At 46.9% G+C, this 118,957-nt stretch overlaps 3 protein-coding genes across 4 annotated transcripts; all 3 read left to right on the top strand.

The window, feature by feature from the left end:
* The first annotated feature begins 1,606 nt into the window (after nucleotides 1-1,606).
* On the top strand, nucleotides 1,607-27,459 carry LOC136632272 (voltage-dependent calcium channel gamma-1 subunit-like). Its single transcript, XM_066607046.1, has 5 exons — nucleotides 1,607-1,709; nucleotides 11,017-11,222; nucleotides 14,574-14,720; nucleotides 20,579-20,707; nucleotides 23,844-27,459. The coding sequence occupies exons 2-5, from the start codon at nucleotides 11,054-11,056 to the stop codon at nucleotides 23,900-23,902; spliced, it is 504 nt and encodes a 167-aa protein (XP_066463143.1). The 5' UTR covers nucleotides 1,607-1,709; nucleotides 11,017-11,053; the 3' UTR covers nucleotides 23,903-27,459.
* Nucleotides 27,460-37,697: 10,238 nt separating this feature from the next.
* ETFB (electron transfer flavoprotein subunit beta) lies at nucleotides 37,698-87,953 on the top strand. Of its 2 annotated transcripts, none has more exons than XM_066607048.1 (7): nucleotides 37,698-37,819; nucleotides 55,870-56,028; nucleotides 73,547-73,705; nucleotides 76,163-76,225; nucleotides 77,722-77,880; nucleotides 79,048-79,246; nucleotides 87,693-87,953. In XM_066607048.1, exons 1-6 carry the CDS (start codon nucleotides 37,766-37,768, stop codon nucleotides 79,216-79,218), a joined length of 765 nt encoding a protein of 254 aa, XP_066463145.1. In that variant the 5' UTR covers nucleotides 37,698-37,765; the 3' UTR covers nucleotides 79,219-79,246; nucleotides 87,693-87,953. The 2 variants fall into 2 exon arrangements, with proteins under 2 accessions (XP_066463145.1, XP_066463144.1); XM_066607047.1 differs by having other exon boundaries at nucleotides 79,048-79,230.
* Nucleotides 87,954-95,423: 7,470 nt separating this feature from the next.
* Nucleotides 95,424-113,270, top strand: LOC136632274 (carcinoembryonic antigen-related cell adhesion molecule 7-like). The gene is made up of 7 exons (XM_066607049.1): nucleotides 95,424-95,556; nucleotides 100,471-100,788; nucleotides 103,387-103,662; nucleotides 107,221-107,349; nucleotides 108,714-108,763; nucleotides 111,014-111,112; nucleotides 111,688-113,270. Exons 1-7 carry the CDS (start codon nucleotides 95,505-95,507, stop codon nucleotides 111,778-111,780), a joined length of 1,017 nt encoding a protein of 338 aa, XP_066463146.1. The 5' UTR covers nucleotides 95,424-95,504; the 3' UTR covers nucleotides 111,781-113,270.
* The last annotated feature ends 5,687 nt before the right edge of the window (nucleotides 113,271-118,957 follow it).

The raw sequence follows: 118,957 nt of genomic DNA on the forward strand, positions 1-118,957 counted from the left end.
GGTTCCGTGCCGCCGCACTCCGCCGCTGGCTCCTCTTCCGGCCTCGCCTCCGGTAACGCCGCCGCCGCTGTTGCCGCCGACTGGTACTCTTCGGCCATCTTCACGAGCCACAGGGGACCCTGGCTGGCCACCGCTTCCCGAATTTGCTGCGTTAGGTGCTCCATCTTCAGACTTGCTGCAGACCTCTCCTGGTGCGACTCCACTCTTCTTTCTCCTTCTGAGCACTGACTCCTCCTCTTCCTCTCTTCTCTTTCCTATCCCTCTAACACCTTCCCTTGGTCGCTTCCTTCCTCTCCATCTAGCTAGCCCCGCCTCCCAGTCCCCCACAGCTACGTTATACACTTTGCTGTTTTTCAGGACACACAGTGATGAGAGCAGGAGTTGGGGAAGGGAGTGAAGCTGTGCAGTGGGCAGTGCGCTGTTTAGTCCTGTAAGTGTGATCACATCCCAGTGCCTTTACTATAGGTAAAAGGATTTCTGGAGGTGAGACCCCGAGGTGATAGCAATGGGACAGGCCGGTGGAGTACCCTTCCCCCCGAAACAGTGTGACAGCTGCCTGTATTCAGGATGGTTGGGACCACTGGAGCATGTGCTATGACTGAAGTGAAAGTTGAAGTGTGTACTGCTTTTACTCTGCAGGAGGTGGTAACCCCGATGCGGACTCTGCGAACGGGAAATGCGCAGAAATGGACTGCACTCTGTTAAATGCAAGTCTTATTGGCTTGCATGCTATTCACACACTGCTGAGGCTGGTCTGGGTGATTCTCAAAATGTGTAGTGACCCCTGGAGATAGCATGGCATTATATACAAGAGGTTTGTGCAACCCCACAAACAATAACTAAGTGGTGTGCTGTGGTATAATGCACACCGAAGGTTCAGGAAAGAGCTCTCAGCCAACCCTTAGGCCTCATAAGGAGATTGTACAAGTCTGCTTCGATTGTTCTCCTATAGAAAAGTGTAAAAGAAACCATCAAGTTGTGTACCTCTCTTAGGACTGTAACCATTACACCTGTGTACCACTTAAAGTGACAGTAACCAACTTGAAGTGTTAAGCATGTATGTGAGAAAATAATTATTTTCTATTTGCACCAAAAAGTTTGCAAAAATGAAAGCACCCTGTGTATCTCTGCTAACTAGAAGCAGTGCAAAGGTAGCAGTCACAACCAAGCCCTGTGCCGGAGGAGGTCTAAAGCCCACGTTAGACACTAGTACTATAAATGGTAAGGGGGGGACCCCGATACAAATTGTACATTGGGGCGCAGGAGCTTTAAAGCGACTCTCAGGGCCTGAAGAAAGAAATACGGCTGCTGGGAGTTCCATTCTCAGGACTCCTTAGGGGTCTGTAATTGGGGGACTACAATATAAAGGGAGACCGAGGGAGTTTGACTATACTCTATACAGGCAATCTTTCTTCGTTTGAGGAAATATCTCGGTTTTATAAAAAGTCAAGACCAGATAGAACTTATTTGATGCTGGCCTGCAGTGACTGCCGTTGGGCTTTTCATCAGTTAGTAGGTTCTGTGGCTGCAAACTGTAGGGTTTCCTGCAATACAGCAGGTATATAAAGACCACCCTCATATCTCACACCATTTCTGTTAGTGATGGTATAAGGTGACACTTTTCTCAGTCGCTCCCCTATAGATAGTCACATTAACCAGCCAGACCACTCAGGAAGCCAGCTAGCAGAGACAACGCTCCCCCGAATAAGGTAACTGATCTTCATGCTGCTCTGAGTGCCTCTGGAGATGTAGCAGAGCTGAGTTTATCAGTTGGCATACTTCATATCGGATTGAATTATTTGCTGCTTTACATAGGACTGCAGCAAACCGAGGACTTGATCTGAACTCGCCAGTTATCACTGTGTGGGTCCAAAGATTTTACAAATAAACTCAGCTCTGCTACCTGGGTATGTATTAACCCCTTAAGGAAGCAACCTAGTTTGGTATTGGTACATCAGGGCATGACAGCTTTTCAAAAGCCATAATTTTGTTATTTTCCCATCTACACAGCCATAGGGGGCTTGATACTTGTGTCGCAACCTGCAGTTTTCATTGGCACCATTTTGGGGTAAATATACTGTATTGTATAACTTTTATTCTTTTTTGGGGGGAGGGGCGGACCAGGGTGAAACAGCACATCACTTCTACCAGTGTTTTTTTTTTGTTCATGGCATTCACCATGTAGTATAATGACATGATATCTTTTTTCTGCAGGTTGGTACAATTGTAACAATACCAAAATGATATATTTTTTTTAGGTTTTCCCACGTTTACAAAATTAAAACTCTTTTTAGGAAAATAATTTATTTTTGGCATCCCATACCTATTTTATTTATTTTATTTATTTTATTGACCTGAGTGAGGGCTTGTTTTTTGTGTGACACGCTGTAGTTTTTGTTGGTACTATTTTGGACTACATACAATTTTTTTGTCACTTTTATTGCATATTTTTGGAAGGTAAAATGAACAAAAACAGCATATTGGCTCTGTTTTCATTGTGCTTCTATTTCACAGTGTTTCCCACGTGGGCTAAAAAAAGAATGTGTGTTATTTATTGTAGGGGCCGTTACGGATCCACTGATACCAAACGTGTATTTTTTTTCTTCATATCTTGTTCAACAAGAAAATGAAAAACTGCACAAAAATGTTTTTTTTTAGGGCGCCCACCCACTGGCGTTGCCGATTTTCGTGCGTGAAAAACGCTGCGTTTTTCGCGCATTTTCCGTGCCTTTTTCGCGGCGTTTTCTGCGCCTTTTTCGTTAATTTCCATTGACAATCATGGGTGCATTAAGAGAAAAATAAGGAGACATATGCAACTGACAGTTCCTATGTGAAAAATTGCAACGAAACTAAAAAAAAAACCCCAAATGGACAAGAACACATTCTATGCTAATTGCTCTTCAGAAAAAACGCAAAACGCAATTTAGCATCGCAGGAAAAAAAATCACCAGTGGGTAGGCACCCTGAAAGTGTATATTTTGTCACCATTTCTTTTTACATTTTTTTGTGTCCCTCTGTGATGCTATGAGTGCTTACATAATACACTGCAGTGTTTCTGTACTGCAGTGTATTATTTCTTTACTATGATGGCAACCCATTGGCTCTGCACAATTGGATGGCATAGGGCCAATGACATCACAGAGGAACCTGACTCTCTCTGTTATCCGCGTACATTTCATGATCAACATTAATCACGCTATATAAAGGCCCATTTACCCGTAATGATTATCACTCAAAATTCCTTCAAATGACCGAAAATGAGCGATAATCGTTACATGTAAACGCGGGCATCGGACACTTTTCGTTTGAATGATGATTTCAACGAACTTAAAATCCATCATACAGCTACTGAGAGGTAAAGTAGTCACATTTATCTGTCAGTAGACTGCATGCTGTTATCTCCACAGGAGCCGGCAAATAACATTGCAATCTGCTGTCAACCGCGAACAGAACAATGCAGCTGTGATTAATTACAAGCTGGGCTCTGCAAACAGCTCCTGGAGGCCCTTTACATACAAATGAAGATGATAAAGTGTTAATGGACATTAATACTTTATGCAAATAGATTGCAAAATCTTTCAATCTTTCAGTCCTTTAAAAGGTTATCTTTGCATGTAAATGTGCCTTATGGGGTTATTGGTGATCTCCGCTGTTGCAGCAGGACCTAGGCTGTCACTTACAGCTGGATGTCATTGAGGATGGTGTGGGCTTAGCTCCTGAACCCATGCTACCTACATGCCAAACATATAGGGCACTTCTTGTTAACTGCTTCCCTCCCATGACATACGTGTATGTCATGGGCCGGTAAGTGATTAAGAATCATTTTAGGTCTATATCTGTTCAAAATGTAAGAGTTTTCTTTCACTGGCAAAAACAAAAAGCAAAGTTATATTAGGATAAGGTGAAGGGAGTATAATTGGGTGCCCATACGGGAAAAAGTCTCTGGCAATGGGTGCTAATCCAAACTTTCCCTAACACCTATTTCTGGCCCCTCCATAATTTTTATACATGTCATGTCTTCAATGTGGATGCACTGTACAAAGTGTCTCGTCTGCTGTTATGTGTATTAGGCCGCCTGCAGACGAGCGGAAATCCCGCCGCGGGATTTCCGCCGCTGAAAGTCTGCATAGGAGTGCATTACAATACGCACTCCTATGCAGACGGCCGCGGTTTGGCCGCGCGAAATCTCGCGCGGCAAACAAACCGCGGCATGTTCTAATTTTCTGCGGGGCACGCACTCACCTGGCCGCCGGCTCCGGTCTGCGCATGCGCCGGCTGCGCGGCAGCCGGCACATCAAAGAGCCGGGGCCGCCAGGCGCGGGTGAGTACGCGCTCGTCCCTGCAGGCTCTGGGGTCGGATCGCGCGGCGAGATTTCTCGCTGCCGGATCCGACCCGCTCGTCTGCAGGCGGCCTAACACAGCTGCAGATTGTGAGAGGTTAATGTCTGAAAGAGGCTGGGATATGTCTGGAAAAGTATCAATTTATGTCCTGTCATGTGGTATGTTAGACCCTATAAATTTGAGTGTCTCAGAGCAAGAAACGGCTTCTGTCACCTTCTACGACTGAGTGCGGAGTGGAGTGTCAGCCACATGGGGGTACCTTCAACCCTCATGTGGTGAAGTGATGGAGGAAGAGGAGAGGTATCCTGAGGCCTGCTATTCCAGGTAGCACCTCTAAGGAGCAACTGAAGAGGAGAGTCTGCCGTGCAGAGTGTCTTCAGGTGCTGAGTGAATGTCTGTGGAGTGTTTCTATCCCCATCCTTCTCCGGAGTGTTCCCTATCCAAGAGCAGTACCTTACAGATAATGTGGCCTGTAGGACCGGTGTCATCATGTGTCTCCTCCCTGACCTCACATTCTTTGTCTTTCCTGCACTGGCGTGTGTAATGTTATACTCTGACAAGCTTCAAGTAAAGTTGTTCCAGCCCCTGTCCGTTTCCAGGGACTGAGGTACTAAAGTTAATTGTGTGTGGGCTTCCTTCATTTCCCCGACCAGGATCCAACCGGTGTGTAAGGAACGGTGGCGTCACGCGTGACAAGTCTACAGTCCACCACACGTATACAGGTAACTGCTGTTCCAGTCTTGCCTCGAAGAGGCCTAGCAGTATTTGGGCCGAGGTTGCGTGCATCCCTCCGGGGAGGAGTCTGGTAGAGTCACCGTGACAAGTGCCAACTCTACCCCGCCAGCTGCCCAGCGCGGGCCTCGTGTCTAGGTCGCCGCTGGGATACTGCACTGGCTCTAGATTAAAGGGTTTGTCCTAAACTAAGATATTGCTAACCTAACCTCAGGATAGGTCATCAATATTAGAATATTGGAGGTCCGCTGCTTGCGACCCCCGCCAAGCAACTGTTTGAAGGCGCCATGGTCTCTTCTCGGGCATGTGATGTCACATTCCTAGGTCGCATGACCTGAGAGCAGCTCAGTCCGATTCAAGTCGATACCAGACAGAGCCGCTATACAATGTATTGGCGTGTGCACAGAGCTTGACTCTTTCTGGGTGCATTTCGCATTCATCTGTACCGGAGGTGCGTGTACAGAAAGAGTCAAGCTGTTGATGCACGCCAACTCCACCATACTAAAAAAAAGTCATGCAGCCTGTGATTGGCTGCATGGCACAACTACTAATTGTAGTGGAGCCCCTAGTCTCACTGAACGAGGGGCTAGTAATTAAGTAGAAGAAGCCTACGTCCAGGTGGTGGGGGGCTCTCAGTGCCTGGAAGAAGCGTTATACACAGGAAATGATAATGCATTTACAATAACCCCGGGTAACCATACTTTTACCATGCTTCCAGGAAATCAGCTGATCTTTCTTCACACTGACGGGTAAATCTTACATTGTACATCCTGTTATTTATATCAGTGACATCATCAGCCGCAACCATCAGCACGTCGTCAATATATCCCAGTTACAGTTGCATCCTGTATACTGTTGCAACCACATTATTAATGTAGTTCTGAAATGATGCCAAAAACCAAAAAAAAATGCACTTGCTCACTTGACTGTTTAGAGCACGGGTGTCAAACTAATTTTCACCGAGGGCTCGTCCACAGGAAAGTATTTGCGCAGCGTATTATCTGCGCAATTTTTGCGTGTGTAATATGCAGTGAATAGAACCCATTGATTTCAATGGGCTCGTTCACATGAGAGCATTTTTTCATGAGATGTGCAATTGTGTAAAAATATCCAAGGCCTGATCTATTTTAGTGCGTATTACACACCACAATAGGCCACTGAAGTAAATGGACGGGCGTATTTGCGCACCATTTCAGTGAGCCTGTGGTTTTTGCGTGCACAAATACGCAGTGTATTTGTGCATATAAAAGCATGCCGAAGCAGCCGAAAAACGCAGGCAGAAGCGATTTCTGGTTGTGCAAATGCACAGTGCACTTTTAGGCCTTAGTCACACGGGCGTTTTTTCGTGCGATTTGCGGATCGCATGACGGATGCGCATCCGCAAATCGCGTGACCGGGGCCAAACAAATCGCCCGAAAAATCTGCTCCTAGCCGCGTTTCATTAGAAACGGGCTGGAGCTGTCCAGCGCATTGAATTCAATGGAGCCGGCAATACAGCCGGCTCTATTGAAAGCAATGCGCTGCGGGCGAGCGCGGGATGAATTGTCGGGAAGGGCTTAAATATATAAGCCCTTCCCTGCAATTCATCCAGAAAAGTGTAAAAATAAAAAAATCTATATACTCACTTTGTCCCGGCAGATGGAGTTTAGAGCGGCCGGCCTGCAGTGGGTGTGAAGGGGGTGTGAGTCAGCCTTGCCCCTGATTGGCTCAGCGCTGAGCCAATCAGAGGCAAGGCTGAGCCAATCAGAGGCAAGGCTGACTCACACCCCCTTCACACCCACTGCAGGCCGGCCGCTCTGAACTCCGTCTGCCGGGACATGGTGAGTATATATATTTTTTTTATTTTAACACATTTCTGGATGAATTGCAGGGAAGGTCTTCTATATTTAAGCCCTTCCCGACAATTCATCCCGCGCACGCCGGCAGCCCATTGCTTTCAGTGGAACCTGCTGTATTGCCGGCTCCATTGAATTCAATGGGCAAACATCGTTCTTCTCTGCCACAGCTGTTACAGCTGCGGCAGAGAAGAATGATTTGTCTTCTATATGTTCTCAATGGGGTCGGCGCTGCTGCCGCCGGCGCCATTGAGCGCATATAGAGAAGAGAACAGGAATCGCAGATCGCAGATAGGTGCGATCTGCGATTTCTGTTCTATAATTTATCGGACGAGCGCATAAAAAGCGCTCATGCGTCCGATACCATTGCAAAGCAATGGTTTTAAAAAATCGCCGGACGCATGCGCATGCGCAAGTCGCGCGAAAAAACGCCCGTCTGACTAAGGCCTAACAACCGAAATGGGCTTACGCCCATGTGAATGAGCCCTAATAGTGACCACCATAGTGGCCACAGTAGTAATAATGACCCCCAAAGTGACTGCAGTAATAACAGTGACCCCCGTAGTATTAATGACCCCTATAGTGGCCCCAGTCGTAATGATTTCAATGACAGCTGCACCTGCAATTACGACCGCCAGCCACTACATAAGGGTCGGAGCAGCGCTTCTACACAGACTCCGGTGTATCTCGGCACTGCCTGGGAAACGCCTGGTTAAGGTTTAATGCACGGCCAACGGGCCACATAAAATGAGGTGGCAGGCCTTGTGGTTGGCAGGTGTGCTTTAGATACAGGACTCATAAGGAGAAGTCATATACTCATTTCTGTTGAATACTAAGAGCTGTCATAAGGAGGGAGCATATATATAGTAAGTTATTCTGACGGCGTAATCTTTATAATGACTATTATAATGCTTTATCTAAAGAGCTATAATATCTGATTGTAGATCGGGCTCAGGGAGGTTCTCACACTCACAACGCTGCACATCCTGTGTCATCTGTGGGTTTTTAAATGACACATAAGTGCAGTTTCTTATATATTTCAGACTCATATATGGTCTAAGGCAAGACCTCATACACATACAGCTTGTAGCTTAACCTCTTAGTGACCAAGCCTGTTTGCGCCTTAGTGACGGAGCCAAATTTTGGAAATCTGACATGTGTCTCTTTAACATAGAATAACTCCGTAAAGCTTTTGCAGATACAAGTGATTCTGACATTGTTTTTTCACCACATGTTGGACTTCATTTTGTTTTCCTACACCAAGCCAAGGACGCAAAGGCTCATGGGTGTCAGAATGATAGATACCCCCACAAATTAGCCAATTTAAAAAAATACACCCCTTAATGTATTCACTGAGGGGGGTCAGAAGTATTTTGACCCCTCAGTTTTATTTTTTCTCCTCTAAATTGCATTAACTCCTGAAATGAGACTTCAAATTTTTGGAAATATGTCATTTTAAAGACAGGTTTTTTTTCTATAGTGCACATGAAATAAGGATTTCCACCCCAAAATGGATACCCCTGTTTGTCCTGTGTTCGGAAACATACCCAATGTGGCTCAAATATAATGTCTGTATGCACAGTGGGGCCCAAACCGAAAGGAGCAGACGGTGGCTTTCAAAACAGAGATTTTGCTTGAAGGTGTTTTAGGCCCCATTGCCCACTTGTAAAGCACTTGAGCAGCCAAAACGAGAACCCCCACAAATGACTCCTTTTTGAAAAATAGACACGTAGCAAATTCATCTAAGGGTGTACTGCGTATTTTGACCTCACAGTTTTTGAGCGAATCCAAGCAAAGCAGAAGGAAAAAAAATATGATTTCCATTTTTTTGGCAATTGTGTCAGTTAAAAAACATTTTTTTTTTGTTGAGCACACATATGAATGAAGACTTTCATCCCAAAATGGATACCCCCGTTTGTCCTGTGTTCAGAAACATACCCATTACAACACCAATCTACTTACTGGATACATGGCTAGACCTGTAATAGAGGGAGCAACCTTAAGATTTCAAGGCAGAACTGAATAAATTCCAGACCCCGTTGCCCACTTGTGCAGAAAACAATTTGACTCCCTAAAAATAATCCCCCCCCCCCCCCCCGCACGCTTTTGGCGTTCCCTAAATCTTAGATAAAAGTAATAATGTAGAACTGTGTGGTATGTCGGAAAACAGGGGTAATTACAGAGGCTGGTTAGGATGGGCAAATGGGGCAATAAAAGCGGGTACCCCTCTTCCTCGCATGCTTGCTGCAAACCTAACACTTTTTGGGGGGGTATTTCTAGACCTCTGCAGCAGGGATGGGGTGTAAAGAGTGGCGCTCTGTGAGGCTTCCTAATCTTGCTGAGGTGCGGCGGTCTCACACAGAAGGCACTCAACAAGCTGGAACTGCAGGAAGGCGAGCGTTCCTGAGGCTTCTTATAAATTATGTATTACAGGTAGCGATCGGTATAATGCCAGGCTCACACGGCTGTATGTGGAATTTGCTTGCGAAGGCCCGCAGCAGATCTAAGCTGTGAGCCTGGCCGTGGCACTGCGTACGTCCGTGTAATGTACTGCGCGTAACTGGGTAGGTTGACACAGTGGTTCCACAATCCTTACAGTACATGGGGGATTCTGGTACCGCTATGGCAGGGGGAATATTAGAAAGACGGGAACTCACATTGTGAAGATACGCCAAGATTTGCTCTTGCCTTTCACATTGATGCATCATCTCCTGGAATAATTCAAGAAAACCTCCATAGTTGGAGACAGCGGGATCCATGGCTGCAGGGTAAGTCAGTGCCTAGAGGAAGACTGTTGGGGTTGTCCTTATCGGGATGAGTGCTCCGCTTGTAGGCACGGGTCTCCCTCTTCTGGTTATCAGTTCAGGGCAAGATATTTTCCTAGTTTCCATCCATATACGGAGCTGTTAATCTGGTATCTTACCTCCCACGCTGGGGTTGGCTGTCGGCCGAGCTGGATCGGATTTTCACATACCCAGTAGGTTGACACAGTGGTTCCACATCCACAGTCCTTGCACAAGCTAGAGGAGGTACAACAGGGTACTAGAGCCTCCATGTTGCCTGTATCACATCTTGTATCCAAGCTAGAGACGGTACAACAGGGTATTAGAGCCTCCATGCTCGCTTGTATCACATCTTATATCCAAGCTAGAGGTGGTACAACAGGGTACTAGTGCCTCCATGCCCACCTGTATCACATCTTGTATCCAAGCTAGAGACGGTACAACAGGGTACTAGAGCCTCCATGCCAACCCGTATCACATCTTGTATACAAGCTAGAGGTGGTACAACAGGGTACTAGTGCCTCCATGCCCACCTGTATCACATCTTGTATCCAAGCTAGAGACGGTACAACAGGGTACTAGTGCCTCCATGCCCACCCGTATCAGATCCTGTATCCAAGCTAGAGGTGGTACAACAGGGTACTAGAACCTCCATGCCCGCCCATATCACATCTTGTATCCAAGCTAGAGGCGGTACAACAGGGTACTAGAGCCTCCATGCCCACCTGTATCACATCTTGTATCCAAGCTAGAGACGGTACAACAGGGTACTAGTGCCTCCATGCCCACCCGTATCAGATCCTGTATCCAAGCTAGAGGTGGTACAACAGGGTACTAGAACCTCCATGCCCGCCCATATCACATCTTGTATCCAAGCTAGAGGCGGTACAACAGGGTACTACAGCCTCCATGCCCACCTGTATCAGATCCTGTATCCAAGCTAGAGACGGTACAACAGGGTACTAGAGCCTCCATGCCCGCCCGTATCACATCCTATATCCAAGCTAGATGTGGCACAACAGGGTACTAGAGGCTCTGATATTGTAATCACCTATTTATATCAACGTTACAATCACACAAAGAAAGTTTTATTCGATTTCCTTCTAGCGATTTTCTTTCTTACAATGAGTGTACATTCCACAAATATTATCGGAGTCTTACTATCATCTCGTTGAGAATAGACCTGTCTCACATAGGTGGTTTTGCGTTAGTCCCACAACCAAGTACTATAATACTGCCTATGTACAAGAATTTGGCTCTGCACATAAAACCCCGCTATCTGGATACAGTAACACATTACGACTCTCCTTTGTGTTTCTCCTCAGGATTTTTTGGTTTTTGGTGTTTACTACACAGTGAACAATGCTGTTGATGAATATCGTTGGACTCACCTGCTCCATTCTCGCCTTTGTTCTCGTGCTCACCGGGACACTCAGTGACTTCTGGCTGGTGAATTTTGGCTCAAACTTGTTCCATGCCGGACTGTGGCAAAACTGTACCAAAAATATATGTACTAAAGTAACAGAAAGCGGTAAGGAGTTCATTATGATGTTTTCTATCAGTGTTTATTGGGTATTATAAATCCATTCTAACTAAGGGAATTGTTGGTAACCCGGAATCCATGATGCTTTGCTGGAGGGATATGTGTGCGGTAAACCGCGTTTAAAGCATTAATATATTGTGTGACGTATGCAAGTGCACAACGAGACACCTGACATTGGAAGTGTAGCGGGGAGGTGTTAGTAGCCTGAGGGAGAGACCTGAGACAATGTACTTTGCATAATGTGCTTACTGTGTAGTGGCGTCAACGATGTCTTGCATCTCCTTAGGAGAGACGTGGCCCCTACAGGATAGAAACAGGTGAAGGCACCGTGTACTAGAGATTGTAACGGTCTATGGCCATATGGAGATAGTTGGGTGATTTGTTGCATACTGGATTGGGACAAGAGCCAAGACTGTGACTGTAACAAGGTCTAGAGGAAAGAAGGTTTCTACACCAACATAGAAGGGGGTTCTTTACTGTAAGAGCAGTGAGACTATGGAACTCTTTGCCTGAGGACATGGTGAAAGCAAACTCACTAAAAGACTTCCAGAGGGCCCAGACACCTTTCTTGAGTGATACAATATTATATATTATAATCATTGACAACTTCAGAAGGGTCGGTGATCTGGGGATTATTCCAATAGCCAGATTGGAGTCAGGAAGGTATTTTTTTCCCCCTTAAATGGGGAAAATTGGCTTCTACCTCATTGTTTTTTTGCCCTCCTCTGGATCAATATTGGAGGGTAATAGGCTGAATTGGATGTATATATCTCTTTTTTCGGCCTTACATACTATGTTACTATAAGATGCGAAGGTATTGTGTCCATATGGGGTCATGCCATTTGTCTGTTTTCAAGTAACATTCAAGTAATTTGTACCCCCCAATGTAGTGCTAAAATACAAACCGTTATTAAGTAAAGTTTGTAGTTTGAAAATATGTGCCACCACCACGCCATAGTACCATGCAACCTGCTCCAACTCCATATTGATATACATTGTACATGTCACTCAGAGGTTGTTGCAGGCAAATACAGTATCTAATAGTTCTAAGACAGCAGCACCATTTCTCTGACTACCTGATGCAAACTGTGTAATAGTATATATTAGTATATATTGATAGTCTAAAAGCCCATTTACACGCAAAGACAATCTTTCAAGCCATTGAAAGCTTTAGCGATCTTTTTGCATAAAGTGTTACTGGCCACTAATTTAATTAAATACGCTCTATCACATCGCGTTTTTGTGCTTTCGATAGACCCTATTTTCATGAATTTTACCAGTAATATTAACTTTCCGTTACTCAGGATTGCAGGTTGTTACTATGGTATATAGCTCAGTGTATAGGATTTTTTTTATTACCAACTATTCTCAAGGATATTTTTCTGGTGACATCCGGCATCTCCGTACTTTCTTTACAGCAGCCAAACAAAATATCAGGCAGTTAAAGATTGGTATGGTTCAATCCTAGTAGAGCAGCCGGTAAAGATGAAAGAAGGATATGCCAGCATCAAGATTGTTCTGGAGATGATGGAATATCATGTAGATGGATGGGTAATTTATGTGGATTTGAAAATAGTGAACTTACTCCTGGGCCAGCAGGTAGGTTACCTCTGGATATAAAAGGAATGGCCACCAAGAATCAGTTTGACGCCTGGTGACAAAACCGTCATTAACGATCCTCTGGTTGATAGAAAAAAATTGTCTTTTCCCCACTGCCTATAGAACTTGGTAAGATGAAGCAATTATGTCAAAGCCCTTTATCACAGTGAAGACTGCTTCCACCACGTGTGCTTAACCTTTCCAAGTCTCAGTGACGAGAAGAAAAAGGCAGGAATATTTGATGGACCTCAGCAGAGGCGTAACTTGAAGCTGCTGGGCCCCAGTGCAAAATCTGGAACTGGGCCCTCAACTATAAAGCTTCATTGATAGTATTGGTTTGCAATATGGGGAAGAGAGACTTTATGGGCCCCCTAGGACTCCTGGGCCGTGGTGCGACCTCTGCACCTTCTATAGTTACGCCACTGGACCTCAAATAAGAACACTTCTCAGGGATGCCCACTTCGTTACAAGAATGAATGCGGCAGAAGCTGGAGCTTGGGATACTTTCTTTAAGGTGCTGCAGAAGTTCCTTGGGAACAAGAAAGCTGACATCTACCAAGAGATTGTGGAGGAGCGGCTCTTGAGTTTTCAATCACATGGGTGTAAAATGAGTATCAAGGCGCACTACTTACATTGTCAGTTGGGGTGAATCTCCAGAGAACCTGGGTGATGTTAGTGAAGAGCAAGGTGACCGCTTTCACCATGATATTAAAGTAATGGAAGAATGCTACCAAAGCTGATGGGACTCCAATAGGATGGCAGATTACTGCTGGAGCTTGATGAGAGATGTTCCAAACGCTATGCATCACAGAATGTGAAAGAAGAGAGGTTTGTGCAGCCATAGCACAACCAAAATGAATAAACTTTTTGTATTTCCCTATTTTTACTTCTTCCACTATGAGCATAAAATTACAGTTTCCAGCAAAAATGCAATATCTCATATCTTGAAAACCTGATGTGATGGACACAATCTGATGACATATCTGGATTCAGCACCCCAAAATTAGCTAAAATCTATTGAAAAACCTTGTGCCAGTAAAATTGTGTTGAGTGGTGTTCTAGTTGACATAAAGTCATCTAGCTGAGTGATAAAATGATATCGGCCTGAAGTCACCAATAGGGGGAGCTCACTGCACACGCATCTGTACAACTCCCACTGAACCTAAAGGGGGTGCCCAGTTCCATTAAATGTTTTACCAATTGTTTAGAATGCTATAAAATAACAAACGCAATGCAATGAGTGCCAGTCGACAAATCATGTCAGTTATGGCAGTTGGCACATTTGTTTTACATGGGCCAAGAATCACTAGTATGGGGATGAAGTATTGTTACTGCAATTGTTCATCCCCATAATGCCGGCTGTACAACAGGGACGTCTACAGCTGACTACTAAATATTTTTATGCTTGCTAGAAAGCAGGGATAAGTAGACGCATGGGCATTCACTGGCTGATTATTGTCCCATTTCCACAGCCCAACCTACGATCGGGGGAACAAACTTTTGGATGAACATTCATGCCTGATAACCAGACTGTATAAAATGGCCTTGATACTCACCTTACCGATCCTGCATCGCAACCCCTTAAATACCAAATTTGTATGTAGTGAGCGATTCCTAATGATGGCTGCTCTCCGTCTGACATATCCCAGAGTAACAATCATAACACCGTGGTTATGAGCGGTCAGCGGGTCTACTATAGAAGCGTCATCTAGAACCTTGTCTATTTGTGTCTTCTTCCAGGAAACATCAATGCCACCCGAGGGCTCATCATCTTCTCCACTTCGCTTCTTGTCTTTGGGATGATATTTTCCTGTCTTACATTTGTCAAATTTCATGTAGGACGAATCACTGCCTGCCTTGTGTCTGCTACCTTGGAAAGCTTATCTGGTAAGTACCATAGTCATGTGTAAGTAGCCCTGTAATAGGGGCACTGCTGATAGGTGGTGCGGTGGTATGATATGACTCCTCCACTTGATGCCAAAAGGGATCACAACTAGAGATGAGCGAGTATACTTGCTAAGGCTCATTACTCGATCGAGTAGTGCCTTAGCCGAGTATCTCCCCGCTCGTCTCTAAAGATTCAGGGGCCGGCGCGGGTGACAGGTGAGTTGCGGGGGAGAGCGGGCGGGAGAGAGGGAGATCTCCCCTCCGTTCCTCCCCGCTCTCCCCCGCACCCCCCCCCCCCCGAATCTTTAGAGACGAGTGGGGAAATACTCGATCGAGTAATGTGCCTGAGGCCTTAGTCAGATGGGCGTTTTTTGCCGCGATTTGAGCATGCGCATGCGTCCGGCGATTTTATAAAACCATTACTTTGCAATGGTATCGGACACATGAGCGCTTTTTATGCGCTCGTCCGATAAATTATAGAACAGAAATCGCAGATCGCACCTATCTGCGATCTGCGATTCCTGTTCTCTTCTCTATATGCGCTCAATGGGGCCGGCGGCAGCAGCGCCGACCCCATTGAGAACATATAGAAGACAAATCATTCTTCTCTGCCACAGCTGTAACAGCTGTGACAGAGAAGAACGATGTTTGCCCATTGAATTCAATGGAGCCGGCAATACAGCCACTCCATTGAAAGCAATGGGCTGCCGGCGTGCGCGGGGTGAATTGTCGGGAAGGGCTTAAATATATAAGCCCTTCCCTGCAATTCATCCTAAAATGTGTTAAAATAAAAAAAAATTGTATACTCACCTTTCCGCTGCAGCCAGAGTCCAGCCGCGGCCGCTGTCAGTTCTCCTGAACTGCTTCTCGGCACTATTCAGCCGGCGGGGCTTTAAAATCCCCGCCTGCTGAATGATCTGCCTCTGATTGGTCACAGCCCTGACCAATCAGAGGCCGGTTTCACTCACACACCCATTCATGAATTCATGAATGGGTGAGTGACTGCTGCCTCTCAGCGCTGAGCCAATCAGGGGCAGGTCTGACTCACATCCATTCATGAATTCATGAATGGGTGTGAGTGAGACATGCCTCTGATTGGCTCAGCGCTGAGCCAATCAGGGGGCAGGTCTGACTCACACCCCCTTCACACCCACTGCAGGACGGCCGCGCGGAGCTCCGGCTGCCGGGAGAAGGTGAGTATATATATATTTTTTATTTTTACACATTTTAGGATGAATTGCAGGGAAGGGCTTATATATTTAAGCCCTTCCCGACAATTCATCCCGGGCTCGCCCGCAGCGCATTGCTTTAAATGGAGCCGGCTCTATTGCCGTCTCCATTGAATGCAATGCGCTGGACAGCTCCGGCCCGTTTCTAATGAAACGCGGCTAGGAGCAGATTTTCGGGCGATTTGCGGGCGACTTGCGCGCATCGGTCACGCGATTTGTGGATGCGCATCCGTCATGCGATCCGCAAATCGCGTGAAAAAACGCCCGTGTGACTAAGGCCTTAGCGAGTATACTCGCTCATCTCTAATCACAACCCAAATACGAGACCTTACCTATGGCCAAAGATGCTGTACAAGTTGGGGACCCATGGATATGAGGGCAAGCAGAGACATTGATTTATGAAAGGTGTACTGAACTGTGCAAAAGTTTTAGGCAGGTGTGGAAAAATGCTGCAAAGTAAGAGGACTTTTAAAGTTAGAAGAGTTAGTTTTTTTGGTAATGAACACAATTCTAAATGAACATAAATGAAGAAAAGAGAAAAATCAAATCAATATTTGGTGTAACTACTAGAGATGAGCGAACTTACTCGTTTAGGCCGTTTTTGCACTCGAACACCGCTTTTTCCGAGTAACCGACTATTCGGGCGAAAAGATTCTGGGGGGGGGCCAGGGGTGAGCGGGGGGCTTGCAGAGGGGAATGGGGGGGGGGGGGGGGGAGAGAGCTCCCCCCTGTTCCCCACTGCTACCCCCCGCTCCACCACGTCACCCCCCGCCCCCCCCCCCCCCCGAATCTTTTCGTCCGAGTAGTCAGTTACTCGGAAAATGCGGTGTTCGAGTGCAAAAACGCCCTAAACGAGTAAGTTCGCTCATCTCTAGTGACTACCTTTTGCCTTCAAAACAGCATCAACTCTTCTAGGTACACTTGCACGCAGTTTTTGAAGGAACTCAGCAGGAAGGTTGTTCCAAATATCTTCGAGAACTAGGCAGAGATCTTCTGTGGATGAAACTTGCTCAAATCCTTCTGTGTCTTCATATCATCCCAGACTGACTGGATGATGCTGAGATCAGAGCTCTGTGGGGCCATATCATCACTTCCAGGACTCCTTGTTCTTCTTTACACTGAAGATGGTTTTTAATGACGTTGGCTGGATGTTTAAGGTGGTTGTCCTGCTGCAGAACAAATTTGGAGTCAATTAGACAGCTTCTATTTTTGAAAAACTCTTACTTTGCAGCATGTTTTCCACACTTGCTAAAACTTTTACACAGTTCTATACATTAAAGTGACCCTTCGTTTTCAGGACAAAATTCTGTATTGGGCCCAGAGGCAGAAGGAGTTATATTACTAGATTTTTTTTTTCTGCAATCCTTTTGATCCGCTGACGCAATCTTCAGACTATCTAATCTCCACATTACATTGATAGTGTTAAACAACCAATGCACAATACCTGCTCTCTGATTAGCCAAAGCTGCTCATGTGATCAGCAATGACCACTCAGAGTAGTTCACAGTGTACATTAGGTAATTAGAAAATTGCAGCCATCTTGAACAGTCAAAAAGCAGGGCCCTGAACTGGTAGACTGGTGGGGTGGCAGGGAATAACTGCAGGCAGGGGCGTAACTATAGGGGATGCAGTTAGACCCGGGCCAAGGAGCCTTAGGGGGCCCATAAGGCCTATCCTTTCCATATAGGAAACCCAGTACTAGGAATAAAGCATTATAATTGGGCGACCTGTTACAGGTTTTGCATTGGGGCCCAGGAGCTTCATGTTACGCCTCTTCCTGCAGGTATTATAGCTCAGCCTCCTGGCCCCTCCAATTGTCTGTATATTAAAACTGAATAAGTGAATAATATTTTGGAGGATAGATGAATAAATGAGCCTATTAGTTTGGTGAATGATGAATGATTGAATGAATAGGTTGGAGGTTTGCTGAGTGAATGAATGGACGAATGAAGACAGGCAATAAGTGGCTAGTGGTATAAATTAATTAATATAGGGGTGGATAGCTATATGCAGTGGGTCTGGAAAGTTTTCAGATCCTTTCATTTTTTTTATATGTTATGTTGTGGTCTTGTACAAGTTTACAAAATAAAAATGTAGTTTTCCCCATCGTTCTGCACTCAACACGCCATAATGACAAAGTGAAAAACAGAATGTTAGAAATCTTTGTACATTTTTAAAAACTGAAAAACTAACATTTTGTATTGACATGAGTATTCAGACCCAGTACTTAGTTGAAGCACCATTGGAAGCGATTACAGCCTCCAGTTGTCTTGGGTATGATGCAAGAAGGTTTGCACACCTGGAATTGGGGATTTTCTGCCATTCTTCTCTGTCAGGTTGGATGGGGGCCGTCTGTGGACAGCCATCTTCAGGTCTCTCCAGAGATGTTCTATTGGATACAAGTCAAGGCTTTGGCTGGACCATTCAAGGACATTCACAGAGTTGTCTCTAAGCCACTCGTGTTTTATCCTGGCTGTGTGCTTGTGGTCATTGTCTTGTTGGAAGGTGAACCTTCTGCCCAATCTGACGTCACTGCAGTTTGGATCAGGTTTTCATTAAGAATATCTCTGTGCTTTGCTCCATTCAGCTTTTCTGACCGGTCTCCCTGTCCCAGATGTTATAAAACATCCCCACAGCATGATGCTGCCACCACCATGCTTCACTGAAGGGATGGTATTGTCTTGAACTCAGGAGCTCCTCTACTGCAAGCTACAGCTCTCCCTGCTGAGCTGTAAATTCCCCTGCTGAATCTCAGCCTTGTTCCTGTACTTCTGATCCAGTTCCTGTTTTGGCTCCACCCTGTTTGCTAATTGGATATGCTATAAAAAGCCTGGCCCTTCCTCCAGTTCCTTGTGAGATTATTGTGCTCCCAGCCAGTAGTCAAGCACTTCCACCTGCTGCTCCACTACCTAATATACCTACTTGTGTACCGACCTCTGGCTTCCCTGTCTATGCTACCCGTTGTCTCCTCTGTACTGCAAACTGATACCTACCTGTGTACTGACCTCTGGCTTCCCTGACTATGCTACCAGCCTGCTCCTCTGTACCGTGAACTTGTACCTACTAGGGTACCAACCTCTGGCTTCCCTGACTATGTTACTTGCCTGCTCCTCTGTACTGCAAATTGATACCTACCTGTGCACCAACCTCTGGTTTCTCTATGTTACTCACCTGCTCCTCTGTACCGCAAAGTAATACCTACCTGTGTACCAACCTCTGGCTTTCTCTGAGCACGCTACCAATCTGCACTGGTTACAGCAAGAGACTCTGAACCAGATCATTACAGGTATTGAGCAGATGCTGAGTAGAGCCTGGTTAGCTTCAGACATAATATTTAAAACTAAGGTCAAAAAGTTTAATCTTGGTTTCATCAGATCAGATAATCTTGTTTCTCACAGTCTTAGTCCTTTATGTGCTTTTTGGCAAAATCCAGGCCGACTTTCATGTGTCTTTTACTGAGGAGAGGCTTCTTTCTGGCCACTCTACCATAAAGCCCAGATTGATGGAGGCTGCACTGATGGTTGACCTTCTGGAAGTTTCTCCCATCTGCACACAGGATCTTTGGAGCTCAGCCAGAGTGACCATTGGGTTCTTGGTCACCTCTCACACCAAGGTCCTTGTCCCCTGATTACTGTCGAGGTTGTTCCAAACTTCTTCCATGTAAAAATTATGAGGCAACTGTACTCTTGGGAACTATCAGTGCAGCAGAAATGCTTTTGTAAGCTTCTTTAGATCTGTACCTCCACACAATGCTGTCTCTGAGCTCTACATTCAGTTCTTTCCTTCTCCTGGCTTGGTTTTGACTCTGATATGCATTGTGAGCTGTGAGACCTTCTCTGGACAGGGGTGTCTTTTAACCCTTTCCAATCCACTGTCTGACGTCTAAAGACATAATGATTTAAGGCTGTACAGCTTCGATGTTGGAAGACGTCGGTCGGGGTTCTCTTACTATATATTGCCAGCCTTTCTGCAATCAGGGCCTATCTAACGTGTCACCTCATGTAGTACTGGCTTTAGCCAGCAGATAGCGCCATTGAATAACAGCAGAAAAAGAGTAAGCCCCCTAGGAAAACCAGGATGCAAATTGGATTGGAAAGGGTTAAAATGATGTAAACTGAATTTACCGCAGGTGACTCCAATAAAGGTGTAGAAACATCTCAGAGATGTTAGGAGGCCCCTAGACGGAATTTCAAGTCTTATACCGAAGGGTATGAATACTTATGTCAATGCAAAATGTTAGTTTTTCATTTGTAAAAAATGTACAAAGTTTTCTAACATTCTGTTTTCACTTTGTCATTATGTGGTATTGAGTGCAGAATGATGGGGAAAACATTTTTTTTTAAATTTGCACAAGACCGAAAAATAAAGTGTAAAAAAAAATAAAAAATGAAAGGGTCCGAAGACTTTCAGGACTCAATGTAGATGAAACAGGACTCAAACAGATTTGTGGAAGCAGATCTGAATACATTAATAAAAATAGCTGATGAATGGATGGAAGAATATTCAAATGACTATGTAAGGATAACCAAACAAATGAATGAGTGGACATGGTACAGATATATTAGCCATGGGAGTTGGGTGTAACCATTTTGGGGGGCTCCTTCAAATAGTTTGTCTTATGTTTTACAGCCATTTTTCTTCTTATCGGGATGTCTCTGTACGTGTCTGAGACGTCCTATAAAGTCCTCAATAGCTCTTACAATTACCAATGGTCCTTCTACCTGTGCTGGACTGCTGATGTGCTTCTCATCATTTCAGGTTAGTCTGATGTGCCCTATCTGGAAAAACATGAAGCTTCCCTGTAAGATGTAATATATTATTTTGATGATGGGATGAATTATCAGGATTCTTGGGTTCAGTCTCTAAATTCTGTGTGTCTTGCGTCCAGTTTTGGTTGTGTCTGAAAACCTGTCCACGTCCAAAGACTATAAAAGGGTTTTCCCACCACAGACATTTATGGCTTATCTGCAGGTTCTCCTGCTTTTTCGGGCAGTAGGTTTCCCCTGACCACTGTTAAGCTGCCAGTACACATTCAGCAACTGTCGGATGAATGATCATTCAACAGCTGTTTCCCCGGCTCCTGCATACACATGAGTGTTTGCCTCATCTAAACATTTGTGTGTTTAGGGAGTCACAAGGTCATTAAAGGGGTTGTCCGGCCATAAACATCATATCTCATTACTTCTGTTTGTACATTTCCATGCACTTTGTAATGTACATTGTGCATTGAAAATGTTGCAAACAGAAGTTATTCACTTACCTTTAGGGTGGCCCCCCCTGTGTTGACCCTCGGTCGTCCGTGGTTACGACAAGAAATCGTCTGTATTTCTTGTCGGGCCGGCAGCAGCTCTCGTCGGCGCTGGAACGCACCTCTTCCCTTCCGCGCATGCGCAGTCCTTCGTTCTTCCGCCGGGACCGCTCTCTTTACCTAATCATCGCAGGGGACGCGCGCCGCCGGTCGGCGCATGCGCAGTACACTCACTTCCTGGTTTCATATACCAGAGCGGAGTGAGTGACTGCCTGCCGCTGCTGCTTGGAGAAGAGCCAAGGAGACACCATCGGGGCTTGAAAATTATGTGAAAGGGGAGAAAGGGAGTAGGGGGAGTAGGGGAGAAGGGGAGAAATGTTGGAGAGGAGGAGTTGGAGAGGGAGAGATGGATGGATGGATGTGTGCAGGGGGGGGTGGGGTGCAGTGATGTGTGTGTGTGTTCGTGGTGTCTGGAGACCGGCTGTCAGAAGTCCCGGGGGAAGGGGGGGTGTGCGGAGAGGGAGAGATGGAGGAATGGATGGATGGATGTGTGCAGGGGGGGGGGGTGCAGTGATGTGTGTGTGTGTGTGTGCACGGACCCGGCTGACAGAAGTCCCGGGGGAAGGGGGGGTGTGGAGAGGGAGAGATGGAGGAATGGATGGATGGATGGATGGATGTGTGCAGGGGGGGGGGTGCAGTGATGTGTGTGTGTGTGTGCACGGACCCGGCTGACAGAAGTCCCGGGGGAAGGGGGGGGGGTGGAGAGGGAGAGATGGAGGAATGGATGGATGGATGGATGGATGTGTGCAGGGGGGGGTGCAGTGATGTGTATGTGCATGGACCCGGCTGACAGAAGTGGGGGGGGGGTCATTGTGAGAGGGGCACTATGAGGGCATGTGTGTGTGGGGAAATGTTTTACTTTACTTTAGCAGGGGGTGGGGCCTGGGCGGGGAGAGACTGTAGAGCAGTTCAATAGAGGTGGGCGTGTCGTGGGCGGGGCTAGGATGTGAGCTGAGGGAAATCCTGCCTTTTCATGTCTCTTACTACCATCGGGAGCGCGCACACAGAAGAGGGAGAGCGCAGAGCATGTGAGAAGGCAGCACAGAGGCGCCATCTTTGAAAGCTGCAGTGAAGATCAGAATCTAAGGTAAGAAACTGACATTGCAGCTGATCTGCCGGCCGGTTTGAGCCCCTGTATGCTGTGTGTTACTATCCTTACTGAAAGGAAAGCAGCAGCATTATAAAAATTTTTACCCTGTGTGGCCGGACAACCCCTTTAAGGTTCTCCTTGTGGAAAGCACCTATAGAAAGTGGGAGGAGACTTATAAGGCCATGCCTGCTCCTCTGGGAAATATATGCAAATAGAAATATGGAACAATGCCTCTATAGTGACACCTATTGGAAGGCAGCATTCCTGCAAGTAACAGTCCTTGAAACAATGACTGGGAATATAAGCCAAAGCCAGAGTCTTCTCCAGAAGGAAAAGATAAACCATGTACAGATAGACTGTTTTAGGAGTGTTGCCCCTCATCAGTGTGCAGTAGGTGGTTGACTGGCTGAGAAGTCTATGACATGGGTCAGAAGGACTAAAGTTTCTCCTTAGGGAGAGCACCTAGTAGGTGTGAGGATACTTATAAGGGGTCAGAAACGCTCTTTTCTCCTTAGGGAGAGCAACTATATACTATAAACTAAGTGAGGAGACTCAAATGGCCACGCACGCTCCTCTGGGTAATATGCAAATAAGGGAGATGGAATAAATCCTCCACAGTGCCACCTATTGAAAGGCAGCATTCCTTCGAGTCAAAGTGGGACTTTTTATACAAGCCTTGTTACAATGACTGGGAATCAAAAGCAAAGCCAGACTCCATGTACATACAGCTGTTTCCGGGTTATTGCCCATCATCAGTATACAGTAGGAGTCTGGCTTTTGCTAGTGAGAGGCCAGGGACAGGGGTCAGAAACGCTCTTTTCTCCTTAGGGAGAGCAACTATATACTATAAACTAAGTGAGGAGACTCAAATGGCCACGCACGCTCCTCTGGGTAATATGCAAATAAGGGAGATGGAATAAATCCTCCACAGTGCCACCTATTGAAAGGCAGCATTCCTTCGAGTCAAAGTGGGACTTTTTATACAAGACTTGTATAAAAAGTCCCACTTTGACTCGAAGGAATGCTGCCTTTCAATAGGTGGCACTGTGGAGGATTTATTCCATCTCCCTTATTTGATACTTATAAGGTAATGCAAGCCTGATGTGTTTAGTGAGGTAAGTTGTAACCAGACAGTTCTGGCTGCGGCTTATCGGCTAGTAGGATTAGGCAATAGGCATTAAAACTCAACATCCCCTATCCTTCTTTCCCCCAACATTAGACAGTTATCCGGTGTTTTCCACAATGCGTAGGACTAGGCTGAGGAGCATTATGGAATCTGAAGCTAAATTATTAGGGCTAGGTATGTCTGAGCAGTGGCAGCCAGCAGAATTTTGAATGCAGCTCCGCATGTGAATGGAAACTAAACCTGAAAATAGCATAGACTGACTTTGTCCATAACTGGCTGGTAAAGTAGCCCCCACATCACTCACGGAGCACCAGTACTTGTTGTATAGATACACCATAAGCCCATGTTATATCTTGTGTTGTCTCTTCAGGAATTTCGCACTTCCTGGCTCATCAATCATCGCCATTACCTGGATATGACTCGGTGTAAACTCTGTTACCGGCCTCCGCTTCATCATTGTCCTCCTCCTATGAAACAGTCTCAAATTTCTGTGTGTGAACATTTATTTAGATCAAGAGGGGTGTCCTCTCTGCATCTGTATGTTATATTTGTGTCCCATCCAAACCAGTTTCATTTTAGCCTGATGAATAGTCGATAGAAGAACCTGAAAGCTTGCTGTAACATCATGTATTTTTGTTAACCATTAACCCTTTCCAATCCAATTTGTATCCTGGTTTTCCTAGGGAGCTTACTCTTTTTCTGACTTTGTACAATGGCGCTATCTGCTGGCTAAAGCCAGTACTGCATGATGTGACAAGTTGGATAGGCTCTGTAAGCAGAGAGGCTGGCAATATACAGTAAGAGAACCCGACGGATGCCTTCCAACATCGGAGCTGTACAGCCTTAAATCATAAAGTCCTCAGAGGTCAGACAGTAGATTGGAAAGGGTTAAAAAATATCATATCTACAAGATTACTTGGTTTCTCTTACTGAGAACAATCATATTATAATTCGAATCGTACATGGACAGGTATCTGTGTGCTCTCCAATGTGAGTTGCCTCTTGGACGCAACTTGCACACATGGGAAGTGTTCACCCAAGCTAATAGTACTTGACTGTCCTTCATGTATCTTATAATCAATGTCCCTTCTTCATTGCTTACTAAAATATCCCCTGTAATTGAGCTTCTCTGTGCATTACTGCCATGAATGATGCTATCAGCTAGCTGAGTGATTCCCTGACTCATAAGTCTGTAATGCTGGCCATAGATATGTAGTAGCTGTATGGCCAACCACCATCCGCCATGACTCCATCTATAAACAATTAGGAGATAAGTGGCTGCCAGGCATGATGAGCACTGCTTATCTAAAGGGAAAAAACAGCATTACAGGACAGGTTGACATCCGACAAGTTGGATCTTACTCATCAGCCAGTTCCTCGATTGTCAGCAGCTCTTCTTTATAATTGTTTAGGCCAGTTTAAAGAGAGAGCTATCACTGTGCAGAAGCCTTACTTATTGTCCTCATCATCCATATCCTCATCATGACCATCAGTTGTATATATTTATTACCAGACTCAACCCTTTACATGATGGAACAAGCTGATAATGGAGGAGGGCTAAAGGAACTGTCTCCCTAAGACAACCCCTTCCTAAACAAGGCGGAAGGATTCAGCTTCTGTAATCCCAAGTGATCAGCAGGCATATATCTGGCCTCAGACATCCGTAATACAGATCTGTAATACTGATGATTGAAGAGACGGATGCCGCTGTATTCTATTATATTTGCATTCATTAGTATTATTTTCAATTGTGCAGAAATTGTTTTGATTGTGCAAAAGCTTTAGCCAATAGGGAATAATATCAATAAGTGCATTTATAGATACATCCGTATTTTACGCCCTCTTCATAGATGTCAATGGGCTTTTTCCATCTGCAAGATCGATAAAAATAGTGCATGTTGCATTTTTTAAATACGTGTGTAGAACAGCGCCACCTGCTGTTTCTACTGAAGAGCCTTTCTGTGTCCAGTCCAGCCAAGGTGGTCCCATGTACTCAGTCTTGTTTCCGGCAGGGACACTGTCCCTCTCGTACCGCTTGCTCCTCATCTCTTCTGACATCAGAGAAGACGCAGCAACTTTAGAGGCAGCCGCTCATCACACCAGGGATCCCTCCACATACCCACCCAAGCAGAGAGGGGAGCAAGAGTGAGCAGGTAGAACAATTACTGAGGTGGACCTAGCATAGAGACAGTAGGTGGCGCTATTCGAACATTAGTTCTGGAATATCTGGGGTTATGTTTTGTTTTTGTTTTTTTCAAATAAATGTAAAAATAAAAATGTTTATTATTATGGGCTGGATTTAAAGGGGCCGTCCGGGACTTTCACTATTTACAATAGTTGATCGGCAAGAGTCTACCGATTGAGATCCCCCATAAAAAGATGATTACTGGGCTGCCATCAGTGCACACAGCGCTGGAAGCAGATATCACTGTCAACATTGTAGAGGCCAGGGTTGGTAGTGCAGGCACAGCTTCCAGTGAATTCAATGAGAGCTGTGCCTGCAGTATCAACCAGGGCTGCTGCAATACGGACAGCGCTATCTGCCTGCACTGACAGTGGGCCTGGCAAACAGCTGATTGGCGGAGATCTCGCATGGTGAACCTATCAATCAACTATTGATGACCTATTCTGAGGACAGATCATCAATAGTAAAAGTCCTGGAGATTCCCTTTAAACTATAAACATTATTTTTTGTGGTACAAGCCCTTTAACATAGGCCCATATTATGAACAGGAAAATACGGATTAAATACTGAAGTAAGAGGACCTTACAGCGACCCTCCGGGCCTGGAGAAGGACAGATGGCCGAACCGCTTCTCTGATGACCTGTGCATTGCAGGTATCGGTAGTCTGAGGCCACTCTCACACATGCATTAAGTTAAACATCGCTCTAAATTGCGGCATTTTACCGTGATTTCAAACAACGTTTTTGACCGCATGTCACAGCGTTTGACAGCACTTTTTAATGCACCCCATCATTGTGATGGGTAATGAGGTGCGTTAAAAAATGGGAAAATGTGGAAAAATAGAACAGACTGCGTTCAGAAATCACCGCGTTACAAATGCTGCGTTCAAGCGCAGGTCTGAGAAGCCCCATTAAAATCAATGGGAGCGTTGTCGGGGTTAGTGCGGCGCTCGGGATGCCATGCTAATCGTGGTAAAAAGCAGTGTGTGTGAGAGCGGCCTAAGGGGCTACATGCGGCTTTGACCGGCCGGCACGGCTCATGTGGGCAGCTCTGGTCAATCATGGCAGGTGTAGTGCCTTCTACTAATATACAGTGTGCTTCAGGTAGTCGGAGAAGCTGCTGCGACCATCTTTGTTTGTCCATGCCTGGAGGGTCGCTTTAATGCCACTTTCAAAAAGCCATATTTTGGTCAATATTTGGCATCAGTGTTTGTAAGCCAATACAGCATAGACATTGCAGAAAGGTTGTGAATTCCGCATCATCGCTTACAATGGTATGGGAAAAAGAAACATTTTTTAAAAATCTGTACTGCGCATGTCTGACGGCGGCTCGTCGCAGCCATCCGCAATTCAGATGACGCGGACGCCAGCCGGGCACAGAGTCAGATTCCGCTGCGGGCTCCTGCATACGTGTGCAGGCGGCCTTCTAGTGCTCTGTTACCTGTGAGATGTGCACCCATATACGTTCACCAACTTCAGGGCTGCCGTGTACATTTCCTTTCGATGTTTGCTGTTCGCCTGCAGGTTGGACTTGTTGGACTTGTTGTATTTTTGAATGCTGCCCTTCAATTCATTCATACAGATTTTTTTCCAATAAATTCTTTATTATGCAAATACTATACACAGAATGGATACATGAAGGTGAATAACACCATTGGCCCTATTGCCCACTACTTCTATAGATGTGTACTTTTCCATCCTTCGTTGCTTCTTATTTTCTTGTATTTGCTCTGACAATGTTATTCAATGTTTGTGTTTTTGGAAATTTAAAGAAAAAGATTAATTCTTCAATAAAGTTGTTTCTTTGCATTAATTGTAGTGATGAAAGGTGAGCAGAGTTTTTCTTTGAATATTTTCAACAATGTAGTAAGAGCACATTCGCCTCTCTATTGATATCAGTGGGATGTGTGGAAACCTAGAAGTGCCTCCTACTATTTTCACCCTCTCTGGTCAGGTACTACTTAGGGAATTGCCTATTAAGCAATAATATTTAAACATACATAGTAACATAGTATGTAAGGCTGAAAAAAGACATATGTCCATCCAGTTCAGACTATTACCCACCCAATGTTGATCCAGAAGAAGGCAAAAAATAAACAAACAACCCAATGAGGTAGAAGCCAATTTTTCTCATTTAAGGAAAAAATTCCTTCCTGACTCCAATCTGACAACCAGTATAATCCCTGGATCATCCACCATTCTGAAGTAATCAGTGACTATAACATATACTATTGTATCACTCTAGAGAGGCGTCCAGGCCCCTCTTATTATCGAGTTAGCCATCACCACATCCTCAGGCAGAGAGTTCCATAATCTCACTGCCCTTACAGTAAAGAACCCCCTTCTATGTCAGTGTAGAAACCTTCTTTCCTCTAGATGTAGAGGACACCCCCTTGTTACAGTCACAGTCCTAGGTATACATAGATGATGGGAGAGATCTCTGTATTGTCCCCTGATATAATTATACATAGTTATTAGGTCGCTCCTCAACTGGCTTTTTTTTATAATCTAAATAATCCCAATTTCGATAACCTCTCTGATTATTGCAGTCCACCCATTCCATTTATTACTTTAGTTGCCAGCCTTTGTACCCATGCTCTGATATGTCCTCCTTGAGTACCAATGCTCAAAACTGTGTGCCTATTGAGTGGACAATGTCTGAAAGCAATCTCTGCAGCAATAAAGATCCTTAAAAAAAAATCTTTTGCCATAACAATCATATGATATACTGCCAGGATGGAAGCTGGCCACCCCTGTTCTCAGGACCGCTGGGGTTCAAAAAGTGCTGCTACCATAATCTATCACTACAATTACAGTGCAGAAAGTCCTAACCTAACCACAGGGAGCTGCTATGCAGTTCTGGACAGTTATGACAACACAGAACGAATCATGACATCACAGTCACTTCTCTGCGACCAGTTCTTATAGAACATCTGGCAAACCATCCAGTACTTCACACTGCAAGACCGACCCAGCAGAAGATTGACCACTGAGCCAGCTGAGGACTGATTACTGCTCAAGCAGTTGATATTCTCAACAGCACAAACATGTTTCGGTAAGGTTACATGCATGATTTTCATATTATTTGACCTGTAGGTGGTGACATTTTAGAATAACATCAGCCCTGATGTTGAGCAGATAATCTGGAGTTACCATTGTGTAGCCTGTGCCAATTTATAATAAAAAATATAAGGATTTTGATTGTAACTGGGTAACTTTAGAGGGATTCTAATGTAATAACAGTCTGGCTGGGAAATAACATGCAACATATTCCACCTCTCATCTATTGGTTGATCACCAGAGCTGTCACGTGACTTGCTTCGCTGACTCCTAAGAAACTGGAACCCTGTTTCTAAAGAGTCAAGGGGGAAGGAGCACACTTCTGCTCCTTACTGCCACACCGGGGAAGCCATTTGGTGGGTTGACTTGCCCCTTCAAGTTTAACATTATAGAAATGCCCTAGTTTAAAGACAGAGTGTATCTGTGTGAAAGGTCCCTTTAAATTCAGTCCCCAAGCTGTAATACACGGTTTTCATATTTCTATCTCTATATGAACGTGCCACATCCATACAGAGCTCTGATGTTGTATGAGCTTTTTGGTAGTGATGGGAAGATCGGTGCTATACATTGTACACCTTCCATATTTTCCATCACGGTACATGAGCTTCATTCATTAATAACTATTCCTCTGTGGCTTAATTTTCAGATTTACTTTTACAAAAAAGGATGATCCTCAAAATGCTGCATCTCAAGCACAAGTAGCTTCTCCAAACTCAGTGGCCGCCACCACCAATACCCCAATGGCAGCGGTGAATGTTCCTGAGAGAGCTGAACCCACCTCAGTGGTCACCACCAATGCCCCAGTGCCGCCTATGAATGTTCTACATACAGGTCGACCAACTTCAGTGGCCATCACTAATGCTGCAAGACCACTTGAAAGGGTTCCACAAAGAGCCTATCCATCATCACTGGCCCCCACCAATGCCTCGATTCCACCTACTAATGTTCCATACATTGTTCGTCCAACCTCAGTGGCCGTTACCAACATACCAAGAGCTTTTGAAAGAGTTCCACAAATAGTTCGTCCAACTTCAGTGGTCACCAACTATATCCAAGTTTCACAAGACGAGGTCAAGCAAGCCAAGCCAAGTAAAACCCTCCCATCAACATCTAGAATGCCTGTACCTCAACCACGATTAACCCCAAATGCTGCTAGTACTTCCTCAGTGGTCACCATAAATGACCGGGTGTCTTCAGTGATGGTTCCTTTGTGTGATGAAACAAATGACAGGAAAGCCGAACCTGCTAAAATACCAAGAATGCAAGCCAACTCCGAAGAGCGACGTTACCCTGCAAGGGTGAGAAGGGAACCTCAGCGTCTCTGCTACTAAGGAAATCACCATGAAATCCTGTGATCAATAAAACATGATAAAGTCTAGAACTTCAGAATCTTTATAAATTATTACACATTATTAAGGAGCCAGTGACATAATTAGGTATTCACACGGTAACTGGGGCCACAATTAGTAAACTAATAGTAAGACCGTCTTTGCTGCCCATAGCATCCCATCAGAGCTCAGCTTTCAATTCGTAACCCCTTAGTGACGGCCAATTCACCTTTTTACTGGCCTCACTAATGGACTTCAAACTGCTACATACATCTTTTTAAGGTGGTGGCTTAGCTGACTAGTGACAGCCAGGCTCCTGCTCTAACCGCCAGATCCAGAGAAACCTCACATCCTGACAGTTTAACCACTTACATGCCACAATCCACGCAAGGTACCAGTAGGTTCTCATGGCAGCTGGAAGCCAGACAAAGGCCTCCATGTCTGCCATGTAACTCGGCCTATTAGGTGCCGCCTCCTAATTGCAGAGTCTAATAGGCTGCTGTCATAGGCTTAGTAGAACGCACAACATAAGTATTGCAGTGTACTATTCTAGCCACTGAATGATCTCGTCCTTTTAAGGGCCTAAAATATAGCATAAAAAATGTTCAATAAAGTTGAATTGAAAGAAAAAAATCCTCTCTAAAAAAAATATATAATAATAATCTTTATTTGTATAGCGCCAACTTATTCCGCAGCGCTTTCAGGCATGGATAAATGCAAAACAATACAACAATTACAATATAAGGTACATTGGGTTAGACACAAATGGGTTGAGGGTGGTGCAGGAGGTGCAGGGGGTGGGGAACACAGGCAATAGGAAATTTCATGTACAGATCATTTATCAGAAGGCAAACAGGGTGGGGCACCATAGGGAGGGGCGAGGGACTAGGTCAGGAGATTTGGTATGCTTCCCTGAAGAGGTGCGTTTTTAAGGCACGTCTGAAATTTCGTGCATCGGGAATTGTCCGGATGCCTTGGGGTAGAGCATTCCAGAGGATGGGTGCTGCTCTGGTGAAGTCCTGTAGGCGAGCATGTGAGGTTCGTATTAGAGGGGTGTTTAGTCTGAGTGTGTTAGCAGATCGGAGTGAGTGGGCTGGGTGTTGTACTGACAAAAGGGAGGCGATGTATGCTGGCTCAGCGCCATGCAGAGCTTTGTGAGTGAGGTAGAGGAGTTTAAATTTAGTTCTGCAGTGGATGGGCAGCCAATGCAGCGACTGGCATAATGCAGAGGAGTCTGAGTAACGACTGGATAGAAAAATGAGTCTAGCTGCTGCATTTAGTATGGATTGGAGCGGAGCGAGTCTAGTGCGGGGGAGGCCAATGAGTAGCGAGTTGCAGTAGTCAAGCCGGGAGTGGATGAGCGCAACCACGAGCGTCTTTAGCGTGTCCGTGGTTAGGAACGGACGTATTTTAGCAATATGTCTGAGGTGCATGTGGCATGTTTGGGCCAGAGATTGGATATGGGGGGCAAAGGAGAGGTCAGAGTCCAGTGTGACCCCAAGGCATCGGGCATGCCGTCTGGGGGTTATGATGGTGCCAGACACTGGAATGGAGATGTTGAGGGGAGGTCGGTTAGAAGGTGGAAAGACAAGGAGGTCAGTTTTAGAGAGGTTTAGTTTGAGAAAAAGGGAGGACATAGAGTTAGAGACAGCGGACAGACAGTCGGTGATATTTTGGAGGAATGGTCCAGAGGTCTCACGAGAGGAGGTGTATAGTTGGGTGTCGTCAGCATAGAGATGGTATTGGAGGCCAAATCTGTGGATGGTTTGTCCAATTGGGGCAGTATAGATAGAGAAAAGAAGGGGACCAAGGACCGAGCCCTGGGGTACCCCGACAGCGAGAGGAAGTGGAGCAGAGATAGAACCAGCAATGGAAACACTGAAAGAGCGGTCAGAGAGGTAGGAGGAGATCCAGGAGAGAGCAGTATCCTTTAGACCAATAGAGTGGAGCATAGTGAGAAGGAGATTATGGTCGACAGTGTCAAATGCAGCAGACAGGTCAAGGAGGATTAGTAGAGAGTAATCACCTCTCGACTTATACATTTTTTACCCCCAAAAAACTTTTGAAATGAATAAAATAACCCCCCAAATGTCAAAAAAGCAACACATGATAGGTATTGCTGCATTCATAATGACCCAGACAATGAAAATATTTTGTGATTTATTGCGCATGGTAAAACAAAAATGAAAAAGTAACAAAAGAATCGCTATTTTTCTTTTGCTCTTTTTGCGGGAGTGAGCAGGAAGGAGCGGGTGGGGGGGTGGGGGTTAAGAGAGAGATCTCCCTCCCGTTCCTCCCCACTCTCCCCCGCCGCCACCCAAATCTTTAGAGATGAGCGGGCAGGTACTCGCATAAGGCACTACTCGCTCGAGTAGTTTGCCTTAGCGAGCACGCTCGCTCATCTCTAAATAGTAGCTAGAAACTAAAGTAGAGTAAATGTCTATATTATAGTGACATCTGGTGGACATACCGTGTAATAGCAACCACCTACAACTGAAAAGTCTCCTTTGATCAATGTTTCCCAAACTTTTCAGCCTTAGCGCACACCTGGGAAACAATTTTTACTGTGGGGCACCCCTGCTAAAAATGGAGTGTGTGATCAGGGGCGTGGCTTATCACAACGCATTATTTTACCTCCAATATTCCAGGCACACGGTGGCCTCTAATGAGCATAGCGCCATTAGCAACTTCCGGTGAAGGAGGTGCAGAGAGCATTAAGACTTCAGAGGTGAAATGGAATACATCATCCACTGAAATCAGCTCAATCCACACTGATGGTTCCTATTTTGGCTCTGATGCCTAATTTTGCAGAAATGCTGCAGATGTTTCCGCTAAATTTTCCACTGTGGAAAATCTGCAGCATTTCCGCTACATGTAGACATACCCGCCGGGCTCATATGAACGCATCAGATTCTACATGCAGATTTCCGCAGCCGAAGATCAGCGATCATTCGCAGAATTAATTATGAATGATCATAGAAGATCGCGGATGTAAGTGATTTCTGCGCAGATGTACGGTACGCACAGTGTATCGTCGGCACAGAAGAATGATCTCTCTCTCCCCTTCAGCGTTCCAGCTTTACCTTTGAAGTTGTGAGTGTTTCCGACGCTCATACGCAATGTTAATTGCCTTTGGGCAATGGAACACTGGCATCCATTGACACCAATGGAGACCATCAGCGCAGAATCCACGCTAAAATAGAGCATGCTGTGATTTTTCTTCCACACGCAAAATACGTAATTCGTACCCGCGAGTGTGAACCAAAAATCAAAAATACATGCCTTTCAATGCCCGCGTTTTACCGTGGATCTTCTGTGCGGGCGGCGATCGTAGATTCTGCAATTAAAAATTGGTGGAGTGTGAGCGCCCAAAGGCTAAGTTCTGGCATTTACAAAAATGCTAATTTTTAGGGGGGCACGGCCACTCCGGACCAACAGATTATGTATAACTTGCGCCAGAGACTAACGTAAATTATACCAGAATTATACACCAGGTCAGAGCTGGCATACATTTCTGTTGAGACGCGCCTCATATATGATGGGGCGTGCGCCTCTCCGTGTCCCCGCAAATGACATGATGGGCTGCACACACTGTGGAAGTTGTCTCTCTTTTCATTGTTCTACAGTTGGGAAGTTTGTTGATACTGCGGGAAAGTACATCTTATTGAATGTGACGTCACTGAGGCCTACTGCATATATAGCCGCACAGCTTCTACTAGTATATATATAGAGGTATACAATTTGTATATGGTAAAGTGACCAGATTCCCCCAGGATCAAAGCGGGACAAAGGGGTGTGGTCAGGGGCGGGGCTTATTACAACATATGGTTTTACCTCATTATAAAATGTACAGGGTCGTTTAAAAAAAGACAGGGAGCAAATTCTGCAGCATTCCCGCATCCAAAAAACAGTCAAAATCTGTACCGCTAGTGCGGATTTTCAATGGAAATCAGCTGCATATCTGCAGCTGATTTTATGCTAAGCGGCGCTTCCCCTCACCTCCTCCGTAGGCTTCCTGCCATCAGCACTCCGCGGCTTTCGGTTCCCAGCAGCCTGTAGTAGCATCGCCTGACTAGCGGCGCCGCACCTGATCAGGCTGCTGGGAACTGGAAGTCGGGGACCGCTGACAGAGGGAAGCCAACGGATGAGGTGAAGGGGAGCACCGCATAGCATGAAATCAGCTTTGGGTACACAACTGATTTCCAGACAAAATGGTTTTTGGATGCGGAAATGTTGCAAAATTTGCCGCAGAAATTTCAGCTGCAGACGTTCTGTAGTATTTCCACCATGTGTAAACATACCTAAAGTCAGCTTGAGGTACGCTGCCACGTGCAGAGTGGCCTCAGTAGTAATAGTGACCCCCACAATAGTCTCAGTAGTAATAGTGTCCCCCCACAGTGGCCTCAGTAGAAATACTGTCCCCAATATCGGCTTCTATAGTAATAGTGTCCCCCACAGTAGCTCCAGTAGTAACAGTATCCCTCACAGCGGCCTCAGGAGTAATACTGACCTCCACAGTGGCCTCAGTAGTAATAGTGTCTCCCACAGTGGCCTTAGTAGTAATAGTGTCCCTCACAGTGGCCTCAGTACTAATAGTTTCACGCACGGTGGCCTCAGTAGTAATAGTGTACCTCACAGTGGCCTCAGTAATATTAGTGACCCCTACAGCAGCCCTCAGTAGTAACAGTGTCCCTCACAGTGGCCTCAGTAGTAATAGTGTCCCCCACAGTGGCCTCAGTACTAATAGTGACCCCCACAGTAGCCCTCAGTAGTAACAGTGTCCCTCACAGTAGCCTCAGTGGTAATAGTGTCCCTCACAGTGGCCTCAGTGGTAATAGTGTCCCTCACAGTGGCCTCAGTGGTAATAGTGTCCCTCACAGTGGCCTCAGTGGTAATAGTGTCCCTCACAGTGGCCTCAGTGGTAATAGTGTCCCTCACAGTGGCCTCAGTGGTAATAGTGTCCCTCACAGTAGCCTCAGTGGTAATAGTGTCCCTCACAGTGGCCTCAGTAGTAATAGTGTACCTCACAGTGGCCTCAGTACTAATAGTGTCACGCACGGTGGCCTCAGTAGTAATAGTGTAACTCACAGTGGCCTAAGTAGTATTAGTGACCCCTACAGCAGCCCTCAGTAGTAACAGTGTCCTTCACAGTGGCCTCAGTAGTAATAGTGTCCCCCACAGTGGCCTCAGTACTAATAGTGTCCCTCACAGTGGCCTCAGTACTAATAGTTTCATGCACAGTGGCCTCAGTAGTAATAGTGTACCCCACAGTAGCCCTCAGTAGTATTAGTGACCCCTACAGCAGCACTCAGTAGTAACAGTGTACCCACAGTGGCCTCAGTACTTATAATGACCCCCACAGTGGCCTCAGTAGTAATAGTGACCCCTACAGCAGCCCTCAGTAGTAATAGTGTCCCTCACAGTGGCCTCAGTAGTAATAGTGTCCCCCACAGTAGCTGCAGGAGTAATAGTGACGCCCCATATTAGCCCCCCTGAGAACTTGTACCTGTCCACCCTTGGCAGTTGGAAGTAGTTTACTTGAAGATGTTCGCTTGGCTGCTCTAAAGAAATAAAAAAGGGGAACTGTTGTAGTAATAATAATATGAATGTGTTTCTTAAAGCAGCCTATGCAAATGTATGTATGTATATATTCATATATCCACCTTCATAGAAAATAGCTAGCAGTCAAATGGTTAACTGGTTCATTTTTATGCTGGTATCCTGAAATACACTCCTACGCAAGTTCTACAAGGTCCTGAGATGTGTTTCTCATAAGAAACACCTGTGATGCCCTCTGCTCATAAAAGGGAGGCTACTTCTTATCTCATGTCTTGGATTCCATAGTCCAGGCAGAGATATTGATAGTCTTTTCTAGTTGCGTTTCCTAGAAATGACATGTTCACATAGCAACATACACCTGGGGCGTAAACATATGTTAATCATCAGCGTCATTACATACTAGGCCAATCATGAGTTGTTATGATGTTGCGAGGGGTATGCATGTAATTGGTGCATCATATTCAGTATAACTGTATTGTACGTCCTGTCAATAAAGCAGAAGGGTATGGGGGCTCACGGAGAGCATCTGTGAGTTGAAATACATATATTCATGCATGAAGCTTCTCATTATAACCAATCTGGAGCAAACCAGTGAAATCTTCTGACCGATCATCGTGTTTACGCTTATCGTTATCGCCAGCACATCTCCCCGTGTGAATGGAGGACGTGCTGCTGACAATGATGATACCGCACTGCAGAGGAACAAGCAGACTAACCAGCTTTCACCTCCAATACATCGGCCGGTGGAAGGACCAGTCCAACAAACACTAATCTCCCTGATCGGCGCTCATTTCAACGACTTCTGTCGGCCCATGTAAAATAGCCCTGAGGCCTCTTTCACACAGACATTGCGATTTTCGGGGCGCCCGAAAATCGCATTAATGAGTTGAAGTCACAGCTAAATTTTCCATTTTCTCACCCATTCACACGGCTGGGTGTGGCGTATATACGCCGCAGTACGGAATTCCATGGAGCGGGGGAAGAGACCTCAGTGCTGCTAAAGTCTCTCCCCCTCCCTCTCCTTGCCTGCTGATAGCGGCAATAGAGGCTCCCATTGAAGCCTATGGGAGCTGCCAGCAAGAGGGGGAGGGACTTTATCAACGCGAGTCGCTGCTAAACTCCCTCCCTTTTATGGCAGCTCTCATAAGCTGCCGTAGGAGTCTATGGGAACGGCCGACGTATTCCAGCAAAAGATGGGACAAGTCCTATCTTTTTTGGCTGTCCGTAAAAGCGGCCGTCCGGAATGCGCACCGTATGCGCTATCTGTTCCAGACAGCCGAGTTTACACACCAGAAAATCACCCATCTGAACAAATGCATTGGAATCCAATACTTCAGATGGTCGCGGTTTTCGGGCGGCGTTTTATTGTGGCAAAATAGTGTTGATGAAACGCTCGTGTGAAGGAGGCCTCGGGCTGCCCATACACGGCGTGACGCAGTGACGAGCGAGATCAGTGACTGCCTATACTGAGGGCAATGCCACATCTACAGGGATGAATGATCATTATTACGTTCACCCCCCCTGTACATTATCATCACCGTCAGCAGCCTCCCTGTAAAAGGGTCCTAATTCTATTTAAAGGGAACGTCTAGCTTTGTGAAATGCATCTTGATATTCCCTAGTTGACTAATTTGAAGTCTGTAGATCACACTTTGCGGCAACATTTTATCACACATGTCGACATTTATGTCCAGAACTGGCGCTGCAGTCCAACGCGACCAATCAGCCAACTGCTTTCATTTTCCAAAAGTTCTCTGAAAAAATTGAGAGATGAAATCTGATTGGCTGTTATAATGAATGAATTGCACAATGGTTGTAATCCACTTATAATGAGCAGAGTTTCAGAAACCTCCTCCTCAGCCTGTCACACAGACAGGGAGTCTCCTATAAACCCCGCTCATCTGCTCACCAAGTCACAACTTGTCTTTGGATCACCTCGCTGCCCTAATCAAATATGGCCGCCCCGCAACAGTCGACCTCTCAGTGACGTAGAACGAAAAGGTCGTTTTCGGTGATTGGATGGCTAAGTGAATCACGTGGTGTACTCTACAAGCTGAGCATTGTGAGTGGCTGCAGTGCTTGACTCTGTGATTGGCTCTTATGTATGTGAGGGATTTGATTGGTCGGGGACGTAGGCGCTTCTACTGAGTCGGCAGAAAAGATGGCGCTGCGGGCTCTGGTCGGTGTCAAGCGGGTCATAGACTACGCTGTGAAGGTGAGACCGGCTGGTAGCAGAAGCGGGGGCCGTGCGGGGTTGTCAGGGGGACGGGGGAGCTGTGTAGCTGTGTAGTGCTGTCAGTCTGGGGGAGCTGCGCCTGCTGCCAGGAGGAGTTCACCTGCTTACTCATCTTAACCCTTGAGGAGCCGGACTTTTTTTTTTTTGCTGCTTCGTTTTTTTTTCACTTTTAATAAATCATAACTTTCTCTTTCTGCAGGATGATCTTTTTCTATGTTCCTATGTAAAGTGTTGTGAGTGCAGCGCATTGTTACTACTGCTGATCTGACCTGCGCGTTCCCCACTGATTGGCTGCCTTATGGCACCGCAGTCAGTACAGACGGCACAGGAAGCAGATAGCGCTGGTAACGTTGCAGTGGCCAAGTGCGGTACTGCAGGCAGGGCTCCCATTGGGTTGAAGCTGTGCCTGCAGTACTGAACGGAGCGCTGTCTGTAGTGCAGCCACCATGGACAGCGGTGTTGGGGGATCTGCAGGACTACTCGGTGACGGGCGCCGCTGATCATCTGTTGATGAGCCATCCTTAGAGCAGGTCGTCAGTGGTAAAAAACGGCCAAAATCCGGCACACACAACTTCTTCAAAGGGGATGTACAAGTATCACAGGGTAGGGAAGAGCATGCTGATCAGTGGGGTCTGCGGAGACCCCCAAGGATCCTGTGAATGAGGGTTTATTGCACCCCCACAGTGAGGAGGAGAATGAATGGAGTGAGGGGTGGTGTTAGAGTGCTGCCACATCAGTCATGTTAGGTGGGACAGCTGCAGGTAACCAAGCACCGGGGGATCTCCATCCGCTGCATTGCAATCAATGCTCAGCCAGTACTCCGTTATTCTGACATCACAGCAAGAGCGGAGGGTGAGTGAGGGTGGGGGGGTTGTAGTGCCACGAGTCCCCTGTTCTCGAAATTGGTGAGACTCCTACTGATTGGCAGGTTATCCCCTATCCAGTGGGCGGATAATACCCCGTGATCCTGGTGCAACCTCTGTAATGTACTGAAAACTTTAATAAAAAAATTTTTTTAACTGCGTGCGCGGCGCACACACTGCGGCGGGAGTGACTTCTCTTCATCTTGTAGGTCAGACCGATTACAGCAATATCAAATTTATACACTTTTTTTTTTCTCAGGCTGGGTTCACACTGGGCGGATTCCCGTCGGAAATCTTGCGGTTTGGCCGCAGCAAAAACCGCGAGATTTCCGCCGGGAGAACCGCCGCGGTTTAAGCCGCGGCAGCTTTGAAGCGACTTGGCCGCATGCTTTTCCGTTGCGGCCGGCTCTCCCATAGAGGAGAGCGCAGCCACGACGAAAATAAACAACAAAAAAAAAGTAAATAGACATGCTGCATCTCTTGAAACCGCGGCTGCGGCCACCGCAGCCGCGGTTTCGGCCGGATTTACCGCAGCGGATTATTCGTCCCGTGCGGACGAGATTTCTGAGAAATCTCTTCCACATGGCTGGCTAATCCCGAGATTAGCGGCCGTGGGCGGTTTTGCGGCGGGCGGATCTGCTGCAGCTAAAATGCGGCAAATCCGCCCTGTGTGAATCCAGCCTTACATGGAAAAATAGAACCTGCTGCGTTGTTTTATACACAAGTGCGAGTGATACAATGAAAACCAATGTATTTTCACTGACCCATGTACCGCATAATACACAATGCACCTGCGTTCAGGGGAGTCCGGCTTTAGGCTGGGTTCACACGGGGCGTATTCCCGGTGGAAATCCCGCGGTTTGGCCGCAGCAAAAACTGCGAGATTTCCGCCAGGAGAACCGCCGCGGAAAAACCCGCTGCGGCTTTGAAGCGACCCGGCCGCTTGCTCTTCCGCTGCGGCCGGCGCTCCCATAGAGGAGAGCGCGGCCGCAGTGGAAAGAAAAAAAGAATGGACATGCTGCATATTCTGAAACCGCAACCGCGGTCGCTGTTTCAGCCTGGTTTACCGCAGCGGATTGGCCGTCCCGTGTGGATGAGATTTCTGAGAAATCTCGTCCACATGGCTGGCTAATCCTGAGATTAGCGGCCGCAGGCGGATTTGCCCCGGCGAAATTCCACGCGGAATTTCTGCGGCAAATCTGCCCTGTGTGAACCCAGCCTTAGTGTTCTTCGTTATTTTTAGAATATTAAGAAAGGGGAAAAAATCACTGCAATACTTTATTGCGGTGTATTGTATTTTATCCAAGCATCCTGATAAGCCCTGCTTTAACCATGTCTTAGTAGGCAGAAATGCATGGCTACTCTGGGGGCCTTGACAAGGCTCCAGGCTGCCAAGGTAGCCCTACGTACCCCATGATCTCATCTCAGGAGATCTAGCCTCTAATTGCGCCATTTAAATGCCGCTATCAGAATACACAGCATCATTTAAATGACTTTGAGGTATACTTGAAGCACAGCTGCATGCTAACAAGTCTGTACTCTGTTCACAGGAGTCTTGGAAGCTGAGACCTGGGGAGCTGTTTGCTGGGGTCCTCCCACCATAGAGCAGCTCATAGATGAAGGAACCCAAGTCATTGATTTCCTTCACCCCTCAGATCTGCTGTTATCATTGGGGTCAGACGACTCCTCTGTGTCCCAGAGAGGAAGAGCTAAAACGGCTGCACAGTGTTGGGGTCCCACCAGACCGCTCCCCATGTGCCCCGGATCCTTGTCAGTGGGGGATAGCGGTATTGGGGTTCACTGCAGATGCCCGGAGACGCAGGTTTTGGTTGGCGTTGGTTGTAGCTGCACATTCCACCTCTGGGTCTGTATAAGGGCTCATTCACACGGCCGTATGCGTAAGAAAGGTGTGTGTATTATGCAGCGTTTTGCGTGTGGTGAGCCACATGTCACCGCGTGGGGCAGCGACTGTGCACTGCGCATGACAGCGTATCCTGCGCATGCTGTTATCTGCAGTAAGACTAGTTGTTTTTTTTTTTTTATATTCCCTGTTCTGACTCATAGCGGCGCTGCGTATTAAACGTTGCACATACAAAATGCGTTGTGTATGGACAGCAGTTTATACGCACAATAGGGCTCTTTCGCGTGTAATACACCGTAAGTAGGACGTGTTCTTTTTTTTTTTTTGCACATATTATACGCAATAAAAAAAAATCGTGTGAGCGGGTCAGTGAAAGGCGACAGATCTTCATTGACTCCATCCACCATGTATTCCATGCACATACTACGCGGTGACATTGCGGTTGTGTGAACGAGTCCTCAGGGCTCATTCGCGTGACCGTATGTGTAAGATGCTGCATAATGTAGACAGTGTGACTCTGGGGTTTACCTTTTTCCCTGCTGTGTCACATAGCGGGTTGTGTATGCATAGGCTGTCCATAGAAAAGAATAGAGCTTGCGATATGCGGTGAAATGGAGCGCGCTGCGATCTTTTTCACAGGCGTTATTCTGTAGACCCTCAGAGCTCTTATTCTTCACCGATGGACGCTTTTTTATGAAGTAAACTGAAGCTAGAAGAGAAGTCGCTGTGGGAAGCAACGCCTGGCGGTGGCGCTGCGGTGGTGATTTGCTTTTTGTTATCCACCCGCGCCAGGTGAGGAATTAGCAGCACAGCAGAGGTGGGGGGCATCAGTAGGCTCTCGGTAATTGCTGTTTGTGTGGGATAAGGCGCCCCCTGGTGGTACATTGTAAAAGTCAAGGACTGTCGGGGAGGAGGTCTCCTATTCGGTACTAGTGAGCTGCTCTATTAGCCAGCCGTACTGCAGAGATTTTCAGCTGCTCAGCAACGGCGCAGGGAACACGGGGTTCACATGACCGTACGACTCGGGTGGCGGGGGTGTCTCTGTGGACACCCAATACATCTAGCACAGTCGCAGTGCTTGTACCCAGAGCAAGAAATGGTAGAAACAAGCAAATGAGGACTGCGTCCGCTTACACACGCACATAATAGTTTCCCTTTTTTTTGTCATACCTCATTCAGTCCATCGTTGGCCCGTCGGGGGTCTGTGAACGACTGACTGATCGCAGTTTACATGTAGCGAATGGCAAATGGTGACTTCTTTGCCGGCATAACGTGAATAACGAATGATAAGCGAACAAATCCTCGCTCAGTCGTTGGCCGCATTTACACTACATGATGATCGTACGGTTTATGCGCGATCCAACGATTATTTGACTGATGGTTCCGTTATGGGGGTCTTATGGCGCGTTCATCTATACACTGGGCGGTTCTGTCACCGCGGTCTATAGCTACATTGTGAAGCCTGGATGGAAGTGCTGGACAGCGGTCAGTGTCAGTAGTGATGCGGACACCATTTTGGGGACCTAGTCAGGGTTTCTGTTCATCTCCAGTATATTCGGAGTATAACGTGGCCGACTACACTGCTCTGTGCTCCAGATAGAATGAGATGAGCAGAACCCTATCATGGACCCCAAAATGGTGTCCGCTTCATTAAGGACACTGACCAGCCGCTTGGGGGTCACAATGCTGTTTTCGGCAGTATTGATGGAACCTCGAGGCAGAATCCCGTAGCGAGACCTCCTGTGTGAGCGCTCACTCACAGGTGGGGCAGCTGTTTAACCCCTTGAGTGGCAGGTTTCCTACCACCCTGTCGTGCCCACCAGGGCAGGTTTTTTAAATGGTCTAATCATTGAATTTCAACTAATTTTGCAGTTGCGTTCCAAGAGCCATAACTTTTTCATTTTTCCATTGACCAGGCCATATGAGGGCTTGTTTTTTGCGGGACAAGTTGTACTTTTTGATGGCATCATTTTTGGGTATATATAATGTATTGCATAACTTTTGTAAAAACATTTGTAGGAAGATTGGGGGGAAAAAAAAGAAATTCTGCCATTTTGTTTTTTGGATTTCCTTTTTACGGCGTTCAACAAGCAGAATAAATAATGTGATATTATTCTCTGAGTCACACGATCCCGGCGATACCAAGTGTATACAGTTTTTATGTTTCGGGGAGGAAAAAAAGAAATGGGGGGAAAAAAGAAAAAAAGGGGCCATGTCATTAAGGGGTTAAATAATGTACCAACTTCCTTCTCTGGGTCATTACACGCACGGATACCACATGTGTGATTTTATTTTACATTTTTTACAAAGTAAAGGGAGACAAGTGTTTTTATTTTTATTTTTTTATAATTTTTTTACTTGTTTTTTTTTTTAACTTTTTTTTTTTTTTTGTCCCTTTTAGGGGACTTCCACAGGGACCCATCAGGACCCCCTGATCACTTTTTGGGGGTCTGATGGTGACAGCCCTTTACATGCTGCAGTGACAGCCCTTTACATGCTGCAGTGACAGCCCTTTACATGCTGCAGTCACATAGACTGCAGCATGTAAAGGGTTAACACAGCAGAGATCGGAGGTTTTCTTTGATCTCTGCTGTAAGAGCTGGTGCCTGGCTGTCCTCTGACAGCCAAGCACCAGCTCTCCCTGCCACAGAGATCATCGGCTTGCTTCTGACAAGCCGATGGTCTCTATGGCAACCTATAAACAAAGCAGGAGACTTAGAAGCAGGAGATTGCCGGCATATCGGCAATATCTTCCTGCTTCTCAATGTCCTGCTTTGTTCTCTGTGGGACAGTGCAGGCAGAGCACAAAGCCACAACTTGTGGCATTGGGCTCTGCAGCTCCCATAGTGATACATAGCCCAGAAATCTTCCGGGCTATATCACTATCGGCAGTGGAGCTCGTCCCGGAAAATTTCTGGGCGTACCACTCAAGGGGTTAATGGTGTCACCCAGCTCGCCACCCTCCCTGATAGGCGTGTTGTGCAGATTTCTGCTTGTTCTGTGCTTTAGGCCTCCTTCACACGGGCGACAAAGTCACGCAATTTTGTTGTGTTGCTACAAATCGCATGTATGTGAAGGCCATGTGATGTTTTATAGCATGCAACAACCTGACACACAAAAACCTCGCAGGTCCGGCGATATGCCCGCAACTCGTGAGGTTTTGTAGCCCATGTTTCCCTATGGAGCCCTCCTCTCTGCTGCATTGTATTAAAACGCGATTTTCAGGTGATGCAACTTTGACAGTAAAAAATCCTACTGTCAAACTATAATCTAACCCCGGCTGCAGGGAACAATACACATCTATCACCTAAGAAGCGCTGTCATCTCCGGCGCGTCTTCTCTCCGGGTCCCGGAACTATTCTCCTTCATCTGGTGGTATCACCGTGAGAAACCACAGCGATCTCACGCAGGCCAGTGATGTGATATTGCAGCGATGCCGTGTCGCCCATGTGGACAAGGCCTTATTTATGAACTAGGAGGCTCAGGAAGAGCAGGAAGTGCTGGGAACTGTGGGAACAGCCCTAAAGAATGGCGATGGTTGGGTTGGTTATATCCGAGGGGTGTTCTTGAGCAACTTCAGCCGCTAGGGGGAGAATTATGACCGCTCATGTGCTTAGATTTTGGTCTGTAATTTGACTTTTATTTAGTCTAAGGCCTCTTTTTCTCACAGCTATTAGCCGCAAGAAAGCCGCGACCATGTAAAGCAATGGATTGCAATGCATTCATTTACATGGGCGATTTTTAGAAGGGGGGGGGAAATCACAACTGAAAATCACCATAAAGCGTCAAAAGACGGGCCATGAGCTATCTTTTGACAAAAATTGCAGGGAGCTCCCATAGATTCCTATGGGAGCTGAGAAAAAAAAGGAGGGGGGGAGGAGGAGGGAGTTTACCAGGTCTGGCACTCCTTGAAGACAGCTGGCTCGATTTGGCTACACTGAGTTATTCTGACGACCGCCGCTGCAGTGTCCTCTTCACGCGATACTGCCGTGTGATTGGACAACAAAACACCAATTCCTTTTGGAACTGGGCCGCTGCGTTTTTGGTCCCCCCCCCCTCCCCCCTGCAATGCGACCTGCGTGAAAAATCATCGCTTGTGTGAAAGAGACCTCAGTGACGTGCCAGATTTATGAAAGCTGTCAGACTTTATTTTCTACACCTGGTCACATTATTTTACTTTTAGGCTCATTTTTGGGCATGACTGAGGTGGTGCAACCGTGTAGTCGCTCAGCTACTCCCCATCACCAACCTTCACACCAATCACAGAAGGTATTTGCTCCTAATTGATCATGCAGTATGCAATGTTTTTTTTGTTTTTTTTTAATTAAATTTTTTTTTTCTTGGACCAGTTTGGTACTTGGACCAAGAGTCGCCTGTACATGCTAGATCGCCCCCTAGTGCCCAGGAAGTATTGTCCTGAGGAAGGAAACTTGCAACATTCTATTTTTATTCCAGCTTATGGGGGGACACTTTTTAACACCCCTTAAAGGTGTCTCTAGAGACCATCAACCTATAATGGCTTTATATGGTGAGGGAGACGTACCATAAAGTAGTCTGTACAGGGGCCGGGAGCTTTGCCATTGAAGAACAATAGTAATCGCCTCTTATAACATCCTTATAATCACTTGATGAAGTGAACGTATGCGACAGTTGTTTGTCCCCTGTGGCCATCAACGGAGGATGAACGGTAACTCATTCACTAGTTGCTTCCTTCCAGCTCACCTAAAAATAGTCGCTGGTTGACTTATTAGTCTGCTGTAACCTGGAAAGTCTTTCCACAATTGGCCAATAACTTTGGGAGTAGGAACAACAATCGTTCTACGTAAAAGCCGGTAAATAACGGTCATTCGTACTCCAACAACCTGCTATAGCGATATTTCCAGCAACCGTTTGATCGATAACCCTGCCATGAGTCTGCAATGGCTGACAACAGCGGACACTAGCCCAGTAAATCCAGGCACCTCCTGATACGTCTGGCGGCTGTAAGTCACCGGTAAAGGAGCTTACTGTGTAAGTGGATGCGACTCGTGAAGACGTCTTCCGCCTTAAGCCCCGCGGCTTCTCCCCCCGCCGGTGACTTGAGGAACTAATGAGGTGACTTGAGCTGTAAATCAGCAGCCGCAGTGTTGTCGGCGGCGGATTATCTGTTGCTTCCTCTCTGATGCGGTTCCAGATGAAGCGTCGGCCTGTGATGATGAAGAAGCGGCAGCTGTCAGGAGACGCACATGATTTGTATGGAAATGGCCGCAACGCTCAACATTCATCGCTTCCTTCAATCCCTCAATTTTCTGCCTTTGTTTCTAGAGGAGAAGGAAAGAATCAACAGATTTTCTCACTTTTGAGCGAGGACGCCTGCACCGTCTGGGCGACCGCGGATGCTCGCAGCACGCCACTTAGGAACGGCATTTATTCCGTATTGGTCGTAATGCTGAACATATTCCCTCTTTAAGCCGTCTGGCATTGTTCAGGGGGCTTAAAAGACCCCGTAGGTGACAGCCATACATTGGTCACTGGTGACTATAGCGGGCGTCAGCTTCTTATTTACATTCCCTCGATGTCCCCCATTCCTTGCATGCTACACGGGACCCCCATTGTGCCATCCGGCCCCCCACAGATCCCTGCAATGCATAACTCCCCTCTGATGTTCTTCCTGAGCCTCTTGGTTCTTGTACAGAACACCTGCCTAGTCGGAGGGGGTTTGACACAAGTTTTGCCATGATCCACCAGCGCATGGACTTACATGACAATTAGCGATGGTCTGCATTAGTTTGCAGCAGATGACTGCAGCACGGACAACCTTACTAACCAGTTGCACCCATTCCGCCTAACTTTTGGTGCGCCAAACTTCATTGTGGTGATCAGTAGTGAATATACTGGTAGGATCAGATGGGGCCGGCTGCTTCCTCCTGGCTGACTCGTATTTGGGTTCCTGGTGCTGCGCAGTAACTTCATTTTCTGACTATAAGGGCGGCTCACACAGGCGTATTTGTGCGTGCAATACACAGAGAATAGAACCCATTGATATCAATAGGCTCCTTCACAAAAACAGGACCTGCTCTATTTTTGTGCACATTTGCATACCTTGGGTCCTCCTAGACGTCTATGGGAGGTGGACATTACCGTGAAAAATAGGACCCGTCTGGACTTAGGCTAAATGGGCATGTAAATGGGGGTGTGCTCATCTGCAGGCAAAGAAACCTGCCCTGTGTGCAAGAAAAGTACATTATAATGCGTTGACAGGCATGAAAATCAACCTAATTCATAGCACAAATGCATAGCGCTGAGAAGTGCACAACTGCACATGTGCCCGTGTGAAGGAGGCCTAAGGGCGCTATTACATGAGCATCACTCATGATTTGGCACTATCTGCTGCACCGTGACCTGCAAGTTCAGGCTGCCCATTATTGGTGCTCGTTACCACCTCTCCAATGGCCCAGTCACACAAGGGTACGCTCCATTTGTCTGCACTGACCCTTATAGCCTATCGGGCTAGTCAGACGAGCGATCTTGCACACAGACTGACGGTCTTCACAGATGAGAATAGCACACAGTAACATAGTATGTAAGGCCGAAAAAAGACATCTGTCCTTCCAGTTCAGCCTATTACCCCCCCGATGTTGATCCAGAAGAAGGCAAAATACCCCAATGAGGTAGAAGCAAAAATTTAAGGGAAAAAATTCCTTCCTGACTCCAATCAGAATAATCACCGACCCTTCTGCTACATGCGGGGTCTGAGTGGCTGGGCGCAACACATGGGTGGGTATCCATTTGCTGTCCAGTGCAAGTTACCCCAAAGAATCTCAGGTGTGACTCACGTGGCCGTCTGACTGCGGCCCAAGACACCAGGATCCAGTGTAACTTTCGGGTGGGTCACGCTAGTGTTTAATGGTTCAATTCTGGGGTAGAAAGTCATAATTTAAAGGGGTTTTCTGTCTGCTTTTTCACTGATGACTGATCCCCTAGATGGGCCATCAGTAGTTGATGGAGGGGGTCCGCCGCTCGGGACTCCTGCGCTGATGATCTGGCCCACTGTCATTAGCCATCAGCGCAGGAAGTGTGTGCTCCGGCTTCAGTGCCATTGAAATCACAGAGAGAGCTGCGCTGCTGCAGAACTTCTTACTTCTCTTCTGATCAGGATGTCACATCCAGCCCTGACCGGGAGAGGCGCATCTCCCCCATTGATTTTAATGGCACTAAAGCCGGAGCACGCTTGTTCTTCCCTGTCTGCTTATGACAACATCCCGCCCGCTGTGCTGAATAGGGGCCAATCAAAAAGCTAATGGATGGGGTCCCGAGCGGTGGACCCCATCCATAAACAGCTGATGGCCTATCCTAGGGGGGGGGGACCCTAATGGGGCTTTTAAAACCGGAAAGCAAATGTAAGCTTGTTTCATTAATAGTTCCGGCACTGAAAGCACTGTTGGCTTTCCCCCTTTATAAACCACACTCCAATTAATGGTAAAAACGGATCATGTAATTCCATTTATCACCTCTGTCTGCTGCAAGAACACAACAGGGAGACGAAGCCAAAATGGAGATTACATGCTAGTTCGAATCCACTCTAAGGGCGGTGGCTTCACGGGGACGAATTCACGTATGTATGTGCGCAAAACAAAAAACTCATTCATTTAAACGCATTTGTTCTCATTTCCTCTCTGTGTGCGCATTTCTTGTACGTGCAAAAAAATAGAGCCGGTCCTATTTTCCTGTATAGGACCCTGTAGAAGTCTATGGGAGGTGCGAAAATACGCCAGTGGAAGCGCAAAACCGCAGGGAAAAGAACACATCTGGACCTCATTAGGCTAAAAAGTCTTAACGCAGGGTGGAGTATGTCGCACATACAAAAAAGTAGTTTTATACACTGATATGCGTGCAAACATGTTGCGCTGAGGCCAGCGTATATGCGCATGCACTGGTCTGAGACCGCCCGACTATAGTAAATAGAGCAACCAGAAGAATTTCCCCAAAAAAGCAAATTGCAAGTAGATTTCTGGTGATTTTTGCCGCTTCCCTTCAGATTTGGTCCATCCCTGGTGGTGATGGTCCCCTGCCCCATATTAGCTGTAGGCGGGCAGCCTGGCATCACCCTTGGTGATTGGGGATGCTAAAGCCAGACGCAGTCACCCCTGACTCTTAGCATTTTCCATTTGTGGAAATGTCGCAGTAATTTATGCAAACTGTGTTGCTTTCAACTTCATTAAAGGTGACCTTTTACTGTTTCTCAGGATGTTTCATCTCCGTGCCTCGCAGCGGCGCCCTCTGCTGTCGTCTGTGTGAACTGCAGTAAGCCACGGCTGTGTATCGATAACACCCCCTACTTTATTAATATTTAATCGATCATCTAACGAGCCGGCCGTGTGACCTCTCTTAATAGATCGCAGCTTCTAAGCACATCCATTCATCGCCATTGCAGGCCGTCTTGTGTTCTGTGCTGTCCTTCCACCTTGCACCCACCAGGGGGAGCTGCAGCAGCTTAGAAATGGAACTGCTATCTAATTTTTTTCTTCTTCTTCTTCTCCTCTCCCCATAGCACAAATGAGATTTGACTTAACATATTCCTTATCTGGTTGCGCTCATATCAGAGGAGATTGTGAACAGTGTGATAGTAAAGGTGTTCTCCTGTCTAAACGGTCCAGTGCGGCGCGGCTCTGCAGTGGTGGGGAGGGACAGTGCGCCACTTCCCTCCTGGCAGCCGTTCAAGGCACACAACAAGCGTGTCCTTGAGATGCACTTCAGCGTCCAGATTGAATGAATGTTTAACCTCTGCTGCAGGTGGGAGGCAGGGAAGCGGCGCCGGCCCTCTAATCACACTGCGTTCTGCTGACACGGGAGACGGGGACAGTCTAGATGGCGCAAAACGCCTTTCTTAACCGTAATTGGAATACCATTCATTAATAAGCAGAAAAATGACCTTTTGAGAAATGGCGTTTAATTTAGCAGACTGACGATCCCTGAGGGCTCCTAGCATGTCATCCACCGCAAAGATGGAGGGGAAATGAGGCGGGAGGGACAAGCGGATTATTACGGATCGGGACTTTAGCAGAGACGGCTATATAGGATGCCATACGGGTGATGAGTGACATATATTGATGACCGCCATAAGGCGATCATTCAGCTTTCCCCTGAAGGCATTTGGTGATATATGTTCTGCGGTAAGCTTTCTATGAACCAGGGAGCTCAGGCTGAGCAGTGATATAGCGGACAGATCTGTGCCGCTGAGGATTGATTAGATGGGTGCAGTTTTACCGAACCCTCAGCTGTGAACAGGGCTAGGTCTGTGTCGGTTTTTGGCATTTGGATATGAAGAAGAATTGTTCCGTTCACTGACAGCAACCAGAGGTATTGGGGAATTGAAACACAAAGTATATTGTATATTCTCCGAACAGTGCAGCGTTATTTAGAGGACTACTCACTATCCAGTAAGCCAAGACGACAGACCCTTTACACTTTGCCCTGCAGTGCAGCCGCCTATGACGGATCTCGCGCTGAAGACCGGGCCACATACAGTAGTCAATGATCTCCTAATCCCTGTGTAACTTGTATCCCCGTTCCTCCCGCACCTCCTCTAGCTCGCTCTCAGCATTAGACCCAACATCAGAAGTCGTCTTTAGGCTTCTCTCTTCTTGCTCTGCTACCTGTAATGAGGGTGCTTTTACATGGGACGACCTGTAGGGTAGATGAATGGCCATCTATTTACGTGGACCGATCGTCATTCAGTTTTTACGCATGCAGAACTGAATGACGAATGAATTAATCATTTGTTCCTTCAGTCGTACATTTAGACTGCAAGCTGATGGTTCAGATTCTTGCTGATTCCCGCGTAAAGGGTCTCTTCGTGACCCTCTTCCTTCTGACGTCATCCAGTGTCGCTCCCCGCTGTCATCAGTCCCCTCCTTACAATGTACAGCCGGTCTCCTCCTTCTGGTATCTTTGACTCCTGCCTTAAATCTGCTGTCATATCCCTACAACTAAGTAAAGCGCCTCTTGCTGGTCCGGTGCTGCCAACCAGCGATCCGTCTCTAATCTCCCCTTCATCTCCAGACTCCTGGAACGTCTGCTCTGCGCTCTCCTAATAAACCCTCTGATAACTTTATTCCCTTGCAGTCTGGTTGGTTGTCCGCTCTCACTGACGTGTCAGACAATCTCCTGTCCGCCTAATCTAACGGCTTCTGCCTGATTTTTATGTCTGCAACGTGTAAGTCGTCCGTGAGCTCCACGTTATCTGTCTTAAGGATGCTGCTTCTCAGTTTACTTTCTGCCTCTCAAACGGCTCTTTTAGGGAATCCTGTGCCGATTCTACGTCTTCTCCTCTTTTTCTTGGGGTTCCTCGCGGTTTGGTCGTCGGCCCTCTGTCCTCCTCCTCTTGGGGTTCCTCGCGGCTTGGTCGTCGGCCCTCTGTCCTCCTCCTCTTGGGGTTCCCCGCCGCTTGGTCGTCGGCCCTCTCTCCTCCTCCTCTTGGGGTTCCCCGCCGCTTGGTCGTCGGCCCTCTCTCCTCCTCCTCTTGGGGTTCCCCGCCGCTTGGTCGTCGGCCCTCTCTCCTCCTCCTCTTGGGGTTCCCCGCCGCTTGGTCGTCGGCCCTCTCTCCTCCTCCTCTTGGGGTTCCCCGCCGCTTGGTCGTCGGCCCTCTCTCCTCCTCCTCTTGGGGTTCCCCGCCGCTTGGTCGTCGGCCCTCTCTCCTCCTCCTCTTGGGGTTCTTCGCCGCTTGGTCGTCGGCCCTCTCTCCTCCTCCTCTTGGGGTTCCCCGCCGCTTGGTCGTCAGACCTCTCTCCTCCTCCTCTTGGGGTTCCCCGCCGCTTGGTCATCGGCCCTCTCTCCTCCTCCTCTTGGGGTTCCCCGCCGCTTGGTCATCGGCCCTCTCTCCTCCTCCTCTTGGGGTTCCCCGCCGCTTGGTCGTCGGCCCTCTCTCCTCCTCCTCTTGGGGTTCCCCGCCGCTTGGTCGTCGGCCCTCTCTCCTCCTCCTCTTGGGGTTCCCCGCCGCTTGGTCGTCGGCCCTCTCTCCTCCTCCTCTTGGGGTTCCCCGCCGCTTGGTCGTCGGCCCTCTCTCCTCCTCCTCTTGGGGTTCCCCGCCGCTTGGTCGTCGGCCCTCTCTCCTCCTCCTCTTGGGGTTCCCCGCCGCTTAGTCGTCGGCCCTCTCTCCTCCTCCTCTTGGGGTTCCCCGCCGCTTGGTCGTCGGCCCTCTCTCCTCCTCCTCTTGGGGTTCCCCGCCGCTTGGTCGTCGGCCCTCTCTCCTCCTCCTCTTGGGGTTCCCCGCCGCTTGGTCGTCGGCCCTCTCTCCTCCTCCTCTTGGGGTTCCTCGCGGCTTGGTCGTCTACCCTCCTCTCCTCCTCCTCTTGGGGTTCCTCGCGGCTTGGTCGTCTACCCTCCTCTCCTCCTCCTCTTGGGGTTCCTCGCGGCTTGGTCGTCGGCCCTCTCTCCTCCTCCTCTTGGGGTTCCCCGCCGCTTAGTCGTCGGCCCTCTCTCCTCCTCCTCTTGGGGTTCCCCGCCGCTTGGTCGTCGGCCCTCTCTCCTCCTCCTCTTGGGGTTCCCCGCCGCTTGGTCGTCGGCCCTCTCTCCTCCTCCTCTTGGGGTTCCCCGCCGCTTGGTCGTCGGCCCTCTCTCCTCCTCCTCTTGGGGTTCCTCGCGGCTTGGTCGTCTACCCTCCTCTCCTCCTCCTCTTGGGGTTCCTCGCGGCTTGGTCGTCTACCCTCCTCTCCTCCTCCTCTTGGGGTTCCTCGCGGCTTGGTCGTCTACCCTCCTCTCCTCCTCCTCTTGGGGTTCCTCGCAGCTTGGTCGTCGGCCCTCTTGCCTCTTCCTCTTGGGGTTCTTCGCGGCTTGGTCGTCGGCCCTCTCGCCTCTTCCTCTTGGGGTTCTTCGCGGCTTGGTCGTCGGCCCTCTCGCCTCTTCCTCTTGGGGTTCTTCGCGGCTTGGTCGTCGGCCCTCTCGCCTCTTCCTCTTGGGGTTCTTCGCGGCTTGGTCGTCGGCCCTCTCGCCTCCTCCTCCTCTTGGGGTTTCTCACGGCTTGGTCGTCGGCCCTCTCTCCTCCTCCTCTTGGGGTTCCTCGCTGCTTGGTCGTCGGCCCTCTCTCCTCCTCCTCTTGGGGTTCCTCGCGGCTTGGTCGTCGGCCCTCTCTCCTCCTCCTCTTGGGGTTCTTCGCGGCTTGGTCGTCGGCCCTCTCTCCTCCTCCTCTTGGGGTTCTTCGTGGCTTGGTCGTCGGCCCTCTCTCCTCCTCCTCCTCCTCCTCCTCCTCTTGGGGTTCTTCGCGGCTTGGTCGTCGGCCCTCTCTTCTCCTCTTGGGGTTTGTCGCGGCTTGGTCATCGTCCCTCTCTCCTCCTCCTCCTCTTGGGGTTCGTCGCGGCTTGGTCGCGGCCTTCTCTCCTCCTGCTGTTGGGGTTCCTTGCGGCTTGGTCGTCGGCCCTCTCTCCTCTCTTTCAATGTTAATAGCTTCTACTGGTCAAACTAATACTAGTGATTATCCGCTGTCTCATTATGTCTTCTCTCTGCTGCAGTCTTACAAAAACTGGAAAACTTCTGTTTCTGCCATCTACTAACCTACTTAAGGCCATAGTCACACAGCCTTGAGCAAGTTTTGGAGCAACTTCCATCACACAGCACACAGACACTACACATTATATCTTATTCTCGTGTGAGATTTGCATGGAAATAGGACATGTAGTGATCCTTCAAAAATGACTCCACTACAGTATGCATCCATAAATCTCTCCACAGTGCTGCACCAACCTGTATGTCCTCCTTCATCTCTGTCTACTAAAATACTCACGCTCTCCATTCTGCTAGTGACCTTTCACAGAGTTCCTCCTTAATCCAAACCTCCCACACCCGTCTCCAAGAAGTTCCCGAGCTGCTCCAGCTGTCTGGAACGTATTACCTTGGACATTCGGGTTAATTCCTAACACCCACACTTTTAAGTGTGCCCTACCACACTCCATAATATAACTCTTCCCCATTTCATAGAGTCATAGAATTGGAAGGGACCTCCAGGGTCATCAGGTCCAACCTCCTGCTCAATGCAGGATTCACTAAATCATCCCAGACAGATATTTGTCCAGCCTTTGTTTGAACACTTCCATTGAAGGAGAACTCACCACCTCCCATGGTGACCTGTTCCACTCATTGATCACCCTCACTGTCAAATTTTTTTCTAATATCTAATCTGTGTCTCCTCCCTTTCAACTTCATCCCATTGCTTCTAGTCTTTCCTTGTACAAATGAGAATAGGGCTCATCCCTCTGCACTGTGACAGCCCTTCAGATATTTGTAGACAGCTATTAAGTCTCCTCTCGGCCTTCTTTTTTGCAAGCTAAACATTCCCAGATCCTTTAAGCGTTCCTCATAGGACATGATTTGTAGACTGCTCACCATCTTGGTAACTCTTCTCTGAACTTGCTCAAGTTTGTCAATGTCTTTTTTTAAAGTGGGGTGCCCAGAACTGGACACAGTATTCCAGATGAGGTCTGACTAAGGAAGAGTAAGGGGGGATAATCACCTCACATGATCTAGACTCTATGCTTCTCTTAATACATCCCAGAATTGTGTTTGTCTTTTTGGCTGCTACATCACATTGTTGACTCATGTTCAGTCTATGATATATTAGTATACCCAAGTCTTTTTCACATGTGCTGCTGCTTGGCACAATTCCTCCCATTCTAGATCTGCTTTCTTCATTTTTCTTGCCCAGATGTAGGACTTTGCATTTCTCCTTGTTAAATACCATTCTGTTAGTCGCCGCCCCCTGTTCAAGCCTTTCTAGATCTTTTTGAATACTCTTTCTCTCTTCCCTAGTGTTAGCTATCCCTCCTAGCTTTGTGTCATCGGCAAATTTGATCAGTTTCCCATCAATTCCCTTCTCTAAGTAATTTATAAAAATGTTGAACACTGGGCCTAGGGCAGAACCTTGTGGTACCCCACTTGATACATTCTTCCAATTGGATGTGCAGCCATTTATAACCACTCTTTGAGTACGATCAGTCAGTCAGTTGTGAATCCACCTAATAGTTGCCTTGTCAATCCCAGACAAGGTCATTTTTTTCAATAAGTATAGTATGAGATACATTGTCAAATGCTTTACTAAGGTCAAGATATACTATATCCACCGCATTTCCATGATCAACCCAGTCGATGATTCTGTCATAGAAGGAAATTGGATTCGTCTGGCATGACTTGTTTGTTACAAACCCATGCTGGCTCTGGTTAATTACTCCATTTTTATCCAAGTACTTGCATACATTCTGTTTAATACTTTGTTCAAAGATCTTTTCCAGTATAGAAGTCAGGCTCACAGGCCTGTAGTTTCCTGGATCCACCTTCTTCCCTTTTTTGAAGATGGGGACAACATTTGCCCTTTTCCAGTCTTCTGGGACTTCTGTTCTCCAGGAATTTTCAAAGATGATAGCAAGTGGTTCAGCAATATCCTCCGCTGCTTCCTTTAGTATCCAAGGATATAATTCATCTGGACCTTGAGACCTAAATTCATTTAAGTTAGCCAAGTGTTTCCTCACTCTCTCTCTGCTTATAGATAGCCTGCATTCTTTTATTCCCCCAATAGCACAGGGAAGATCAGTTAATGTTCCATCTACTTTCTGAGAGAAAACCGATACAAAATAGGAATTCAACATCATTCTTAACCAATTCACCATTTTCATCTGCCTTTCTGAAATCCAACCTTGAGGTCGGAATCTTCTCAGGTCTTTCTCCCCTTTTCATCCAAAATTCATGGATAGCATGATCACTGCCTCCTAAGGTCCCAGCCACCCTTACTCCCTGTTGGTGAGAATTAGGTCCAAGATAGCAGATCCCCTTGTTTTATCTTCGACCTTTTATCCCTTTACTACAGCCCTCCTCAGATCCTGACCCACCAACGGTATCCCCATACACCCTAGTGCCCCTCACATCTATATATACATAGATACCGGCTCCGACAGCTTTATGTATACGACCTTATTTATCTAAAAGCTGGCTGGAACATTGTACAGAACAAGCACTGCTACCTCTTGTCACCCCTATGTCCTCATAGATGGTAAGCTCTTGTGAGCAGGGTCCTCCTTCCCATCATACATATTGTTTATGGGTTATATACTCTATGTAACTCCTGACTTTCTCTGTACATGTTCCCTCTGATTTATAAATTGTAGCAGAATAGGTTGGCGCTAAATGAATGAAGATTATTAAAAGGGTGGACGGAGGACACTGTTGGGTATTCATTACCGCCTCCATTTAGAGTATACAGCACGTCTTTTTCTCGAGTGAACAGAGGCCGAATATGCAATGCCAATGTGGCCTAATCAGTCGTTGCCTTGTGTGTCCCTCAGGTTCGAGTAAAGCCCGATAAGACTGGCGTGGTCATCGATGGCGTCAAACACTCAATGAATCCGTTCTGCGAGATTGCTGTGGAAGAAGCCGTCAGATTAAAAGAAAAGAAGATAGTCAGCGAGATCATCGCAGTCAGCTGCGGCCCCCAGCAATGTCAGGTATGCAACTTCTGTGACCCCCAAAAGTGTGACCTACATAGGCTACTGCTCCAATAGCGTTGGATATATGTGGCCTCCCCAGGCTCAGATATACAGGTTACCGCTCTCATATGCGGCCTCAACAAGGTTGCAGGCAGCAGCTTTACACTAAATGGCCATTTAAATAAAAGTTTAACTACACTTTTTCAAAAAAAACTGTTGACATGTCCAAAGTTTGATTGGTGGGGATCTGCTTGCTGAGTCCCCCACCAATCAGTAGATCGGAGCAGCAGAAGCTGTCTGCCGATCACTGCTAGATGAGCTCAATAGAAAGTCTTTGGGCCCCTCTACTCTGCTCACTAGCTGAAGACGGGCTCTTAGACTTTCTGTTGAGCTCCTCTTCAGCTGGTGAGCAGAGACAGGGCTCCGCTGAGCACTTCTTTCTAGCGATCACTGGGGGTCCCCACCTAGCAAGAGGTTTTTTTTTTTTAGAAAGTGCAGTTACACTTTAAGAACACCCGTCCTTTCACTGTTGGAGCTTTCCTGTATAGGAATTAGACCTGTGACCCATAAAATCAGGTGAACAGGTTTCCTGTGCATCATTTTCAGTGTGAATCCACATTAGAATTGGAAAATCAAGTGATCGGAGCGATTTCCCATAAGGCCTGGTCATCGGTGCTGCCAACCTTGTGGGGCTTTCTAATGCAGTAGTGTGGAGAGTAAACTGAGAATGATGGGATTGAGTAAAAACATCCAGCAAAAGGGGATCCTGCGGACATAAACACCTCCTAGATGAAAGGGGTCATGGGCACAACCTGTCGTTCCTTGGGACTAATGGGCTGGGACAGTTTCAGTGAGACTCCAGTGGGCAGAAATTGGATCACTGAGGAGTGGGAAAACATCGCCTGATTTCTGTTGTTCCATACTGATGGGAGGGTCAGAATTTTAGGCAATCGGCATGAACCCTGTCTGTCAGGTGTCAATAATTTAGGTACATGGTGTGACTGGGGGGGGGGGGGGGGAAACAACCGTTTTGGCACCCGCCCCCCCCCCCCCCCCCCCGAGTCCTCTGATATCGGTGAATGGACACTGCTATAAATTGCTGTGGTTCCGAAGGCCAAAGTATGTCCACTGTGCTACTATATGGGTGGCTATTCTGTGTATATGGCTATATTTAGTGATTTTGGAAATCTCAAGGAGTCTTCTGCATGATGACACATTACCTTCTGAACCAGTGAAGGAGCATGATGGCTCCCCCTATATGTTGCTGGAGCAGCCGAGATCCGTTAAGATGTCCTTCCCCCTCGTACTTCTATAGGGGAAAGGGAGATTCAGCAAGAGAATTGATATCTGTTAAAGAAAGACCCCCCCCGTTCTGAGTGTTAATCATATTAAAGCATAAGGGCTGCTTCACACGGGTGGGTTTGATTTTTGCACATGCCTCGGCACAAAGTGTGGTGTTTTTTCTTTTTTGCGTATGCGTATCGGCCTTTTTTACTGTACTACCTGCGCTTGCAGGGCACGTTCATTTGCACACAACTGATGAACACTCCTCCTTTAAACGGTTATTTAGCTGAATGAGATCTAGATCTAGTTTCTTTTCCCCCAGATTTGCGCTCGCCTTTGCACACCTCCCATAGACTTCTATGGGGACCTTTTGGTGCAAAAATGCGCAAACAAATGGCGTAAAGAAGGAATTGTGATTGAGTTCTACTCTATGTATTGCGCATGCAAATGTGCCCGTACGTAGGAGGCCTAAGAATGAAATCTGTATTTAAGGCTTCTTTCACATGAGCGCATATTAGCCGTCCGTTTTCACAGCTGGCTGATATGCGCTGTTATCTGATGCATTGGATTCCAATGCATCAGATCACATGGGCGTATTTCTGAGACGTAAAAAGTGCCCGTCCAAGCCAATATAGCGCCAGGCGTTTTTACATTAGGCCCAAAAGATAGTCCTGGAACTCCTATGGGAGCCCATGGCAGTGGCCGTAGGTGGGAGGGAGTTTAGCAGCATGTTCTCCTCCCCCCATGCAGGCTCAACTCTCGTTCCTCCCAGCTCATTCTGTGCAATGGGAGAGGGCGGGGCGGAGATAAGCAACCACCCTCTCCATGCCCCTTGTCCATAGCCATCAATGGGAGGAGGTGGGGCAGACCGGCCCTTAGCCCCGCCCCCTCCCATTGTACAGAACGAGCGAGGAGGAACGAGAGGTGAGCCTGCGATGGGGGAGGGGGGGGGGGAAATGGGCAACGGCCTGGTGAGCTCGGCGCATTTGCGCCGGGCTCACCAGGCAATATAAATGGGCGCACAGACGTTTGATTCACCAGATTTTCCTCTACCAACGTAGCGTATATAGGCAGGCCGTGAAAACAGCTGGCCGATATCCGCTTGTGTGAAAGAAGCCTAAGATTGCAACATCTATAAAAAGGATGTAATGACGACCATCCGTTCCCAAATAATATTTCACTGACGGCCTCTTCTCTGAGGACATAGCCGTCCGTATAAAGCACAGCGACATTTACTAGAATGGTTCCAGTACCATTGCCTCACCCTGCGGCTCGGGCATCCAGCCTTCTCCTGAATTCTGCCTTAAGCAGTAGAGGAGATGCTTCGCCCCTTTAGGCCTCTTTCGCACGGGCGACAGCGATACCACAGTTTTGTACACGCGATTTTTGTAGGGTCGGTGATGCTTTTTTGTGAAAAAAAATTTAGCGTTGCTGCTACCCGCGATTTTATCACGAGGAAGTTATTGGGACTTTCTAATGTTAAAATCGCATTGCACGGAAATCACTAGTTCATGCGATAAACATGGGCTACAAAACATTGCAAATCGCGGCGGTGTAGAGCATGTCACGATTTTGTATTCTCGCAATGTAGCAGCCTACAAAACGTCACGAATGTGAAGGAAAGGATGGGCTTCACATACATAAGACTTGTAGCGATGTCGCATCACGGGAAAATCGCCTGTGTGAAACTGGCCTTAAGGGCTTATTCACACGAGCGTATATTGGCCGCTGTTTTCACGGCCGGCCGATATACGCCACAATCTGATGCATGGGCTCGTCGTATATGCTGTCGGGCGGGTGAAGACAGCTTAGCTCTGCTAATCTGTTTCCCCATTTTTTCCCCCTTGCCAGCTCCCCTCCTCTCCCCTCCGGCTGTTTGCAATGGGAGGGGGCCGGATGGGGCGGAGTTAAGCTCCTATCCCTTGTCTGCAGCCAGGAATGGGAGGGTGTGGGGTGGAGTTTAGCCACCAGCCCCTCCCATTGCAAGTGGCAGAGAAGAGAAGGGGGAGGAAGTTTAGTAGTCACGCTGCTAAACTCCCTCCCACCTCCCTTCTCCGGCCGCTGTCATTGGCTCCCATAGGAGTCTATGGCAGTGGCCGTAGTCCGGCCAGGAAGATAGTTCCAGGACTATCTTTCCTGCCTGGGAATACGCCTGTGTAATCTGATGCATTGGAATCCAATGCATCAGATGGTAGCGTATATCAGCCGACTGTGAAAACAGCGGCCAATGTACGCTCGTGTGAATAAGCCCTATTTTTGTGTTTTGAGAATGTGGGGAGAGAAAAAAAACTAAAACAACTTGTTTATCCATTGGCATGGCTGTCTGAGGACTTGTGTTTTGCAAGTTGTACTTTTCAATGGTACTACTGCTGTGCGAAATAAATAATGCGTCACTTTGATAGATTGGACTTTTATGGACCATACAAAAATAAAACTGGTATTTTAAACGTTTAATACCTCTTACTTCTAATTAATAATAATAATTAATAATTAATTTTTTAAACTGCTGTTTACTTTTTTTTTTTTGAACTTGCGATCATTTGATCGCTGCTACATTACGCAATAGCACAGACAATTGGTTATGGCAGCGCTGGGGGCCTTCAGAAGGTCCCAGGCTGCCATGAGAACAGAATGACGCCTCACAATCTCATCATGGGGCGTTCCTGACACCGCAAAAGGGATTGGGGGATTTTCGGGATTTTGTGAAGCACAAAAACTGACCGACTTCACTACAAGTGTGCGCCTATTTTACACTAGTTTTTGTGTTTTAACAGGTGAGTGTCATCCAAGTGCAATCCATTTTTTTACGTGTATCAAAGAAAAAAATGGAAGGTGTTTAAGACCCCATTTACACTGACAGATGATCGCTGAAAAGTGGCTCAAACGACCGTTTGAATGACAGTTTTGAGTGATCATCTTTGCATAGTCTATAGTAGCTAAGTAGCTACCATAGAATATGCAGCAGGAGCAGGACACAGCTGCTATCTCCCACTGAACTGATTGTATTGGGAGACTTTTATTATTTTAGACCCCATTTACACTTAAAGATAATCGCTCAAAACGCTCTCAAACGACAGTTTCAGGCTGGATTCACACGAACGTATATCGGCTCAGTTTTCATGCCGAGCCGATATACGTCGTCCTCATCTGCAGAGGGGGGGGGGGGATAGAAGAGCCAGGAGCAGGAACTGAGCTCCCGCCCCCTCTCTGCCTCCTCTCCGGCCCTCTGCACTATTTGCAATGAAAGCAGGTGGGATGGGGGCGGGGCTAAGTCCCAAGAATTAGCCCTGCCCCCGTCCCGCCTCTCCCCATTGCAAATAGTGCAGAGGGGCGGAGAGGTGGCAGAGAGGGGGTGGGAGCTCAGTTCCTGCTCCTGGCTCTTCCAGCCCCCCCCCCCCCCCCCCCCGCACATCAGGACAACGTATATCGGCTCAGCGTGAAAACTGAGCCGATATACGTTCACGTGAATGCTGCCTCAGTGACAGTTTTGAGCGAATATCTTTCCATACTTCATACTAATTAGCGTAGATAATTGGATCAGAAGCGGCGCTCCAATGGTGTACAAGAGAATTGAAAACAGAATAAATAGGGAAGGAAACTCACCGCAACTGAACCGGTCCTATGAAATAGAGACCGGTCAGTTCGTGGGTCCACTGGGGCTTTTCAAACCAATTTATGGTAAAATACGTTGGCGGTCCTAAGACATCCCCTAAGGGAGAGCAGCAACGAGGAACTCCGAAACCATCGTGTCAAGGAGGAAAGAAATGTATATTCAGAATAACCAAAAAGACTCACTTAATGCGCTCCGTCCAACCGTATCAAAGTATGAAAATCTTACTTGAAGTGGGGTGCCTGGACTCCTGGCACCCCAATATCCAAAGGAAACAGGGAAATTCCAACGAGGCGGGGGTATTCTTCATAAAACAATTTATTGCATACAGGAACAAGTAGAAGGGGAAGGGGAGAACACACAGTGTTTGTTTGCTATAAATAGGAAGCACTTGACAATTGCTCCCTATGCTTGAAAAAGGCTTGTCAAAAGCCGAAACGCGTTGCGATATCTACTTGTTCCTGTATGCAATAAATTGTTTTATGAAGAATACCCCCGCCTCGTTGGAATTTCCCTGTTTCCTTTGGATATTGGGGTGCCAGGAGTCCAGGCACCCCACTTCAAGTAAGATTTTCATACTTTGATACGGTTGGACGGAGCGCATTAAGTGAGTCTTTTTGTTTATTCTGAATATTCATACTAATTAGCTACTATAGAATATGCAAGTGGAGCGGGACACTGCGCTGGCTGCTAATGAAAGAATACAGCTGTTTTGCATAAACAAACAGCTGTATTCTTCTCCACTCTGACTGCCAGTTTCCCGCTGTGAATTCACAGCAGGACACGGGCACAGAGAATCTTATCCACACAGCTCTGCTGATAACAGCTGATCCCTCAATTCTAGCAAGCTAGAATTCAGCGATCAACGGCTCGTGCACGAAAACTGCACAATGTCCCCGCATTTAGACAGAACGAGAATCGCTCAAAAGATTCTTTTGAGCGAATTTTGTGATTCTCGTTGTGTCTTAATCAGCCTTAAATTGATATAATTGACGGTGTCAAAGCCTGTCTGTGCCTTAATAACCAATTACACAATTACTTAGTAACCTAGTATGTTAGGCTGAAAGAAGACCATGTCCATCCTGTTCAGCCTGTTTCCACCCCACCCTTATTGACTCCATAATGGCAGTCAGAATAATCCCTGGATCAACGTTTGAAAGTTCCTACCTGAATGTAAGGCCCGGATCAAGAACCCGCTGTGCCTTGCATATACCTTGGGGGGGGCTATGTAAGAATGTCTTGGTCTCCTCATTGAAGTAACCGCCTGCAGCGTGGATAATGGCCCTCCATGATTATAAAGCCTTGTGGGGGAGGAGATGCGTCCTAATTGTAGCGTTATAAGGCATTAGTGGCCGCAGAGGAATGAGCTGAGGTTCATCTCCGTCCAGTCCGGTGGGATTTCGCCCTGCGGTTAGGGGTATGGGTAGTGACATCAGCCCCTTGACCCCCCCCTCACATGCACATTTGTTAAAAGGAGAGTTGACGGTGCAGCGGGACTATAAAATATCCATTGACCTAATAAAAGGGCCATAAATCTCATGCATGTTCTAATGGGCCCAAGGATGGAGAACATCAATACAGCATGGATCGGTCTTGTTAACGGCTCCACCGGCGTCTTAATTAAAGGAGACCTCCACTGCTGAATGACGTCCTACATCGCGGTTTAAAGGGACCCTGTCCCTGGGGTCATGCCTTCTGATCCATTGTGGTAGTTCATAATAAACTCACTTTGAGGTGTGATTTGGGAGATCTGAGTCACAGAGGGGCCCCGACGACCTCTGCACCAGCAGCACGTAAACTGACAGCCCTCTGCCAATACGCAGATGGGAGGAGAGGGGTGAGCGCGGGCCACTTTGTTCCAAGTCAAACCTCAAAGTGGTGATGGGTATCTCTGTCCTGGGTTCTTGCTGCCCGTGGTTCAAGCCACGTGAACCTGGTGACCGGTTCCTTAAAAATACAAAATGTTATGTAATTCAGCAAGCACTTTGCTGATGCTCCACTCCCTTCCAAAGCTGCGTTCAGATTCCAACTACTCACTGAGGAGCTCATCGCATCGTGACCATTCACTGTCTGAGTCCACAGGATGTGGATAAATCTGTTCATGCATTTTGAAGGACAACCAACAGAATTTTAAAAGCTGCTTTAGATGCGACTAGAGTATAATATATTGGGAAGAGATTGGGGCGTTGTGGACTAGGTGATAGTAGTTAGCTGGACAACAGCAATGGATCCAACTGCTTCGCCTTCAGCATAGAGACGCACGTACAGGCCAAGGTGCGGCAGCGATACCGCCAAAGTGTGATATGCCGTTCTACAGCCAATCGCGCTACTTCCAGATGAATGTCAGTCGGAGCAGTTTTGCAGCTAGAACTCTTGTTTTTCGTGCTCCAACCATACACCTAGAACATTCTCAGCCGTTTGTGGTAAAGCCTCACATCCGTTGAATGGTGGGCACTGCGTGTGGCTACGGAGCGAGCGCCATGTAGGGCCGTGAAAAACTGACTGTTTTGCATGCATTTTCGCTCCGATTTTCATGCAGTTTCCTTCAGTTACATCAGTTTTTCACGCACTTGTAGTGAATATGCAAGTAGATGTGTAATACACTGTAAAAGAACACATCTGGAACTCATTAGACTAATTAACCATTTCAGTTGGTGCGTCTTTGTTTGCCAGGCTGGTGTAAATCTGCTTAGTTGTCCTATATGGATGTGAAGCCCCCTGTGTAGCAGTAGCTCCACAATGGTAGCTGTGACTGATGCGTATGTTGTCCTCAGCTCAGCCAATGCAGCAGACCTGCAGTAGTGCTATTCACCCCTTATTGGGGAGAACTTCAGTTTACTGTAGGCTGTAAAGTGATATACTGCCTGTTATCGTCTGTGCTGACATCTAGTGGCCATTGCCAAAATTGTCACCACAACTTGTAGAATAAGTGATGCTGTAAAAAGGCATGAAAGGGGTCCGATAGCGTAAAAGGTTGTCCTGAAATGACCAAAGCTGCCGCCGTCCAGGGCTTTCTGAATACTATCTGTCTCCAGCATGTGTATAATGTACTGCAGGGCATAAGCATACGGATTCAGCCTCTGCATCTGACTGTCTCGGGTATAAATGGGACACCTGTTTGCCCGTGGCATAGTGGCTGTGCCTGGTATTGCAGCTCAGTCACTTTCACTAGAATGGGCCATGTGACTGATGACCATGAGGAGAGGTCATCATGCTCACCCAAGCACTGCGGCCTTTACAGTCAGCGGGGTTCCCAAGCAGCGGACCCTTTCCGATCAACTATAGGATAGGTCATCCATAGTTTAGGTCTGGAAAGCCCCTTTAAATCTAAAAAAAAAAATCCTCCATCCATTGACAGCAAGCAGAGAGCTTGAAATTGGTAAGAATCTGAAGTCTATTAGAAAGCTGTAGAACCCTGATGCCGCTGGGATTCAGTATACAGGAGAGGCCATTGTATGTACATGTGTCATTCGTGTCCCTTACATGTTCTCTGCCTGCACTCCTTCCCTCTGTAATTGGCCAGTGTGAAGCGCTTGCGGTGACTGGGGGGGGGGGGGGGGGGACACCGCTGATGAACAACCGCCAAGTCCTACTCCTGAGCCCGGCTGGAGAGCAGCGGCGCCCCCCCTAGCAGTGCAGGAATGAGAAGCTAATTTAATCTTCAGTAATGTGCTTTTAAACATGCTCGGGGGTCCGTGCCGCTACCCAGAGCTGCGAAAATGAACCTGCCTGTCGCTGCGCCAGAAAAATACTTTGTCCCAGAAGTCAAAGTTAAAGGTGGGGAGCGAGAAGAGCGAGGGGGGAGAGAGCGCTGTCGCTTCTCATTACAGCGGAGGACTTTACGGGTTCCCTGGTGGTGGCGGCGCGGGGGCAGTAATTGGCGTTATTGATGGATTTGTCTGAGGGATCAGTCAGAGAACAGAGTCCTGGGGGCCCGAGGGCTCTCGCTGCCGCGCACACCAGCCTCCCCGGATAACATTACACACAGGCGCTGGACACATTCATCATACAATTCACACTCATCGCTGCTGGTACCCTGCGGGGCCGACCAGTCCCCTCACTAAAAGGGGCAGCAACTGAGAGGAAACGTAGCAGAGCCGGATCGCTTCTTTAACTCTTTGGATCGACCATTTATATCCAGTCCTATGTAAATCCACATATTGTGATACCACCATGAGCGTCACTGCTACATCTGACGGCCTCAGCTCTGCTACATCTGTACACTCCAGCACCTGGATGTCAATGAAGAATGGCTTGATATGTCCTTTTTGTATTGGGATTAGATTGAGATGACGTTCAGGGGTCTGGGAAAGCTGAGTGAGAGCAGAAATAATGGCTATATTGGTTGTCACTCTGCTTTTCTCAGGAACAGAAATGATAATTCAGCAAGCATGCACAGCTCTCTCCCTCGGCGCGGCGAGGGTTAAATCCTTCCCGGCGTTCTGCTCCCTCGATAATGGAGGCTGTAAATCCTCCCGCTCATTTGTGAGCCTTTCTGTCCCCGGCCAGGACGGTGACCCCAGCTTTTCTCCTGCCCCGACCAGCTCTCTCCGGAGCGCCGCGGTTTTCAATTGAGGTTTTTTTTTCATGTGTGACCTGAAGCGGCGCGGGATCCCTGCGGCCGGCGCTCCCTTAACAAACTGGCCTCGCTCCAGGCCGAAAGCACAACTTCAGCAAAGCCATTCCAGAAGCAGAATTGATTTTCCAAATTCTTGGCTTCAGGAAAAAATAATTTAAGCGTCTCGGAGAAGTGAAGTCTCCAGCGCGATGGTTCTAGAACCGCCCCCGGCCGAATCCTCTCATTAGGTGCGCCGATGCGGATCGGGGTGGACAGGTGACCCAAATACGGCAGGAAGATTCCTTTAATCCACCGCTAATGGGGCCTAATGGATTATCAGACGGCCATTGGAATGTGGGATGTAGGAAGTGATCACAGCAGCGTTCTGCTTCTCTGTTTCAGTTTAAGGCAAAGCGGATGGAAAGCTGAACTAATGGAAACCGCAGTTGTTTTTTTTTTTCTTTTTTAATGGATCCTATAGACGGATCTGTCAATAAAAGACAATTTTTGTTGGTGTTTTCGTTTTGTTCCGTTTACATCTGTTTTTTATATTTTGTCTTCCCTTCTTTGAGTGTTCATTCCTCGGATGGTCATGTGATCTCCGTTCTGATCAGCTCAGATTTTACTTGGGGTTCTGCCTTCATTTCCTAGTCAAATTCTCACTCTGTATGATGCTATTACATGGGTCGACCACAGAAACTGCCTAGAGGACTACATGGGCACTCCTGTCACACTGTTCTAATAGAGGAGATCACAGCTCAACCTTCTGACTGTATACTTTATGGCCTGTAGCTTATTTAGGTGACTATAGAAGGTAATGATAATTAAGCTGTCCCCATCATTAGTCAAAGATAGTACAGCCTCATCTAATGCTGTGCTGATGTATCATTGGATAGATGTGAAAGTGAAGCTCAGAAACTTCACCATCAAGACGGTGGCTGATAAGCATCAGACAGGAGGCTGCACTGCAGGGAAGTGGCTGCAATACACAGAAGAGACCCCAGAGTGTGACAGGCAATCGGGTGAAGGGCAATGGGGAAAGAGTTTTAGCTGGATCAGCCTTTTACTAGTGAGGGTAAAGAGACCAGGGACCGCAGTAAGGACTCCATCTTTGCCTTTTAGGATTGCCTGAGTTTCCTCGTTTGGTCCCCTCCACTCGGTCTTCTGATTTACCCTCCTATGATTTTGCAGTTGTGTGCTGGACAAATGCTGGCTTATTAGACGACACGTATGACTGGGTTAAAAGTTTTGTACTGTGCTTGGCAACCAAAAGTGGGACCACAGCTTCCCAAGGGGCCTCCTCTAAGGGTCCTTTTACATAGCCGATTATTGGGCCCGAACATTCCTCTCAACTCTTATGTGCCTGTGTAAGGGGGCAGGCTGTCAGCTGTCACATGGTGGTGCTTGGTAGTACATCTCCCCGTGTGAGCAGGGAGGAGCACAGCCAGCCTATGGGTATGAACGGTCGTAGAGGAGTAGGGATTGTTCGTCCCCCATAAGCAGATTCCCGCCTAATGTAAAGCCTGGTTCAGACACAATGATTATTATTTATTATTTAATTTTTTGAGCGATAATCTTTTTTTTTTTTTTTTTTTTTACAGCGCAAGGTGATCGCTCAAACGTTGAGTGATTACTTTGCGCTCCGAGCGGAGGATGCAGAAGGCAAACAGGGCCGCTTGCCTTTGCATCCAGCTGTTCTCTGCTCGGAGCGCCCAGCTGTTATACAGCTGAGTGCTCTGAGCGGGGTATACAGAAGACAAGCAGGGCCGCTTGTCTTCTGCTTCCAGCTGTTCTCTGCTCTGAGCGCCCGGCTGTTATACAGCTGAGCGCTCCAAGCCGGGTATGGAGAACAGAGCTGGACCGCTGTTTTCTTCATACCCCGCCTGTGATCAGGGAACGGGATACAGCTGAAACAATAGTATCAGCTGTATCCCGCTGTGAATTCCTGAGCATGCTGAAAGGTTAGCGATCAGCGATGGCTTAACGAAAACTGCAAGATGTCACTGCAGTCAGACACAACGATTATGGCTCAAAAGATGGCTTTGAGCAATTTTTGAGCGAAAATCGTTGTCTAAATGGGCCTTAAGGGAAAATGAAATGAGCGCCGATCAGTGGCCTGAACCCTGCATTGTGTAAACGGACCGCACGTTCAGCAGCGGGGAAAATACTTTTCTGCATTATTGGTTTTAGGCTGGATTATCGTCGCGGGGAATGCAAAAGGGGACTTGATGTCTTTCTGGAGAAGGATATTACAGGATATAAATTTTAGTTTAAGTGTCAATCCTGGTATACAGGCAGGTAGGAACTATTAGGGGTTGATCCAGGGAACAGTCTGATTGCCATTAGGGAGTCGGGAAGGAATTTTTTCCCCAAAAGAGCCAATTGACTTCTGGCCTTGGGGTTTTTTGCCTTCCTCTGGATCAACACAGTAGGATAGACAGGCTGGACTAGATGGACAATGTCTTCATTCGGCCTTACATACTATGTTACTATGTTACTATGTTAATGCCAAACGCCGGTGGACAGGCAGCCCTAGGTGAATGTAGTTTTCTTCAGTCGCACCCAGAGCTCCTTTCACAGATCTGGTTGTCCTTGTAAACTGACAGCAGTTCTGCTCCAGCTTTCCATCAGACATGGGGATTAGTAGCTCAGTTCTGTGTAACGGCCATCAGTGCACCAGCAGAACTCTTGGTGCAGCTTTGGATGTGACTGCAGTAGATGGATTAGCATGCTGTCATTTTAAAATTCTAATAAAGTAGAGTTTATAAAGCAGGACCCAGGAGTCGGTACGCTGATCCTCCGACTTCAGTATTACCAGGCTCTGACTTCACCGCCATGTTACACATTTTCTCCAAACTTGACTATAAAGATTAACTACAAAATCTTTCATTTTTCAAAAAGTGCAAATCTCCTTTAGGCCCCGTGCCACGGCCGGCTCGGATTCCGACTGTGGTCTTGCAGCGGAATCAGACCCTGAGCCCCGGCATTGACCCCACGTACCTGTCCGTTGTCCTCTCTCTCTGCTCTATGGATGTGCTAGCTGGTGCGCCGCCACACATGCACTGTGCAGAGAGTCGCAATGACCGGATCCGCCACGACTTGCAGTGGGACAGATGGCTTCCATTGACTGCAAATACGGCCGTGGGCATTGGGCCTAAGGCTACCTACCGACAGGCGAGGGCGATACTGGCCAAGAAACTCAGCCCGATATCACGCCCGTGAACGTGCGATTTACGCCTCACATCTGATATTCCACGTGATAGAGGATCAGAAGTGTTTGCCATTGATGTCAGTGGGAGACCTCGCGTCGCACTCTTATGCGCATGGCGCGGCATGCGATGCATTAAAGGTCCCACTGAAATCAATGGGTGATCGTTGTGAGGAACGTGAAGTAACAGGACGCGCCAGGATTTTTGCGCGCACCGCGGAAAGCACTTCCTAGTTCTTTTTTTCATATAGTTTCCACAGAAACGGGCATTGAAAACTTATTACATGACCTGCAAGTGTGATCCGTTTTTGCAACACTCCCATAGAAAATGAGCGATTCTTGGACTGTTAACCTGAGTGAAGAATAGTCTGTGTGCATGAAGCCATTCAGATTTGGGTTCTGACCTCCTTGGAATCGGATGGAACCTGAATGGGAGCGTCACCCGTGTGACTACATCCTGAATCTGGGACCGAAGTGGGATTAGTTCTGGCCTGCGTTTCATGGTTTCACCAGCAGGGGGCTCTGTCCACTCCTGGGTTGCTGGAAACGACTGTTTAAGCAGATTTGTTCCACCTCCTTACTCTTTATGGAAATGGATGGCACACTGTGCCAGGTGCTGCGTGGATCAGACACCTGCCAGGTCGCCCTCACGTAGAGGAGGAAGCCTAAGTAAATCCAGCTGCACGTCTTAAGTAGGAAGACGGCTTGGACTCTCCGAAATCTTCCCCGCTGTAATCCAGGCTTGCCTCCTATTTTGGGTAGCTGTGAATACAGAATTTCTAGTTTTTCTATTCTAGACATAAACTGGTGGTACACTTGTTCTTTACTTAAAGGCGTCCATACAGCTTATCCCCCTCCTTGTAGACCAGCCATTCCAGACGGAGGGCTTCTTGCAATGATTCTCGGTCCACTTTAAGAGTCTGCATGCATTTATTCTGTGAGGCGAGGGTTAAATAAAAGCAAATTAAAGGTTGGCCCTGCTTACATGGGGTTATGGAGCTTGCAGAGTTCTGAGAAGCCGTGTAACCCCCTCTAGATCCCACAAGCTCAGTTTTGCTCGTCTGCCCGGACTACAAGCACAGATCTGCTGATCCCCTCTGCCCTGTGTATCCTGCCCAGCGGCAGGCTGATCCTCGCATCTCGTGACCGAGGGGCTCACAGGACCAGTCCGCCAGCACCCGGCCCCTGGCATCCAATCCACGGCTCTGCAGCGGAGAACTATCCACTGCTGCTCGGCAAATGCAGGCCGGACGGGAGACGCTTCTGTTGCTCGCCATGCGTTAAACCCCGCAGAGGACACCCTGCAAATACACTTGTATCACATCACTTGTGCCCATAATCGGGTATTACTCCCACAATCATTAGAGACTTCACTGATGCATGAACAGAATGCCAGTCCGCTAGTGGAGACTGACACAAATACTGTCCAGGGAGAGTGTAGCTGCAGGATGATCAGGTGTAAGGCTATATTATTATTGTAAGGCCAAGTATTAACAATACTTGCCCATCCTATAGCCAGCGCTGTGGTCCTGCGGTCCCTTTGGTCTTTATTTGTGAAGACTACCACCTAACTCCTGCAACCAATCAGGCCACAGCGGTCAGGTGGTGTTCTGCTGGCGTCATGGCTCCCAGCATCTAAGTGGTGATGCTATGAGAATAGCACATGACCACTGCGGCCTCTGATTGGCTGCAGCAGTCAGGTGGTAGCCAATTTAAACCATATCCCGGAAGGGGCTGTAGAGCTGGATTACCAGAGTGGAGGACAGATCAATTTATAAACAATGGCCTGGCCCTCCTGGACAACCCCTGTGGGAAGTTTCATTACAGCTCCTATCAGTGGCTGGAGGAGGCCGAATTTTAACTTGTTAATGGCTTAATAGAATTTTAAAAGGATGATTTTAATTTTTTCCTTTTTCCTTATTATTATTGTTGTGATGCTTTTGTTATACGCCATCTTTAATACACCGTGACTGCGGGTGATTATTTTGCTCTTCCCAGGCCTCCTCCTGCTGTCACCCCCATTGTCCTCTTCCTTTCACCCGTTGCCATCTCATGCCTTCATCCATTTTTCTCCTCTCTCCTCCGACTCCTTCTCCGTCTCCCTCCTCTGGTTAATGATTCAGAAAGCCTGATTCAGATGGTATCTGTTCGCTCCCTCCTCCGCCTTTTAAATGTCAGCGTGGCGAACGCACATCTTCCTGAGCGTGCAATGCTCTCGGACAGGGCGCCGATTAGCAGATTTCGCATTCGGCATTGTCGTGGCTAGGAAGCGACAATCACGCTTCCCCTGTTTCATTTCCCTGGCACTCGGTGCGGAGCAGACGTATCGGAGATGATTACCGCATCTGTCAGACGCTTTTTGCGCCTGTTTTTTCAGAAATGGTGACCTTGAACAGCGCCGTCTTGTGCTGCGGGCGCAATGCCGTCACGGTTTTTTAATTCCTTTTTTTTTTTTTTAATTCTTTAAATGTATTTTTTATAATGGAAGTAAAATGTTTTTTTTTTTCCCCTCCTTTTTGTAGGCACGGTATCGTAGCGCGAGCGATCTGTAGATGGCGAGCGGCGCACACCAGGGCCTCGCTTGTTTTGCATGCGGTGACATAGCCTATAGGCTATTCATTCCTGTATGCACATTCAGCTCGTCTATCTAATCCTGTTACCTGACCCATGGGAAATAGAGAAAATTGTCTGAGCCTTGTGATGGAGGAAAGACCTGAGCGCAACGCCTTAATTACAGTCTCCTTTTCCAGGCGTCTGATATGTGTTCTATCAGAGAAATAGCGGATACTTAGCTCCCCGCTGCTTCTTGTTCTGCTTTTAATCGGAATACTGCACCAATGTCATTTACACCCGGAGTCGCTAAATTAGCTATAAATCCACACTATTACGTTCCAGCGCTGCCAGACTCCGAGGTGTTCTGTAATAGTAAAATATATGATTAAACCTATAGGGCAGGCTTCATATACACAGATTAATTCCACCTCCACCATCGATGTTTTATGATACAAGCCCTTCTTGTCTCCTGACTCTTTCTTATGCTGGGGACCTGTTTTATTTTAAGTGGATGCAGTACTGCATGTGGCCTGTAGGTGTCAGTGATGCTTCAGTATAAATGGCTCAGCTGGAAGCCATAGGGCTGTGAATCTAAGACACTTCTCAGACTATAGAGGAATTGCGTGAAGGGGTTGTATTTTCTAAGTCAACAGAGAGAGTTGTGTTAGGGACTATATGGTTACCTGTAGAAAACAAATTCTTCACCCACTGCTATAAAGTGCACTGCAGAAGCTCTGCTTGCTGTAGGTGAATAGACTTTCTTGTTTACAGCCCAACTCTGTACAGGCATTTTTTGATCCTTGTCCTTAGGATAAGTCATCCATAGCTGATCGGCTGCTGCCTGGGACCATGACAGATCAGCTGTCACTAACGCAGGGCTTTACAGGGTGGAAACTGATGCTCCGACCCTTCTGTAGTGGCCGGCGCTGGTAATTGCATGCACAGCGATCATCATGTGGTCATTTTTTTTTATTTTAAAGGGGGTTTTCTGATTTGTAGAATTTTTGTACAACCGTCTCCCCACACTAACATAACTATTCGGCATATTCTCTCCTCTCCTGCTGTGTCTGGTCTTTGTTGTTGGCTGCCGCTCCTGTGACTTCCTGTAAACGGACTGGGGCCGCCTGTAAATGTGATGTCAGAGGGGAGACCCGGAGCAGCGGGGTGAGACCCAGCAGGAGTCCGGAGAGCGGAGTGTATGCTCGTTATGTTGGAGCATGGGGAGCTTGTTGTACCGAAATTCTACAAATCCGAAAACCCCTCTTAGGAGAGCAGTGCCTGCAGTGCCCAGCGCTGCCCGTTACACTGGAGCAACTGCTTCCACTCTGTAGAAGTGAGAACAGCTAATCCATCAGGGTCCCGAGCAGCGGACCCCCACCGTTCAACTGTTGGTTAAATTAAAAATTGCCTGGAACCCCCTTTTAGGGTGGTTTCACACTTGTGCCGGGGATTCTGCTTTCACGCTCTGTTCGGAATGGTCCCGTCACGGGGCGGACTAGTCAGTGGGGTTTGGCACAGCTGCCTGGTTTTGGGGTGGATGAAAGCGGTGCATGCAGCGCTTTTTCTTCCACTACTTGCAGTCTGATCTGCAGCTGAACCGCCGGCCGGAGATTCCAACGCGGAGGGTTTGTTACAGTTGTATCGTGAGTGCAGGCAATCCTCTGTGAGCTAAATGGCAATAATATCCCTCCTCTGCTGATCATTTGCTACAATGTGTCAGCCTGGGGATTGGATACCATTGTTAACTGTATTGCAAGTGAAATAACCCCCTGTAGCCTCATGCCCCATTAGGCCTGAACGACAATCGGGTAAATGACTGCACGAGCGCGGGCATCACCGCTAAGGTCGCTAGCGCTCGTGTGGAGTGTTTTGACAGGCAGGGTTCGTCGCTGGATTGCGGGCTCCTCGCTCAGTGCTTCACCGCCTATATGAAGTGGGGAGTGTTGTCGCGCAGCGAGAATCCAGCGATAACGAGAAGTGAATGAATAGTAAGTGTCTTATTTTTAATTTACACGGGGCAATTATCACTTAATTTCGTTAATTTGAATGAATTTTGAGCGATAATCGTCCCGTGTAACTGGCCCTTTAATAGCCCGACTGCTACAGTGTATCAGTGCAGTTACACCTAACTGACTGGGAGGCTGTGCATACAGGGCCAAAGCTTCCATTCACTGGCAGCAGCAGAGATCGTGAGCATGGAGAGAGATTGAAGCAAATATAATGATCAATCGTCGTTTAATTTCAGTGAAGTCTGCTGTAGTGTTGCATCGACCTTTGCATAAAACCTATAAATATAGGGTCTGACTTATTTCTCTCTTTTCAGGAGACCATCCGAACTGCATTAGCCATGGGAGCCGACCGCGGGATCCACGTAGACGTGTCTGCAAAGGATGCAGAAACTCTCGGACCTTTCCAGGTCTCTAAGGTCCTGGCGGCGCTGGCCAAGAAGGAGAACGTGAACCTGGTGCTCCTGGGAAAACAGGTATGTGATGTGTGTGCGCCTCCGTCATTACAGCCCCTCCGCCTGATAATGGATCTAGCGGCTCTCACTCCCACACCTCCACTAGCACCCTGCTGGCAGTCATAGCCTACTGCGGTTATATCCTAGGAGGAGGACAAAGTTAATATGTGACAAGTGTCTGGCATCACGGTAATGAATCCTGCTATCTCGGGGTAGTAAACAGCCCTCGGGGCTTTATAGCAGACTCCTACTAATGTCATGTGCAAATACTGTTGGACTTGTACCGGCCGACTGCTGGGCTCCGGAGGATGAAGACCGTTGCCCGCAGAAGCCCTCCGGCTGCTCTTTTATTTAATTCTCAGTAATATTTATTGCAAGTGTATCTGATCACCCAGCTTTCCCTGGCTCCTGAATGGCAAGTACTTTGTTCAGAGTTTTAGGGAATCTGGCTGACAAGCGGTCTGTGTGATGGGGATTTTTTTTTTTAATTATTGCATTTACTCACTAGAAAAGGGTAAAACTTAAAGGGGTTGTCCCGCGCTGAAACGTTTTTTTTTTTTAATAGCCCCCCCCGTTCGGCGCGAGACAAACCCGATGCAGGGGTTTAAAAAAAAAAAACGGATAGTGCTTACCTGAATCCCCGCGCTCCGGTGACTTCTTACTTACCTTGCGAAGATGGCCGCCGGGATCTTCACCCTCAGTGGACCGCAGGTCTTCTGTGCGGTCCATTGCCGATTCCAGCCTCCTGATTGGCTGGAATCGGCACACGTGACGGGGCGGAGCTACGAGGAGCCGCTCTCCGGCACGAGCGGCCCCATTCAGAAGAAAGAAGACCGGACTGCGCAAGCGCGTCTAATCGGGCGATTAGACGCTGAAATTAGACGGCACCATGGAGACGAGGACGCTAGCAACGGAACAGGTAAGTGAATAACTTCTGTATGGCTCATAATTAATGCACAATGTACATTACAAAGTGCATTAATATGGCCATACAGAAGTGTATAACCCCACTTGCTTTCGCGGGACAACCCCTTTAAAAACTGCTGAGTTGGACTGAAAAGGAAGCTTTGGGTCCTCTTAGACGGGACGATTGTAGGGCGCTTATGTGCACAATGGTCACTCCTGCGCTTTCACACAGGAGCAATAATTGTTCAGTGAACGGAGGCAGAGCGCATCGGAGGTCTCTTCCGGCCGCCGGCCTCCATTCAAAGTAAACAGGCAGTTATTCATAGATGAACAGGCAGATCATCGTTCATTTTTTTTATTTTTTAAGGTATGCACAAATCTACCGTTTTGTGCGCCCACTCAGACGGCCCGAGCTCAGCGCATTTACGCCGAGGTCAAGATACTGTCGGACAGGGAGGAGACGGCTCAGCTTTGCTGGACTGCTGTCCCCCTTTCCGCCCCTTGACTGCTCTTGGCAAGGGGAGAGGGCAGGACGGGGATAAGAGCTAATGTGCTAAGCTTCTGCCCCTTATTGGCAGCCAGCAATGGGAGAGGATGGGGGGGGGGAGCTTAGCATCTAGCTCCCACCCCTTTCCAATATAAACAGCTGGCAAGGGGTGGAGAGAAGGAAGAGTCACGGTTCTAAACTACCTCCCTTCTCCGGCAGCTGTCATAGGGCCCCATAGGAGTCTATGCAGCGGCTGACGTTTTCCAGCCAGGAAGATAGTTCTTAGGACTATCTTTCCTGGCCGGCGTAAAAGCGCCTGGCTAACATGCGCTAATTTTGGCACGCTGGGCACTTTTACGTGGCAGAAAATCGCCCATCTGATCTGATGCATTGGAATCCAATTAATCAGATGGTAGCGTATATCGGTTGGCCGTGAAAAGGGCAGCCGATATACGCTCATGTGAATAAGCCTGACAGGTGGGATTCTGCACACAGCCCCAAATTATCCTAGCACCTCATGTACTGGGCCCATCACAGCGTTTACATGCTGTACTCTTCTCTCATCAGAGCCCCTGTATTCTTCTCGCCCCCAGTCATCACAGCCCCACTCTCCAGCGTCCTGCACACTCCACTCGCCCTTCCTCCCACCCCCAAAAAAAGCCGGATAGTGGCTTAATTGGATAATTTTGATTTCACCATTCTGACAAACGTTAGAATCGTGCCTTAGCAAAATGGCAATTAATCAAATTAGTTTGATTAATTGCCCAGCCCTACTTTATGGTGACTGTTTCCTATACTTGTCTGCGATTCTCTGATAACCAAGCACATTTGAATATGACCCTTCACTGATGAAATTAAGGGGCATAACGCACATTTCTAAACTGTTTTATGCCACTTTCTGGCATGAAAAAAGGCAGTTGCAATTTTTTGTGCAGTGAAGGTAATAACGGACAAGGGATGAGTTCCTGCTCACATGGGGCGAGGGTCCTGTATGTTGTATCACCCTCAGGGCAGGGCGCTCTGCCAGTCTCTGATCATACTGTATGGTGACTTAGCTCAGCACTTTCTCCTGTCTTCTCTTGCAGGCTATTGATGACGACTGTAATCAGACTGGACAGATGACTGCTGCTCTGCTCGACTGGCCGCAGGTACCTCCAGCAGGGCTGGGCACTCTTACACTCGGCAAGAAAGATCAGGGCATTAACCCTTTCCAATCCACTGTCTGACGTCTAAATACATTCTGATTGAAGACTGTACAGCTCTGATGTCGGAAGACGTCCGGCAGGGTATTCTTACTGCAGATTACTGGCCGCTCTGTTGTCAGGGGCCTCTCCAGCATGTCACATGCCGCAGTACTGGCTCTAGCCAGCAGATGGCACCATTGTATAATGGCAGAAAAAGAAAGCCCCTTAGGAAACCCAGAATCCAAAATTGGATTGCAAAGGGTTAAGGAGCTTATTTACTAATACCGTCTAACGGACATCGCAGCTCGCTCCTCCTCAGCATGTTTAGACTCCGCCATCCTCGCTCACCTGTGGTTCATGGTTTCATATTCTTGGTTTCATATTCTATGTGGAACATTGAACGATCCGTGTTTAAACTGTCCAATAAGTGCAGAAGTCGGCGCTGATTTTTATGCCGGCTGAAACTAGACAAAGAGTGAGAACCTCGCGATTCTCGTTTGTTGTTCAGTCATTGGCTGGATGTGGAATGATAATAATCATTCCCTCTAAACGCAGCATTATTTTTAAAACCCACCCGGTTTATTAAAGTAGCTTTGCTAAATGATAGATCTGTTGAAATAAGACTTTCTAGTCTGTTTAGATCACCTTTTTGGTTCGCTAAAAAAAAAATTGCACCAAAATCGTGGTGCAAATCTTTTGCACAATATCGGCCACACCCCTTTTATTTATTTATTTATTTATTTTTATACAAAGGAATGTCCCTTTGTTGGACAAAGTGGAAACATTCTCTGAAAGTGTCTAAAACACATAGTAAATGTGGCGCAAAGCATGCTGGACAGTTTTCTGGTGCAATTTTTAATAGTAAATAAACCCCTGATTGTTTGAGTATTAAGGTCCATTTACACACACAGATAATCTTTCAAAAGATTGAAAGATCAGCGATCGTTTTGAATAAAGTACTAATGGGTACTAATTGCTATTAGTACTTTATCAGCTTCATTTGCATGCAAATGAGCTTCTGGGAGCTGTTGCAGGAGGTCTGAGCTCTGTAGTTGGCTCCACTGTTAACCAGTTACAAGAGAAAACAATGTAATCTCTAGCTCCCTGTGGAGAATTCAGCACCATGGACAGCAGACAGGGTGTGCCAGTTCTGCGAAGGGGCTGACAGTTGAGAACAGCTGATACAATGTTATCAGCTGTAATCAGCTCTCCGCAGGCAGAGCACAGCCTGCGGTCCTGCTTATCAGCTGTTCTGCTGAACGATGGTTTTCAAGCAGAACTAAAATCAGTCACTCGGCAGAAGGCTGCACTAAGTTCAATCAGATGATGAGATTATGTGACAACCCTTTTAATGGGGTATTCCGGGTACTTAACCCCCATTAATACTGATGACCTATCCTGAACATATAGGAGCAGAATCTATACAATCTCCCTTATTAATATAGATGTCATTTCTTTAGGCTACTTTTGCATCAGAGGTGAAAGTGGAAGGTGAGAAGTTAATAGTGATCCGGGAGGTCGATGGCGGGTTGGAAACCATCAGTGTGAAGCTTCCAGCCGTAGTGACTGCTGACCTGCGTCTAAATGAACCACGTTACGCTACTCTACCCAACATCATGGTAAGATGAGGCTGTACTGCCACGGCTGAGGATAGGTGGCGCTGTGTTTGAGCCATGAACACAGGTACAACCTGTGGATGGAGGGAAGATATACTGTATAAGAGATGGGCATATTAAGCAGGAATTAGCGGGCTATGATCTTTATCCGGGGCTTTGTGTACAGCTCATGCGAGGAGCAGCCTGTTTACATAAGCTCTAATTAGTGGCGATGCCCCGACCGTGAACCGTGCGCTCGCAGCTCAATATTCCGAGGGAACGTGGAGAAAAATTGTGTTTCACATCTGGATGTATTTGTATAATGAGCCTCCTGGAAACGGGGAGACGTCATTTCTATAGATACATGACCTGTAAACTAGATGCAAGGCCGATCCTGCTCTCCCCTGTCAAGGCTCTCATTGTTAACCCTTGAAAGGTGGCGGTCGTTATTAACCTTCGTGCGTCAGGACACACATTTACGGTGTGCGGGGTTTGTATGGAGCAAGATCGGGAGTCGATCCCGCTCCATACATGGTGGGTGACTGCTTTCTTGTGACATGCGTGAACACTAATCGGGGCTGTTCTCCGTTCTGAAGGTGGCATTTAAATGTCCTGATTGGTATTTCAGGATAAATGGCCACATCATTAAGGGGTTAAAGGGGAGGAATTTTCCATCAAAGGCAAAGTAATAAAACAAAGTGCATACATCTCATAGAGGCATCTGATTTGGGGTGGAGGGTGGGGGGGTGCAACTGTTTCTGGGGCCCAATCCTGATTGGTTACATCACTTTTGCTATTGACTGGGGCATCTGTGCAAAACAAGAGGACCTGCATTGTTGGCTAATTAGTGGGTGGGGAAGGCTCATTAACAAAAGGGTGAAACTAAACCTCAGGTCCTTCTGTCTTTGGTAACAAAACCAGACATCCTAACGAGGTTCCCTTTAGATTTTTGCTATGGGATGTCTATGTTTGCCTGGTGCTCTGGCAGCAGGGCCCTGAAGCGCTTGTGGGAAACCCTTTTAGTCTTATGTCCTCCTGGGTTGCACGCAGAGTTGTTAATGACATCGTTCACTGAAGAAGTGTTAGATCAACTTTCTATTGTTGTTTGGGCGTTATCGCTACCTGCAGTTAGTGTAGATACTGCAGCTGACGGCTGTTTGCATCTGATGGTTTTTCTTTTTAATCTCTTAGAAAGCCAAGAAGAAGAAGGTTGATCAAGTGAAGCCATCAGACCTCGGGGTGGACATCACAAGCCGTGTACATATACTGAGCGTAGAGGATCCGCCGCAGAGACAGGCCGGTGTCAAAGTAGAAACTGTAGAGGACCTCGTGAGCAAACTGAAGGAGAGCGGCCACATATAGGAAGCGCTGATGGTGATGCCTTTATATTGTGCTCTCACTTGTACTGAAGGGTTAATTTCTGCACCTTTTTTAATATACTCTGTTTGAATTCCTCACCATTTTCACCATCTCTGCTTGCTGTCATCCAGAGACTGAAAACTTGTAGAAACCTAATAATACTTCTCACAGCTGTAGGTTTGCTAGATTTGTATCCAGTCTTAAGGCATCATGTCCACGGGCACGCACGGTTTCCCAGTGCAGAATCCCGCAGCGGATTCCAGCCATGCCCGCAGACATGAGGCCAACCTGTCCAGACGCAGCATGGGTCTCCTCTGTCGCAGTCGGATCTTCTTTCCTCTGCATGGCGGACGTTTTCGGGACATGGTTTTTTCTTTTTTTTTTTTTTTTTATTCCTGCTTTCTTGTGGATCCGCGGCTGTGTTGTGGATCAGACAGCTTTCATTGGCTTCAATGAAAGCCGTCCATGCGGGAAAACCGCAGAAAATGCTGCAGGTGTTTTTTTACCACGCCTGCAATCTGCACGCCGGGGAAAAATGGCATCCGCAAGTATTTAATTACTTGCAGATACCCAATGATTCCTTATGGGAGTGGATCAGACGCAGGAGACCCGCACAGATTTTTAAAATCCATTTTCCCTGTGGACATGAGGCCTAAACAATTATCTGTCCGCTAAACAGCCAACTCCAGATTGATAACCTTTTATCTGCAGTGATACATTGTAGCAGCACTAAGGTAGGGTTGTTCATAAGGATACAAAAACCTCTTTATCGTGGGGTTCCTTCTGCTTTTAGTTAGCTTAGTTCATCTACTAATAGTGGTATTTAGATCAAGTGTAATATCCCTTTAAAGCAGTGTTCCCCCAACTCCAGTCCTCGGGGACCACCAACAGGTCAGGTTTTCAGGATTTCCTCAGTGTTGCACAGGTGATATAATTATTGTCAGTGCCTCAGACATTGCCACAGGTGTTCTTACTATAGGATATCCTGAAAACATGACCTGCTGGGGGTCCCTGAGAACTGGAGTTGGGGACCCCTGCTTTAAAGGGCTTATTCGAATATTAGTGATCAGTGGGGTCTCAATGCTGAAGCCCCCACCAATCCTCTCCTCACTGCGGAGTCAGTGAATCCCCACAGTGAGGAGGAGATTGAAGAGAGCGGCGGTCACACATGCACGTTGCCACTTAATTCCTCTTCAGTGGGGCGACCGGTGATAGCTGAGCGCTTGCACTGGGCTGTTGCCATCAGCCGCATTAAAATAAGGCACCGCTGCTCATGTGCAACCGCCATTGCATTCAATCTCCTTACTGCAGGTTTGTAGTGAGCCCACAGTGACAAGATGAGGGGGACACAACCGCTGTTCTCAGAATCAGTTGGGGTCTCCGCTCTGAGACCCTCGCTAATCAGACTATCATTTATCCTGTGGATAAGTGGTAAAAGTAAACTTGGGAATAATCCTTTTAGGCTGCCTGCACACCAGCGGAAATTCCGCGGCGGGATTTCCCATGGAATTTCCCCCGCTGGAAGCCTGCATTGGATTGCGTTAACAAACGCAATACTATGCAGACGACCGTGATTTGGCCGCGCGGAAATATCGCACGGCAAATAAATTGCGGCATGCCCTATTTCTAAGCGGGGCTCACAGAGAAGTGTCACACACCTGCCGCCGGCTCCGGTCTGCGCGGCAAGCCGGCACATCAAACAGCCAGAGCCGACGGGCGCGGGTGAGTACGCACTGGTCTCTGCAGGCGGTCAGGTCCCTCAGCGAGAATCCTCGCCGCCGGATCAGACCCGCCCGTCTGCAGGCGGCCTTACTGTATGATCTGTGCTGTAGTACTTTTGACGCTCTGACAATATACACCCCACCATTGTTGCAGTGTTTCCGCTTGAATAGCAGTGAACAGAGAATCCCCTGATCACCACCGTTCATTCTGTACACTGCAGTCCCAGTGGATTGCAGCATACTGTGCAAGGGGAAAGCAAAGGCGGATCCTCATTTCAACACATCACAGAGATGCTATGTGGCCCACAGCCATACCTTGCCTGCTGCTCATTGAAGGACCCCAGGGCTGTCTGTCCAGGATGCCATACAGTACCCCAACAGACTGTGAATTCTAAGGCTCTATTCACATCCGTGTCGGAGGATCCCAGAAAGTTGCGCAGGCAGAGGTTTTTCGTCCGGTAAAAATCCTGGACAGGTGCAGAAACCAAATAGACCCCATTGTAGTCGGCAGGGTCTGTTGGGCACAATTCTGGTCCCGTTATGAGACGCATCCATTCATCCACGGGATTCTGTGTTCCTGCTTCCAAAACTGAGCAGTAAGATGGAATTCCTAGTGCAGATGTGAGTTTAGCCCAAGTACTGTACACAAGCTAATGTACTTGGATATATACATGCGTTAATATGTAACATCATAAATGAATAAACATCTTGGGGAATTGTTACTAAAAATGGAATTTTAAAGTAAGAAATGATAAAAACACGCAGACAGTAATTTTGCACGTTCTACCTACTGGTTCCAGAACACAAATGTAATATATTAGTTAAGCCGATAAGTGAATAGCATTTAAAAAAAAAAGTTAAAGGGGTTGTCTCGAGGAAGCAGTTAATTTTTTTTTTTGCCCAGTCCCCCTTATTCAGCATACAAAACTAAGCACCCGTTTAAATGACTTTTAAAGCCGGTTTCTACTCACTGTTCCAGCGTTTCAGCAACTTTTAAAAACTTTTCCAAAGATGGCCGCCGGTTCTTCTCCCAAAGTGTACAGCCCTTGCTTCAGCCCGACGTGCGCGCTCCCGAGACGCCGCCAGCTGTGTCTCCATGGCAACCGGACGCATCGCAGCCGCCGACCAGACGCCCACCGCCAGGCAGCAGGTAAGCGGCGCTAGCCCCCGGCTCCCCAGCGCTAGTTCCCCCGGCGCAGCGACAGCCCCCCCGGCCTAGCGACAGCCCCCCCCCATCGCAGCGACAGCCCCCCCGGCCTAGCGCTAGCTCCCCCGGCCTAGCGACAGCCCCCCCGGCCTAGCGACAGCCCCCCCCATCGCAGCGACAGCCCCCCCGGCCTAGCGCTAGCTCCCCCGGCGCAGCGGCAGCCCCCCCGGCCTAGCGCTAGCTCCCCCGGCGCAGCGGCAGCCCCCCCGGCCTAGCGACAGCCCCCCCCCATCGCAGCGACAGCCCCCCCGGCCTAGCGACAGCCCCCCCGGCCTAGCGACAGCCCCCCCCCATCGCAGCGACAGCCCCCCCGGCCTAGCGACAGCCCCCCCGGCCTAGCGCTAGCTCCCCCGGCCTAGCGACAGCCCCCCCGGCCTAGCGACAGCCCCCCCCATCGCAGCGACAGCCCCCCCGGCCTAGCGCTAGCTCCCCCGGCGCAGCGGCAGCCCCCCCGGCCTAGCGCTAGCTCCCCCGGCGCAGCGGCAGCCCCCCCGGCCTAGCGACAGCCCCCCCCATCGCAGCGACAGCCCCCCCCGGCCTAGCGCTAGCTCCCCCGGCGCAGCGGCAGCCCCCCCGGCCTAGCGCTAGCCCCCCCGGCGCAGCGGCAGCCCCCCCCGGCGCAGCGGCAGCCCCCCCCCGACCCATCACTTACCTGGGAGGCTTCTCGGGGCGGCTGGGCTGGGCTGGTCTTCTCCGCTGGGCAGCTCCAGTTTCTGCACCTTCCTCTAACAGAGGATGGTGCAGAATGGCCGCTTCAGCGCGCTCCCGAGCAGTGACAGCTCGTCTGCGCATGCGCAGAAGAGCTGTAGCGGCGAGCACACTGAAGCGGCTCGTGCTCAGAGCAGAAGACCGGACTGCGCAAGCGCGTCTAAAAAAGCAAGCCGCCAGCGAATTTAGACGGAACCATGGAGACGAGGACGCTAGCAACGGAACAGGTAAGTGGAATAACTTCTGTATGGCTCATATTTAATGCACAATGTACATTACAAAGTGCATTAATATGGCCATACGGAAGTGTATAACCCCACTTGGTTTCGCGAGACCACCCCTTTAAATTCTTCTGGTCTTTAAGGACAACTATGATACTTAAGGGGTTAAATGAAACCTCTGGAGAAGAGACCTCCAACTTCAGCCCATTGTTAATCCCGCAGGTCGGTAACGTGGAGCGGACCCCCTGAATCGCGCTCATCTGCAGCTGTACCTCGCCTCACCAATTAGACAATTAATTAATGTAACTAGGTAATTGAAGTTGTCATCCTGCGATGTGAAGTGTCTCCTGCTGAGGGGGGGGGGGTGACTAGGAAGTGGCATCAATATTTTGGTGCCTAATTTGATAAATGTTAATTTGATAAATATGGTTTTAATGATGTTTTGTTTACAGAGGTTCTGCAATGTGTCGCGCTCGCACAGACCTCAGATGGAGTGATAAACAGTGTCACATCTCCAAGCGCCATTGTTTCAGCCTGCCGTCCTCCGCATGTATGAAAGGGCTGCAGCAGATGGGCTAGTGCTTGGTTTAACACCCACTACAGCAGAAGGGGCTTTCTTGTAAAAGTTCAGCAACTTTCTAATGTACTTTATAGATCAAGACCTCTTGATTTAGATGTACATAAAGAAAATTAAAATACCCACTCGAAATATTCACTGACAACAAAGGCTAAAAAACCCCATGTGACCGCAGATATCATGTGTCTAGTATAGGTTATTGCCTATCGGTGCAGGTAAAATGCATCAAACTATCCGGACCAGATCCGTATTTAGGCCGCTGATGGATACACTGTAGCAAACTCTCAGCTTCCAATGTTTTATTCTTCCTTTTGCCACTACTGAACCAGATCATCAGAGCTGAAGCCACTTGGAGGGTATAGTCACATGGTGCAGATTTTGACATGGATCCCCAGCGGACTTCACCCCTTTTTGAATTGGCCACAGGACCATATCTAAGGATAGCAGATAAGGCATATGGACACGAACAAACTTCATGTAAAAAGTCCCAAACTTCTAACTACCACCTTAAACTACTTTGCACCTTTCCTTCTCCTTGTCTCCTTCAGCATCACTGCTAATATATGCTAATATAGGCAATCTAATGAGCAGTGACACATGGCCCGTTTCTGTTGCTTTCTGCCTCTTTCCAAAACCCCTTGATTGCACTCTGCATGTCTTTCACTCCACATCACCACCAATCGGTCTACTTTCCCCTTTGGTAAATCTAGTCCACAGCCCGTCTTCCTCTACCTGTGGTAGCCATAACTATAGTCCCCAAAAGTTTCCTTGCAGATAGATAATAATTGGAAAAACGTAATACTCCCCCCTTTCCCATAGCCGTAGACCAGTTACACAGACGGGCGTGGTGCCGCATTGCCACAGAACACCCCATATAAATCTTGTGCCAAGCTCATTTTCTGCTGTCACCCCTCACCACCCTCTGCAGTTCTGCTGCTGTTTATTTCCTGGAGCGGGAAGGGTTAAGGAGCTGCCAGGTCTTGTCATTTGTGAGATATCCTAGTCTTTGTGACAATGCTTGCAGGAGCAGTCATGTCGGGTCACACCATGCGGTGGGGAACAGCTGTGACAATCCTCCTGCGGATGTTATCGCACAGTACGCTGCCGGTGAATCTCCTATCTGTGCCGCCGCCTGACAGGTGACAAATAAGAGAGCTATGTGTCCCTTCAATCCACAGACAGCGCTGTATGTAGAGGAGGGGGCCAAGACTGACACCTAGTAAGCAGAGCGGGGACAGATGTGTTCCGTTACCAGTCGTTATGGGGTGATTGTGAAGTCTATGGCAGCGGTGGGTGGGGGTGGCCACAAGGAAGACTGCAGGAAAGAGGTCCCTAAACTGCAACACGGGCAAGAAGGAAAAGTGGAATGGGCACCAACTAAATCAATAGATGCAAAGTGCAGCCATAAAGTGTCTAACAACATTATACTTCAAGAGCGAGAAGACCTATAAAGATTATGGCGTGCACCTCCAATATAACAAAATATAACCTGCTTTATTATATTTGTGACAATCTGGTGGTAAGACGGAGGGCTGGAGAAAGCGAGAAAATGTAGGTTGTGCTTAATCAATAATGGTATTACCCCTGCATGGTACCCGCACATGTGCCCTGACCCCAGGCGTATCGCTCCTGCATGGGTGGCTTCATCAAGCGACCAAAGTTCAGCAAGCCAGCTGAGGATACCTGGCACTGCCCTCATAAAGCTGTCCGTTATAGATGACTTGCGGCCCATACTTCTCAGTCGCTTAGATGTCGGCTCCTGTTAGTAGATCAGATAAGAGGGGCAGCAGTTGGCACGTCCGTATGCGGTAACTACTCTGTGGGCATGTGATGCTGCTCTCCAGAGGTCACTGATAATTCTGTGCTGGGTACAATGGTCTGAGCTGTATTCTGTATGGATTTTATTCCTGTGCTGGCACTACTTGTCTAGACACTGCAGTGTAGAATATCTGTGGGGGGCAGCCTTGTGTAGGCAGCTGGTGGTACTATGGGCGCACTGCTGGTGTGAGCAGTCCAGTTAAACCATGCAGGGGTCTTTGGCATCACTGGCTCTGGGGGCACTTGGTGAACACCATATTCCGATTTCAGTCCTGTTTGTGTAGCTGTGGTGATGGATGGTGGAGGGGCATATATCTGCCAGTTTCATGTGCGGCTCTGCATTCGTGACTGAGGCTCCAGATTGGCAGTTAGCCACTATTGGGGTTGTTGCCCCCTTTCCTATAGGTGCAGACCCCTCTATTCACTTCTAACCAGAATAGCCATTTAATGAAAAAGTTAACTCCTTACATAACGGGAAATACTTAAAGGGGTTTCCCCATTGCTTAAAATTGCTCCACAGCCACTCCGTACTTCCTGGTTACTGCTGACCAGGACATGTGACTGCTGCAGCCAATCACTGGCTAAAGAGAGTTTTTCTGAGGATTATCTAGTATGAATAGAATGGCACTATTACCATGTTCTAACGTATCCGTCTGCTGCAGTGCAGGATGTTATGGTAGCGCCACACTGGATAGAAATGCTGCGGATTTGCTCAGGTAAAAATCTGCAGTCGTCTACAGTATCGGGCACACGGATACGTTTTCGGGATCTTGTCTATGTGCTGCGGATTTATTTTCAACACAGAAAGGTTTGTAAATCCTCCGCTCGTCTTTCTGTCGTGGATTTTCAACATGAATTTTACCCTTTTCAGTGCAGGGCTGTCAGATCCGCTGTGAATCGCAGTAAAATCTGCATGCAGATGGTAAAAAGTCTGACATGAATCGCGGAGAGATGCCTACTGCAGGCTAGGCAGTACTTACCTATGGGGTACGGCACCCAGAGAGGATCCTGCCCAGGTGTGTCCTAGATAATAGGACCCGTATCAGCAGCTCTACTGCCCAGCATGCCGTGTGGTCTCTGCTCCGGCGGTAGAGCGTAAATGGGTTGTCCGGAACACTTTAAACAGTCTGAAAGCGGGGAATGTGCTAACATAACAACTACACTATGTAGACAAAAGTATTGGACACCTGAAAGATGATGAAATTCAATTTTATTCACATTTTTCAATACAGTATTGGGCTGACTTTGGCCTCAACAACTGCAGGAACCCTCCTAGGCTGCTTTCCACCAGATTCCTATAGACGTGTGGAGGGATTTGCCTCTGTTCCTCAAGAACTGCTTCAGATAGTGATGCGGGGGTTGATGGATGTGTTGGGCGTACACGGATACGGCATTCTAGTTCATCCAAAAGATGCTTGATGAGATTGGGCCGGCCAATGAAGCTTGCAGACGTTCTGCTCCTCAAACTAAGCCTCAACACTACATGCTGTATGACATGGTGCTCGGCCATGTTGGTAGAGACATGGTGCTGCAGCATAATATTGGCACAGGGTAGGTAATGGCACATTGTCCTGAATGGTGTTTAGGGTGGACTTCACTATAACCAATGGCCCTAGTCCTTCCCAGCAAAAAAACGCCCAACACCACCTCAAAACTTCACTGTTGGGACAAAGTAGTAGCTTAGAAACCGCTTGCAAGACGACCGCCACACCCAAGTGCGGCCATCTGATTGGAAGATGGTGTCCTGTGATTCAGGCGTCCACGACGCTTGCTTCCACGCATGTCCAGTCCAAGAACGACGCTCCAAGCACCATCACAGGCACCTCTGTGCTTTGACTGCTGTGATGTTGTGTGCAGCCTATGGCCACGGTAACCCTTCGCATGCAGTTCCCTACGGACAGCACCGGATCGGTGGGGGTCCTAATACTTCTGTCAACATAGTGTATTACTCGCCTGGTAAATCCTGTCACTCTTGCGGTCTCTCTAATCTCTGTTGCTGTTTTTTGCAGTGATGTTCCATCTATTTGCACATGACCGCTGCAGCCAATCACTGACCTCCGTCACATGCCTACTCTGCTACCGTCACTGCTGAGGACTGTGATTGGCTGCCTCGGTCACATGCAGGTTGTTGGAACTTATACAGTCACCCAGCTTTCCCAGGAACAGAAATTTTAAAAAAAGTGTTACTTAGACTTCCTAATGAGATCAATATTCTTGTTTTCCAGGCTGCAGACAGAGCTGTGACCTCAGATGTCGGAGGAGCGGGTCTCATCACCATCCGGCTGTACCGTCCCCATCACTCACTGCTGCCTTGCCGGACCACCGCCGGCCACCCGTTACGATTGTAGCAGCGCCTCTCCATAATTGGGAGGTGGGCAGAGGAGAAGCAAATGGAGATCAATGTGGCGGTTGTTTTTATTTTACTTTCTCTCCGCTGTAATTAAACTTTTGTCTATAAATAAAAGTTCCTCCTTTGTACGTCCGGACCGCAATTTTCTTGTGATTATTTAATAATGGCGCCCTGTGGGGGATGTGAACCATGCCGAGAAATAAAGGAGCTACAATGTGAGTGCAGCCATGTGTAACCCTCTCCTCTAGATCCTGGGGAAATCAGTGGCTTGCACTATATTATCAGTCCGGATCCGTGTAATTATCTGCACTCTCTGGCCCAGCTGCCTTACATTCTGGAAATGCTGATAGAACAATGCCATCTGTCTTGCCACCGTTTTTCCTATTGAATTCTCTGCTGTGTAACGTAATACTATCTCTGTATAGTAGTAAGAGCTCTAAAATCCCCTGTATAGACATAAATGAAATCATTCTGGTTACATGAAGTCACCACTAGAGGGAGCTTAGAAGCTTAGCAAGTACAGAGCACACCATACACTATATTTACCAAGCTCCCTCTAGCCATGGCTGTAGGAAGTTATTGTAGTGGCCTTTGCTGGAGATGTGTATCAGAAGTATGAAGTACTGGCTGCCATAAAAATACATTACGGAATCCAGCAGTTTTGCTGCTTTATTATCTATCATTCACATGCAGCGTGGCATTAAGACTCCAGGGGGAGCCCAGGGTGGCAGTACCAATGTGGTTCACTGATGGAAATGCAGGGCAACCCGCCGAATTATCATGGCGTCATTAATAGGTTGCTGGTCTGCATGGTGAACTACATATATCAGAATGGTCTGGCACCCTGTATCCACTATGTGTGGGAGTGTACACCAAGCATCCACCCCCCTCATTATCAAGAGGCAGTGTGAGTGGTTGTCTTATCGGTGTCCTGCACAGGTGTTATTGGCTCCTCCATTTGGTGGTCAGCTACCTGCATGGTGAGAGGGTCCAGAGAGTTGAAGCATTTGGTTATCTTTAGCTGTCACATTGAAATTAATGGAGCAGTGGTGCGTATGTGCAACCGCCCTCACTTCAGGATGCTCCAGAGCCCCGTTCTTGGGGTTCAGTGAGGGTCTCAGCCGTGGACCTCCACCAATCTAAAAGTTATCTCCTATCCTGTGAAAAGGGGATAATTGTCAAATCTGGCACAACTCCTTTAACCCCTTAAGGACCAGACTGCTTTGTACCTTAAGGACCAGACACTTTTTTAGGGAGCTTACCCATGTGGTAGTTTAACTGTCCTATTTTTTTCTTTTTTTTTTTTCTTTTTCCCTCCAGCTACCAAAAGTATTTGTGCTGCATTTTTTTTCCTGTGACATATAGGACACAGCTTTTAATATCTTTTTCAGCCTTTTTTTTATTTGGGGTAAAACGCTTTAAAAATGTTAAATTTTTTTAAAACATAGTTATTGTTTTAATTAGTATATTTACGCTAAAATAAAGTATGAGAATTGGTTCCTTATTTTGTTTTGGATGTTTTAATATGTAATATGTACGATTTTGGATTACAGGGAGCATACGGCGATGCTTTTGGTTGCGTTTGGCTTTGGCTTATTTTTTTTCTTATGTATATATTTTTATTTTATTCTGTAATTATGTTTCACTTAATAAAAAACATAACTACATAAATATCTAGACCCCGATGACGTCACATAAGATCTCTGCGATAGGAGCCCCAGTTACAGAGGAAAACATTCCCTGTGGTGACAATAGTCACTGACAGCTGATGAGGGTCTGTGAAGACCCTGCAGCTCTGCTGTGCTAGGGAATCCCGGCGGTCACGTGACTGCCGGCTCGTGTAGTGGAAGAAACACTTCCACTTTCACTCTTTGAGCGCTGTGTACTAAAGAAAAGAGGAGACAGAAGGGGTTAAAATCCCACTTCTCCCTCCTCTTCCGGGTTATCAGCTGTGACTAACAGCTGACAACCCGTCCTCCTTCTGATTGATTGCAGAAGCTTTAATCTCCGCCGTATTTTTATTATCAACTGGGATTAAGGCCTCGTTCACATGGGCAACAAGGTCGTGCGATTTTGTAGCGTTGCTACAAATTGCATGTATGAGAAGCCCATGCTTTCCTATGGGTTCCTTCACAAATGCGATATTGTGTAGCATGCTACAAAACGACACAAAAATCTCACGGGTCCGGCGATATGCACGCAACTCGTGAGGTTTTGTAGCCCATGTTTCACTATGGAGCCTTCCTCTCTGCTGCATCGCATCACACAAAAACGCGATTTTTATGCAATGCAACTTTGACAGTAGGAAACCTACTGTCAAAGCTAAAATTTAAGTCCTGGCTGCAGAAAAAAAATACATATACATCACCTCTCCCTCGCTGTCAGCCCGGCCGCATCTTCTCCCTGGGTCCCCGGCAGTGATCTTCTCCTCTTCTGGCCGGGGATTCAAAAATCCCTGCCTCCTGGAAGTGCTGGCTGAAATTGGCCGACGCTTACCCAATCACAGCTAGTGCTCGATGAATGGCAGTGATTGGTTCAATCATAGCCATTCATCGAGTGCTGGCTGCGATTGGCTGACGCTTAGCCAATGGGGTTATATCAGCTGACCAGATGAGGATTCCTGGGTGTTTATATGTCAGTATTCTATTGCCCAGCTTTACATATATAATTATATACCAGAAGATGTCCAGAACATTAGTGATATGGGCCAGTATGAGCCATATCGATGTATAACTTGTATCAGCTGTACATATATACAGAAGCAGCCTAGGTTATTCCGCATCATCTTGTATAAAGGGTGATTCAAAAGTCATATACAAGTAGTAAACTTTGTAGAACACTTAGATTGGGGGGTGGACTTTTTGGTACTTTGCTGGTGCCAGTTATCTTGGATTCAGCCCAATAAACTTCAATGGAAAGGGGGTTATGGGATACAGGATTTAAGGGTAGGATTTTATCAAAAATTGATAAATTCGGTCATTTTTCAATGCCTGAAACCTTTTTAAAGTGACAGATGATGTAATGATGAGGCTTAATAAAGTTATGTTGAATAATGGGGTAGGGAATACACTAATCGTGTCTTTTCAGGTACCAGAAGGTACTGTTAACCATCCAGGACAGAACTGAGATCATCCTGATGGCCAGTAACAGAAGTTCAGGAACACCCAAGAAGACAGCCAGTGAGGGCATGAGCTATAAAGAAACAGATTTGGAAGTTCAGGGACCCTGGTAGTGTCCAGGACGGACAGAGGACTGGTTTGTATGGTTGCCACTTGTGTGTGTTGTGGATCCTTACGACGGTTAGCTAACTCCATGCCCTAATGCCAGTCTCCCAGGACTTTTATGTGGACTCTTCATGAGAACAGCTGGTGACACCTGGTGATCGGACAGGCTACTCGGACCACCAGTCCTTGGTTTGTCCTGGGCACTACTGGTTTCCCCTGAACTTCTGAATCAGTTTTCCGATAGTTCGTAAATTTACTGGCTGTCTTCCTGGGTGTTCTTGATTGAAGGCCTCGGCCACCTCATATGAACTTCTGTTACCGACCACCAGGATGATCTCAATTCTATCCTGCATTAACAACGTCTTCTGGTACCTGAAAATACATGCAATTAGTGTTCTCCATACCACACAATTCAACATAATGTCTATTAACCCTTTGCAATCCAATTTTGGATTCCGGGTTTCCTAGGTGGCTTTCTCTTTCTGCCATTATACAATGGCGCCATCTGCTCGCTAGAGCCAGTACTGCGGTATGGGACATGCTGGAGAGGTCCCCGACAACAGAGCAGCCAGTAATCTACAGTAAGAATACCCTGCTGGACGTCTTCTGACATCGGAGCTGTATAGGCTTTATACAGAATGTCTTTAGATGTCAGACAGTGAATTGGAAAGGGTTAATACTCAACAGGATATCATCTATAACATGAAAATGGTTACAGATCTTGAAAAATTATCTACATCCTATGAAATTCTACCCTTAATCATAAAATTATGCAAATATTGTTTTGGCTACCCAAGAACTATAAAAAAAAAAAAAAAGATAGGGTTGTTGCGCCACGAATGCAAAATCATGTAAAAAGTGACCGTTCATTTAGGACTGAAGCACACTGGTCACTAAGGGATATATCAAGTGTCATGTAATATATAATATGGGAAATCTCTCCATTCATACATATAACCCTGCCGGTGTACAGACAGACCCATCATCCTGCTATGTGTGAATACTATTTGAAGTTGTTCCTGTTTTTCCTGTTGACTCTTTGTAGCAAATAAAAAATGCGGTATAACAGAGCGCCCGTCCTTCGCTCGGCTCGCTGCATTCCTGGCACTGTTCTACATTCTATACTTCACACACTCACTTCAGACATTTCGTCAATTCCATTGTGGCATGAGGAGTGTGCGGAAGGCAGGAATGTCATAATATAAGGCTGCATGTGTGTTTTCTGCTAGGCTGAGATTTTTTATTTTTTTTCCATACTAGGAAAACTCTTCTTGTATTATGGGGGGGTTTGAATCCTTCCTTATACTATAGGCACATCGAAAGCTGCACTGAGAATTCTGCAGATAACCAAAAGCATATATTAGTTATGCATTTAGAACTTCCTTGTGTGTAAACTATAAACAATCGGTAGGAGCGTTGCTTCGGTTGTGGCTGGAGTAGAACTCTTCATAATGTACTAAATAGAATTACAGGACAAAGTTTTGCTTTTGATGTTCCTAGGATAGAACATGTAATAAGGCACTTGATATAATTATTGACACTACAAGAGCATTTTGCTTCGGATAGGGCTGGAATAAAATGTAATCAAGCCCTTGAGCCTGAAGAAAGAGAAGTACAACCTAATTCAGATAAAGCGAGTCGTTACTATATAAAAGAGAACTGCTGGAAGCTGTAATAATATCTTTATATAGCGCCAACATGTTCCCCAGCCCTTTGCCTTTGCCCCCTTTGATTAGTAAAGTCTGACATTACATGCAGTATTAGGGCTTATTCAGACGGGCATATATTGGTCAATATACGGCCGATATACACTGCCCCTCTCCTGCAAGGAGTTGCCTCCCTTCGCCACTGTTTGCAATGAGAAGGGGACGGAACTTAGCTCTGCCACCGTCCCATTGCAAATAGTGGCAAGAGGGCAGGAGCTCAGTGCACTAGCTCCCGTCCCGCCTCCTCCCCTTTCGGAGAGGGGCAGCGTATATCGGCCGGGTGTGAAAACCCGACTAATATACGCCTGTCTGAATAAGCCCTTAAACTAGTAATGTGAACAAGAGGAGTGAGGACCTCGCTCACAAGAGCTTACACTTTCTAGTCACTGAACGATCACTTTATTAGGAACACCTAGTCAATAATGTGTTGGTCTGCTTTTTTGGGGGTGATTGCAGCTTTCAGACATCGGGGAACAGATTTCACAAGGTGGCGAACATCCTCCATGCTCAACACGAGCCATACATGCTGCAGCTGCTCCGTCGGTTGGTGCACATTTTGTGGATAAGGGAGTAGATCTTATAGACCTTTTGTGGAATATCCTAAACATATTCAGTTGGGTTACCGTCCGGTGAGTTTGGGAGCCAAGGCAGGGTGGAGAATTCATTGTTGTGTTCCTACAATCACTAGTGATTTCAGTTTGATAACCTGGATTGTTGTACTGTTAATAGATGGCACTGTTGTTGGGGAAGATTTCTTGAAGAAATTGGTAAAGATGGTCAGCTAACTAGTCCTGGCCATCCGTATAGTTCAGCAGGTAAGGAGATTTGTCACTCCAGACGAGCTTCTGCCATGTGCCCAAGGTCTATTAACGTCTGTCGTGGACCCATGAGCAGCCGAATCATCAGGGGCTACCCTTGTTGGTCTTCAGCTATTGATCTCCAGTCCATGCAAGGTATGCTGCATGGTCCTTGTGGAAATTCCTCAAACCTCCCCACTGTTCTACTTCTTGGTCAGTTGGTCTACTGTGACTCGTCATTGCTGAGATACAAGACCTACCACCCAACACTTGCCACAGGTGGCCTTCTGCCGGATGTCTGTCCATGGGTCACCACATTTACCCATGACTACCAAATGTTGTCTTCTGCTGCCCAAAGAAGAGGTCAACATATTATTTGGGAGCAGATCGGGACACGGCCATCACGTGGTACCACGTTACTGATCACAAGATGTCACGTGCCATCAGTGATCATTCAGTGTATAGAAGACAGGAACGTCTTCAGGGTCCTTCATAGTACAGTGTACGCTACTATAGAGAGGTAATATTAGGCAATCAGTGCCTGGACTTCAGTGATATTAGAGTTTTACCAGTGAAGTGCCCATAATAAATGACTAGATCTTCCAGCCAAGCACCTTTGCCATAAATCATCAGCATCTATATGATTGAATGAGGTTTCAAGTTGGTCCAGGGAAGACCCTTGGATTTGGAAATACAGTATATTCTAAGTAAAAGCTGTTTCTTTAGAACTTGGCAGTATCGCTGGAGGGGAAAATGTTGGGGAAATACAGAAATGTATTCTTGACTGGAAATGACAACTCTCCGGAGGATTTTCCTCAATGAGCTACAGAAAGGAAAATACGAAAAATGATAAGGAAGAGGCACCTTATAAATGACACTGGAGAACTGCCTAAATAGCAACTTCCTAAAGTATTATTGTTATGTAAAGGGGTATAAAAAGTAGTGAAGACAGCCCCATTATACAGTTAGGATATAGCCACCCTCAGTCACATATTGCAGAGCGCATAACTATATTAGGGAATTGTCCATATTTAAACACCCTATTGGAGAATTCTGCATTAATAGAGGTGATATACCAGAGAGCAAGTTCAAAGAGGGTCTCTCATTCCGGAGGACTCAGCATGTCCATGCATTACACAGACAGCCCTTTGATTTCAATGAGAACCATGTAATTCCTAATTTTGCCTGTTGTGGCGCTGTAGGGAAACAAAACACTTTTTTCCAGGTTCGCTCACTGATTGCAGCAGATTCCTAGGTGTTGCAGTGGCAAAAGACCCTCAGCTCATCATTGAGGGACCCCTCTAACGAAAAAGTGGTTGTCTAAAGAGGACTTCCTTATATTTTCTGTTATATTCCTCCCATTCCGCATTGTTAATATATAGGATTATATTAACTCTGAATGGAAAGGCGGCACATTGGACATTCAGTAGACTCTCTAGAGAATGCCGTGCCGTACTTTACATGGGACTGCATATTCAGAAGATTTCGCAGATGGTTTATAGAGTTATATACGTACTGAATCCATAGAGGCTGCCGTATGGGCGACCTCTCCCTGCAGCAGCTGCCTCCAGGGACTGGCAGGCTCCTCTATTGCTGCATTCGACAAAGTTTATTTGCCCCTTTAGAGTTAATAGTTGTTGGACTAACTTCTTGGAATGCAAAAATGTATCCAGTGTCCATATCTGTGTGCTGTGGGGAGGAATATGACTCAGCCGCCCTCGGTGTCACACATTGGGAGACTTTGATACACGCACAGTACAGCTCTGTAATATGAGGACTGGAGCCAGTTATAGAGGTGTGTCATGTACCTGTCACAATGCCCTCTCTCCACCCCTCACCCAGCTCCCCCTCCTCCAGCTCTCTTACCTCTTCCAGGGGATAACAGGAAATACACCTGTAACCAGTGTCACCTGTCCGCAGGTATCTGATCTCTCCTGTCATTCTGATCCTGTGCTGGGATATGGACGGCGGTGCCCTCCTGTTCTGCGCCCTGCTCCTGCTAGTACACTGTGGTAAGTCACTGGTAGGTTACATTATTCTACAGCGGGTACAAATGGCAAACTGACATGACAATCAGCCTTTTGCTCTTGAATAAGAATGCTTTTAGGTAAGTGCAGCAGTGAGGCTTTAGTGCCATGGACAATCTGTACCAAGGACACTAATCATCATATGTCATTTTATAGTATGGCTGTCTGTTCATATGGGACTAGGACCAGCTCCTACCTCCATGCCTTCCCTATAGCCACTGTACATTAGTGGGGCGTAAAGTGGGTCCTTCATGAAAAAGGGCATTAAAAAGTGAACAAATTCTGTGCTGTCTGTCTGTCTATCTATCTAATTGTGCTTTATAATCAGGGGAAGCCGCAGACATATATATATATATATATATATATATATATACACACATACACACACACAGTGTTTCCCCCGAAAATAAGACAGTGTCTTATATTAATTTTTGTTCAAAAAGGTTTAACTTTTTTACATGTATAGCTGCCTGGACACTATTTAAATTGACTTTTTTAAATTAACTGTTAGCAGGGCTTAATTTTGGAGTAGGGCTTATATTTCAAGCATCCTCAAAAAGCCTGAAAAATCATTTTGCATCCTCAAAAATTCTGGAAAATCATGCTATGTCTTATTTTCAGGGTATGTCTTATTTTCAGGGAAACAGGGTATATATACAAATGAATATTGACTTAAAGAATCTAGGAATAAACGTAAAGCAGGGATGGGCTTATACCTCAGAGCTTGCAATCTATAGAATTGGAACACCTGGATATAAACTTATGAAGAAACTTCTGATAAGGCCTATAGTATATTAAATCATTAAGCCAATACGCCTTTTTACCTCACTAATGGACTTTAAACCTGCACACACTTTTTTTTTTAAGGCGATGGCTTGACTGACTACTAACAGCCAGGCTCCTGCTTTCACCTCCAGATGCAGAGAGACCTCAGATCCTGGTAGTTTAACCCCTTACATGCCATAAACAATACCAACTGCAGGATGTAGGCAGATGATAGGTAGAGGGGGCTCCATCTGTCACCCATTGGCACCCCACAGTGTGATTGCAAGGTACCATGGCAGTTGTAAGCTTGACAAAGGCCTCCATGTCTGCCATGTAACTCAGCCTATTAAACTTTGCTTCCGTCAAGTCTCGTAGGCTGCTGTCGTAGGCTTAATAGAATGTGCTACATAAGTAATGCAGTGTACTATACTAGCAATCAAACAATCGCATCTTCAAGTACCCTTGAGGGACTAAAAAATAGCATATAAAAAAAGTTTACTGTAATTGAAAAAAAAAAATCCCCTTTAAGGATCACATAAAAGAAATGGAGTGTATAGTGACCCTCTGGTTTTAGGACCAAATTCTGCCCGGGCACTGCAGGGTGGAGGGTACATCACCTGCAGTTAATTTTGTTGGCCATTGTTCAGGGTTCTGTTTTTGTGAGGCCAAGATGGCCACCACCATCTTTAGACTACCTAATTGTCTATGGGTGTTAGGACTACTAATGTACTACACCTGCTCTGTGATTGGCCAGTGTTTCCCACGTGATTGACGCTGGCCAATCACTGCATAGTTTAAATAGAAAATGTTAATGGCACCCAGACCGGCGGAACTGAACAACAGTCAACCCAATCCACTATGGGTAATAAAGCCCCTCCACTCTTTGGTCCTGGGACAGAATTTCGTTCCAAAACTGGAGGGTCACTTTAAAGGAAACACAATATTTACTGCAGTCATTATTAGGAATTTCCAATCCGGAGATTTGCAGTGATAGTTCCATGTTGTGCGCTCTGCTCCCAAGCTGGCTGATTTCATTACTTTCATGTCAATCCCCGAGTCTAGTCAACAAATGTACAACAGAATGCGCAAAGCTCCAGGATGTACTGTATACCCGTCTATGACACAGAGCGCGATGATTGGATTCCTTTAGATTTGTCTGGCTGGATTACTGTCGAGGGCGCCAGGGTCCGGGGGGGGGGGGGGGGGGGGGGAATTATTTTTTACCTGATTCATGCATTTTTTTTCTGGCATTTTTTCCCTATAGAGAAAGCTAAACGATAGAAAAAAATTCCAAATTTACAGCCTGTTGCGATTGCAAAAAAATTGCTGCTATAACAAAAAGTGCACAAGTTAAAAAATCTACAAAAAACATTATTTATGGTGCGTTTCATATTTTCCTTTAAACCTACAACTTCTAATCCTTTCACATGGAATGATTTTCAGTTATTCCGGCAATTATCACTCCTGTGTTTTCATGCAGGACAGGAAGGGTTTCTCCTTAAGGAGAGCACCTAGAAGGTGTGAGGAGACTTATAAGGCCATCCACGCTCCTCTGGGAAATATGCTAATGGAGAGATAGAACAATACCTCTGCAGTGCCACCTATTGGAAGGCAGCATTCCTGCAAGTCAATATCAGACTTTTTAGACAAGCCTGAAGGTCCTTTTACACGGGGTGAGCTCTCAGGCAAATGATGCCCAACACTTGTCCAAGTGATGCCCTGGTCCTGTGCTGTTACAAAGGAGCAAGTATCGCTGGCATCGCTCACAGCGCTGCCGGAATGGAGGCGGAGCGGGTTGGGGGGCATTCTTCTCCCACCCCCTCCATTCACAGTAAGCAGACAATTGTTCAAAAGTGAATGACTGCAGTTTACACTGAATGATACAGCGTTCTGTTTTCTGCACAACTAAGCAATTCTTGTCCAGTCGCTGCATGCCTCTATAGGCCTCTCACTAGCCAAGCCAGAAGCCTACTGCACACTGATGAGGGGCAACAATGTCCCGACACAGCTGTCTGTGTATGGTATTCTGACTTTGGCTTATAATTCCCAGTCAATGCTGTAAGGCCTCATGTCCACGGGCTGGTCGGATTCCACATGTGGGAGCCCACAGCAGAATACAAACCTGCCCACTGCTGGCCACCCTGCGTAACTGTCAGGGTCTCCTTGCGGATGTGTGCGGAAGTGCTGTCCGGCGCACATGCTCAATAGATTTTTTTTGTTTTTAAATCTACTGCTTTCTCACGGAATTCTTGGCCTGTCCCAAATTTAATTGATGGATCGGACAGCTTCCATTGACTTCAACGGAAGCCGTCTGTGAGGGAACTGCAGCAAAATGGAGCCGCAATACGAATATGCACGCTTTCATTAAGCTGCGGGCGCCCATGTCTCTCTGTGGGCATCTTGAATCGCAGATTATCCGTGTGGCTGACCTAAATTTAAATTTGCTCATGGATATTGGGCCTAAGGCTTGTTTAAAAAGTCAGACATTGACTTGCAGGAATGCTGCCTTCCAATAGGTGGCGCTGCAGAGGCATTGTTCTATCTTCCTATTATTGGATCGGAGTGATTGTTGCTCATTGAATGTTGGTGGAATGGGCAGAGACCTCTTCTGACCACCCGCCTCCTACAGTAAGCAGGCCGTCATTCATAGATGAACAACCGCCTGTTTACACGGAGGATCGTCACTTGATTATTCTGCCTGCCTAAACTGATTGATGAATGACAGTGAGCGAATAATTGTCCGTCATTCAGTCGTCGGCAGCGCGCGCAACGAACGATTATTGCTCAAATTTGCACAATCCAGTGATAATCTGAATGATAATAGTTCCATGTAAAACGGTCCCAGCATCCGGCTGGAGGGATTTTGGTCGCAACAAGCCGTGCAATAGGCTGAGTGCGGAACAATGTCGTTCTTTCTTCTGGAAGCAGAATCACAAACTCTTTATTCCGGACTTGTTTGTTTTGTGATTTTCAGAAACCTCCAGCTATAAAGCCGCTTTCATCCACCTTGTTGCACCGAGGCGAGCGTTTTTGCGAATGGACGTGGAGCGTCCTGGGGATCGTTTCAGTTCGCCTGCCTACCTCCATTCACAGTAAACAGGCAGTCATTCATAGATGAACTGCAGCCTGTTTACACGGAACGATGCAGCGATGATTTTTAGTTCTGCATGAAAAATCTGATTTGTGATGTAATCGCTGAAAGTTCTTTCACTGCATACGTTCACACTACACGATTATAGCGCGAACCGCTCAATCCAACGAGCGATAGATATCACGCGATAATCTTCCCATGTAAAAGGGCATTTACAATTCTCCTAGTGCCCTGGGATGCAGCTGACAGCCGGCGCTGGCATTGGCCGTGACTTCCAGGTAGACAAGCCAGGTGGAAGCATATGACCTCTGGGGCCGTGATGCTGTGGCCTCTGATTGGCTGCAGAAGTCATGTGCTTCCACTCAGCCCGTCTACCCAGAAGTCTTGCTAGCGTTGGCTGTTAGCTGCGCCCCGGGGCCACAGAAAAAGGTGAGTATATCCTTGTTTGTTATTTTAGGCAGGGCCCAGCTATGGGATGGGGTATTGTTTTAATGACAAAACCCCCCTAAATAGTCATGAACAAGTGTAAATCACTTTATTTGCCTAGATTTACATTTTTGTGATGGAAAAACCCTCTAAAGTGTTGGCCACTAGGGGTCTCCCTTCCTTCTAATTTGTCATGTGATGCCCACCTCTGGTAACAGATACAGAATAGGAAGTAGAGGTATGTGTTGTCTCCTGCTGCCCATAGATATCTATGAAGGATAGAAAAAGGGAAACAGACAGAAGTAAAGACTCCCTCAGAGGTGCAGCCGCAGATAATAGTGAAGTGATTTACAGCTGCTGGAATCACATCTACACTGCTCAGTACTTCTCTAGTGCTGATGTTATTTATATGGGTGTTGCAGAGAGTTGGAGAGCAGAATCTTTATGTTTTCTTTATGTGCAGTGTATAAAAGACATCAAAGCATCTAGTCTTCACCCACCAGCTCAGGGAAAACTGACAATTAGAGCTGCAGCCTGTGAAGGATGCCTCCAAGGACCTAATGTCTATCCACTCACCAGTCTGTGCACTGATACACCTCCACCATTACTCTCTACAGGTAGAGAAGCCACGGCTATTACGATATTCAGTAATTCTTCCAGCAACTTCCTGGTGGGGAGGAACATCAGCCTGATCATCTCATACAATGCCAAAACAGATGCATTTATCAGCTGGTACAAAGATGAGGTCCTGATAGTCAAATGGCAGAATTACACCGCTACTCCACTTGAGAACTACAAAGGAAGACTGGACATCATTGGGAATGGATCCCTCGTCATAACTAACATCACCCAGAGTGACAGCGGAAATTACAAAGTCAGTGTGGAGGCGCTTGGAGAAACCACAGGCTCACTGACGTTTCCAGTGAAAGTTTATGGTGAGTCCAAAAAGGGGTTAATTATGGAAATATTGCTGATCATTACAATATTAAGGGAGATCAGTAATTAATGGAGTTTTCCGGTTTTATGGTAATGAAGCTTAATCAATGTATAATGAATGGTTTTACAGCTGCCTAATATATTTGGCACTACAATGTTTACTATTTTCAAGATCGATGCTTGCTGTCAGTGAATTGTTTACATTTAGAGAATGATAGCTGGAACGGTTCTAATGCAGGCAGCGCTTGTTCTTCTATCTAAATGCTGGACAGCTGAGGGGAAATCAAACAGACCCCATTATAGTCAGTGGGTCTGATTGACGCTGATTGAGGCTGGGGTCACATGGGATGTATTCCCAGGGCCAGGGGAAATCTCGAGGTTTTGCCGCAGTGAAAAACCACAAGATTTCCACGGGGAAAGCACTGCTTCAAAACCCGCGGTACATAGCCGCACGCTTTTCTGTTGCGGCCGGCTCTCCCATAGAGGAGAGCGCAGTCGCAACGTAAAACAGAAAATTGACATACTGCGGCCAGGGAATCCACGCCGCATCGCTGGCTGCTGCCGACTTTGCCGCGACAGATTGGCCATCCTGTGTGAACGAGATTTTTTCACAAATCTCATACACATGGCTGGCTAATCCCGGGATTAGTGGCCGCTTGCGGATTTGCCGCAGCAAAATTCCGGACGGACTTTCCGCAGCAAATCCGCCCCGTGTGAACACAGCCTAAATCCTGACTCCAGACTGTTACATTGTAGCAATCTGTCAGACAGCAGAGAGATTTGTGCTGTTGTTGTCTTATTCACATAGAATTACCCGACTGGTCACTATTGTAACAAACCTCCAGCTGTGAGTAGTTGTACAATGTTTTAGCCTCTGAATATAAACAACGATGGGAAGTATCTATTAATCACTGGACACCAGAATTTTGTCATCCAAATGTTGCAATTTTGGCACATGCACCAAAACTGCGACTTTTAAGGCATTTACACCGTGTCTCGCCACTTTTAAAAAAAATGGGTGCAACCCAGCTCTAAGAAGCGTGTCCATGCCCGCCACATCATATTTACTATAATCTACACCAGAAACTGCCATACATTATAGCAAAAACCAACTCCAGCTCCTGCCGTGTTTCCCTGAAAATAAGACAGTGGCTTATATTAATTTTTGTTCAAAAAGGTTTAACTTTTTTACATGTATAGCTGCCTGGACACTATTTAAATTGACTTTTTAAATTAACTGTTAGCAGGGCTTAATTTTGGAGTAGGGCTTATATTTCAAACATCCTCAAAAAGCCTGAAAAATCATTTTGCATCCTCAAAAATTCTGGAAAATCATGCTATGTCTTATTTTCAGGGTATGTCTTATTTTCAGGGAAACAGAGTAGGTAGCGCTGAGAGGTTCCCAGAGATAAAACAAGCGTATTAAGGGGCTTGTGTCTCCTAATATATCTGATGCTGGTAAATGGGTGCAGACTTCACTTAGACCGGTGTATGAAATGCCGATCTAAGTAAATAAGCCCCAATTTGCCTATTTATTGACAGCAAGCAGAAATGTTCACAAAAGGGAGGCATTCAAAGATAAAGGAGGCCTAGTTAGAATTGTCTGATCTCAGCATTCTTGTATCTAGAAGTTGCAGTTTTGGCGCCAGAACTGAGACTTTTAGGGCATTTACTCCTCTGCCACGCTGGTGAAGTTGGATGCCCCCTGTATAAGCGCTTGTGTCCCATCACTCCCAGTAATCTGGCCGTCTGTGCTATCATAGTGACACTGACCCAACAGAAAGCAATCAGATGGCTTATCTCTCTGTTTCTCACCTGTGTTTAAAAATTCCAGCTGGATTGTACTTGCCAGTTATATGGCTCACTGTCCCTATGATAACACTGAACTGCCATAACATGGTGACAGGACATGTACCATGGGGACCCAACATGGACATAGGAATGTATATTGTGTCCCAACTGTCTCTAAATCATTTTCATCCCCAGTCTGCCATTGCAGTGCTACAAGGTTATCATCCAAGCTTTCCAAAGACTCTGAATAGCATCTAAAACTAATATTATACAGTGACCTGTCCCTCCAGCTTTCTCTCTACTATAGGGTGTCAGTTTTTACTGTGGCACTGGAATTTTGTTCATGGATAAGCAAGGTCAGAATGAAAAGCATTATAAATAATATTTAACCCTCTGCTGCGGAGTACAGAATAAGAAAAGGGAGGATAAAACCTTGCTCTTAGGTCACATTCACGCTTGAGTTTTTTGAGCCTACATGTCCTATTCATTTGCGTCCCTCGGAACACATCACCCATTGTTTTCCATGAGACCTTAAAGACATTGTATGCCATGCGAGGTGCAGGGGAGTGCGATCCGTTCCATGGGAACAGATTTTTATGCTGGCAGCATCGGCCCAAGGGGAAAAAGAATATAAAAAATCTCTCCTGTGAATAAGTGCATTTAAAAGAATGGCGTTCGTATTTGTACAAGTTCCCGCAACGCACAAAACTCACGCAAGGTTCTCGCCCGTGTGAATGCAGCCTAAGCCTTGCATTGGTGGAAGCACAACATGTCGTATTTTAATCCCCTCTTTGGTGTTCCCACAGACCCGGTGCAGAATGCCTTGGTGTCCCAGTCTCCGCAAGCCGTAGATGAGAGCACCCCACTTGTCAATCTGTCCTGCAGCGCGGCGAGCGGAGGGGTGACCTATACATGGACGAGGGGCGGACAACTACTAGCGAGTAATGGCAGCTACGTTACATTAGATGGAGGTCGGACCCTACAGATCAACCATCCCAACAGGACGTACAATGGAAACCACACCTGTAATGTGTCCAATCCGGTGGACTGGGAAGAAGCATCATGGATGCTGAATGTGTCACGTGAGTGGGAACCGCCTGGGGTGCAACAGAGTAAACTCCGCGGCCTCTGTCCTCCACTGCCAGCTGTAGTTAGGGTTAGTTTACACACTGCGGAACTGCGGCTGCGGAACGCGAGCGGAGATTCCGCAGGAATGTACAGTACAATGTAAGTGAATGAGCTTTTAGCAAACCCTCATTCACTTACAGCAGAAGTCGGCAGTGGAGGACGGTCATTCATTGCAGCGTAGTGGGTGATTTCTGCCACGAAAATCAGCACCAACAATTTGTATCAACATTTGCATGCGGATTTTGGCGCAGATTTACTCCGTGATGTGAGGTCATACCCTCACCGATCACTGTCGGGGGGGCAGACGTGGCACATGTAGCCCTGTGTGTTCCAAATTAAGCCTCAGTCCTCTCCAGAGTTACCCTTCAAAAAGACAATTGCTTTGATCTAAGCTAAACCCAACTTCCCTTCGTTCTCCCATGTTGGGGCTCCTTTACACAAGCAATTTTGTGCGTGTTTTTTTGCGCAAAAATGCAGACAATAGAGCCCATTGGGTTTCGTCACATTCTGCGTTTCTGTGCGCAGATTTCTGTCAGGGGTAAAAATACGGGACATGCTCTATTTTTGTGCGCATTTGCGTACCTGGGGCTCAATGGCGGTCTATGGGGTGCGCAGTCCATCTGTACAAAAACGCCTGCGTAAGTGAATGATTTCATGGTGTTAATTGTGAACAACGGGGACTATTTATCCCTCGCCGGGCCCGACAGCGCAAAAAAGTACAGTAATCTGCACAGAAACACTTGGGAGAAGACATGATAGCACTCCATTCACGCCATGCTCTCACAAGCAGTTATACGTCACATTCGCCTGCAGGAGCCCTTAGGGCGCGTTCACGTATATTTCACACATGCAAGAAACATACATGAAAAACTGTGTAGAAACGCATATATTTTAAGCATGCATTTACGTTTTAATATCCTACCGTACACGCCGGATACGTTTTGACGCATTTTTATATGAAAAACATATACGTCTTTTACTGTAAACTTTCTTCTTAATAAAACGTTTTGTTGGTCAGCACTTGACTAGGGTATTACGGAGTCGCTGACTACTGTGACCTCCCCCTTTCCCCCCTTTTACCCATAACCTTAAAATAACCACGAAACACTGAAATTGGATTAAATTATGGCCACAGCAGCAACATTTATTTACAACATAAAATTAACATAAATTAACCATTCTAACCCGAAAAAAACCCTGCGGTGGGATCCCATGGAGCCCTACCACCTAACAGTCACCTCACCGCCAAAACGGGAAATAGTTGTGCCTGTCACCCGTCGCATTTTCGGACTCGGGAAACACTATTTCCCTACCACTGCCCCCGCCGCAAGTCGATAGACTCGGGGGCCCGCCACTCACCCCTCGCCTCAAGTCGCCGCATCCAGACCCCGAGGCCGGCTAGCCATAACCTGGCTAACCCCTCCCACCAACTCTGTAAGGCACCGCCCTGCGACTCCCAGAGGCGACAGTCCTCGAACTAACCAATTCAAGGAGGGGAAGGAAGCTATCCAGCTCCCTGCTACCCCTCTACTACCCCCTTTCTGCTGACTCCAAGGGACCCCTCCCCCCTCCTGCTGCCATGACGATTCGCGCTCCCCCGCAACACCCTTTTCCTTAGGGTGGGCAGGTGGGACTCTTCCACGTCTCTGTTCCAACTGCTTCTTCTTTGAAAATTCCGACTCCTCCCCCCACCCTCCTTGGCGCTCTTTTTCACATTCCCCCACTAACCCCCATCTTTCCCAGTGTCCTCAGCTTCTCTTAACCCCTTCACTCCCCATTTACCCTGTCATGGCTGCCTCCCGCCTAAACCCTCTGGTTTTCTGGCTCCGGCAGTTCTCTTTTCCTTGATCACTATAAGGTAATGTACAGCCATACGTTTTCATACGTTTTCCGTTGATGGCAATGTTAAAAGAAGTATACGTTTCCATACTTTTTTTGTGGGACAGTAAAGCGTAGTTGGCCACATTTTTCAATCCCAGAATAAAAAGCTCAGAAACATGAGCCCCGCTTCATGTAGCCAAAGGTGTGCGTTGTTCGACTATGTTTAACCCACTATAAGCCATGGCTCTGTTAAATCCTACATTTTCACTAGTTTTTGGGAGTACAAACGAGCACGTTTTACGGATGAGCGTGGGATGTATGTAGGGCCCTTACATTCACAGGGGGGCCAGGTAGCAGAGATTTTGGCTGCTGTATGTAGGGCTCTTACAGTGGAGAGCTGCTAATAGATGCAAATAAGGAAAATGTATCTGGAGGGAACATTAGAAATGTCAGACCTGTCTTCGATTATCTTATTCCTAAATTGATGTATGATCATGTGAAGTTACAGTCCCAAAGCCCAAGGCTGCACTACTGTCAGCTGGGATATAGTGAGCAGTCAGTTCTTGAAGTTGATGTGTTGGAAGCAGGAAGAATGGGCAAGTGTAGTGGAGGGTCAACTTATGGTGGTGAGACATCTGTTCCAGCAGGTCTTGTGGGGCTTTCCAGGCATGCAGTGGTTATTACATACCAACAGTGGTCCAAGGGAGGACAACTGGTGAAATAGTGACCTGGACCAGGAGGCCCAAGACTCATTGATGTGCTTGAGGAACAAAGACTTCTCCATCTGGTCTAATCCCATGAAAGCACAAAGTGCTGAAAACAATTACTGCTTGACACTTTCAGAGGCCTCATGGAGTCTATTGTCCATCAGAGCTGTTTTAGTCGCCCGAAGGGAACCTGCATGGTAGACATGGAATGTGAAATCTCACTATCCAGGTCTCCGTGAGAACATTGCATCTGGCTAAAATTACTGTGTTAATCAACATGTCAGCAGAATCTCTCAGTAGTGCAGCCTCAGGCTTTGGGCCTAACTTCACATGGTGCAGCCTAGAAGTCAGATATTGAAAGTTTTAATATTTTTAATCTACATTAAAAGGGGCTTTTATTTTTTTTCTTCCATAAGGTCTACCTTAGACAACTCTCATACAGGCGTTTGTAAACGCGTTCAACAGCGTTTTTAATGCATCCCATCATTGCAGTGGGTGATGGGGTGTGTTAAAAAGCGCTGCAACGCACTAAAGTAGAACATACAACAGTCGTTTCGCGTGGCGTAAGAAGCCAATGGAGGCTCAGTACAACCTTTTAAGTGGGCGTTTCAAACGGCTGCTAGAACACCGTGTAAACCGCCTGTGTGAGAGCGGCCTATGGACTTATATATACAAATGTATTTGCACACATATTTGCGGAAAAAAAATTTGCGCACATGATAAATACACATACGCTCATGTGAACCCGGCCTTAGCAGCTCTCCGGTGTAAGTACTCTACATATAGCACCCAATATCTCTGCTCCCTGGTTCACAATGATTGTAATTTAGGGGAATGGGCAGTTGGGCTCCGCTCTGATAGCAATGGTCTCTTTAAGGGGTGACTCCTCAGATGACCGCCTCTTGGACCTCTGGTGGCTACACTGACAGACAGCATTACTGCACACATCACATATCTGCATCATCTCTTCTCTGTTCTCTGCAGACTCGGCTGCGGCGTATACGCTGAGTGGAGGCGCTATAGCTGGTATTGTGGTTGGCGTAATATGCGGAGTGATACTGCTTATCATCGTGATCATCCTTATCATATTTTGTGTACGGAAAAGGAAGAAGGGTGAGTCCACAAGTGAACAGGACAAATGGGGAAATGATACAATGTGCCATAAAACATACACCTATATATAATAGCCAGGGCTGCCGTGCGCACCACAAAGGACCTGGAATCCTAAAGAGACTCTGTCACCATTCTTTTGCACCCCTCTCTGAGAGCAGCATAAGTTAGTGATTACAGTGATAAGTCTGCTGGGTGATCTGTGCCGTAGTTTGGGAGAGACTTGTTTATGCCTCACGCCCAGCACAGAATGCACGATTTTCACGCGATGCAAGAGTGAAAACGCAGAATTATGAAACCAATGATTTTCAATGGTTTCATTCCCATTTCTGATGTTTTCCCTCACGCGATGTGGAGTGAAAAGAGAATCGCAGCACGCCCTACCTTTTAGCGTTTTGCTTTTTTTTTTAATCTCCCATGTTTCCCAATGGAGCCTCCTTTTTATCGCAATGCACGAACTTGCAATTTTCGTGAGATGCGATGCGTTTTTATCATTAGAAAGTCCTATTGTCTTTCTCGCGAGAAAATCGCGCAAGTGGCAGTGATGTTTTTGCAAGAAAAAGCATTGCTGACGCTCAGATATCTCATGAGCAAAATTGCGATTTTGCAGCGATATCGCGATTGCCCGTGTGAAACTACTCTTAGGGCTTATTTACATGAGCGTATATTAGCCAGCGTTGGCCGGCCGATATACGCTTCAATCTGAGCAGTTCCCCCCTTCCCTCACCGGCTCTCTGCCTCTCTCCTCTACTCTGGCGTTTGCAATGAAAGGGGGAGGGGCAGGGCTTAGCTCCACCCCGCCCACTCCCATTGCAAACAGACGGAGGGGAGGAGAGAGAGAGAGAGAGCCTGTGAGAAGGAGGCAAGGGGGGGGGGGGGAGAGGACACTGCTCAGATGGAAGCTTATATCGTCCGGCCGTGAAAACGCTGGCTGATATACGCTCGTGTAAATAAGCCCTTATGATGCTCTCAGTGAGAGTTGCAAAAAGATGGTGGCAGAGTCTCTTTAAAGAGTCGGTCCATTTCTATCTGATATCAGTATCAGTACTAGCCTTAGGTTAACTGGCACCCTATCTTGAATTTTTTTGGCACGCCCCTCTCCGCATCATAAGGAAAAAACTATACATATTGTTAGTCTGCCTGTATTCTGCTTATGCAGAAATCAGCAAGATATCAGCATACTGACATTAGAACAGCTAATAACATAAATACAGTACTAGAACCAAGCTCAGTACATAACTACAGCACCAGAACCAAGCTCAGTACATAACTACAGCACCAGAACCAAGCTCAGTACATAACTACAGCACCAGAACTAAACTTTTAACATAAATACAGCACAAACCAACTGTGTACATTTCCTTTAGGAGACACAAAGAAGAATCCGGATGTTCCACATAAAGAGGCTATACGCACGGTAAGATATCTGCTTGCTTTCTGTTCTGTTTTAACTCTTCCGCTCTTCAAGTTCTGCAACTAAGGACCCTTTTATATGGGCAGATAAATCGATCAGATTCCCACGATCCAGCGAGAATCTGACCGATTGCCGTTCAGTGTAAATGCATGCAGCGACCAAACGGCGCACGAAAATTAGTTCTTTGTTCGTTAGTTGTTCAGTTTCTGCCTGCATAGAAACTAAATAGCGATCGGCCCGGTTAACAGGCAATTGACCATCTATGAATGACCGCCTCTTTATTCTAATTGGAGACAGGTGGGCCGGAACGGTCCCTGACCCGCTCCGCCTCCATTCACTGAGCGATGGTTGTTCCTGTGTAAAAGCTGGGACAACCTGTCAGGCATCTGCGCCCAATAGATCGTCCCAATTAAAAGGGCCCTTACTGATGTACATTGGGGCAGCTTTACTATAGCAAAAAAACAGGTGTACATGCTATGTGCCAAATCTGCCACATTTAAGACACTTTTTCTGCCTCAACAGATACTTAAAAATTTCTAGAATAAGGTGGGCGTGGCCAAGTGAATCTGAAAATGCTCCAAATGTATTAATTGTGGATGCCACAATTGGGGTGCGGAGTACTGGTCTAAAGTAAATCACCGAGAGGCGTGCAAGTTAGACCAAAGTATCTAATATGTCTGTCACCTAGCGTGATAAATCTGCTGCCTCCTCTAGATTTCTGCGCACTCTAAATAATACTGTAGTCAAATATCTGTAACCCTTTGTGTTACACTTCCTTGCAACAATCAATAACTCTGCTTGCTGCCAGTAAACACCAGAGGCCGAAAGAACACAGCTGAGAGATTGTTACAATTGTATCCAGTCCAGACATTGTGTCAGCAGCACACATCTCACCCTCTCCTGCCGGTTTGTTACAGTGTATCAGTACAGATAAGGCTTTTCACAGCAGAGTTTTGATTTCCGTTTTGAATGAATCCTTTTTTTAAAAAAATATGTAACGGACAGAAAAAATGGAATTCTAATGGAGACGGACGGAAACCATAGTTTGTATCTTTTAACTGATTCAGTTGATGGATTTGTTTGGGTCCATTTGCTTTTGTTGGGCTGGATTCCCACGAACGTATATCGGCTTGGTTTTCACGCTGAGCCGATATACGTCGTCCTCATCTACAGGTGGGGGAGGATGGAAGAGCCAGGAGCAGGAACTGAGCTCCCGCCCCCTCTCTGCCTCCTCTCCGCCCCTCTGCACTATTTGTAAATTGGGAGAGGCGGGACAGGGGCAGGGCTAATTCACGAAACTTAGCCCCCCCGCCCCGCCTCCATTTTAACGGATTTCCTTTCCGATTCTTCTGTCTTCTAACCTTCTGCTCATTTAAAAACAGATTTAGTAAATAAACATCAAAAGGGGAACCAAATGGAAACCTTTCCCTGCCGTTCTGTCGCCCACTGACTATAATGTATAATGTTTATTTCCCCCCCCCCCCCGCCCTGATACAATAGTGCAGCGGTCTGCGCCATTATTTCTATTCAAAAACTGGAAATCAAACAGAACAGAGGCAGATTGCGCTGAACAGAAACACTTCAGTCCCCATTGGAATCAGTGGGAACTAATATGGAACCGTTGTTTTCTGGCTGCTCCTCAGATTGAACAGCTAAATGGAAAACTTAAGCGCAGATGTGAACGAGCGCCAAAATGTATAGGTGTGTTCATCTCACAGAGAATTGTCTAGACCACATACAATTGTAACAAACTGTAAGTAGAGATGAGCGAACGTGCTCGGCCCCGCCCCTTTTTCGCCCGAATACCGCGATTTTCGAGTACTTCACTACTCGGGTGAAAAGTACTCGGGTGCGCCGGGGGGCGGGGAGAGGCGTGGCGGCGTGGGGGGTAGCAGCGGGGAACAGGGGGGAGCCCTCTCTCTCTCCCTCTCCCCCCCACTCCCCGCTGCAACCCCCCGCGCCGCCATGGCGACCCCCGAATTTTTTCGCCCGAGTACGGAAGTACTCGAAAATCGCGGTATTCGGGCGAAAAAGGGGCAGGGCCGAGCACATTCGCTCATCTCTAACTGTAAGCATTTGGATCTAAACAAGAATGCTCCTAGTCACTGACAGCCAGCTGAGATATTGAAAAAAGGTAAGGATTGGAACCCAAAGTACTTTATGTGTGTGTATATATATATATATATAATTTTTTTTTTTTTCATCCAGTCTTGATATTTCTCGTATTTCCCTAATGTGTTGACTCTCTTCTAGATATCTGGAACAACGTTGTCCCCCGATGACCCGGCGTATTTCACCCTCAATAACATCATGTACCGCAGCTCGTCCATCTCCATGGGCTCCTGTGCTATGGTGAGTTCAATCATGAAGCCTCCTCAGAACTTCAATACACATTGCAGGTTCTTCAGAGCTGAGCTGGGTAAACCATAGCGAATGTACAAGGGACGTATGAGATGTGGAATACAAAAAGAGGGTTCACATCCCTCATGTAGTGGAGTTCGAGGCCAACATCTAAGTGAGCCCCGCTGTCCTGCTACTGGTTCACATGCTGACCAACCTGTGGAAGAAGGGCCTGGTAGCTGTAAATCCCGTCCCTTTCTCATGGCCTGAGGTGTAATTAGGCAGGGCTAGTCCAGTACACGTTATTATCATCCACGGAGAAAGGAGATGGGTCCAACCTAAACAGAAGTCTTCCTTCGTGGCCCCCTATTGGATACAGAGGTTGCATTTATGATATATAAGTTCTTGAGTCATATACTAAATCAATAGCTATTTAAGAAGATCTCATGTGCTCACCCCTTCTGTTGGTCTATTGTTATATAAGTACCAAATGTAGATGTAACAGAGCTGAATTTACTCTTGAACTGCTTCTTTTCGGTACCATAACAGCCCGTTGAGTTGATATAACTTTTTTTAATGTTTTACAGAATTATGGAGATAACACTTCCGATTATTTACGAAATCCTTCACCCAACCCTTCACCAGGCCAACTCAAAGTCAAGCATGCCACACAAGTATAACAATAATGAACTGAAAGGACACTTCTACCAGTTGGGCACCATTGATGATGGGCAGGACTGGACAAGAGATAGAGATTGAGAGCCAAAGCTATCGATAGGTAAACCTGATCAAACCTATGGACAAAAGAGGGACCTTTCATGGTTGAGGTCCATGAACATCTCGGATGTAGTTGTGTATTTTGAGGCTGTTTACATACTATATCTTATCTCCAGATGTGCAACATAAAACCTGAGTTGGGGCTCTCTGCTCTCCAAAGCACTCCATAGCACTGGCAGGGGCTGACTGCATTTTGGCTATGCCATTTGATATCTCTATATGAAGAAGACATGTATGATGGCCCTGCTACCATGTGTGAAGGCTTTGCCACAGTATGAGTGAATCCTCTGGGCATACATGAATGTATTAGATGATATCAGCGAAGTACTGTCACTACCAGAGATGGTAGACGTGGATCTGCTAGAGAATCTTGAGCCATATAGTCTATAAAGCAATCTTGTGGATTCCGTGTATTACAACATGTTCCCTGATGGGAGGATATTCAGGGACGTTAAGAACTTAAGATGTCAGTATCGCGCATGGGTCCTTGTTGTACACTTATGAGAAAGCCTGCTAACTAGGTCATTTGCCAATGTTCCCTCTAAGCTGCAGAGTTCAGAAGCAATCCCCAGTTTAGAACAGTCTGCTCTTGCTTAGACTCTCCGAGGAGCCCTTTTAATCAACTGCTCACTGGGCTGATGCGCTCATGCACTAAGATGATTTCTGCAGGGAGAAGACAGCTACGTTCTCAGTGCAGTGGCCAGGCTTGGTATTACATGTACAGCTCCAATTCAGTTCAATGGGAAGATTGCCTGTAATACCAAGCCTGGCCACTGCAGTAGAAACGGAGTTATCTGAGGCCTGCTGAATTCAGCTCAGTGCACCTGCATAGCAAAAAGCTGATAGGCAGACTCCCGGTGATCTACTATTAATGGCCTATTCTAAAAGATAGGTCATCAATATTTACAATTGGACAACTCCTTTAGAACTTGGTAACTCCTTTAACCCCTTAAGTGCCCTAGGCCAGAAGGAATTCTGACAATCCTTTCAGTACCCTAGACCACCAGAAATACTAATTTGACTTCCCTAGGCCAGCTGGTATACTGATTAACTTTTTATATTATGTTTTTTATCTCTGTTCACGTCAAATAGGCGGCATGTTACTTTTTTGGGCAACGTGGATTTCAAAATCCATGGTGGAAAAATCCAATCCTGGTAGGTTGCAGTGCAGATGCTGTGGAATCCGTCGTGTGAACATATCCCAACGCTGCTCTGAAACACATTGTGTTAACATGATTTGGGGCATTTTACTATATGGTTTGCACATAATGCTACAAATTGATGCCAAACACAAGATGTGCATTAACCCTGCAGGCTAGATACTGTACAAGAGGGGTAGTATATAAAGTTTTACAGAAGTTTATAAATATGACATAATATGATATTTTGGAAAATGTATTTTTATAATATATCCTGTAATAATGCAAAAATCTGTGAGTTGTGTTCACTTTAATCAAGATGTCAAAGGGAGTTTTGGTCGGGGCTGGCGTTACGTTTGATGGTGTCCTGTGCGGTACCTTCAGTTGGCACCCTCTCACATACTGTCATACTGAGTACAAATACCCAGTCATACATTATGGTGCCCAAATAATAGTACAATATATTTGCCCATATAGAACTGATATATAGTGTCGCTACTACCATATAATGTGCAGTGCTTAAAGGGGTATTCCAGACCTAATTTAGTATTGATGACCTATTTTCAGGATAGGCGATCAATAGTTGATTGACAGGCGTCTGCCGCTCGGGATCCCTGCAGAGCAGCATTGTTGGTCAGAGCCGGACGTGCAATAGAAGGCTTCACTCCCATTGATTTCAAAGAGAGCAATGCCTTCTATTACACTTGTGGACCTGCAGCACTGATGGTGGGCTGGAGAATCAGCTGATCGGCGGGGATCCCGGGTGGCGGACCTCTACTGATTGACTATTGATGACCTATGCTGTGAATAGGTCATCAATAGTTTACAACGGGACAACCCTATTAAGTAGCAGTGCTAGGCAATGTAAATACGACTATAGAGTAGTCAAACAATCCCACCATCCAGTGACCATAAAACAGAAAGAAAACTAATGAGAATGTTGTACAATACTTCTATACAGTTAATATGAAGATTGATGGTGGGTGAACGCTTCTGACGCCCCCTTCGGAAGTAGTGGTTGATGCGACCACGCAAGTTGCACACCCCTAAGGACAGCCATGCTTATGTCTACCTGTGTTCCCGAAGAGTAAAATTGAAATGGGAGGAGCTTTTACAGCTGTTAGGGCATGCTGGGCATTGTAGTTGTGCAACAGCTGGAGAGCCACAGGTAAGAAATCACTGCAGTAGGCCATATTTACACGGCTGACAATAATGCGTGAGTTCTGTGCGATTACGAAACGCAGAGAACTCCTGACTTGTAATAACCCATTATTTTCAATGGGTTAACCCTTTTCAATGCAATTTATAGCCTGGTTTTCCTAGGGGGCTTACTTTTTTTCTGCCGTTATACAACAGCGCTATCTGCTGGCTAAAGCCAGTACTGCACGAGGTGACACATTGGATAGGTTCTGACAGCAGAGAGGCTGGCAATGTACAGTAAGAGAACCCAGACGGACGTCTTCCAACATCAGAGCTGAACAGCCTTAAATCATAATGTCTTCACAGGTCAGACAGTGGATTGGAATGGGTTAATGTACATGAGCAAGAACGATAGTGCAAGAACGAAAAATCACGGCATGTCCTATTTTTTGGGGGGCAATATTGCCAATTTTCTATAGGTGCATTTAAAATAAGGCACATTGCACTCACATGTCGATGCAACTATCATGCAGTTGCGATGTGATTTTTTTTCAGTTTTTCAGTTGAAACATGCGATTTTCACACGTGAAAAAAGTGCTTTAAAAATCTCCTTGCATTTAACCTGCAAAGCACATAAAATTGCAGCTTTGCAAGTACGATATCAGTCCAAGTTTCTCAGAGCGCCATCGCACTCGCCTGTATAAATAAAGCCTTGGAGTCTGGTTCCTTTAATCACTGTGATCTGTGCTATAATACGTTAATCACTCTATCTGTGCTATGATCCACTCCTATGCAGTCCCTTTAAGTAAATATCGTTATTTCCATCGTTGGCATCCGCGGAGGTCTGTAAGTGTCGCTCTGACTCCCCGGTGATTCCGCCATCTTGGCTCGTTCTCTGCTTTATTACTGTGAACCCGCTGCTTTTACATATAGATTGCAGATTAATTGCCGGGCTGCGCGCCATCTGACCTCATCTGTTCTAATCAAGCTCATAGAGATGCTGCTCTCTGCTCTTTCATCTCACACACCTTCGGTACTCTCCCGTCACCTCTGCCCTTCTCTGTCACATGGCATGTGCCATCTCCAGCTGGCTCTATGACAATGGGTTCAGCACCCTTTATTGGCTGCACAGTCGCTAGATCCCCATCCGGTAGAGACCGTTGGCACGCGGTAGAAAGGGAAGTTCAAATCATTCACGCGCAGCCAACAAATCTGCTGTAAGGGGTGATACTATCATATCAACGTGGATGAGAGCGTCCTGAAACTGACTTGACAGCCTAATGGATGTGGCGCATTGGTATCCAGTTGCAGACAACAGCAGAAAAGTTCCTGTAGGAAGAGGTGTCAGTCAGTAGAGGGCATTGAACCCTGTGCTGACCTGATGGCGAACACTGTTACAGTGGAGTCTGTAGGTGAGGCTCGGGTGTGTCCATATGAAAGTGTGTTTGGCAACCTTGGTGAGTGTGTATATAGCAGGCACATAAGTGACACTGAGACTTGCCGTAAGGGCAAAGCCTTGGGCTGAGACCCTATAATACACTGCACTACATAATTAGTGCAGTATATTATGTAGGTAATCAAGCTATCACATTTCAAGTCCCCTTTGCGGGTTTAATAAATATTGTAAGAGAAATGTTTTGATATGTAACAGAAAACACAGGATCAGCTTTTTTACAATAAAAAATGCTTTGTTATTGAACGAAAAAAAGAAAAACACAAAAGAAACCTAAAATCTTGGTGCCGCCACAACTGTAACAAGCCATAGGGAGTAAAATGTGCTTCTAGGCTCCCCAAAAAGGTGCTAATGAGAACTCAGTCTCGTTCCACCAAGCACCAGCCCTCACACAGCCTTGGTAGTGGAAAAATAAAAAGGTTCTAGAGCTCTGGATCGAACGGTACAGAAAACAATTTTTTACTGTTTAATAAGTTTTTATTATGCAAAAGTAGTAAAACATCAATAAAACTATATAAATCAGGTACAAGCAGCGACACTCCATGTACTGCGAACGTGTGCCTTGTCTGCCACTAGTTAAACTTTAACACTGAAACTGAGCAAATATTTCCATGTCATACGGCTAATCGAAACTAGATTATCACGCCCTGCAAAAATATTTACCAGCGTGCATTCAAATAGTTGTGAACTCATATCATGCACAAACAATTATGAATTTGTGAAGCATTTCCCTCTATCCGTCTTGCATGTGGACGCCCATGTGGCTGTGTGGGCATCAGGGCTGAATTGTCCTGTACTGTAATGTATAGGCGGGCCAGCCCCCCCCCCCCCCCCCCCGGCTCTCTGTAGCCGCCCTCTGCTATGGGTGATTTCAGTTATGTGACTGTGTTATAAGGAGCTGATTTTGTAGCATATATTATGAGGCATTGTCCTTACTGGGGGCTACATGGAGCGACCACTCAATTTGGTCTACAGAACCTGAATAGTGCTCTTGTAAAAGGGATTAACAGTGAGCATATTATACAAGCAGACCATGCAGCTGCTATGCAGCGTTTGGAGAGAGGGTCCTAGTCCTGGTTGGTCCCATCCAACCAGGACTAGGAGTCCTCTCTCTATATAATTGATGCGTTATATATATGTATATCTTTATAGGTTAAGTCAGTAATTTTTGGTGACAAAGGACAGCTAATTGCAGAATACTTTTGGCAAAGTATCTATATCCTGGAACTTGTCAGCTCGGCAGCAACAATTTTCTTCTTCACAAGCGGTGATACATGGTGGTCACACTTACAGGGTCTGCTTCTCCCAGTCTGTCACAATTACCTGCTGTGTCACACGACGCTCGTATGCAAGAGCTTTCCTTTCTATACACAAAGGCCAAATATTTCCAATGGTTGCATCTCCTGCACACTAAAACCGTTTCAAGCATGTGGTTAACTCCAACTTCTCCACCTCCGCATTGACTCCTGCCCCATGAACCATGCAATCAGGCATTCTTTCACAAATGATGCAAGTTCCGATAGTAAAGTTTCCAGCTGTCATCAACGACTCCCTGCTGGTAAGACCGATACCGAATCTGCCTGACACCAAGGGTTTCCACCTTTATCATCAAAAAATACCAACCAAGGTAAAAGGGGGCTTATCATGATGCCTGTTTTTACAACCGTTATTCCAGTGAACCAAGTACTAATAGTTCTTCCTCTTAGTGAACCCAATAGTAATAGTGCCCCTTTTCAATGACCCCAGTAGTAATAGTGCCTCCTTTCAGTGACCCCAGTACTAATAGTGCCCCTCCTCAGTGACCCCAGTAATAATAGTGCCACCTCTCACTGGCCCCAATAGTAATAGTGCCCCTTCTTAGTGACCCCAGTACTAATAGTGCCTCCTCTCAGTGCCCCCAGTACTAATAGTACCCCTCCTCAGTGACCCAGTACTAACAGTGTCTCCTCTTAGTGAGCCCAATAGTAATAGTGCCCCTTCTCAATGACCCCAGTACTAATAGTGCCTCCTTTCAGTGACCCCAGTACTAATAGTACCCCTCCTCAGTGATCCCAGTTATAATAGTGCCTCCTCTAACTGGCCCCAATAGTAACAGTGTTCCCTCTCAGTGCCTCAATAGTAATAGTGCCCCCTTTAGTGGCCCCAGTAATAATAGCTCCCCCTCTTAATTCTCTCCCCATCCAAACCTCCTATCGATCAGTAACCCTTAGTGAGCCGAATAGTAATAGTGCCCCTTCACAATGACCCCAGTACTAGTAGTGTCTCCCCTCAGTGACCCCAGTACTAAAAGTGCCCTTCCGCAGTAACCCCAGTAATAATAGTGCTGCCTCTTGATTCTCTCCCCAACCCAAACCTCCTATTGGTCAGTAACCCTCAGTGAGTCCAATAGTAATACTGCCCCTTCACAATGACCCCAGTACTAATAGTGCCTCCCCTCAGTGACCCCAGTCCTAATTGTGCCCCTCCGCAGTGACCCCAGTAATAATAGTGCCGCCTCTCACTGCCCCCAATAGTAACAGTGCCCACTCTGTGACTCTAGTAATAATAGTGGTTCCTCTCACTGACCCCAATAGCAATAGTGCCCCTTCTCAGTGACCCCAGTACTAATAGTGCCTCCACTCAGTAACCCCAGTACTAATAGCACTCCTCCTCAGTGACCCCAGTAATAATAATGTCTCCTCTCACTGGCCCCAAGAGTAACAGTGCTGCCCCTCAGTGCCTCAATAGTAATAGTGCCCCCTTTAGTAGCCCCAGTAATAATAGCACCCCCTCTTGGTTCTCTCTCCAACCCAAACTTCCTATCAGTCAGTAACCCTACCATCAAGCTCTGCAACTTATTGTGAAGCTCTGGTTGGGATGGAACGCCGCTGCCGTCTCACAGAAGATCCTGACTCGTCCTCTCGGTGTCTGCGCTGCCTACTGTATGTGCAGGATCGCAGACACTAGGAGGAGGAGTGAGCTGCAGCAGCATCCCATCCCGAACAGAGCTTTACAGTGATTTGCAGCACTTGATGACAGGGTTATTGCCCGGCCGGAGGAGGTCTAGGTAATTATTTTTTACTGCCCATTAATATGGCTAGTTGAAAATTAATACTGGCATCAGCCTTTAGAGTAAATTACCGGCCAGGCTGACGGTGTACCGGCTGGGTGACAACCCCAGTGACACCGCCCCTCCAGCCCAGGTGTTTCACTTCTGCCAGTCCGGTTTGGTTGGAAGGAGGAGACTATAAATTGTGAAACTCCCATTTGCCCCCAGATAAAGGAAACTCCATAAAAGGTGGTGGAGTTATAGTTATTAGATTGGTTTTCGACAGAAGCAGAAGGCACAAGAGCGCTGCTCTGGTCCTT

The sequence above is a fragment of the Eleutherodactylus coqui genome, chromosome 6 (assembly GCF_035609145.1).
Source record: "Eleutherodactylus coqui strain aEleCoq1 chromosome 6, aEleCoq1.hap1, whole genome shotgun sequence".
NCBI classification, from domain to species: Eukaryota; Metazoa; Chordata; class Amphibia; order Anura; family Eleutherodactylidae; genus Eleutherodactylus; species Eleutherodactylus coqui.

Bases quoted from the DNA above. Each gene is read 5' to 3' on its own strand.
- ETFB (XM_066607048.1), top strand. From the start codon at position 37,766: ATGGCGCTGCGGGCTCTGGTCGGTGTCAAGCGGGTCATAGACTACGCT. The intron at 73,706-76,162 runs GTATGTGATGTG...CTTCTCTTGCAG, and splicing joins TGGTGCTCCTGGGAAAACAG to GCTATTGATGACGACTGTAA. The intron at 77,881-79,047 runs GTAAGATGAGGC...TTAATCTCTTAG, and splicing joins CTACTCTACCCAACATCATG to AAAGCCAAGAAGAAGAAGGT.
- LOC136632272 (XM_066607046.1), top strand. From the start codon at position 11,054: ATGCTGTTGATGAATATCGTTGGACTCACCTGCTCCATTCTCGCCTTT. The intron at 11,223-14,573 runs GTAAGGAGTTCA...GTCTTCTTCCAG, and splicing joins TACTAAAGTAACAGAAAGCG to GAAACATCAATGCCACCCGA. The intron at 14,721-20,578 runs GTAAGTACCATA...TATGTTTTACAG, and splicing joins TACCTTGGAAAGCTTATCTG to CCATTTTTCTTCTTATCGGG.
- LOC136632274 (XM_066607049.1), top strand. From the start codon at position 95,505: ATGGACGGCGGTGCCCTCCTGTTCTGCGCCCTGCTCCTGCTAGTACAC. The intron at 95,557-100,470 runs GTAAGTCACTGG...TACTCTCTACAG, and splicing joins GCTCCTGCTAGTACACTGTG to GTAGAGAAGCCACGGCTATT. The intron at 107,350-108,713 runs GTGAGTCCACAA...CATTTCCTTTAG, and splicing joins TGTACGGAAAAGGAAGAAGG to GAGACACAAAGAAGAATCCG.